The following is a 144,179-nucleotide window of genomic DNA, read 5'->3' on the forward strand; positions in this document are numbered from 1 at the left end:
AAATTGAAATTTCATGCTTCTCTTTTAAGAAGTTCCAGTGAGAAAGGATGGAGGAGGCTGTGATAGAAGCCTACAAAGGTGCGAGGGAGGAGAGGAAGGAAAAGTATAGAGGTACAGAAGTTGAAAGTGTGCAGGGAAAAGGGAGGGGAGAAATTGGTGGGATCAGATGTTTGCGAATTAAATGAGAGGCAAGGAAATACCAACAGCAAGAGCCTCCCTCACTTCTGCTACAGCCCAGACCTCTAATTTTTTTTTCTTCAAGAATTAACTGATGAGGTTTTTGGGGTTGACAGTGGGGTTCATGGGGTCTGGAGTGACAACCAAAAAAGAATTCTTTAAGACATCTTTGATGCAAAAAGGTGATTTTATTAAAGCACAGGGACAGGACCTGTGGGCTGGAAGAGCTGCCCTGGGATCAACAGGAGAGACTAATTATATACTACAGGGTTGGGGGAGATAAAGTCCAGGGGAAGTTTCCAGTGAGATTTTCTTATGCTAAAGAAGACTCATAGGGTACTGGAGGACTAGCTATTGTCAGGCTAGTTGTTTTTCCCTCTAGCAAAACATTAACATTAAGACAATAAGGAGTTCCTGTAGAAACATTTTACTCTGCCTCAAGTATTTGTCAATGGGCTGCAGGTTATAAGGAAATTTATTGCCAACTGCCATTTCCTCCAGCCTTTTTTTCCCCACACCACTAAGGAGAGGTGATCAACAGGACTATGATCTCTATCAGTTAACCATTTGTTTTTCCCCTTTCCTTTGTTCTTGGGCAGCCAGGAGTGCCTGAGTAATATCACACAAATCCCACCTGGTTGCGGGGGAGGGGGTGTTTGCAGCCTGTCAGCTTGCCTTATGCTCCCTCGTCATTAACCACTTGAGAGGGACTGTGTTTTTTTTCATATTGTGTAACTTACTAAAATCGCCAATGCTCTCCTAAATGCCAAATCAAATGAATACTTTTCAACCTCTAGGTTGCAATGGAGCATTTGACGTTTTCATCTTCCTGAAACCTCTTCACCATTCTTTTTTCATCTCCTTGAAAGTCTGCTTTCCTCAAAGCCCTCCCCGAATCAGTAGGACCAACGAGGTTTTCGTGTGGTAAGAAACAGCATATCCCAAAAAAAGTGTATTCCTCACTCTCACTGCAAGTCCAAGATGGGTCTTGAGGGGCTTCAATATTGATCATCGCTCAAGGAAACAGGGTGACAGAGCCTTCATCTCAACACATTTCATAATCATCAAGGCAAGAAGAAGGGAACCAGCTGACTCAGGCATTGCTTTCTAAGGCACCGGAGAAGTGCTCACTTCTGCTCACATTCCATTAACCCAAGCAAGTTGCACGGCCATAACTTCCCAGAGGCCAGAGAAATGTAATACGACTCTATGCCCAGAAGGAAAAGAACAGGAATATGTATAAAAAGCCCCTGTAACTATATTCTCTCCCTTCCACTGTAAATGTTTCACAAAATTAGACTCTTAACTTGCTTTTTCTACTGTGTACATTCTTCCTGAGTGACCTCATTCACTCATGACACCTGTTGTCACTAGATAACAATAATACCAAATCTACATGTCTTGCCTAAGACTTTTTTATAAACTCAAGACCCATTATCTCTACTTGGATATCCTGAAAGCACCTTTAATTTAACATGTATAATTTTAAACTAATTACCACTTTCACCCTATCCTATCTCCTATAATTAACTATTTGCTGACTCTCCTTCCTATTAAACTATAATTTCCTTTAACTATGATTCATTTATGCTTGCATCCCCAGGAGCAAGCAACACATGAATTCTGGGAGGATGTAAACATTAACTCCATAATTGCTATTAAAGACTTTAGATATTACCCTGAAGGAAATGGAGAGCCATTGGACTGCTGTGGCTTGCTATCTTAAGAACAGTTTCCACTTGTGCATGCTTGCTCTCTCTCTCTCAATATATAAATAAAAATTTAAATAATTTTAAATTAAAAAAAAAAGGGGCACCTTGGTGGCTCAGTCTGTTAAGCGTCCCTATTGATTTGGCTCCCATAATGATCTCACAGTCATGAGATCAAGCCCCACTGTGGGGCTGTGAGCTGACTGTGAAGACTGCTTAAGATTCTCTCTCTCCCTCTGCCCCACCCCCGCTCACATGCATGCACACTCTCTGTGTCTCAAAAAAACAAAAGAACAGATTAAAGGAGGGTCTATGAGTTAACTATTTCTACATGAATCTCCAAAAGACATAGCAACTTAAAACAATAAGTATTTATTGTTTCTATGGGACAATAATTTGGAAGCAGCTAAGCTAGGTCATTCTAGCCCAGGGTCTCTCATGAAGATACACTTGAGATGTCAACTGGGGCTATAGTCATCCCAAGGCTCAACTGGGACCCGATGATTCATTTCCAAGATGGCAGATTCATATAGCTGCTGGCAAGAGGTCTCAGCTCTCTGTTGGCTGTTGGCAAGAGATTTTTCAGTTCCCTGCCATGGGCTCTCTTCATAGCGTTGCTTGTGTGTCCTCAGAGCATGCCAGCTGATTTTACCCAGAGTAAGTGATCCAAGGGAAAGAGGCCAGCACTGCAATGTCTTCTATGACCCAGTCCTCAGAATACTGTCACTTGTGCCTTATTCTATTCATCAGCAGCAAATATTTAAGTCTAGCCCATACTCAAGGAGAAGGGAATTCAGCTCAACCTTTTGAAGACTCAGAGTTTGTGAATATACTTAAGCCTCCACAGAAGGCAAGGGTAGAAACAGGGGACTAGTTAGGAGGCTAGTGCAGTGAAAGGTGATAGTAGGGTGGAATGGGGTAGGAGCAATGGAGATATTAAGAACTGATTGGATGGTTGCCACAGGGGAGAGTGGAAGGTTGGAAAAAATGGGTGAAGGGGAGAGGGAGATACAGGCCTCCAGTTTTCAAATAAGTCACAGAACTAAAATGCAGACCATAAGGAATACAGTCAACGATATTGTGAGAGCAATGGAATGGGACAAATGGTAGCTATACTTGTGGTGAACCTAATGTATAAACTTGTCAAATCACTAAGTTGTAACCCTGAAACTAATGTAACATTGTGTGTCAACTATACTCAAGGAGGAGGAGAAGGAGGAAGGCAACAATAACAACAACCCACTGGATTTTTTATATATTTTGAAAATAGAGCCAGCAGGATTTACGGAGAGATGAAGATGAGGACATGAGGAGTATATGGAAATGAGAGAAGTGAAGGAGTGGCTACAAGGTGCTTGGCCTGAGCAACCAGGAGGACACAGTTATCACTAACTGAGATAAAAATACTATGGAGGTAGCAACTTTTGGGGATGGTACCAGTGGTTCAAATTTAGACATTTGAAGTGAGACAGAGGGAATAAACAATAAGATAGGAAGAAAACAAAGCATGCTGTCCTCAGAGAAAGCAAAAATGTGTATCAAGGGGAAGACAGTGACTGATGGCCAAGTAAGAAGAGGACTAGAACTGACCAGGAAATTAGGAAAGGAAAGGACATTAGCAACCTCATCCGATGCCACTTCAGTGGGGTGTGGAGAGAAGCCTGAAAGGAGTGAGCTTAGACAAAATGGAAAAGGAAGAAGGATCCATCACTAACATTTGAGGAACCAGGGCACAAGTGCAAATGGAGAATAACACACATTCTCATCTTTTAACCACTAATTATATCTTTATTTAGGAAAGAATATGAAGTTTCAGGGATTTCACACTACCCATTCAAGTTGTGGGTTTGATGAGAATAATTATCTTGCTCATTTTCCTTATTTTTGATCAATAGTTAAATCATCACCAATTTACTTAACTTATTAATTTATCATGTCCTATTCGTGATTTTTATGTGATTTATGCTCAAAAGATACTTTTCGCCTTGTTTCCAGCTTTTAAAAATTTAAGCACACTGCCTCTTTGTAATTTTTCTAAGAAAAGTTTTCCTTTTCTTTCTTTTTTTCCTCAATTTTCTTCTTTCTTGAGCCTCACTTTTGAGGGAAGTTCTTAAAAAAGACTCCATTTTCTCCTATTTTTATTCTATCTTTATCTCCATGCTGACGTACTCATCCCCAATGACTTAAAAAATTACAAAGTAAATGCAATTTTTTTCAGTGTTCAAATGTGTATATATTTGTATCAAAAGTGTGAGTTAACGTAATGTTAAAAGGTTGAAAAATTATTCCTCATATATTTTCAAATAGTTTATTTTTCTCTTAAAATACAAGTATTTCTTAAAATAAAAAGTCACAACTATTAATGGAATCAATGTTGAACTCAAAATTATTTAAAGTCAATGGGTTAGCTTAATTTTTTAAATTTAATTAATATTAGTTATTTAAATATTATTAACATCATTGATATTAATTAATATTATTTAATACTTTGTAAAAATAAAACCATTCCCAAGTCTAACCTTAAATAGCCATCTGGTTGTCAGTGTGGTACCATACTTAATGTATATTATATCTAAACATAAATACACAAGAATTGTGTTTAAGCATAAAACAAATGGTTTGTCATTGCGAAACATTCTTCAACCATATGCAACCACTGAGAACACTTCACTAACTCACAACTACCTCCAAACCACACACCGGAACAGGAAGGGAGACAAAAAGAATGGCACCATGGGATCCACTGCATTCATGCTACCTGACAGGAAGGATTTGTAAGGTCATTTGTCTTTCTTTCACTTAAGTGTTTCCTTGGCCCATATTCCTTCCACGCCTTGAAGCTGTGTCCTTTTCAGAGTGAACACCACCACAGCACATCACCTTCAAAGCTTTTAGTTTTAAGAATTTTGGGCAAGAGAAGTCAGGAAGCTTTTCTTGGGGCCTGAACCATAAGAATCCAGAGAGTGAAATGCTTTGTAACTGAATTTAACCACAGACATTCTATCTCACCCTCCCGACCACTGAGAGAAGAAAAAGGGTCAGCAATGCCCCATTTTGTTTCAATAGTAACCCCATGGATGTAAATCACACCATCACCAATGAGTAAATTAAGAGCTTGGGTCCCCAAGATCCTGGGTCCCCAGGACTTTTTGAATAGTTGAAGACTCTCACCTTCAAGTAGAGGGCTGAGAGCAGCGTGACTAAAATCTGAAAATTATTGGAAGACTTGCATTCAATCAAAAATCAGGGGCATGCAGAAGTCTTTGAATGATCTTTTTTAGCTTCCTAAAATGTCCATGTGAGTACTATGTCAATAATCAAAGTAAGGTCTAGCCAAGACGGAAAGTCATCTCTAGTTTTGGTAGACAACTGTTTTCTACTTTAAGATCTTTTTATTTTATTTTCAAACCCTCTGTCCTATTTCCTTTAGTCTTAATTTCTTTTAGTTCCAATAGATGGGTTAATTCATGTAAATGTAACATATCTTCCCTAAGTAATCATTCATAGGTGAAAAATCTATAGTTAAGTATATATTCTAATTTTTGAATTAAATCATGCAGAATTTTTTAAATAGTTGAGATCTAAAATTTAGCTTTTCTGGAAAAAGTATCTTCTAACAAGGCAGTATACTTTTTTTTTTAATAGTCACTGTGTTCCATACTTAATTTTATGAAAGGCTTAGTCCTCCATTGAGCACATGATAAAACTGATCCCAGATGCAGTTTTTATTTCACTAAACGCAATCTCAAAATGAACATGCTCTTTCATTTGGGAACAAAATTCAATTATAAAGAAACAGAAAAATGCAATCTGAGATCAATAGCCTATTACAGTGCCAGCATGAGGGATAATTTCAGCTCAGTTTAATCTACTGAAATATGTGGCTATATACTGTTTATTTGCTCGTGCATTCCTACATGAGAAGTGACATACATTTAGTTTAATTTTATGGGAATACAAAGGATACATGTAGAATTGACTAGTGCTCGAAAGCAAAATAGAAAATTCAAAACCAACAAGCTAACAACCTACAGCAATAAATAAATAAAAATTATATCTCAGCAACATATATAGATTCTCTTTTAAAAAATACAATGGAATTTTTATATCCAATAGTCTCATTTTAATGAAATTTATATTTAAAAAAATTAATTGGCAACAGAAATGCACTGTGTCTCTGAGCTGAAAATTAGTTTTAAAGATGCATATTTCAATTTCATAGATCTGCTTTTAAGGTATGAGTTTTATATAGATTGCATAATCCACTTCTGTGCTTTCATGGATGAACAAACAGAAGTCCAGAGAGGAGATTGAGTGATTTGTTGAGGTCAATCAGCTAGTTAGCTGGGATAAGAAGTATGTTTCATGGCTAGTTAGATGGGATAGGAAGCCATTTTGAAATGCCTCTGATAGGGCTCAGGACATGTTACCCCAAAATATGGCACCTTGGCATATTGAATATTTTAGGCTGAAGTAACTTGAGGGATGGCATGTTGAAATAAATTTCTAGGCCCAGGATGGAGCCACTCCCGCTTGGAGCACAAACCAAAACTTAGATAAATGTCAGGCCTCTGAAAATGATCCACTTGACTAGATCCACCCAATGCCCATTTTCTTAGTTGTCCATGTATTTGTTTAAATACGCTACTTATGAAAGTAATGCATATTTCTTATAAATAATTCAAACAAAAGAAAGGCCTGATGTCTTATTTCACAAATACTCTCCATTATACAGTTATTAAACTATATAATGTCCAGTTCGCACTCATCTCAGGGAATTTGTCTCTCCATCTCAAATACTGACTTTGATTAAGGGCTAGTTTTTAGTCAAATACATTCTTTTGGTGTCTGTGAAAACACTTAGTCCCTTGCTAGGATTCCATCATGCTGATTTTATAAACAGTGATACAAGAAACGAAATCCGGGTTCCTGACATCACCAATGTCTTCAGCTATTAAGTTTCCTCATCCCCTCACAAAACAAACAAACAAACAAACAAACAAACAATCATCAACAGAAAGAAGAGATAAGAATGCCATCTGGATCCCTAAGTCCTTCAATGTTCTCCAAAAACAAAATTCTCTAGACATTCCTTTCACATTTCTTCTGACAATGTAATGTAATTTTACAATAATAATCAATGGGATGATGTTGCACAAAGGAATGTAAATGAACAACCTGTGTCAGAATCAGCACAGCAGGGGCTCCTGGGGTCTCAGTCGGTTGAGCGTCCAACTCTTGGTTTCTGTTCAAGTCACGATCTCACGGTTCGTGGGTTAGAGCCCCATGTGGGGCTTCCGTGCTGACAGTGCAGAGCCTACTTAGAAATTCTCTCTCTCTCTCTCTCTCTCTCTCTCCCCCTCTCTCTCTGATCCTCTCCTGCTCACATGCTCTCTCTCAAAATAAATAAATAAACTTAAAAAAAAAGAAGCACCACAGCAGCTTGTTAAAATTATAAATTTACCACCTGGCCCCCAAACCTTCTGATTCAGAGTGCCTTATTGTAGAGCCAGGAAATGTGCATTTTTAACAAGCTTCTCCACCCCTCCAGCCAGTTCAAGGTGATTCTTACCCAGGATAATTTTTAAGAACCATTTGGTAAGTCTTAACTGCAGTCCTCATTGTCTCCTCAGACCTGGTCTAGAAAGCGTATAGTATCACTAATAAAATGGAGCATAGGCTTCTTTGGGACTCCTCTCTCTCCTAGAATAGCACAATAAACTTACATTTGCAGTAAATATAAATTTAATTAACCTAGAAAGAATGAGGACCGCACAAGTTCCTGCTTTAGGTCTCTCACTTTTTGTTTTACATCTATACAAACCAATGGTATTCCTTAGATCCCCTGGAGATTACCCTCTCTAAACTGCCCAAGGAACAAATTTTATGTTTCTTCACACTGTCCCAGATAACAGAGTTCCCTTTAAATGTACTCAATCCTGCCCTTGTCTAGCTGTGAACTGAATGTTCTGTCTTTAGCAAATTATAAAAGCCAACCACTACTTCTTAGACATATTCACATAATGTTAAAGTACACCTCTATTAAAAATAAAATAAATAACTTGCTTGGGATATTAAAAAGTCATAAAAGCTATGGAGAATAACAAAGCCAGAAAAAGGATAGAGAATGCCAGATCAGGGAGTAGAAACTGCAATTTTAAATAGGGCGGTCAGAGAAGGCCCCACTGAGAATGTGACATGTGGGAAATAAAAACAAATAGGATGAGAGTCTGAGTCATGCAGATATTAGAGTTAGAGCTTTCCATACAGAAGGAATAGAAAATGCAAAAGCTCTCAGATCAGAACATGCCCAGTGTTTTTTACAAACAGGAGACCAGTTGGGGTGCGTGGGTGGCTCAGTTGGTTGAGCATCCGACTCCGGCTCAGGTCATGATCTCGTGGTCTGTGAGTTGGAGCCCCGCATCGAGCTTTGTGCTGACAGCTCGGAGCCTGGAGCTTGCTTTGGATTCTGTGTCTCCTTCTATCTCTGCCCCTCCCCCACTTGTGCTCTGTCTCTGTCTCTCAAAAATAAATAAATGTAAAAAAAAATTTAAAAAAGCAAACAGACAAAAAAAAAAAAACAGGAGACCAGTGTGCCTAAGCAGAGTAAGCAAGGGGGAGAGTAATAGGTGAGGTAAAGAAGTGACAAAGAAGGGACAGGAAAACTATATAGGAGCCTGTAAACCAGGGTTAGAACTTTAGCTTTTACTTTTAGAGGGTTTTGAGCAGAGGGAGATCATGACCTCACTCTCAAAAACATCACTCTGATTAAGTTAAGAATAGACTCTAGGGATACAGAGGTGGAAATAGTGAAAAATGGCAGTGGTGGTAGTAGAGACAATGAGAAAGAAGAGGATTCTTGGATTTGCTAATGGATTTGATACAGATTGTGAGAAAAAAGGAGGAGTCAAGGAAGACTCCGTTGCTCTTTGGCCTGAACAACCATAGGATGGAGTTATCATCAACTGAGGGGGAGGGGGGGTGGGAGTTTCATTTGGACATGTTAGGTTTGAGATGTGTATTAGATACCCCAGTGGAGTTGATGAACAGGCAATTTATTACAGGAGTTAGGAGTTCAGAAGACAGTTTCATGCTAGATCAAAGAATTGGAAAATACCAGCATAGGGATGATATTAAAAATCATGAGACTGGAAGTGATCACAAAAGGAATAAGTGTAGACAGAAAAGAGAAGAAACGCAAGGACTGAGCCCTTACCACCCCCAACACTGAGAAGTTGGAAAGATGAGGGGGTGCCAACAAAAGAGACTGAGAAAGGGCAGTCAGTGAGGTAAGAGAAAGAGGAAAAGGAATGACCAACTGTGGCAAATGCTGTTGACGGGTCAAAGCAGATAAAGATGGAGAATTAGCCATTGCATTTAGCAACATGGAAGTCGTTGGTTACCTTCATAAGAGCAGTTTCAGCAGAATGTTGGGGGCAAAAACACATGGCAGTGGGTTTAAAAAGAACTGGAAGAGAGAAACTGGAGGCATTTGAGAAGTTTTGCTGTAAAGAAAGAGACTGTGAGAGCTTGCTCTGTCTCCCTCTAGTGTCTGCCATGTGAGGACATAGCAAGAACATGGCCATCTACAAGCCAGGAAGTGGGCTCCCACCAGCCACCAGAACTGCCAGCACCTTGATTTTAGGCTCCACAGCCTCCAAAACTGTGAGAAATACATGTTTGTTTTATTCGCCACCCAGTCTATGATAATTTGCTACCAACTAAGACAGGACAGAGAGAACACCATGTTATTTTATGATGGAATAATTCATAGCAAGGAAGGAACTGATAACTCAAAAGAAAAGTGAGAAGTGTTGTCATGGACAAGAAGAGATAGGATCCAGTGCCCTAGAAGAAGTTGTTTGCCCTTGGATGGAAACATCAGACAATTCCTCTATACATACAGAAGTGAAAATCGAGTATATGGTCACAGAAGTTTGTAGGTGAGAAAATGTAGTGATGGAAACCTGTGGAAGTTTTCTTCAGATTCCTTCCATTTTCTCAGTGAGAAAGAAAGCCAGGATATCAGCTGAAGAGTGGAAGGGGGCAGGCAATAGGGAAGAGTACAGCAGTTTCACCACAAATTCACAAATGTATACTCCTCAGGAAATGAGCAAAGAAAAGTCTAATTTCTTTATTTTCCATAACTCATTTCATATTTTTCTCAATACTCTATCCTGTTTGAAGAAAATGAGAGGACAGAGATTTATCTCAAAACTTCCAGTTAACAGCTGCAATTTAAACAGACTCTGTGATATAAAAATTCAATCAACTCAAAGTTTAACTCCCTATCAGACATGTTCTTTTCACCTTTCTCTTCCCAAAAGCTGGCATCTGGGTACTGGAAAGAATTCAAGGGGATCATCCCTTCCATGTAGCCTGCCATCCTTGTGCTGATCTCCACTATAGGATGGCTGGTGTGATCCTTGAGTATACCAAATTGTATGACTGAGGGATACACGATCTATTTTCTCTGCTCAGTCATAGCCGGATGAGACTCCACCCTCCACCCCATCCAACCTGCAGTTACTGAACCCCCAATCTGGCCTTGCTTGCTGTGCTGATGTCCTCATAGGGTCTGGAGGTGGCTCCCATGGAGTGTCTAGCCTCACCCCCCCATTACAGGAAACCACTTTAGGCAAGTTCCCAGCGAGCTCCCTTCCAGACAGCTTGTCTGTGGGAACCAGGTATGCTGCCTTAGGCTTAACCCTCTAGCCACCTTCATCAACCATCCCCACTTGACTGCCTCCCATGGTGACACACAAGCTACCCTAAATGGTGGCATTCCAATATTCCAAAGGAGAAGGGAACAAAAACTGGTCTATTTTTGGCTGTCTTGTGAAGTTATCGGCCTGAAGAAGGAATCTGTGTCTGACTACCTCTTTCCCTCAAATTCTGACACCATTAGAAACAGACTTTCCACTTTGCTTGTGGCAGAGTATTCTCTGCACAGACATCTTCTTTTCTTTTGGGCGCTAAACCTTACTTCTCAGTCTGAATGGTAGAGGGTTATTTTTACTGATATAGAAGATAATTTGTGATCTGAGTCCCCTTGGCACGATTCTAAATAACGGAAGCCCTGGGGGCGCCTGGGTGGCTCAGTCGGTTGAACATCTGACTTCGGCTCAGGTCATGATCTCCTGGTCTGTGAGTTTGAGCCCCACGTTGGGCTCTGTGCTGACAGCTCCGAGCCTGGAGCTTGCTTCAGACTGTGTGTCTCCCTCTCTCTCTCTCCCCCTCCCCCATTCACACTCTCTCTCTCATAAAATAAATAAACATTAAAAAAAAAAAAAACAGTGGAAGCCCTGGATCAACTTGGAAATGGGGATTACTAAGATAGAAAATGTATTGGTTGAGGGGAGCCTAGGTGGCTCAGTCAGTTAAGCATCTGACTCTTGATTTCAGCTCAGCGCAGAGCCTGCTTGGGATTCTCTCACCCTCTCACTGCTCCTCCCCACCCCTCAAAATAAACAAACATTTACAAAAAAAGAAAAGAAAAGAAAATGTACTGGTTGAGTAGCCCTGAAGTAGTATCCTTTTAATACCAACAACTACTTTCTACTTGCTCTGTGTAATTTGGAACTATTAAAAAATCCCTGACTTTCCACAATGGTAAGTCTTTAAAAGGGTGACTTTTTCAAACCATTCTTCATTCCACGATTGTTTTAGTTGTTCACGTTTGTTGTTATCACTGTCATTTTGCCTTAATTCTGCACTGAGGTGATTTCCCAAAGGGCACAATTTTTAAAAACCAGATCAATAAATAAATATGCTTTAGCGCTATCTAAACTGTAAACTCAAAATATTATACCAAATGATTATGTTGAGATTATTTATGCATTCCCTTTTTAAAGGTCACTCCTGTAAATTGAAGGCTTTCTATCAAACTGACATTGCCTATGTTTTGCTTATCATGGTTTAACCTGCAACAACTTGTTTTCCTCTTGGGAGAAAAGAACCTCATTAATTCACATTAATACACACAGGTTTGACAGCCAGTGTTGTTAGGAATTCAATGCTTATTAATACTTATGTACCACAACCTCACTGAAAACTTTTCTTCTTGCCAACACACTGAAAACATGAAAATAGAGCATCGCCAAAGAGGCTTGGTGGAAAGTTAGCACTGTACCTGACAGATAAAAAATATTTACTCCATTGATTGCTTCTCTTCAATGCAAACTTTAATAGAATAATTCATTAATCATACAGAGTTGTTTTGCGAAGGAGGAAGTCAATTCATTTGCGCTAAACGTGTTTTTGTGATGTGAGAACATGGACTTTTTTGGGCTAACTTACAAATATATCGGAGGTTAGGTAGCATGGTAAGGTAATAATATAAATGTTTTATAACAGACAAACAAGTGTTAAAAATTTTCTTCAGTTTTAAATTTTATAGAAGAAATTTAATGATATTAGGTCTATAAAATACCAAAATTTTATATCTCAATGTAGTTTTTATGTTATATCTTCTTAGTAGAATTTTTCTATTAATATTTTGGGCTTTATTTTACATTGAACACAGAAATATTCTGGAAAATGTTTTCTAATCTAGCCAGTTGATGGTAAACGTATAACAAAACTGTTCGTATTTATTAAGTTCACATCTTATACATGCCCTAATGAAAACTGATAGTTCTCGCCCTCAGATATTCCCAATTTCTAACTTTCTGGGACTAGTGTCTCCTACTCAATGGAAGGACATCTTTCAATGGCCTGGATTTTATTTAATTTAAGCAGATATTTAGTGACCTACTAAATGCAAGTATTACTATACTAGGTAATAAGTGGGATGTTTGGTTTTTTTTTAATTGCTTTCATTCTCCAAGGAGCTTATGATCTAGCTTCTGAAAAGCCAACACATGTTTAGCAGTTAAATAATAACCTAATGCATTCTATTTGAGTGCCCTAACTGCCCTTATGTACCTTGTACAATGGGCTTCAAAAATGGGTAAGCCGAATCCAAAACTCACCTTGTATGAAAGTCCTAGTGTGTAAACACATGAAAATAGATCTGCTGTGTTTATGCAGTCACATCAGAGGGTCCTGCAGAGGCAACTTAAAAACCACCACTGGAAGGAGCATGGGCTTTGAGTCAGTCCTGGGTTTGAATCAAACTAAACTTCTTACTACTTCTATAGCTGAGGTCAAGCTGCTTAACTGTACTCAGTCTCAATGCTCTCGCCTGTAAAATGGGAACAATTATAGTTAGGTTACTCTATGGATAGTGACAGTATTTTATGAAATACCTGACATACGGTAGGTGCTCAGTAAAACATAGAAAGATTCCATTAAAAACGAGGACTTGAAAGCTGGATGCAGAGGAAACATGAGGCATTTTGAATGAATGAGGCATTCTGAGACCGAAGTCTCAGAGGTAAATTGAGCATAGCATATCCAGAGTGATTGCTTCTAAGCAGAGAGCTTTATTAAGACTAGTGGGAAATAAAACTGGAATACACAGGGACATATTTGAAAGGGTTTTAAATGTTTGGCTGAATATTATCCTTTCCAATAGTTCTCAAGTGTTAGTGTACATCAGAATTATCTGTGTTGCTTTATAAAAATGCTGATTCCCAGAACCCATCCAGAGATTTGATTCAGTACACGTGGGATGTGCACAGCAATAGGTTCGTTTAGCAAATGCTGCCAGTGATTCTGAAGCAGCAGTTTGTGCATAATGCATCACCTTGAAAAGCTAAGAACTATGCAATGTTTTGTTTTTTTTAAATACCTTTTTTTTTTTTTTGAAAGAGAGATAGAGGGCATAAGCCAGGGAGAGAGGCAGAAGGAAAGAGAGAGAGAATCTTAAGCAGTCTCCATGCTTAGCGTGGAGCCCAATGCAGGACGCAATCCCATGACTCTGGGATCATGACCTGAGCCAAAATTGGACACTCAACCAACTGAGCCACCCAAGAGCCCCCAAAGTTTTCTTTATTGGGCAAGTAACATAGGGGGAAAAAAAAAAGTCACAATTTAAGATCTGTCTTCCAGCATTCAGTCTAGAATAAATTGAAAATATACACAAAAAATTAAAACATATTGTATTAATCTATTCACGAAATTATCAAGGACTAGATAGATAAGAAGCAGTTGAAGTAAGATAGAACATAATTGGTGGAATTGAAGCATATTTCTAGACAAGAGTCAAAGTTCTCATTAATTAAATTTTGAAAATAAAGGCAATGTAAAATCCCCCAAATAATACCACAGTGTCAGACCTAGAAGAATGGGGGGAATGGAATGAAAGAAATTGGTAAGAGACACTGATTTGCAAAGGAAAAATGCCAGAGCTCCATTTCCAAACGTGAAATTTAGGATAACAGTGTGATCCCCTGCTGGAAATAAATATTTGGCAGGAAGGTTGGAACTTGAGGGAGAGTGGGTACAAGACCAATAATAGAAGAGTTACAGTCAACCATGAGGAGAAAATGTTTGAATCCCTAAAAGTGGGTCATTTCTTCATGGAGAAAAGTGAAAAGCAGAGAAAAGCAGAGGGTTAAAGGAATAGAAAATCAGGTAAGGAGACCGACAAGCAATTTAAGGACTGTAAATAAAACATGATATTCAAATTGATTAGTTATATATTTATTCTCTCTAAAACCCAGAGAAGTGCATTAAATAATTTCAGAGAACAAATTTTGAGATTTGCTGACATGCTGAAAGGCAATTCTCTGATGAGCTATCTGAAATCAGAAATAATACCCATTCATTCAACACCTATTCTATGCTGTGTACTCTGTGAGGGACTGAAGATACAATTAAATAAAACAGTCCCTGACCTAAAGAAGCCAATATGAATACTGTTAATAAGGGCACCTGTAAAGAAAACTATGTCATTTTGTTCAAATTATGCTTGAGTGTTTCCTAATGGCTATTATAAGAAACAAGAGACAAGAATAGCCCAGATTTCTGGTTCCTACATGTACCTGCTCTGGAAGAGAAAAGCACAGCTACCATTATATATGGCTTGCTTGCTCAGTTTGGAACTGGGAGAGTCCAATTAAACAATAGTCAGCAACTGAAGGCATCTGTGGGTCTGAATGCAGCTGTTTGACTTTGAGGAAAATGGGCAATCGGTGGGTATATGACTTAAAGCAACATGAAATTATCTTAAATTCCTGAGGTTAAGTCTAAAACAGGTCTTACTGGGCTAAAATCAAGGTGTCAGCAGGACTGCATTTATTCTGGAATTTCCAGAGGATAATTCTTTTCTTTGCATATTCCAGCCATTAGAGACCACTTTGCATTTCTTGGCTCATGGGCCATTTGTCCAGCTTCAAAGCCAGCAGTGTAGCATTTTCAAATCTCTGACTCTGACCCTCACATTCCCACCTCCCTCTTTCACTTATTAGTACCTTTGTGATTACATTGGGGCCAACCAGAGAATACAGAATGATCGAGTTTCCTAATTTAATCAATTTGCAAAGTCTCTTTTGACAAGTAAGGTGACATATGGAGAGGAGAGGAGAGGAGGGGAGGGGAGGGGAGGGAAGGGAAGGAAAAAGCTTTCCAAAGCCTTGAAAAATCACCTATTTACCATAGTTTTCCTGAAAGGGGGCAGCACAGGGTAAGTTATACATGGCACATAACACAGAAAGTTGCCTAAAATTCCTGTCGACATTTCTCTCTCCTCCCAATACACGGCCATTGTTAAACTTTCTTCACGGTCCCTGTATGTTTTCAAACTATAAACCTTCTTACCAGTCCCTTTAATCGTTTTGTACTCCAGGATGACTGCTTTTCTTGACAGACCAGTCCACCGAGATTTCTTTCAAATAAAATTCTTCTCAAACTTCCAAATTAAGGTTTATTAATCAGACATCCCAACTGATTGTTAAAGGCTTCGGCTCCCTTGCTTTGGCTGTGTCTTCAGGACCATCTCATTCAGATGCTCTGGACCCCTCTGCACCTCATCAGTCTACAACACTTGCAACCTTGCAAATCATGAGCCAGACTAGAAGTTTCTAAATCTGAGATACTATAGGATATATGAACCATTATAGTTATCACTAGAGTCTACTTGTATATTTTTTTCTAGGCTTGTTTTCTTCAAGGGCTCTCTTTCTGTGAACCCTAGACCCCAATTCCAACATCTACAAAATCCTTCCTTCCAAGATGGACTTTCACTTCTTCAGAAACCAGACACATTAAACAGATTAGGAAGCAACCACTTCAGCATTCTCCTTTCCTATGAATTTGTCATTTGCTTTTGATTTCTTAACTGTGAGACCATTTAATATTCATTTAAAATTTTTCTAAGGTATTATTTATTGTGAACCCATTTATACTTTTTATTGAAAGAAAAAAATTAAAACCTTTTTGTGACTCAATGCTAATTAAATAAATGCCTTTTCTGTCTCTGTTGCTAAGCAGTATGAGATTAATTATAGTTTCTGTCCAGCATTGCCCAAAGGAGACCTCATATCTGGAAGACATGACTGAGCATTGTAACTAGAAATACGCACCCTACTGAGAAGAGTTCTATACAAGCTACATTAAGGGGGTCACAGAATTCCCCAACACCTTGCTCTGATTTAATTTGTTCCCAAAGAGTAATCAGTAGAGTGAACTGGAAATTACATAGGTAGATAGACGGATAGAGATGGATAATACAATATCTATATTGTTATCTATATATGACATTTTAGTCCTGAAATTTCTGCTTTGCTTAAATAGTTCAACCTTCAAAAAGATCAGCTGCCACTTATCAGAACTAGTATATAGTCTCCTTATTACTCATCTGATGATACCAGCTTTCACATAATGCCTGATTTTCTATACTATGCAAATAATTCTCAAACAGAAAAACAGAAACAAAAGGGGACAGATAAAGGAAGAAACTGCTTATTGTTATTCAACTGATGTTCCCTTTAAATGATTTTCACTCTATTATATGGTATGTATTTTTATTCTTTTAATGTTTATTTTATTTTTGACAGAGAGACCATGAACAAGGAAGGGGCAGAGAGAGAGGAAGAGAGAGAAACCCTAGCAGACTCTGCACTATAGCACAGAGCCTGACGTGGGGCTCGACCTCACAAACTGTGAGACCATGACCTGAGCCAAAATCAAGAGTCAGCCGCTTAACCTACTGAGCTACCCAGGCCCCGCTTTATGTTATATATTTTTAGAGACTACTTCAAATGCTTTTTGAAAAAGACCAGAGTAAAAACATAGGCATGAATACTTACATAATATACTTATATTTTCTTCTGACCCTTCCCATTCTAATCCCTGGAAGAATATTTTTACCCACTCTGGGAAAACATCTTCCTTAGACTTTTTTTTTTTTTTTTAAGGTTAAAGCAGTATCTATCAAGCTTAATATAAATATAAAAACTATTTTAGGTGATTCAAATATCACTATCTTTAGCAGCATGTAAAGGGCCTTGTAGCTGATTGGTAAGATAATTAGCATTATTCCCAGCAAAGAACTAAAGCTAACACTTTAAGGATGTTTTTATTTTTTTTTATCATTTTATTTCATTTTATTATATTTCATCGTGATAAGTGTACAAGGACATTTGTAAAGTTATATGGGTTCATATTTCTTTTGTACAGTCACAGAATTGTCAATCTCAAACTTTTATGGCTCTAAAATCACTCAGAGAAGTTGTTTTAGGCCATTTAACAAAATGTACATTTGCTCCTTGAACGGATCTATAAGTGCTATTACTTCTCTCCTGCCTGCTCACCACTCTCTACCAGCAAGTAAGTCTAAATAGCATTTTGAGTGCAGTGATTACAAAAGGAATAAAATATTTCAAGCACATTAAGATTTATCCAACTCACTAATGAAATTATTTCTTGAATACTGACCTCTTTATAATTTTCTTAAAGTATATAAGCTTTGTCATTTCCCAGCAATAAGAAGTCTGTACTTAATACTAAGAGCTTGCTTAACATTTATTTATATGATATTTACTACATACTATACACTTTTTTAAGCACTTTATATACATTAATCCATTTATTTATTATTTTTAAGTTTATTTATTTTGAGAGAGAGAGAGAAAGTGCAAGTCCGGGGGGTGGGGAGAAGAGAATCCCAAGCAGGCTCCACGCTCAGAGGGGAGCCCAACGTTGAACTCTATCCTACTACAGGCGAGATCATGACCTAAGTCCAGTAAGAGTTGGTCACTTAACCGACTGAGCCAGCCAGGCACCCTTACATTAATTTATCTAATTCTTTCAACAGTCCCATATGATAGATACACATCTCCCATGATCATACAGCTAGTGCGTAGAAGAATCTGACCCTAAAGGCCACACGCTTAATCATTAAACTGTCTTTCATTTGTCTCTGTTTGGAGAACATTTATTATTATTAGAAGCATTACTGAATAGGATGCATCTTTTATGAAGGTAGCTGACCAAAGGTAGGATGAGGGAGAGATGTGCCTTTAGGAGGAAAAATGACCCTTGGTCACCACAAAATCTGTGATACATTGAATTACTTGAAAGGCTTTGTAATTTTTTTAGTGTCTTTATATGTTTCCATGTAAACTTACTTTGAGTAACTAAATTGAGGCTTGGCATGTTATCAATTACCAATTGTCAAAAGAATGCTGTTATCCCAAAGTTATCCCAAAACTTAGAATCTTAAAATAACAACTATTTTAGTGTTTCTCGTAAGTCTGTCAGCTAGGCAGCCCTGGTCTGGGCTAGTCTCACTCAGACCTTTGCAGTCAGCTGTGAGTCAGGCAGGAAGTTCTGCTCATCCAAGCCAGGTGGGTTGATTCCAAATACCTAAGATGACTTGGTTTCTTCTACCTACTGTCTCATCCTCCATTAGGCTTGGGCTTGCTTTTAGGGTGATGGCGGGGTTGCAAGAGAGTAAGAAGAGACCAAGTGTTCTTAAGGCCTAACTTTGGGACTTGCAGCTATTATTTCCACTCATTCCATTGACCAAAGCAACTCACTAAGCCACCCAAGATTTAGGGGAAAGGGACCCTGCTTTGTGATGCAAGGAACTGCAAAGTCACATTGCAAGGGATATGGATGTAAAGTAAAGAACTGGGCTTTTTTGTGATCTACCTACTATTTCACATGCCATTTCTATTCTGAAGCATTCTAATATATGGCCAATTCCCAATTACTGTATACTTCTGTATACAGTGTATACAGAACATGCAACAAGATAAACCGTATTCAAAGTGATAAAACAAATCTTATCAAATTTAAAACAAAAGAAATCATAAAAGTACTTTCTCAGATCATAACAGAATAGAAATCATAATCGAAAGACATCTGAAAAAAAAATCCCAAATACATGAAAAGTAAACAACACACATCTAAATAACTCATAGGTCAAAGAAAAACGTTGCAATAGAAATTTACAAATTTAAACTAAATGAAACTTAAAATATAGTATTTCAAAATTTGTTTAATACAGCTAAAGCAGTGCTTAAGGAAAAATGTATAGCATCAAATGCCTGTATTAAAAAAGAACAAAGATTTAAAATCCATAATTTAAGCTCTACCTTAAGAAACCAGAAAAAAAGGGATGCCTGGCTGGCTTAGTTCATGGAGCATTTGTCTTTTGATCTCAGGGTTGTGAGTTCAAGCCCCACATTGGGTGTAGAGATTAGTTAAAAATTAAATAGTTTTATTAAAAAAGAATAAACCACAAAAAGAACAAATTAAACATAAAGCAAACAAAAATAATGAAATAATAAACATTGTGGCATAAATCAATGAAATTAAAAATACAAATATAATTGAGAAAACTCTATAACATCAAAGGTAGTTCACACTAAATGAAGTTGAAATGAGATCTTCCTTGAGATATTATAAGGCATTAGTTCTCATACTTTTTAGTCTCAGGACCCCTTTATACTTAGAAATTACTGATAATATCCCCCTAAAAAATTAAAACACAAGAATGCACACCCCCATATTCCATTAGCTATCATAGAGATATTATCATCAAATGTCATGTAGCCTCTGAAAAACTTCACTGTGCACTCACATAAGAATAGAAAAGGCAATGTCCTCGAATTATGAAAAAAAAGAGCTCATGGACACCCAGAAAGGCTCTCAGCCACTCCCGTTGGTCCCCACACAATACTTTTGGGAACTGGAAGAGGAAGATATCCAAGGCTTAGGTAGATTGGAATGCTAGAGCTGACATGGTTGCCATGATGGGTAGAAAAGGCAAAGCAGTAATCAGAATAGTTTGACCTAGATTATCTTTGGCACAGGTAATTGATCATGGCACTATATGTCAACTAACATGGCATCCCTAACGCTGAATAAGATGGGCAATTTACTTGCATGTTTTTTTTTAATTTTTATTTTAATTCCAGTTAGTTAACATACAGTGTTATATTAATTTCAGGTGTATAAAGTCTTAACTTGTAGACGTAGACTAGGTCTGACTTGAATCACCACAATAATGATTCTGAGTCACCCAACAAAGTCCCAGAGTGAAGCCTCTTAACTCATTATGAACAAGTTTACATTAAGTTTTACAAGCCCTCAGTCTCCTTGGTTTTCGACACTGCATAGTACCAGCTTTTCTTTCCTAAATTAATCATAATATTAATCATTAATATTTCAAAACCTATAGTACTAATTTTCTTTCCTAAATTAATCATAATATTAATCATTAATATTTTAAAAGGTTTAACTTAAATCTGACAATGTTACATTGAGATTGGGTTTCATGGGGAATAGGAACTTGCTGCTATGAGAATTTGCATTATGCTAAAGTGAACAAGCTTTCTTGACCCTTCGAGAGCCAATTGCCTTGATGTTTGGTGCAATTTACAATGCCTAAGTGAATTTAATCTTAGGTTAAGTGACTTTATCTTTTTTAGTTTAGAAAGAATTGTCAAAGCAGTGCATACATTGTGTCCAGCATTTTACCACACACAAAAAAAGAGAATTAAACTTTTTCTCTCTAGGGACATGGAAATTTCTCAATTTCTCCCTAAGAATACTTATATGTTATAGTTCTATCACTTAAGGGTTTTTTTTTCAAGTTTTTGTTTATTTATTTGTGAGAGAGAGATAGAGTGTGAGTGGGGGAGGGGCAGAGAGGGAGAGAGAATCCCAAGCAGGCTCTGTACTGTCAGCACAGAGCCCCACACAGGGCTCCAACTCAAGAATCGTGAGGCCACGACCTGGGCCGAAAACCAAGAGTCGGACGCTTAACCAACTGAGCCACCTAGGCACCCCTCACTTAAGTTATTTTTTAAAGCTAGTGGCCTTCTTGTGCACAGAGTTGGTCAATTTATTTTGAAACACAAAAGCACAACAGAGGATTAGCTTCCATCATTGCATATACTAGATACTGAATACAGATAATTTTGAGGAAACCTCTTTTTAGGAACATTCTATTAGTAACTGCTAAGTCCCATTTTTGGCCTTTCTGCAGGTTGGCCCAGAGGTTTTCTTTTGTCATATTCTCCTACAGCTACAACTTCCTATCTCTAGCTGATTGGAAAAGCTCTGTGGTCCCAAGCTGAAACGTGTTACCTTGAATGGAGCTAGGTTTTACTGAGCTACTATTCTATGCAAATTTAGAAGACAAATAGTTATTTACTGAGGATTCATTCACTAAACTTCTGTGCTGCTTCTGTTTGAGATAGCCAAAATGGAATGCTGTGGAAAATATACCCAAATGTTAAGAAACATTGAAACAGGAGCTTAAAGACAATCTTAGTATTTTTTTATTCTTCACTTAATCCTTAGCACTTTGGTTTTAACAAAGATTTAGTTTGTGGGAAGAAAATGAAAAAAAAAAACAGGAGAAGAGGAAATAGAGGATTAAAATTAACTTCAGAGATAATTCAGGTTGGCTTTGCTACAGATGATAGGTATCATTTTTCCCTAAATGAGTAAAATAGCTTTAAATTCACTTAACCGTTCCAGATCATATTAATCTGGATTTCTTGAAAAAGAAACATATATTAACACTGAAATTCAGAAAGTGTAAAAGCCTTTTCAAACTATCAAAATACTGTCAAGAATATAAATTACTTGGCTTTCAAGTACCAAAGGTGAAAGGTGATTACCCTTGCTGAGAGATTAATTGTGAAAAACCACCTGTGTCATCAAGAGATCACAGAAATTTATATAAATAATAAAAAGGAAACAAGTTATATCATGATACTCGTCTACTAAAAAGTATCCAATCGCTTCCTGTTTCACTCCGGGTATTTAGTTTTCTATTACTGTTAAATTATCACAAATTTGGTGGCTTAAAACAGGGCAAAATGTATTATCTTACAGTTCCCACAGGTCTGAAGTCAGATGAGCTGGGATGAGTCATTCTCTGCTTAGGTCTCACGAGGCCAAAGTCAAGAAGTCAGCAAGGATGTGCCTCTTTTTGGAGGCTCTAAGGAGAAAATCTGTTCCCTTGTTCACTGAGGTTGTTGCCAGAATTCAGTTTCTCAGTTTCTCCGCGCTGTAGGACTATGTCTCCATTTCCCTACTGGCTGTCAGCTGAGGGCTCTTCTCAGATTGTGGAGACTCTCTGATTTCCAGGGAGGAGGGCCTCCTCCAAGTTTAAGATCTAATATGATTAAAATGGGCCCACCTGAATTATCAGACACAGTCTTCCCACCTGGAGTTCCATACCCTTTTGTTTGTTTTTTTGGCTTTTTTAAGGTACAATTAACATATAAGTTTCAGGTGTACAATGATTCATTATTTGTATTATGAAATCGTCACCACAGTAAGTTAACATTTATCATCATACATGGTTACAAAATATTTTTTTCTTCTGACGAGGACTTTTAAGATTTACTCTCAGTAACTTCCAAATACATATTATAGCGTTATTAACTATAAGGACAATATTGTACATTACATGCCATGACTTATTTTATAACTGGAAGTGTGTACCTTTTTACTCCCTCCGCTCATTTTGCTCTCCCCACCCACACATCTCCCCTCTGGCAACCATCAACCTCTTCTCTGTTATCTATGAGAGCTTTTTTTGTTCTTCTGTTGGTCCTTGTTTGCTTAGAATCCAAATATAAATGAGATCATATGGTATTTATCTTTCTCTGACTTATTTCACTGAGCATGCCTTCAAGGTACATCCATGTTGTTGCAAATGAGAATATTTCATTCTTTAACAGCTGAGTGATATTCTGTTGTGTATGTATACTACATTTTCTCGATCCATTCATCCATTGGTGGACACTCAGGTTGTTTCCCTATTTTGGCTATTGTAAATTATGCTGCAATTAACACGGGAGTGCATACATCTTTTTGAATTAGTATATTTTTCTTCTTTGGACAAATATCCAAAAGTGGAATTACTGGATCATGTAGTAGTTCTATTTTTAATTTTTTGAGGAACTTCCATACTGTTTTCCATAGTGGCTGTGCTTATTTATATTTCCACCAACAGTGCACAAGGATTCCCTTTACTCCACATCCTCACCAACATTTATTATCTCGTGTGTGTGTGTATGTGTGTGTGCCTTAATGTTTATTTTGAGACACAACACACACATGCATGAGCAGGGGAAGGGCAGAGAGAGAGGGAGAATCCCAATCAGGCCCCAACCTGTCAGTAAAGAGGCCCATGAGAGGCTTGATCCCATGAACTGTGAGATCATAACCTGAGCCAAAACCAAGAGTCAGACACATAACTAAGCCACCCAGGTGCCCCTTATTTCTTGTTTTTATAATAGTTACTCTAACAGGCCTGAGGTGTTATCTCACTGTGGTTTTGATTTGCATCTCTCATGATTAGCGATGGTGAGCATCTTTACACGTACCTGTCATCAATGGCCACACCCTTAATCCTATCTGCATAGTTCCCCTTGCCATGTAATGTAACATATTCACATGTTCTGGGGATAGGGACACTGACATCTTTCGGGGCCATTATTCTGCTTACCACAAAGAATAAAAGTCACAATCTTTACTGAGGTCTAGAAGATCCTATGTGATCTGAGCCCTCAGTACCTCTGATCTATTTTCCTACTATTCCTCCCCTTGCTCACTCAACTCAACCTTCCCCTGTGCTGTTCCTTGAACACACCAGGCAAACTCCTGTCTTTGTTCTTGCTGTTCCCTCTGCCTGGAATGTTCTTCCCCAAATTCCACCCTAACAACCTCATCCCCTTCAAGTCTGCTCAAATCTCACCTTATGAATGAGGTCTACCATGAGTGCTGCTTAACATTCCAGCATTTCTGATCATTTTCCCCCACAGCACCTATTACCTTTTAACTTACTCTATGACTTATTTACTAGGATTATTTCCTGTTACCTCTTTCTGCTGGTATGTTTGTTCCACAAAAGTGGGTGCCTGTCTTTATTCATCCCATATATCCCAAGGCTCCTGCACATATTAAGAGCTCAATTATTACTTGAATTGGTTGTTGAAAAAATTTCCAAACACTAATGGGTGGGATTACAGGTATATGTTCTATGTACTTTTTGTAGGTCATATAAACTATAGTACAGCTGCTTGAAATACCAGATTACATCTTCTTGATACCAATTTCTCCTTTTTAAACCAATGACATAACTCAAGGTTTTCATGTTTCAACTTATCAATATTCCTTTTATTCTGGCTCAAAAGAAAACTTTGAAAAAGAAAAATGACCTGTTCATTCCCTCCAAAAAATACTTTTTATCTTTTATTATTAAAGTAAATATGTGCAGTAAGACTAACACGAGGGCTCAAAAAAAAAAAAAAAGGCAGAAAGTAACAAAATGTAAAAAAAGAAGTGGTCAGTACTTCCAAACATGTAAATAGCTAATGCTTTTAATCTCAGATATTCCAGCTTGTTTTTACTCTAAAACCTTTTCATTTTGGACACTTCTGATGGTCACCACAAGATGGGTACATCTATAGTTGTTTCTGAAGTTTATTCAACAATAGAAAACCTATTTTTTTTTAACGTTTATTTATTTTTGAGACAGAGAGAGAGAGCATGAACAGGGGAGGGTCAGAGAAAGAGGGAGACACAGAATCTGAAACAGGCTCCAGGCTCTGAGCTGTCAGCACAGATCCTGACACGGGGCTCGAACCCACAGACCGCGAGATCATGACCTGAGCCAAAGTCGGACGCTTAACCGACTGAGTCACCCAGGCGCCCCTTATTCAACAATAGAAAACCTATTTAAATTCCACTTCAAAAACTGTTTCTGCAAGAATTAGCAGCTGCTTATAAGAAACAACCAGGAGTGACAGATTAATTAAATTTATAAAATATCTTCCACTAATTAACCAAGAAATAACCTGGTAATCTGACCCAAAGTCTCCAAAAACCCCATTTGCTGACCCACCTCTTAAAAAAAAAAAAAAAAAAGTCTTGAGCCCCTTTCCAGAGTCCATGTCCCTATTCCAGAACAAGTTGCCCTGAGGTTTCTCCCAGTTAGCAGAACCTGGAACCTTTTTGTCCCAAGACGTTCCCTATGCTAATGCCTAAATGCTAGCACAAACAAAATATATGAAGAATTCAGCAACCGTTAATGTTTAAACATTCAGTTAACAATTGTGTGCAGTCATTTGTTAATACTTTGCATGTTATAAAGATTTTGACTTTATATGTCCAAAAATAATTTCTATGCCAAAAATAATTTGGTTTTATATTGTTTTTAATACTTTCTTTTCAAATAGTCTTTTACACAGAAGTTGATTCTAGAGCTACAACTGGAATGTGGGAAATTCATTTAAAACACTTCTCCAGTGTACCTTAAATTTACATGATTTAAAAATCAACCTAAATATTAAAGAAAACACACTATAATTCCACAACACTGCACTCTGGAGTAAAGAATCTAGATTTCTGTCCTATTTCTATCAGTATATATCTATGTGATCTTAGGGGAGACATTATGTGTTCTCACCTTCTGTTCCAGTTGCTGTGTATTTATAAATGGACTCTCAGTGATAGCGACCTGGCAGCTGGACTGTGGTGAAGGGTCCGTGACAGCCTCACTCACATACTTGGTGCCTTGGGCAACTGGAAGGCTGGGCTTAGCTGAGTTTCTCTCCACTCCATGTGGTCTCAGGCCCTTCCCAGCTCTGCCCCGCAGGAGTCTTTTTGCGTGGCAGATCAGGACTTCAAGAGACCAAGGTAGAAGCTGCTGGTCCTCTTATACATGTTTTGAAACTGGCATAACATCATTTTCCCTGTACTACATTGGTTTCATAAAAAGCAAAATGCAAATAAAAACACCTACACAGGAGAAATAGATTCTGCCTCTCAGGGGGCAGGAAAGTCAAAAATTTGAAGTCATCTTTAATCTACCACATATTCATTTTTTTTTTTTAATGAGGCTAATAAGCTAGCATGTGAACTAATCTTGCTAACTACTTAATGATGGTTAATGTTTAATGGGTGCTTAGTACAGCCAGGCACTGTTCTAAATGATTTACTGTATTCATTCATTTAATCCTAACAACTCTATGAAGAAGACACTATCATTATTACCATTTTATTGATGATGAAGCTGAGGCACAAAAAGGTTCAGTAACTTGTCCAAGGTTAAATAGCTAAGCTGGTAGACAGAGAGAGGATTTTAAGTTTCACTCCAAAATCCATGCTCTTAATCACTGTATAAAACAAATTCTAAAATTCCAGTAACTTTGGGGCACCTGGGTGGCTCAGTTAGCTTCTGACTTCAGCTCAGATCATGATCTCATGGTTTGTGGGTTTGAACCCATCAGGCTTTGCACTGACAGCCCCTCTCTGCTTGTACTCTCTCTCTCTCTCTCAAAAATAAATAAAGAATAAACAATAACAAAATAAAATTCCAGTAACTTTAACCACTACTTTTTAATTTACCAGCAAATACTACAATTTCTCTGAACTGCATTAATTTTTAGTTAACGTTCTGATAATTATGTAAGGACATTGAGTCAAAAAGTTAAGTTTTAGAGTTAGTCAGATAATCATTTTAGAAAGCTATTTAAAATTATGTCAGATAGATTACTTTCCCTTTAAATCATAACCTAGTTTAAAAAAATTGTAGGAGAGGAGCCAAGATGATGGAACAGCATGGAAGTTTTTTGTGTGTCCCGCATCCATGAAATACAGCCAGACCATCACTAAACCATCCACACACCTAGAAAACTGATTGGAGGATTAACACAACAATCTGCACAACCTGAAGCACAGAATTCAGCAGGCACGCGGCACGGAGAGGTCAACTTGGGGAGCGAGACGGAGCAGAAAGGGAGGTGCTTTTGCGAGCTGAGAGAGGGCAGAGACTGGTGGGGGGGCACAGAGGGAGAATACGGGAAAAGCACCCCTCCCCAAAAGCAGCTGGAGAGAAAGTGGAAGATTGGAAATCGCCACAGGGGCTAAACTAAAAAGGGAGAAAGGAAAAAGGAGAGGGTTTAAATTCCATTAAGACTGTAAACAAGGGAAGCGCAAAGGCTGCAACTCTGGAGCTCGTGATACCTGGTGGTGCTCTGGTGGGAAGGGCGAATCCCCAGGAACAGAGTGGGGTCCGGGAGGTTCTTGGGCCACACGGGGAGAAGCAGTTCCACTGCTGGAAGGACGTTTGGTAGAGACTGTTGAAGCCACCTGGTCCCAGCAGACCCCAGAAAACGGCCGCATTTGCTGGTGCTGGAACAAGGTGGTTAAGGGTGAAGCCTGGTGCCAGATGTGGGTTGTGATTTTCCATAATCCCTGAAACGCTGCTGCTACACTGTCTTGCGAACTTTTTCTGGGGAGGGCTGGTACCTGGCCACAGTCTCGAGGCACCGGCAGCAGCAGGGTCCAGCAAGCGTTCCTGGATGCAGCCGACATTCAGCCATTGCTCATTTGGCCATTGCTCAGTGAGACCCTCCTGCAGAGGGGCGGAACAGGTCAAAGCTGCAGTCCTTCAGAAGTAAGGGGCCAGGGAAAACAGCCGCATCTGAGACAAAACTTGGGAGAGAGGTACTGCCTGGGGGCTGGTCACGGAGAGTGAAAAAGCAGGGAGTGGAGGAAAGCTGAAGACAGAGGACGGGTGAGTGATTGCTGATCCGGGAGAACAGACTGGGTAGCTGGGTGGCGCCATTTTCACTGCTCCTGTGCATTCGCACAGGCCCCTATGAGCTCGACAAAAAAACACCCCAGTAGGCTATCAGCGCCATCTAGTGGAGAGTGGAGCTGTTACACTGAGTCCAGCCCAAGTGGGCCAACATCACTCTTCAAGAACACGAGTCTCACCGCCCACTTAGTTTATGGACTATTAATCACTACATAGACTGACTTCTAGGGGAAAACAAAGTAATTTCAGTCCTACTTCAATCTGTTAGTAGGTTTATCTATTCAATTTCTTTTTTTTCCTCTCTTTTAAACTTCTTTTTCTTGAATACAGAAAGAGAAAAAATTCATTTTTATGTTCAATTTTTATTAAATATATTTTTCTTTAATTTTTTTACTATATTTTTGACTTTTGTGTAATTTTTTTCAAACTCTATTTTACTTCCATCATGTTATTTTAGTGTTCTTCAGTGTATTCACCTTTGCAAATTTTCAAACGATTTCTTTTTTTTCGTTTCTTTTCTTCTTCTTCTTGAATGCAGAAAGAGAAAAACTCCATTTTTACTTTCAATTTCTATTAAAATATTTCTTTAATTTTTTTACTATATTTTTTGTTTTTATGTAAATTTTTTCAAATTCTATTTTACTTCCATCATTTTATTTTAATCTACTACAGTGTATTAACTTTCAAATTTTCAAATGATTTCCTTTTTTTCTTTTTTCTTTTTCTTTTCTTTTTCTTGAATACAGAAAGAAAAAAATTAATTTGTATTTTAGTTTTTATTAAAAATATTTTAATTTTTTCCACTATATTCTTTACTTTTGTGTAAATTTTTTTAAATTCTATTTTACTCCCATCATCTCATTTTAGTCTACTTCAGCGTATTCATTTTTTCAAATTCTCAAACGATTTCCTTCCCCCCCTTTTTTTCTCTAATCTGTCAAACCACTATCAACACTCAGACCAAACACACTTAGGATCTACCAATCATTTATTCAATTTGTGTGTGTGTGTGTGTGTGTTTAATTTTTTAATTTTAATATTTTTAAATTTTAATTCTTTTTAATTTCATTTTTTCTACATCATTAATTCCTTTTCTCCCTTCAAAATGACAAAACGAAGGAATTCACCCCAAAAGAAAGAGCAAGGAGAAACAACAGCCAGGGATTTAACCAACACAGATACAAGCGAGATGTCTGAACCAGAATTTAGAATCACGATAATAAGAATACTAGCTGGAATCGAAAATAGATTAGAGTCCCTTTCTGTAGAGATAAAAGAAGTAAAAAATGGAATGAAATTAAAAATGCTATAACTGAGCTGCAATCACAGATGGATGCAGTGGTGCCAAGGATGGATGAGGCAGAACAGACAATCAGCGATATAGAGGACAAACTTATAGAGAATAATGTAGAAGGAAAAAAGAGGGAGATTAAGGCAAAAGAGCACGATTTAAGAATTAGAGAAGTCAGTGACTCATTAAGAAGGAACAATATCAGAATAACAGGGGTCCCAGAAGATGAAGAGAGAGAAATAGGGGTAGAAGGGTTATATGAGTAAATCATAGCAGAAAACTTTCCTAACCTGAGGAAAGACACAGACATCAAAATCCAGGAAGCACGGAGGACTCCCATGAGATTCAAAAAAAAAAACGACCATAAACAAGGCATATCATAGCCAAATTCACAAAATACTTAAGCAAGGAGAGAATCATGAAAGCAGCAAGGGGGAAAAAAGTCCCTAACCTACAGGGGAAGACAGATCAGATTTGCAGCAGACCTATCCACAGAAACTTGGCAGGCCAGAAAGGAGTAGCAGGATATATTCAGTGTGCTGAATCAGATAAATATGCAGCCAAGAATTCTTTATCCAGCAAGGCTATCGTTCAAAATAGAAGGAGAGATAAAAAGTTTCCGAGAAAACAAAAATTAAGGGAATTTGTGACCACTAAACCAGCCCTGCAAGAAATCTGTGAGGGAAGAAAAGATGAAAATTAAATAAATAAATAAATAAATAAATAAAGTAAATACCAACAGCAACAAAGATTAGAAAGGACCAGAGAACACCAAAAGAAAATCCACCTCTACAAACATAATAGAAATAAATTCATAGCTTTCAGTACTCACTCTAAACGTCAATGGACTCAATGCTCCAATCAAAAGACACAGGGTAACAGAATGGATAAGAAAACAAGATCCACCTATATGCTGTTTACAAGAGATCCACTTTAGACCTAAAGACACCTTCAGATTGAAAATAAGGGGGTGGAGAACCATCTATTATGTTAGTGGCCAACAAAAGAAAGCCAGGGCAGCCATACTTATATCAATCTAGACTTTAAAATAAAGACTGTATCAAGAGATGCAGAAGGGCATTATATCATAATCAAGGGGTCTATCCACCAAGGAGACCTAACAATTGTAACATTTATGCGCCAAATGTGAAGGCACCCAAATATATAAATCAATTAATCACAAACATAAAGAAACTCATCGATAGTAATACCGTAAGAGTAGAAGACTTCAACACCCCACTCACAGCAACGGACAGATCATCTAATCAAAAACTCAACAAGGAAACAATGGCTTTGAATGACACACTGGAACAGATGGACTTAACAGATATATTCATAACATTTCATCCTAAAGCAGCAGAATATACATTCTTCTCCAGTTCACATGGAACGTTCTCCAGAATAGACCACACACTGGGACAAAAATCAGCCCTCAGCAAGTACAAAAAATTGAGATCATACCGTGCATATATTCAGACCACAACGCTATGAAACTCGAAATCAACCACAAGAAAATATTTGGAAAGGTAACAAATACTTGGAGACTGAAGAACATCCTACTAAAGAATGAATGTGCTAACCAAGAAGTTAAAGAGGAGATTGAAAAGTATATGGAAGCCAATGAAAATGATAACACCACAACCAAACCTCTCGGATGCAGCAAAGGTGCTCATAAGAGGAAAGTATATAGCAATCCAGGCCTTCCTAAAGAAGGAAGAAAGATTTCAGATATATGACCTAACCTTACACCTTAAAGAGCTAGAAAAAGAACAGCAAATAAAACCCAAAACCAGCAGAAGACAGGATAATAAAGATTAGAGCAGAAATTAATGCTATCGAAACCAAAAAAACAGTAGAACAGATCAATGAAACCAGAAGCTGATTCTTTGCAAGAACTAACAAAACTGATAAACCACTAGCCAGTTTGATCAAAAAGAAAAAGGACCCAAGTAAATAAAATCAAGAATGAAAGGGGAGAGATCACACCATCACAGCAGATATAAAAACAATAATAAGAGATTATAAGTAATTACATGCCAATAAAATGGGCAATCTGGAAGAAATGGACAAATTCCTAGAAACATATACACTACCCAAACTGAAACAGGAAGAAATAGAAAATTTGAACAGACCCATAACCAGTAAGGAAATCGAATTAGTAATCAAAAATCTGCCAAAAACAAGAGTCCAGGACCAGATGGCTTTCCAGCGGAATTCTACCAAACATTTAAGGAAGAGTTAACACCTACTCTCTTGAAGGTGTTCCAAAAAATAGAAATGGAAGGAAAACTTCCAAACTCTTTCTATGAAGCCAGCATTACCTTGATTCCAAAACCAGACAGAGACCCCACTAAAAAGGAGAACTATAGACCAATTTCCCTGATGAACATGGATGCAAAAATACTCAACAAGATATTAGCCAACCAGCTCCAAGAATACATTAAAAAAATCATTCACCACAACCAAGTGGAATTTATACCTGGGATGCAGGGCTGGTTCAATATCCGCAAAACAATTAACGTGATTCATCACATCAATAAAAGAAAGGACAAGAACCATATGATCCTCTCAATAGGTGCCAAGAAAGCATTTGACAAAATACAGCATCTTTTCTTAATAAAAATCCTTAAGAAAGTAGGGATAGAAGGAGCATACCTCAAGAACATAAAAGCCATATATGAACAACACAACGCTGATATCATCCTCAATGGGGAAAAACTGAGAGGTTTCCCCCTAAGGGCAGGAACAAGACAGGGATGTCCACTCTTGCCCGTGTTATTCAACAAAGTATTGGAAGTCTTAGCCTCTGCAATCAGACAACACAAAGAAATAAAAGGCATCCAAATTGGCCAAGAGGAGGTCAAACTTCCACTCTTCGCAGATGACATGATACTATATATGGAAAACCCAAAAGATTCCACCAAAAAACTGTTAGAATTGATTCATGAATCCAGGAAAGTTGCAGGACATAAAATCAACGCACAGAAATCAGTTGCATTCCTATACACCAACAATGAAGCAGCAGAAAGAGAAATCAAGAAATCAATCCCACTTACAGTTGCACAAAAAACCATAAAATACCTAGGAATAAATCTAACCGAAGAGGTGAAAAATCTATACACTGAAAACTATAGAAAGCTTATGAAAGAAATTGAAGAAGACACAAAAAACTGGAAAAAGATTCCATGCTCCTGGATAGGAAGAACAAATATTGTTAAAACGTCAATACTACCCAAAGCAATCTACATATTCAATGCAATCCCTATCAAAATAACACCAGTATTCTTCACAGAGCTAGAACAAACAATCCTAAAATTTGTATGGAACCAGAAAAGACCATGGATAGCCAAAGCAATCTTGAAAAAGAAAACCAAAGCAGGAGGCATCACAATCCCAGACTTCAAGCTGTATTACAAAGCTGTAATCATCAAGACAGTATCAACAGACACTCAGATCAATGGAACAGAATAGAGAACCCAGAAATGGACCCACAAACGTATGGCCAACTAATCTTTGACAAAGCAGGAAAGAATATCCAATGGAATAAAGACAGTCTCTTCAGCAAGTGGTGCTGGGATAACTGGACAGCGACATGCAGAAGAATGAACCTGGACCACTTTCTTACACCATACACAAAAATAAACTCAAAATGGATGAAAGACCTCAATGTAAGACAGGAAGCCATCAAAATCCTTGAGGAGAAAGTAGGCAAAAACCTCTTTGATCTTGGCTGCAGCAACTTCTTACTCAACACGTCTCTGGAGGCAAGGGAAGCCAAAGCAGAAATGAACTATATTGGGACCTCATCAAAATAAAAAGCTTCTGCACAGTGAAGGAAACAATCAGCAAAACTAAAAGGCAACTGACAGAATGGGAGAAGATATTTGCAAATGACATATCAGATAAAGGGTTAGTATACAAAATCTATAAAGAACTTATCAAACTCAACACCCAAAAAAACAAATCATCCAGTGAAGAATGGGCAAAAGACATGAATAGACACTTCTCCAAAGACGACATCCAGATGGCCAACCAACACATGAAAAAATGCTCAACATCACTCATCATCAGGGAAATACAAATCAAACCTACAATGAGATACCCCCTCACACCTGTCAGAATGGCTAACATTAACAACTCAGGCAACAACAGATGTTGGCGAGGATGCAGAGAAAGAGGATCTCTTTTGCATTGTTGTAGGGAATGCAAGCTGGTGCAGCCACTCTGGAAAACAGTACGGAGGTTCCTCAAAAAACTAAAAATAGAACTACCCTATGACCCAGCAATTGCACTACTGGGCATTTATCCACGGGATACAGGTGTGCTGTTTCAAAGGAACACATGCAACCCCATGTTTATAGCAGCACTATCAACAATAGCCAAAGTATGGAAAGAGCTCAAATGTCCATCGATGGATGAATGGATAAAGAAAATGTGATATATATATACATACATATATATATATACACACACATACACATACACACACAATGGAGTATTACTTGGCAATCAAAAAGAATGAAATCTTGCCATTTGCAAGTACGAGGATGGAACTGGAGGGTATTATGCTAAGTGAAATTAGTTGGAGAAAGACAAAAATCATATGACTTCACTCATATGACGACTTTAAGAGACAAAACAGATGAACATAAGGGAAGGGAAACAAAAATAATATAAAAACAGGGAGGGGAACAAAACAGAAGAGACTCATAAATATGGAGAACTGAGGGTTACTAGAGGAGCTGTGGGAGGGGGGATGGGCTAAATGGGTAAGGGGCACTAAAAAATCTACTCCTGAAATTATTGTTGCATTACATGCTAATTTGGATGTAAATTTTTAAAAAGTAAAAATAAAATGTAAAAAAATTGTAAGTTAAAATAATATTGATCCAACTTATTTACTAACCAGTTAATTTCCAAAACTGGATTTTGGAGTTACAACAGCTATACTTTTGCTTCATTAACATTCAAAAATCTTACCACCTCATTAAGAATTTTAACTTTCACCAGCTTTCTACATCAGGTAGAAATCCCAACTCTTTTAAGCCTACTACCTGGACCTACAAAAAATACAATTATAGTAGTGTTTAATTTTGTGGGGGAAGAAGAGGATAGAAGTTGGAATGGGGCATATGGACATTGCTGGTTAAGATTCTATTTCTTGATGAGTGGTAGTTACAAGATTATTCACCTTATAATTCATTAAAGTGTATTTTAATGTTCTGTATTTATGTCTTATTGGGCAACTAAATGTTTCTTAAAAAGGAGAAAGGGAAAGGAAGCCAAAAGAGGTTTTGTTTTACATACAATCTAAAAAGATCAAGACCAGATATGAAGAAGACTGAGGTCAGCCGCCCCACAGCCCAGTGTACAGATAGGATTCAACTGTTGGACCCAAATGAAATGGGAGGCAAGTTCCAACTGAGAAAGGAATTTTCAATGCCATAGCAAGTATATACAGTAGCAATTCTCCAGAGTCTTCATTTTTCAAAGTGCACCAAAGAGAAATATCCAGAGATTTTAGGGGCTGATACAAGGTCATAGGGTGACACTGATGAACCCATATGTTCTCATGGTTCCTGTTAGCATGAGGCCATAAGGTCTGGTGATAAATGGAGCCCTGGCCCACCCCTGTCTAACAGTGGGCAAATCTGTCTTCCAGTCAGAGAACTCTTGATTATTCACATAGTGTGCATTGATGGCATCATGTTCACTAAACCTGCAAGAAGATAAGTGGCAAATACTCAAGACATCCTCTAAAGACAAATGTATGCCAGTTGTAGGAGGTAAAGCACAAAAACTCAGTTCTACTACATTGGTGAAGTTATGAAGTTCTACCATTGGGGCATGCTGAGACATCTCTCTCCAAAGAATAAATTAGTGTATCTTGCTCCTACTACCACTAAAAAAGCTACAGCACTCGGCAGCCTTCTGGATTTTTGAGACAACACAAAATACATGGGGACAATGCTTTAACCTATTCCTAAGTTTTAGTGGGGCCACAGTGAGAGAGGGTACCACACCAAGTGACTTAGTAACTAATCAGTTACATAGTATATCAACCATGTCACCAAAGCTGCCCATCACAAAAGCTCAGTACTGTCAGACTCACCAAGCCACCAGCCTGGCCAGCATGGTAATAATCCATGGTACATTCAGGATGGCTCCCAAGCAGGTCCACAGGCTCCCAAGTTTCAAGAAAAAATGGCCCAGAACTCTAAATCACTTACCTCCAAGGTACTAACACCTCTCCCTTTCACAATCTATGACTTAATTGGAGTTCACTACCATCAGCCAAGAGGGGAAAGGAAATCCAGGCTTTATTCACAGAAGGATCAGCTTGCTGTAGGCCAACCACACTGACTGATGCCATATTAGACAGAGTGGACTTGAAAGTAATGAGGGAAAATCCACCCAGCGGATTAAGCTTCAAGCAATGAACCTGGTCAGCACTTTGGTCATGATGTGATGTCAAATTTAATGCTCACCAAAGACTTTGTGTCAACAGCTTTCCAGTTATTTAGCTCATCTGAGCACATTCTGTGCTCCATTTCCCAGGAAGCACTCAAGGAAAACATGTTTCCTGAATTCCTGCAAACTGATATGTAAGAAGTAATTTTTACACTTCAAAATCAGTTTTGTTGGAAATAAAATATTTTGTTCATATTTTTCCTCCCAAGTATCTTAAATGTAGTATTTGCTCCTGGCATAGTGCCATATAAGTTTTGCTCTTCTAAGTCACTGGCTGTTTGTCTAAAGCCAAATGAGAAGTTTTTACATAGGAGAACATTCTCAGGTAGGCAGGGTTTTCTTTCAATATGTAGCTCCAAGTATTTTTTTTTAGCAAAGTATTCTTCATGTAATTTGTTATATATATATATATATATATATATACACACACACACATATATATACACATATATATATACATATATACATACATATATGTATATATATTTATTATATATTATATATATTTCATTATAGAATTATGTTATAAAATAAATATCTTTTAATTTGTCATTTTCCCACAAATCCTTTTTATATCTTTTCTGATTTCTAAGGCCATCCTACTTTTTGACATTCTAGTTCCCATAAGGCATTACCTGCTTTTGTGTTTAGTCTAGTTTAGTCTTCATTTCCAAATTATTCTTCCTTTTATTTCTAGTACTTTCCCAAATTTAAAAAATTCTGATTATTGGTATTCTTTCATACTTCGGATCACTTTCAAATGATAGAAGTTATTTAAAAAATTTTTTTGACATTTATTCATTTTTGAGAGAGAGAGTAAGAGAGAGAGACAGCGTGAGCAGGGGAGGGCAGAGAGGGAGACACAGAATCTAAAGCAGGCTCCAGGCTCTGAGCTGTCAGCACAGAGCCCGACGTGGGGCTTGAATTCTCGGACGGCGAGATCATGAACTGAGCTGATGTCGGACACTTAACCAACTGAGCCACTCAGTTACCCCAAAACATCTTAGAAGTCATTTTTAAATAACCAGGTCATAGTTTTGATCTATTATGGGCATGCCTTTCTGGTGTGCTTCCAATGTCTATATGATACTTTGTTCCTTATCCTCTTATTTTGTATAACAACTTTGCATGACTATAGTTTTTTGTTACTTATTTTTGTGTGAAATCAGCTTTTCTGAACTTTTAGGAAGAGTCTTGGTTCAGGGTAACTTTTCTAGCTTTCTCAGTTCCCAATTCTGTTGTGTTTTGTAGCATTGAAAAATATGGGAGTTTGCTTTCTTAGATTTTCCTAGCTGTTTTCTGTTCAGTTTGTTTTTTGTTTTATTATTTTATATACTTTTTAAAATGAGATATAATTGGCATGTAACATTGTGTAAGTTTATGTCATAGATGTGTTGGTCTGATAGATTTATAGGTTTCCTGGCTCTTTTTAAGTAAATGATGTGATGGAGATAAAGACAAGTAAGATAAAACACTGGATAAAAACACAAACCCAAACATAGCAAACAAATACTTTTAGTCAGAAAGCAAACTTCATGCTCCACGAAGGTCTACAGAAATAAAATGACCTCTCAAAAGAAACAAAAAGTATAATCCTTTTACAAAAATGTATAAAACTCAAATACAAATGCTAGGGTTTAATGGGATCTAGTAGCCACAGTTCTACTTTGAATACCTGAGTTCTGTATGTTAGAAGATATAAAATAAAATCCTATTTTAAGTTGGAATAGAAAGACTTCAATATGTAAGTATCAGAATAAAAATGCTCTATAAAGATAAATGGATTTTCACCAGGCCAGTACAGTCCTTAGTATCACACTTCACCTCAGAGAACTAAACAAATCTTTAATGGTAGTTTGCTGTGATTTAAAAGGCATATCAATACTTTCCATACAACGTGTTATTTTAGTTATTCTTTATCAAGAAGTATTGAAGATAAAGAGATGCTGATTACCTAGATACCTATACTACGGTGAAATATTATTTCAATTAAAGGCCTTTTCACTCAAGAGCCAGCTTAATGAGGTTCTCACTGGCCAAGGGTGATAATTTGAACAAAAGACTAATGACACCAAGTGACTAACACAATGAATTTAAAACAAAAAAACAAAAAAACGCTCTAAGTGCATAGTGATACTGCTGAGAAAAACATTTTTTTTTAACTCACTGGACACCAATTAGAGTTTCCAGTGCACCAACAGTTATTCTGAAAAATAACAAAGGAAAAGGATCAAATATTTATCCTGCCATTTTGGTATGAATATATTCCATGTAACAAAATAGCCCTAGTGGGTGGAGCAAAGTTTTTATATATAAAAGAATTCCAGGTAATAAATGCAACAGAAATAATAGATTTGGAAAATCATTTTGCAAACCTTAATGAAATAACTTATTCAGGCAAATATCACTAATGTATGCTTTCAAAAACATAATGCAAGAACGTTATGAGGAATTTTCCAACAAGGTGCTGGGCTTCTACCCATGTGCCCAATGACCAATTTGAGCCTCAGTAAAAGTGGGACAACCAGATTAAATGTCTCTTGATTAAATATAAAGTGCACCATACAATCAAGTATTGTTGCTCAAAAAAGAAAAAAAAGAAATCAGAATCTAATTAATCTTCCCTAGATCCAACTTTTAGGATATGGGATAAATGACAGAACAAGTTAAACAAAAAAAGCAACTGACCACATTCAGTCTATGAGACACTGTAGGCAACTCTCACAATTCCTTCAAGAAGTCACGGTGTAAAGAGAGCAGGAGCTAATTTAGATTTCAAGATACTTAAAAGACAAAATAATCAAATATATCATGTACACCTACTCTAGATAGTGATTTGTACTACCCAACCATAAATATATTTTGGAGATAACTGGGAAATTTTTAATGGGCTATATATTAGATATTAAGAAACTTACTAATTCTGTTAGGTATGATACTGATACAAGTGGGAATGTTCTTTTTTTGATATATCCTCAAGTACTTAGATTAAAATGACATCACATCTGAGATACGCTTTAAACAAAAGGGAGAGAGAAGAAACCACTATGGCAAAATATTTATGGTTATATGGTTATTAAAGCTAGATTACAGTATGTGGAGATTCATGATGTATTTTCTCTATTTCAGCAGACACTTCAAATTTTTTTAAATAGTTAATAAATAACAAATCACTTTCAAAAACTGTTTAATATATAGAATTGACAAAGTTTATTATCACGAAACTTTAGTAGGTTTTTAAAAAGACTTTTGACTTTAGAATACTGAAAGATGACAATCCATGACAGGACATATATAAACAAGGATAATTAAAATATTAAATACTATCTAAATTAAAAAACCATAATTCAAATTGGTTGATTATAATCTTTGTGTATTGTTAGGAGTTGTATAGTTTACCCTTCATGAAATTCACCCCACCAACTCATGAAGACTACAAAACCTCACCACAAATTCAATTATACAATTTACAGTAATCAATGCTGAGTTTTTTGTGCTTAAAGCATGCACTAACACAGAAAGCACAAAATCCTATTTACAGGGATTTTTTGTTTTCTTTAAAACATATCTCAATCATCTTTTAAAGTGCAAGCTACAAATATGCTGTATCCTTAAAGAAAAAAGGCTTCTAAGAAAGTGAGAGCGATTCAGCACTGCCAAGAGTGGTTATATAACTAACCAAAGGCAAGCTGGCAGTACTGGGCTAACTCTGTTTTAGTGTAGCAGCCTCCTCCGTGGTAGGTGATTCTTAGCTCTTACTATACTACCAGCCGAACATGTACTCCATTGCTTTGGATACAAGACTTTCATCTTTTTTTGGCGTCTGTCTGTCAGAAATAACCTATTAAAAAAGCACACACAATTGTTAGGCTATAGTTTCTTAAGTATCATAGTCAATTCTAGAGTTAATGGCTAATTTAAAAGAGCCAAACAGTTAAATGCATTTGTGGTACCGAATTGTATATTTAAAGAAGAAGACAGGGATTTAGTTAGAACAACGTTATGCTTTAAAGCACAAAATCCTATTCCTTTGGCAAGACAAATTATATCTTCTCCTTATATCAGAAAACTGAACAAACAATACAAAAGCTACAAGAGATGAGGGTTTTAAAATCCTTAGGGGTGCCTGGCTAGCTCAGTCGGCAGAGCATCTGACTCTTGATCTCAGGGACATGAGTTCAAGCCCCACACCAGGCATGGAGCCTACTATAAAAGAGACAGGACTGGTTTAAAAGAAAACCTTAATGAAAAATCCAGTCCTAGTCTCCAAATTTCAGGGGAAATCAAAAGACTAAATTGTCACTCTCTATCTTACTAAATTAAAAATGTTTTATTTGCTGTTTCAGGACCTGTGTCTGTGACTAGGCAAGTTCAGAACCTGATTAATTAAGTAGGAGACAGTAACATACTGAATGAGAGTCATAATACTTCTATCATTCTTCAATGAATATAATGAACTTTCCCTTTAAACTTTTTTGAAACGAGAAACAGTGAAATGGGAGCTGGTCAAAGGTCTCTTTGATAACCACAGCTACTCCAACATGAGTGAGGTTCTTCATTTGTGAGACCATCAGATTTAGTCATCAGTTCAACAAGTTTTTTAATATTCCCTCACACCAGAGATGTTCATAAGAGAAACTTCAATGTATGCAAGTATAACTTAGAAAAAACTAAAACTCTCAAAATGTTTTAAATAATGGCAAAAATTTTTTTAAATTCAAGGTAAGTTTTCAATTGGCCAAAACTATAATTTTTAAAATAAGGAATTTAAGAATGCAAATTTATAGGGATTTCATCAAGGCAATCACATAAGAAATATTTAATGGCACACAATCCAATGGTTAAACATGCTATGCATTTCACTTTTTCAAGTTTATCTTTATCTAATTTTTAAAATACCTGATAGTCACTAGTAGAAGCTTTGTATGCTGTAGCAAGAGGTCTCATGGTAGAAATCCTAGGAGCACTTCCAGGCTGGGTTGGTGTGCCTACAGTTTTGATTGGTGGTGTAAAGGCTAGAGGTGGAGATGACAAAGCACACCTGTCATGGTTTTCCATAACACTCTGGAGAAAGAAAGGTAAAGAACTTCTCTGTTTATAAACATAATATGCTATTATCCACTATTACACCCTACTTAAAAAAAAAAATTTATTGAAAGAGGCACACTTTATTTGATCTAATTAAACTTTCAAACAATTTTAGGCTTGATAAAGCAATACATGCTTCTTAGCTAGTATTTGAGATCTAATGCTCAACCAGAAAGCTCACTTCAGTGATCTCAAACATCCTCAAGATGACTAGAGACTCACAAGAGTAAAAATCTCCTAAAAAATACTATGAAAAACCCTCAAGGGAGAAAAAAGAAGATTCTTGGGGAAATCCTGGGGGAAGTAGGGCATGAAATTCCAGTGCTACTTAGTAGCCAGGAACCCCAGATTCTCCTCTGGTCTCTACAAACATCTGTTACAGCATGATATAATAATTACAGAACTCTAAAGTAACCACAGATTGTAAGAACAGGAGCCAGACCTGCTTTGCACATTAATGTGTATATATGAGCACAGTGCCTGGTAGACAGAAGTTCATGTATAATTACTAAAGAACAATTATGATGATTTTACAAGCCATGAAGTACAAATTGTTCTCAGTATTATTTATAGGCATATAATAGTTTTTAAACATTTTAAAATAAAATGACTAAAAAGTTTCAGCCATTAAATAGTTAACCCTGTTACCATTCATGTGAAGTATTTCATTTTGAAAGAGCAGCATTCCTTTGAAGTATTTAAAGATTTTTATGTTGCTTTTGCACAGGAGAATGAGCTAGAAGTTAGGAGACCTAAAATCTAGATCTTACCTTTTTTTTTTTTTTTTTTTTTTTTTTTTTTTTTTTTTTTTAATTTTTTTTTTTTTCAACGTTTATTTATTTTTGGGACAGAGAGAGACAGAGCATGAACGGGGGAGGGGCAGAGAGAGAGGGAGACACAGAATCCGAAGCAGGCTCCAGGCTCCGAGCCATCAGCCCAGAGCCCGACGCGGGGCTCGAACTCACGGACCGCGAGATCGTGACCTGGCTGAGGTCGGACGCTTAACCGACTGCGCCACCCAGGCGCCCCTAGATCTTACCTTTAACAACTCTAGATAAGTTACCCAAGTCCCATTGGCCTCTTTATCTATAAAATGAAGGAGTCAGGATGGATTACCTCTAAATGCTAAAGTCCCATGACTAAAAATTTGGCTTCCCATGAAAACAATACTATAACATCATCATATTTTACGAAGTAAGAAAAAGGGGCACAGTGAAGCAAAGTGACATAACTGCCAATGTCTATACTTAGACTTGTACTCTTCATACAGATGAAGCCATTTTCCTTACATCAGCAATAACTTACTTTATCTATACATGGTTTTACACCAATCATGATGGACTCTCCAAAAATCCTCCCATCTTTGCTTAAGGCTTTCCGAGCCTGCAGTTTAGATTGATAACGAATATGCATCCAATTTCCTGTGTTAGACATCTGCAAAGAATGAAGTTGTCCCTTAAAACATAAAATATATAAAACCTAACCATGAATTTTATTAGAAAATACAAAGATAAGAAGATATATATGCTTCTACTTTTTATTTGATGCCCCATAACAAACTGAATGCTAGGATTCAACAAAAATCCTATTAAACAGTTTCAATAATTTCTACCTCTCAGTTCTCCAATATAAAGAATACGTGGCAAAAATTCTCTGAAAGTAATTCTCAAAAGATAATTGTTTCTTATAAAAAGATCTTACTAACCCTTGCTATGAAACTGTTAAAAACTGTATTCATCAATATTATTTCTGTAGGAATTAAGTCAATCCCTGATAACAAAAAAAAGATTTGTTATTTATAACTTGTTATAGGTAAGACAAGGTAAGATACTTGTTTTTAAAAAGCTCTCTACAAGCTAAAAAAGCCCTATGAACTCTGTAAATAAGGAACTTCTCTTTTCTTTCATCTCCAATAAAACAAGCGGATACTGGAAGACAGTTATATAATATTTGGTGTAATTTTTGTTGAGACTATAAAGCATTTAAGGAAAGAGGAGGGGAGCGTGAAATTCTCGCTCTCTTATCTTCTCTCTTTATCCCTTTTATTAACTACTATGCAACCTCTAGCCTTCTAGACTCTAACAGACATATTCAATGAAAACTTAAAAAAAGAAAGAAAAACTTTTAAGTTTGGAAAAAAGCAGACAATATTCAGGAGCAAAGTCTCCCTCAATTCACAGCTTCTCTTTCTTCACACTAAATCTTTTTTTTTTTTTAATTTTTTTTTTTCAACATTTATTTTTGGGACAGAGAGAGACAGAGCATGAACGGGGGAGGGGCAGAGAGAGAGGGAGACACAGAATCGGAAACAGGCTCCAGGCTCCGAGCCATCAGACCAGAGCCTGACGTGGGGCTCGAACTCACGGACCGCGAGATCGTGACCTGGCTGAAGTCGGACGCTTAACCGACTGCGCCACCCAGGCGCCCCATCTTCACACTAAATCTTGAACTGAAAAGAAGTAAGCCTTACCACATGTTTTAAGATATTCCCGTACTGTGCAAATTGTAATAATATATAGGAAGCAGATGCTTGAGGAAACCTGAAAAAAGAGTTGTCCAAACAGTCAACTTCCATAATAAATACAAATGCAAATTACCCTACATATAAGTACTTCAAGGTAAGTTCCCCCCAATGGACTAGAATATTAATAGGAGATCCCTGATCATTCTGTTTTCCTCTGTATCAGCTAAATATATCATTGCCCATTACTCAAAAGCAAATATGTTAAAATTAGTTTTGACTCAGTCATTCTTCCCCATCCCCAGATTCCACATATGAAATCTCTAAAATTCCACTCTCACTGCCATTATCACACTCTTAGAAAAGAATTATCATGTCACAGCTATGTATATAATTTATTCTACGAGGGCATATATGCGTGTGTCTATGTGTGTGTGTGAAATACTTAGGTATACTACAGCTATTAAAAGGAAAAGAATTTTAAATTATATGGCCATATTATTTACACACTGAGTACCAACTGAAAATTCAGAAGTTTAGTTCTAAATCAAAAATGAAAATCAATACCAGCATCATTAGCATAGAAACATTTAAAAGGGTGGTTACCAAGATTTTAATAGCCATATATCTCTGAAAATTTTTAAGTGATTTTTCTTTTCTTCTTTATAAAGTTCCTTATGGTTTAAAAATATTTTATGAGGTATTATTACTTTTATAGTCCAAACAATGAAGCTATTTTAAGTTGAAAATCTGGAGTTTCCTTAACCAGTAGCTTTAGTTATCGAGAGCTTGCATTCAGGACTGAAATTTTATTTTGTTATGTATGTTTGGATATAAAATTTCTAACCTCAAAGAAAAGCAACAAATGAGGCAAAGTGCCTACAAAGAAGAGCTGAAGAAAATAAAAATGAAAGAGAAATAATGGTTCCAAGAGAGGGGAGGTACTTGAAAAATAAAATGTAATTCTAAGACTCTACGACCACTTTGAGTGGAAACATTTCAATACCCTATAAAAGAACCACCCCAAAACAACAAATGATATATCATGATGACCTTGAGTCAGTAGGAAAAAGTTAAATTATCAAAGAACATATATATTTTAGATGTACTATCCTATAAACAGTCAAAATAAAATATTTTATCTCTTAGAAGAAAACATTTCAGTTCTCGCAATCAAACTCATACAGAGGGTTACTAAAACATAAAACCAACAGAAAGTTAATAGGTGGAAAAGTGTGTATCTTAAAAATGAAGAAAAAGACTAGCAGAAGATATTCAAGTAATTTATCCAATTACTATGGAATCTTAAAAGTGACACATTACTGAGCCTGACAGACTTGGGATGGGACACCCAAATTCAAAAACATAGCCATGTTGTGAGAGAGTATGAAAATTTAAACACACACAAAAAAAGAAAAAAGCCAAGAAGCCATCCAATTGCTATGAGCTATGCATGGGCTTTCTGGGAATAAAGGAAAGCAATGATCTTGCTTTTTTACCTAAACAGAATCAATAACACATAGACTCTCTCTGGAAGGTGACACAAAAAACAGGTGGCAATTACTGCCTTAAAGGGGAGAAAAACTGTAGTTGGGGACCCAAATGGGAAGGAAAACTTTTCATTGTATATTCTTATACATTTACTTTTGAATTTTTAAATTTTAAATAAACTGAATATACATAGTCTATTCAAATGCACTAACATTTACTGTGCATTGTTCTTTCTTCAAGAAGCTCAAGTGTTATTGTTATATTTTTTACCCCAAAACTAAATATAGTAAGGTCCAATATCAGTAGGACTTATCACACTTTCAGAAGCAAACCTTATGTAGCATGGCATGAACAGTAACAACTTAAAAATCAAAAGACCTAAGGTTTTTTGCTGACACTTTACTAATAACTATATGTAAACCCCTGAATAAATCACTTAGTCTAACACCTCAGTTTTCTCATATGGAAATGATGCAATATGATCTCCAAAATGCTTTAAAGTACTTTTTTGGATCTAAAAATCTATTCAAAATGTATCCAGGAATATCATGTACAATGTCTACTAATATCCAATATCCTGTGACTATAAAGTACCAACCTTGTGACATATATGCATACACACACACACACACACACACACACACACACATCTATACACAAATGAAATTCAATTTGTTAGTTCCAAACTGGTTAAGTCCAATTGAGGGAGAATAACCACTAGAAAGAAGGGAGCTTCGTAAGTCTAAAGAAGGATTTCTGTTCCGTTATCCAGCAAATACACTAAAGAAAATACATCTGAGAAGCAGATAATTTTTTTTAAAGTATCAACAAATACTGAACACTAATTAATAATAGCATGCTGAAGTGTCAGCATGATTTGTACTAATGTGTGCAACTTATTCTGAAATGTACCAACAAAGAAAGATGAATTAATGGAACGTAAAACAAATGAAGTAAAATATTAACAACTGTAGAAGGTAGGTGGTGAGTACATGCGTGTTTGCTGTGCAATATTTTTTTGGGGGGGGACATTTGATAATATTTATTATGAAATGTTAAGGAGTGTTTGGTGTTTAGTTTTTTTGGAACAGTAAATGATTCAGAAACCTTACCCGAACACAGTTACCCAAGTGTCATCGAGGTGATCTTCAGAAGTCAGAGAATCTCCTTGAGTATAAAAAGGATCCAACTGTGCAGGAGATAATGTTGTCTTTCGTGGCTGACCAATGTTTGCTGGACTAAACATACTTTGCCCTATATTAGTATATTTAGTAAGTTAGTTACCAATATAAACATCTTGGTTTATTTTAAATCAAAGCTCTTGGTTGTAAATGAAAAGATATATTAAAAGTTGGCAATTGCATAAATAGTTCAAGATACGCAACTTGTAACCAAATGATCATTTTATACTACTGTACAATTTCAGGTCATTAATAATTGAGCATAATTTATGATTTTGTAAAAGTTTTATTTTTTATAAATTTGCTAATGTTTTAATTTCCAGTTAAGCTTATACCAAAAGGGTCTCCAATCAACCTCAAGGACTACTATTGGATTCATCTTCCAAATCTACCACTTTCATCACAGCACGTCTGCCTTAGAATTATGCAATAACTCATTACCTACATAATAATCCAAGAAGCTCCACAATATAGTTCCAACCTATATTTTTCAATATGTCCCTAAACAGTATCTACCCTAGATCCTGAGATGCAAATGCAGTTTTCTTTTACTCAGGTAATTTCTAACTTAAATGTCTAATTCTGTTCTTTCTTTGCTTATCCTTCAATAACAGCTACCAACTAATGAGTACTTCTACATGTCCAAAATGCCAAACTAACTGCTTTACATGTTCATTTTATTTCAGAGGCACTGTCCTATTGAAACCACACGTTTCTGAGAAGTGGAAACCATTCTTTCCTCTTTGCAGTAATGATAATGATTCACTCAAAAAAAAATATTTTTTCAGTGCCTAAATACACACCTAGCATCATTATAGGTATTGAAGACACAGTAATGAAAAGTAAGACCAAAATAAAAAACAAAAAATAAAAAAATAAACAAAACCCCATCTATCTCTAATGGAGCTTAAATTCTAGTAGAAAAGAGACAAATAAGTAATACCTAGTACATTAGAAAACAGAAACTCCTCGAGGCAGCCAGGCAGTTCAGTTGGTTGAGCGTCTAACTCTTGATTTTAGCTCAGGGTAGGATCCCAGAGTTGTGGGATCGAGCCCTGGGTCAGGCTCTGCTTGGGATTCATTCTCTCCCTTTCCTGCACTCACACTCTCTCTCAAATAGGAAGGAAGGAAGGAAGGAAGGAAGGAAGGAAGGAAGGAAGGAAGGAAGGAAGGAAAATCCTACAGAAAAATAAAGCAGTGTGTACCTATATACATACACGGAAGCGTTAAATGAAACAAAGATTTTGCTGAGGTGACATTAAAATAAAAACCCAAAGAAGGGGGAGGCCAAAACATGCCAGTATCTGAAGAAATAAACGTTAAATGGAGAAAAAATCCCATACAAAGGACCTAAGAAAGGATATGATTGGTGTTTGATGAACAAGACAGTGAAGAGGGGATGTGAGGTCAAAACAAGTGTATGAGCACAGCGAGAGGTAACAAAAAAATCAGATCCCCCCCAAAAAAACAACTTTGTAAGCCACAGTAAAGGCTTTGGCTTTTACCTCAAACGAGTTGGCAAGCCAATGGAAAATTGTGAACAAAAGTGTCATAACAGGACTAAAATTTTGAAATAATAATGAACAGCAACATTTCATTTATTTATTTCATGGTACTTATTATACCATTTTACAGGCCTAAGTTTATTTAATTCTAACCATCTTACAAGGTAGGTTCTATTAGTAACTCCACTTAACAAATTAGGAAACGGGATGTTAACGTCAAGAAGTGCAGCCAAAATTCCAATCTATGCAATCCAAATTCAAAGGACAAGCTCTTAGGAAGTAATCTAGATAACATTTGTATTTACTACACCAGCAATTCTACAAGTATGGACTGGAGACTCTGAATAACTTACAACCTCTCTTGATGGGATCAGCCAAGTCAAAGTTATTTTCATAGTGATTTAAGGTTTCATTTGCCTTTATACTCTTAATTCTCTCATGAGTACAATGGACCTTTCCAAAGGATGCTTGATGCAATTCAATCAAACATTCAATCAAGCACCGAGATTGAATACAGAAGCAGATATAAGGGGGTGTCTAGGACGTTAAGCATCCAAGTCTTGGTTTCGGTTCAGGTCATGATCTTATGGTTTGTGGGTTCGAGCCCTGCATCTGGCTCCTATGCTGACAGCGCAAGCCTACTGGGATTCTTTTTCTGCCCCTCCCATCCTTGCGCGTGCTCTCTCTCTCAAAATAAATAAATGTTTAAAGAAAAAAAATGCAGATATGAGAATTCAACTCTATTTTAAACCAGACATTAAAATGTGAAAAACACAAAGCAATGTCATTCTCATCATAATCTTTTCTTGTAGAAAAGTTATTTTTTAAAGTTCCTTATGTTTACATGAAACAAATTACATTAAAATGAATTAATACATACTGTAAAATATTTTTTTAATTTCTAATGCAGTAACTATCAATAGGTATAACCCCAAACCTCTCTGGCCTTTAATTTCTAAGAATGTATTAAGGATCCTACAACCAAAAAGCCTGAGAACAACTGTTTTACAGGGCCTTGTACATCATTCACAACCCACGTTTACTGATTTTCTGGGGGTTCTCTGCTCAATACATTCTAACTGTGTATCTGCTGCTTAGTCATGTCATTTGTCCTGAATTCCCAGTTGAGTTGAAAATCAACCTAACATTCCAAAGTGTCTGTAGTCAAATGGAGTTCTCTCAAAGTATATTCTTAAAAAAATAAGGGGGGGGGGGGAGAGCTAGTGTGTTAAGTTTTATAAAAGGCCGTATAATATATTATCCTGATGGGAGATTTATAATGCACATAAAAAAAACTTGTGAAGATTAGTCAATAAAGAAATATTTAAAACTTTATTCAACCCAAAATTTCCTATACTATAATGACTACATTTTACCTTCATAAAAAACATACTTTGGTAAATGCTGATCTTGGGTTGAGTTTGTTGTATATACCTTAAAAATGCTTGATTAATGCACATAGGAACTGCTATTAGGAAATGAGCAATAAAGCTAGTATTCAAATCCAAAGCTGAGATGCAAAAAGGGTAACTGAGTTTTCCTACTCATGAATACAGAATGATTTTCTTAGAACCACACAAAAAGAAGTTCTCTTAACAAAGAAACACATTCAACGACCAGTCACAGTGACACGCTGTTAATCCGTAACAAAGAAGGATTGGAGAATCAAGTTACTTTCCAGATACAACACTTAAAAGGTCAGAGTAAATTTTAAAAAAGGAAAAACCTAAACAGCCCCCCTGCAATCTATTTTGGAACATTCTTATTTTATTTCAGATCCTCATGTTCCAACTGCTAGTGAATTACAAAAAATAATGAAAATATCTTTAATGTATAGGGGGAGAAGGAAGTACAACACCTTGCTTTGAGGAAGGTAACACGTAATTGTGTCAGAAGCCCAGAAAGGATTGGACTGGATGGCAGAAGGCTAGTGTTGCTACCCCTGAACCAATCATTCACCTTGCTAGAGAGCATCATGGGAAGATGAGTGGGAATAGAGTAAAAGTGTTTGTAGTTAGTTCACACTATAGTTCTATAACTTAATGTCACAATTAAAGAGAGTTACTGAGCCTTACTTCCCAAATATTACAACAAAAAATTTAAAAAAAGTAACAATATTAATGATAATTGCTAACAAGGATTGAGCATTTATACTATGGTCAAGGTGGGATTACAGGTTATTTGCATGTATTCATATTTAATCCTAAAGGCAATTCTATGAGATAGAACCTAGCTTCTGCTTTTTACATATGAAGAACACAAAACACAAATGCGTATCTAACATCTATCCAACATAGAGAAGATTAACTGAAAGAGTATGTTTAATAGGTTCAATAAATGTTAGTTTCCATTTTTACCAGGGCAGCATTATTCTGACACAAATGCCAGATTAAAATCAGATGATCATCAACAGATGCAGAAAAAGCTTTTGACAAAAACAAAACATTATCTCATGATAAAAATGCTCAACAAACTGGATATAGGAGGATCATACTTCAACATAATAAAGGCTATATACGATAAGCCCACATCTGACATCATATTCAGTGATGAAAAGGCTGAAAGTTTTTCCTTTACAATCAGGAACAAGGGTGCCCACTTACCACTCCTTTTGACATAGTACTGGAAGTCCTTATCAAAGCAATCAAGTAAGAAAAATATAAAAAATAACAGGCATCCAAATCGGAAAGAAAGATGCAAAATTGTTTTTGCACACAAAATAATCTTATACATAGAAAATCTTAAAGACTCCACTAAAAAACCTTTAGAACTAATTAATGAATTCAGTGAAGTTGCAGAATACAAAACCAACACACAGATCAGTTGCATTTCTACACGTTGACAACAATTTAATAACTAAAAAACAAATAAAATAATCCCCTTTAAAATACCATCAAGAAGGGGCGCCTGGGTGGCTCAGTCAGTTGAGCCTCCGACTTCAGTTCAGGTCATACCCTCGCAGTTCGTGAGTTCAAGCCCCGTGTCTGGCTCTGTGCTAACAAACAGCTCAGAGCCTGGAGCCTGCTTGGGATCCTGTGTCTCTCTCTCTCTCTCTCTCTCCCCCTCCCCTGCTCATGCTCTGTCCCTCAAAAATAAATAAATGTTGGGGCGCCTGGGTGGCGCAGTCGGTTAAGCGTCCGACTTCAGCCAGGTCACGATCTCGCGGTCCGTGAGTTCGAGCCCCGCGTCAGGCTCTGGGCTGATGGCTCAGAGCCTGGAGCCTGTATCCGATTCTGTGTCTCCCTCTCTCTCTGCCCCTCCCCCGTTCATGCTCTGTCTCTCTCTGTCCCAAAAGTAAATAAACGTTGAAAAAAAAAAAAAATTCTTAAAAAAAAAAAATAAATAAATAAATAAATAAATGTTAAAATACCATCAAGAATAATAAAATACATAGGAATAAATTTAACCAAGGAGATGAAAGATTTATATACTGAAAACCACAAGACTCTGATCAAAGAAACTGAAAAAACAAATGGAAAGATATACCACGTTCACAGATAGGAAGGATTAATATTGTTAAAGTCCATACTTACCCAAAGCATCTACAAAATCATTAGCAAGATGAAAAGGCAGCATATGGAATGGAAGAAAGTATATGCAAACCACGTATATGATAGGGGTTACTCTTTAAAATATATAAGAAACTCATACAACTCTACAGCAAAAAAAGTCAGCAGAGGAACTGAATAGACATTTTTCCAAAGACAACATACATATAGCCAACAGGTACCAAAATGATGCTCAAAACCACTAATCATCAGGAAAATGCAAATCAAAGCCCCAATGAGATATCCCCTCACACCTTTTAGAAAGGCTATCATCAGAAAGACATGAGCTAAGTGTTGGCAAGGATTCGAAGGAAAGGAAATCCTTGTACACTGCTGGTGGGAATATAAATTGGTACAGCCACTATGGAAAACTCTATGGAGATTCTTCAAAAATTACAAATAGCACTACCACATGATCCAACAATCCCATTCTTGGATATAGATCCAAAGAAAATGGAAACAGGATCTCAAAATGGTATCTGCACTTCCATGTTCCTTGCAGCATTATTCACATTAGCCAAGATATGAAAATAATCGAAGTGTCCCTCAGTGGATGAATGGATAAAGAAGAGATGGTACATATACACAATGGATGTTTTTCAGCCATGAGAAGGAAGGAAATCCTGCCATTTGGATGGCATCCTGCCATTAACATGACGTGCATGATAAGTGAAAGAAGTCAGCAAAGAAAAGACAAATACTAAATACTGTATGATCTCAGTTGTATGTGAAATGTAAAAAAGCCCAACTCAGAGAAACAGAGAGTAGAGTAGTGGTTACTACGGCCTAGGAGCTGAAGGATATGGAGAGATATTGGTCAAAGGGTACAAACTTCCAGTCATAAGGTGAATAAGTACTGGGGATCTAAACAACACCATGGTGATTATTGTTAATAGTATCGTTTTATATACTTGAAAGTTAACACAATGGTTATTCTACAACATACGCTTGTTGAATAAACATACTGTATACCTTAAACATATACATGTTTTATGTCAACTGTATCTTAAACCTGTAATAAATGTTAGTTTCCCTTAGTTATTATACCCACAAGACTTACCTGTTACTCCAATAATAAAATGGAATAGTGTTAGACAAAAACTCACAAAAGTTAACTATTTTAACAATACTAAACTTCAATATAAATGATGTACTTGGTACATACATTGGTACTTCTTTTACATTGAAGGCACAAATATATAAAGTCTGAAAGATTTCCAGGAATGGTGTCCATCTCTTGCCTCCAAAAAGTAGTAAACCAAAACTATACCCTCAACAGTACCAAAAGTTAAAGCTAATCAATCAAGTAAAAACTATAATGCAACAATGTGATTCTAATTAAAGAGAAAAAATATGATCACCTAAAGATTTGAAAATTCTTAACTCTTTTAACTATGTCATACAACTTGCATCCATGTCCTTTAATTGGACTCAAATGTAGAAACCCACAATCTAATTTAACCTAGTAATGCAGCCTTTCTTTCAGAAAAAAGTTTCAGATCACCTCAGCTCTATAAACGATTATTGAAGAATCTATTTAATTCAGAACAGAACATTCTTAGACATTACTAGGAAACAAGGAAAGATGCTCAAGATTGCTTACGTTCAGCCATCAAGTAACCAGGTTAACAAAAAATAGCTCAGTAGCCAGAAAGCTTGAAAAATGAATATTCAAATATTTTTATAAAAGCAATCAAGCAAATGATGATATGCAATCATTATTAACTCTAGAGAACACAAAAGGTATACAAGAAGGAAATGGAATCTCAGTGTATTACATGGCTGAGTCTTATAGATTTAAATTTTAAAACCAAGTTCATGCTTAATAAAAGAGATAATACAATTTATTGAAAAAAATCAAACTGCGGGGTGCCTGGGTGGCTCAGTTGTTTAAGCATCCATCCGACTTTGGCTCAGGTCATGATCTCACAGTTCATGAGTTCTAGCCCTGCGTCGGGCTCTGTGCTGACAGCTCAGACCTTGGAGCCTGCTTCAGATTCTGTGTCTCCCTCTGTCTCTGCCCCTTCCCTGTTCGTACTCAGTCTATCAACAATAAATAAACATTTAAAAAAAAGAATCAAACTACATACATGCTATAATACATTTATCTACCAATTATTCTTTTTCCTCATCATCACAGATGCATTTAATAAGTACAACACATTTTTTAAATGAGGATTTGGGGTGCCTGGGTGGCTCAATTGGTTAAGCATCCAACTCTTGATTTCAGTCCAGGTCATGACCTCCCAGTTTGTGGGGGTTCGAGCCCTGCATCTAACTGTCAGTGTGGAGCCTGCCTGAGATTAATTATCTCTCTCTCTGCCCCTCCCTGATGGCACAAACGTGCAAACACATGCTCTCTCACAATAAAGTAAACTTTAAAAAAAATGAGGATGATTTAAAATGTAACTCGCTACTTTGACAAGTGTCTGCTTATCAACTAACTTATCAACTATCCCTTTAGGAAATAAGCAAAAGCACACAAAAGATATTTTTAAATGAATTTAGTTCTTACCACAAAGACATGCCTTTAACATACAAAAGATGGTAAAGAGCATTTTAATATAAAATCTAAAGCCAATTCCAATTTTTTATGTTGTGTATTACCATTAAAAAGGTTCAATTTAGTTATGCTACATCATGTAATAACCTTCAAGCAAGAAATTAAATGAAGGCTCAAAATGAGACAACCATTATGACCTTTAAAAATAAAACAAATCAAAATTAAGTCTCAAACGAATAAGCAATCTAATTTTTGCCCTGTCAACTACTCTGAAAAACATAATTACTTATACATAATCTAAAACTATTTACATAACTTTAGCATAATTGCCCCCCACCTTGTTAATGTTTAATTGCTCCACTGATTTTACTTCCTTTCAATCAGACTTCTTGTACCCACATGCTAAGCTTTATAAGATGAAAATAAAGTACACCTATCAAACCACATCAAATTGGACTGTAATGTGTCTCCCTTGGTAAATTACTATTCAAACACTCTTCATAAGATCAAATTAAAGTAGAGGGCAAAAGACCTTATTACCCTTTATGAAATGTCTTCAATTAAAGAATAGATTTAATTATTTCAAAATAGGCCACTAACATAAATGGAGATAAAAAGAGTGATAAATTTTAAACAGATATACGGCACAAGAAACTTGGGAAAAAAGTGGTTCTTGACAGTGCTGTTCCTTCTTACCATGAAACCAAGTAGCTCTATGTGTAATAAAGAATCTGGCCTTGGGCACCTGGGTGACTCAGTCGGTTAGGCGTCGGACTTCGGCTCAGGTCACGATCTCACTGTCCGTGAGTTCGAACCCCGCGTCGGGCTCTGTGCTGACTGCTCAGAGCCTGGAGCCTGTTTCAGATTCTGTGTCTCCCTCTCTCTCTGACCCTACCCCGTTCATGCTCTGTCTCTCTCTGTCTCAAAAATAAATAAACGTTAAAAAAAAAGAATTTGGCCTCAGCCCAAAGAGAGGTCTGACCTTTGTCAGGTTCCTGGGAGGGAACCTCTAAACCCTAGGAACTTCCCCAGAGACAGGAGATTTTCCCCTGTTATTCATGGCAGGCCCCTCAAGTGCACCTGATAAGTTTATGCTAACAAGGTGATTCAGGATGGGGGGCAGGTCACACCATAAAAACCAACCATGTGATTCTGGTTGGAGCTTTGAGCCACATGCTATCATCCCACCTTGGGGCAGAGGGGCCTGAAATTTGATTTGAGCCACTTGATCAATGACTCAATCAGTCATGTTTACTTAATGAAACTCTAATAAAAACTCTGGACATGAAGGCTTCAGTGAACTTCCCTAGCTGCCAGTATAAGCACCATATACCAATTCTGGAGGGTGTTGGAAGTGAAATGATTCACTTTCAGAAATACCAAATAAAGGCTGTGCTGTCTGGTTAACAACAGGTTTACAACCTATTGGAAATATGTACAACCCCCCACCCCCATGGAGTCCCAAACCCTTAGACACTTACTTCCGGGTTCTTCTTCCCCGCCCCTCCCCACCCCCCCCCGCCCCCATCTCCATTTTTCGGGCTTTGCAATGAGCATGTGCCAAAGAACTGAAGTCTCTGCATCACCTCAAGGAATGTACTTTTTGCCTTACATGGGCATAAGTGATTTCTGGGTAAGGCTGTAACCTCTGTAACTCAGCTAATGAGGAATCAGGGGAGGGACTTGCACACGAGAAGATACATTGTCTGCTGTAACTGTAGGGAGCATGCCTATCAGACACCCACTCTTGCAAGAATCTTGATTAAAGCCTCACTTCACTGTGCTCCGAGTCTCCACGTCCCTCCTCTGGGTTAGCGGGCTTATTTCTCATAGAGGGTAACATGCCATGGGAGCTTCATATTTGGAACTCTCCCAAACTTTGCCCTATACATCTTTCTTTCGCTCTAATTTATACTGTTTTGCTTCAATAAAACTGTAACTTTAAACATAGCACTTTCAGTGGGTTCTGAGTCTTTCCTGTAAATTATCAAATCTTAGAGTAGGGCTGGAAATCCCTGCATTTGTAGCCAGTTGGTCTGAAGTGAGGGTAGGCTTGGGGACCTCCAAATTCGTAAATGGCATCAGAAGTGAGGGCAATCTGGTAGGGAATGTGTCCTCAGACTTTTCAATTTAACAAACTCATTGTACCCAAGAACATAATGAACAATGTGTATAACAACACCCAATCAAACATGGTGAACTGAACACTTGTATTCACCTCTAATCCCTGTCAGACACCCAATGACAATCATTCTAGAAAGCCTCAGGTTTTGAGAACACAGGAACAATGGAAGGTATGAAAGAGGCTGCTGGCTGAAATCAAAGAAAACTAGTTGAAAGTGTATACAATAAGAAATGAGAGGATAGGTCCTACCTCATCTTAAGCAGCCAGATGACTATCATTCAGCCACTCGACCCGATGACACCAAGGACTTAATATCTGAGGAAAAGGAATCTAAATGGCTCAGGACCCAGTGAGTCTAATCACAGCAGAGAACAACTGTATGGAAACTGATTAAGTGAAAGCCTGCATATTGAAAAGGAGACTTCTCCCCTTTCTAAATTCAGACCACCTACACAGACATTAAGGCTCAATATAAAGAATTCCTCTTTGAGAAAACTTAAAAGAAAAAAAGACCGACATATGCTGAAATCAGAGATTTCCCCAACAAAAATTTAACTGACGGTCCATTCCTCTTACAGGAAAGTCCAGTAAGAGACAAAAAAGCCACCAATTTCCACTTTCCAGACAATGTTGATCCACACACATGCACAGATTCCAAGGAGCTTTTTAGTGTCTCATTCAATTAAATATGCCTCTACCAAGAAAGCTTAAAAAACAAGACAATATGAGCAAGAATAAAAAAGACCAACATTATTCTCACTGGAATGACATTTTACCCATGAAAACAAGAAAAGGAAACTATGTTTTTAAAGACATTCAGAGATCTACAACAACAAAAATGTTTTTGGTAATTAAAAATGACAAAATAAATTATTATAAGAGTTGGAAGCTGAGACTGAAGACATGTCTCAGAAAGTAGAATACATATATAAAAGACAATGTAAGGGAGAAAAAGTATCTCTGCAGTGCTTACAAACCAAAGGAATTCCAGAAGTAGGAAACAGAAAGAAGAAGAGCAATTATTGAACAAATACAGGAAAATTTCCCCAAACTGTAGGTAAGTATCTTGACTTAAAGGATCAATTAATTCCCCAGAGAAACAAATGAAAAAGCCCCAAGCGACAGCACAGTTGTGCAATTGAGAATACTAACCACAGATCTTAAATTTTTTGAAACCAGGCCATACACAAAGACTAAGAAATCATTATCACACATGACTTCCACAAAACACTAGAGGCTTAAAGAGAATGGAATGACTCCAAAGTTCTGACCTAAAATACAATACCCAGCCAAACTAGCAATCCGGTGTGAAGACAGGGGAGGGAGGGGAAAAAAAAGCATTTCAGTCAACATGAGGTCTACAATTTCATTTCCCTCACAAGCTTAGAAAGCTACTCAAATATGTTCCCTACAAAAATGAGCAAATAGCTCAGAAACTTGCCAAGGCAAGTCCTAGGAAGATAGCTGTGTACCATGCTCAAACAGGAAACAGCCCAAACAGAGGCTAAAAGAGAGTTCTCAGTTTAAAGTGAAACAAAAAACTATTTGAAACTATCTTTGAGCATTTTTAAAATGCTCAGATATGTATCTTAGCAACGACATTTGCCTAAAATCAAAGGAGTAGATGGCACAGAGAAAATTAGACAAATGGGAAAAAATACAATTATTAACTTAGAAAAATTTTAGAGAAAAGATAAATTATACTACTTGGTTAAGCATAAAAAAAGTGTTTATATAGTCATAACAAACACTGACAAAGGAATAAAGTCTGATATAATTATATTCAGATAATGTGGAGGTAAGATAAACTCCAATTACCTTAAGATAATATACCAACATTGAAAACTGACAATCGATTAGCCACATAATCATATATGGTGGACTCCAACAATATATGGACCTCCAACATGACTATATCCTAATACCTGGAACCTGTGAATATTTTACTTATATGGCAAAAGGGACTCTGCAGATGTGCTTAACAATCTTGAAATGGGAAGATTATCCAAGATTATTCAGGTGGGCTCCCAATATATCCACTAGTGCCCTTAAAAAAGGGAGAGGGAGGAAGATTTTTTAACTCCATAGAGGTGATGTGATGATGAAAACAGAGATTGGAGAGATACACTTTGAAGATGAAAGGGGCCACAAACCAAAGAATACAGGTAACTGCTAGAAGCTGGGAGAAAAAAAGAAAATGAATTCTTCTTAGAACCTCCAGAAGAAACTAGTCCTACCAACACTTCGACTTTGGCCCAAGGAAACTGATTCTGGACTTCTGACTTCTACAAAACTGCAACAGAATAAATCTGAATTATTTTAGGCCACTAAATTTGTGGTAATTTGAAATTAACATAGCATCTCATTTAGATAAATGAAAGTAAATTCCAAAAGGAATAGCTCTAAGGTCTTACTGGTTCTGGAGGAATAAGGCTAAAGAATGCTGCATTTCATTGTACATAGTTAAGTACTGTTTGATTTTTTTTTTTTTAGTACTGTTTGATTTTTAAAAACTATCTGCTTTTATTATTTTGACTAAAATAGAAAATATTATCCCCACCAAAGCTAGACTCTATTCAGTGGTACTATGGTTAGTCTGGCATGAGATTAAATAAATTTTGGTGACTAATTTTAAAAAATCAGTATGTTAGGCAGAAAATGGTCTCCCAAAGATGTCCAAATCCTAATATCCAGAAGCTGTGAGCATGTTACATTACATGGTAAAAAGAAATACAGGATGTACATGGAATTAAGACTGTTAATCACCTGATCTTAAATGAGAATATTATCCTGGATTAACCTAGTAGGTCCAACATAATCACAAGATTCCTTAAATGGAGAAAGAAAGAGTGGTAGAAGAAAGGCCCAACTGATTAGTGCAGACTTCGAAGATGGTAGGGAACCATGAGCCAAGAAATATGGACAGCTTCTAAAAGCTAGAAAGGAGACGGAAAAAAAAAAAAAAGATTAACCCCTAGAACCTCCAGAAAAGTACACAGATCTATTGATGCCTTGATTTCAGCCCATTGACAATATTAGACTTCTGACCTCCAGAATTTTAATGTAATAAACGAGTTTTTTATTTTAAATTTTTTTAATGTTTATTTATTTTTGAGAGTGAGACAGAGAGTGAGCGGGGGAGGGGCAGAGAGAGAGAGAGAGAGAGAGAGAGAGAGAGAGAGAGAGAATCTGAAGCAGACTCCTGGCTCCAAGCTGTCAGCACAGAGCCTGATGCGGGGCTTGAACCCACGAACCGTGAGATCATGACCTGAGCCAAAGTCAGACACTTAACCAACTGAGCCACCCAGGCACCCCAAATTTGAGTTGTTTTAAGCCATAAATCTGCGATAATTTGTTTCAGCAGCATCCGAAACTAATGCAATCTGGAGTAAGGTTAGTGTTTACTACTCTAATTGTAATTTTTTTTAAAACTATGCCATGTCAAGTTGGACACAAATATTCCAATCCTCTTTTTGGTATTGGGATGTCATCACGTCAAAACGTTATATACATATATACTGGTTTCCTGTGTCTGTTCTAACAAATTACCACAAACTGGGTGGCTGAAAACAAGAGAAATTTATTGTCTCACAGCTCTTGTCACAGCCAGAAGTCCAAGATCAAATTTTCATCAGGGCCAAATGTGTGCCAAAGGCACTCAGAGAGAATCCATCGCTTGCCTCTTCTAGCTTCTGGTTACTGCTGGCATATTTTGGTGTTCATTGGCTTGTGGTGACAACACTCCAATCTGTGCCTGTCTTCACATCACCTAATCCACTGCATGTTTTGGAGGTCTGTGTCAAATCTCTCTTTCCTGTTAAGGACACTAATGATTGAATTTAGGGACCATCTAGGTAATTATCAAGATTACCTTCTCCCTACTCTGCTCTCTCCTGAATTTTCAAGATTTCCTTGGGAGCTCCTCCTCTCAAGACTTTAACTATTTATTTGAACCACACAGTAAGAGTCATAGATTCTGGGGATTAAGACAAGGACATACCATTTCAGGGCCACTATTCAATTCACTACAGTTTATATCCATCAACCCATTCAGTCAACAAATGTTTACTGAGGTCCCTTTATAACCAGCTCTGTGATGGGTAAATAATGAAAAATACAGAAAGAATCTCTGTCCTGAAGGAGTTCATAGTCCAGTAGTGGAGAAAGATACGAGCTAAGCAGAGACAGCTGTACAGAAGCACATGCAAGAGCAGCTAACCCAGATCGGAAAAAGAAGTGTCAGGAAAAGGTCCCTCACAGATAAATTAGTCCTCTTCCTCCTCTCCTGGGAACACTATCAGAACTCTGAGCTCCTAGCATCAACAAAAACACTTGGAAAGTACTATAGTCTGAATAACACACTTAGTCCGTTAACAATATGCTAACATAAATAAGGATTCTAATTCAGTAGACAAAAGTGGTATACCATTTGAGAAGAAAACGGATAGATACATGAAAGCAGTTCAAAAAAATTAAGAAAAAATTTAAAAGAGTGTGAAAAACAGAGGAATATTTAAATAGCAGCAGAAGAAAACTGAGAGGTGCGGACAGGGAAACAGGCCAAACATACTCAGGGCAATAATACGCCATGATTGAAAACAGTTTCTCAAATTCTCTAATCTAGATTTCTCACTTTATCATATGACCAAGGTTTCCCTGCACCAGAAATAAAAATTTTAAAAAGATTTTAACATCACTTACAAAATTAAAATAAACAAAAAACTCCTTACTGGACACAAAGACCTAAGCATAAACACACTAACATCACTAAACCCCATGATATCTCTTTATAAAAGTTGTCTATCTCAGGAAGTTAAAATTTACAAATTATACAAGAAATTTTCATTTGGTTAACACTATAGGAGCTAAAAAAAAATAGCTCTAAGTTTTAAGTCTACATTTTCCTTTCAATTTTCTCAAGTCAACTTCTTTTCCCCCTTTTTTTTGCTTATTATTGATCACACGATAGATCCTCATGCCCGTCATATCTTTTCAAAAATATTCTTTTTCACATATGCCACATGAAGACTTTCTAAACATAAATTCCTTAACCTCAAAGTAGAAGCAGCAGTGGCTCCCAGTGGCCAATTTACGATACATATTATTTTCCTACCATGGTTCTTGTATTTTCATAAAAAATTCTAAAAGTACAAGAACCTCACAGAAGTTAACACTATTTGAGAAAAATAACAAAATGATGTTTAAATAACTTTAATCATATGCTCTTCTACTTGACAATAAGAATATTATAATGTATGCTTTTCAAACAACTAAGAGAACCTTTAAAGTACGAAGTACATTACTTAACATTGTGTTTTTGCATTTTCAATGTCCCTGGGATGACTTAACTGACTCAACTGAATAATGAAGAGTCACTATTGTAGCAACTAGTCAAGTAACAAAACATTGTCATCTACCTATTTGCATGATCAGATTAAGACTGTTAATACCTGAACTCCCCCAGAACATTCCACCTCACATATGTAACTAAGACTGAGGTAACACACCTAAATTGTTCACTATGGTATAGGTGGCAGACAGAAATCTAAAGATATACCCCCAAAGTTTCTGTCCCTGGCTTAATTCATTGGTAATTCAAATGAATTACTAGTACACTAGTCCAGGTACTGCTGGATAAAATGAAGGTTATTAATTAGCTGGATCTTAAAATAAAGAATTAGCCTGGATTATTCCAGTAGGCCCAATATCATCAAATGAGCCCTTAATAGCAGCAGATGGCAGGAAAGTCAAGTCAGAAATACAAGAGAAGAGGGAGGTCAGAGAGATTCAAAGTATAAAAGAGACCTTGATCTGCCACTGCTGTCTTTGAATATGGAAAGGGAGTCACAAGCCAAAGAATAAGGGCAGACTCTACAAGCTGAGAAACACCTCCAGGCAACAGCTAGGAAAGAAACAGGGACCTCAATCCTACAACCACATGGAAGTAAATTCGAACAACATGAATGAGCTTGAAAGTGGATTAATACCCAGAACCTCACGAAGAGAACACAGCCCTGCTGACACCCAAGCTCTAAAGCAAAGAAAAAAAGTGAGAAAATAAATCTGTTTTAAAATCTTTAAAAAGAAAAAACAGGGGTGGGTGCCTGGTTGGCTCAGTCGGTGGACCATGAAATTCCTGATCTCACAGTTACAAGTTCAAGCTCCACAACAGTTGTAGAGATTAGTTACAATTGAAAAAAAAAAAAAAAAAGTTTTGTATTGTTTTAAGCCACTAAATTTGTGATAATCTGTTAAGGCAGCAAATTTAAACTAACACAGATTATGAGGTACTTGAGAGGCTCAGTCGCTTAAGCATTAGACTCTTGATTTCAGCTCAGGTCATGATCTCATAGTTTGTGAGATCAAGCCCCAGAGTCAAGCTCTGAGCTGTTCTCTCTCTTCCTCTCTCTCTGTCCCTCCCACGCTCGTGTGCTCTCTCTCAAAATAAATAAACTTACAAAAATTAATACAGATTCTGATTATAAGCCAGGTGCTGCTGTGACAAATACCTAAAAATGTGGAAGTGGCTTTGGAACCAGGCAGTGGCTGGATAGTAGAAGAAATCTGAGGAACGTACAGAAAAAGCCTAAATAGCCTTGATCAAACTGGTAGCAGAAATCTACCTGTAAGTGACTATTAAACCACTGCCACCAGTGAAGATTCAGACGCTTGAAAAACTCTGGACTCAGAAGATGAAAAAAAAAAAAAAAAACAACTTGTCTTTGGATACTGCTTTTGTTAACAATTCTGATAACCTATGCCTTTTATCTGCAGTGTTTAGTACATTTCATTTGATATAATGGTTGATCTGGTTCCTTTTAAATCTACTGTCTTGCTGGGCTTTTCTGTCCCATCTTTTTTGTTGTTGTTCCTCTTTCTCTTCCTTCCCACCCTGCTTTGTCCCTCAACTGGAGTAATGCAGTAGTAGCCTCTTATTTTGGTTTTGCTTCTACCCCGCCCCTTAACCAAAAGTCTGTAATCACCACAGCAGCAGTCTCATCCTATATGTTTTCCGCCTTTTCTGGGTAAAAACCAGTTGATTCCATGACATACAAGGCCCTGTACTATGGGTCCCCCGTTATCTTTCTGACCTCATTTCCTAGTATTCTACCCCTCACTCACTCCATTTCACACTAGCCCCCTTGAACACCCAAGACACACTGCCACCTCAGTGCCTCTACGTTTTTCTCTTTCTAGAACACTGTCCCCACCTCCCTTAATTTTTTTTAACATTTTTTTAAACATTTTTTTAAATTTTTTTTTTTAACGTTTATTCATTTTTGAGACAGAGAGAGACAGAGAATGAACAGGGGAGGGGCAGAAAGAGAGGGAGACAGAGAATCCGAAACAGGCTCCAGGCTCTGAGCAGTCAGCACAGAGCCCGACGCGGGGCTCGAACTCACGGACAGTGAGATCATGACCTGAGCCGAAGTCGGACGCTTAACCGACCAAGCCACCCAGGCGCCCCTTTAACGTTTTATTTATTTTTGAGACAGAGAGAGACAGAGCATGAACAAGGGAGGGGCAGAGAGAGGGAGACACAGAATCCGAAGCAGGCTCCAGGCTCTGAGCTGTCAGCACAGAGCCCGACGCGGGGCTCAAACTCACGAACCGTGAGATCATGACCTGAGCCGAAGTCGGACGCTTTAACCGACTGAGCCACCCAGGCGCCCCTCCCTTACTTAGTTTAGGTTTCTGAATAAATGTCACTTTTCTTCTACCTTTCTGTAGGAAGCAGAATAATGGCCCCCAGAGATGCCCATGTCCTTATCCCTGGAACCTGGGAATAAGCTATGTTACATGACAAAGGAGAATTAAGGTTGCAGATGGAATTAAGGCTGCTAACCAGCTCACCTTAAAATAGGGAGATGATCCTGGATTATCCAGACAGATCCACTGTACTCACAAGGGTATTTAAAAGACAGAAGGGGGAGATGTGACTACAGAAAAATGATCAGAGAGATGCAAAGTTGCTAGCTTTGAAGATGGAGAAAGGAGATCACGAGCAAAGAAATGTGGGTAGAAGATGAAAAAGGCAAGAAAACAGATTATCCCCTAGAGCTTCCATAAACTAAACACAGCTTTACAAATGCATTGATTTTAGTCCATTGAGACCCATTTGAGATTTCTCACCTCCAGAACTGTTGTTTAAGCCACTTTTAAGTTTGTAGTAGTTTGTCGCCACTTGTAAGTTTGTAGTAGTTTGTCACAGCAGCACTAGAAAACTAATATACTACCCCCCATTTAAACCTATAAGCCCTCACCTGCTAACTCCCCCTCTTTGCTGCTTAATTTTCCTCCATAAAATATATCACCTTCTAACAAACTTTATAGTTTAATTATTTCATTTATAAATGTAAATTCTGTAAATAAATGCAAACTCGATAAAGGTATGGATTACCTATTTTGTTCAGTTTCCCGGGGCCTGGCACATATGGTTATGTGTTCATATATTTACTGAGAGATCATTTGATAGATTATATGAATATGTAACAAGAGTTGTGCTAATGATGATGCTGATGGTGATAAATACCATTAATCTTAAAGAAAAACTACATATAATCAGTGGCTGTTTGTAGTCAATGACATTTAGATTTATAGCTATACATTAAAAGCTTTCAAAACATCTTTATTGCTCAGACTCTGTATTCCTTTTCTTCCCAACTGCAACACCTCTTTTTTAAATTACAGTTTTTAGTAACTGAGGAAACACTACTAAGTACATATTTTCTTTAAACTCTTAGTATTTTGAGAATATCACATCCTACCTAAGTTCAGGAAAAAAAAATCCAATATACAAAGTATTTCCCTTCTGAATGAAGTTATTAACATTTGACAAGGTCTCCAAGTTTGAAATATGAAAGAAAAAATTTTGGCAAATTATCAACAAAGTCTTATATTATCTCACTCAAAAAAGACAGAATAGTCTTTGACGTTAAAAGGCCTTTACCTGTTCCAGGAGTAGGAGTAGTCGTCATAACTCCAACAAGAGGACTCTGCATTACTGAAATGTTTGGCTACATGAAAATAGAATAAAGTGTTAGAGTAAAAACGCAAAGTTCTAACCAGAACATAAACACAATAAGTGTTGAAAGGTTTCATTCAATAGACAACTGCATGTCTACCAGGTGCTAAGGATGCCTCTAATTAGTTCACAATCTAAGAGTACTCCAACTTTTTTCTTTAAGTTGAGCAGTATTACTCTAAAATATGTTATACCCTTTAGCATATTCTTTGTTTAAAGTTAAGTTATATTAAATAAAAAGACACTGTTCTTAGTAGAAAATAACTTTGCTATTTGTTTTTAGTTCCTAAAGCACAATATTTGAAATAACACACAGAAAAACAGAAAGATGGCAGAATTCTATTTTTAAGCAGACATTTACAAACCATGAAATAATACAGATTCAAATCAGTCTATATAGGGGCACCTGGGTGGCTCAGTTGGTTAAGCCTCTGACTTCAGCTCAGGTCATGGTCTAACGGTTTGTGGGTTCGAGCCCTGCATCAGGCTCTGTGCTGACAGTTCAGAGCCTGGAGCCTGCTTCGGATTCTGTGTCTCCCTCTCTCTCTGCCCCCTTCCCTGCTCCTGCTCTGTCTCTCTCAGTCTCAAAAATAAATAAATGTTAAAAAAAAAAATTTTTTTTAAACAAATCAGTCTATATAATAAAAAAGACAGTATGCCTCTGTCTCTACTAGTAGAAAGTTACAAAGCAAGAAAATTATCAATACTAATTCCTTTAAATGTGAGAAAATTAAAGATTAAACAAAGGCAATATCTAATCAAGAATGAGAACAGACTTTCTCTAGAAGTAAATATACAGAAATAGATTTTTTGGTAACAGATTCTGATTAAACTAAGAAAATCTAAAATCTAGCTATTATCTAGCAACCAGAACCAAATGTTGAAATAACTTTGAGATACAAAATGTACTGTTCAATTCTTAATGCCATTTTCTTTCACGATTAGAGAGAGGCTAAGCAAAGTCTTGGGGCGAAACTAATGAGGGCTTTTAACTAATAATAACATTCTTACCAACTTTTAAATCAAAAACATTCTCTACAAATTATAACACAAGACTTTTAAACATTTTGAACATAGTAATAACTGTAAACTACCTTTGTTTTCATTGGTTATCAGAGAAGTAATGAAAACTAGCATAAATTTATAAGCCAGTCATTCTCAAACCAAACATGAAATTTACTTATCAACCTTTTAGAAAAGTATCCCAGGCCAGAATATTCTGATTTGGCTAGAATACCATTGTCCAAATAGAACATAAGCAATATAAGTAATTTTAAATTCTATAGGAGACACATTAAAAGTAAAAATAAATAGTTTATTTAATCTAGCAGGTCCAAATTATCATTTTCAAAATGTAATCACCATAAAAAACTAAATGAGACAGCTCACATTCTTTCTAAGTCTTCAAAATCCAGTGTGTATTTTACACTTCAGCGTATCTCAATTATGTATAGGACTAGCCCATTTCAAGTGTCAACAGCCACATTTGGCCAATGGCTACTGTATTGGACAGTAGGGCAGTTCTAAAAGTGACGGAAAGAGAAGGTAATGTGTTTTACACAGTGAATTAATTCTGCTTTGCTTGACAAGTAGGCCTACTATGCTAGGCATACCAAGTCTAAAAATAGTCAAAATTTACTAGAAGATGCTTTCTACCATTCTTAAACTTTCTAGCAACTATGCTGTATTTGATTCAGGGAAAGGCAAACCAAACCAAACTACAGAAATATCCTTATACAAACAACTTACCAGTTTAACTGACACACTGTATGTAACTGTATGTCCTGCTGAAGCACAACAGGGATAGAATATTTGTGACTATATAAGATACTAACCTTCCTACTTAAAAGAAAAATCCATACTACCTTTAAACTGACCATCCAGAGTTACTATAGTAGTGTCAGGACAGCATGGCTGTTACAAACGTTGGCTCTAGATTGAAGACTGCCTGGGTTTAAAGTTTGGCTCCACTAGACTAGTTGCCTTACTCTTGACAAATTATTTAAGCTTTCTGTGCCCTAGTGTCCTCAATGATAAAATGAAGCTCATAACAACGAATTCACAAATTTGCCATGAGGAAGAAGTGAAAAAAATACATAAAACAGGAAGTTTTAAGATCAGGACCTGTATACCAGAGGTACTTCAAAAGTATCATTTTCTTTTATAGCTATCAGTCCCATCAAAACACAGGATCTCTACCTTGCATAATCTATGACCGAAAATAACTCCATCAGAATGCCTATACCCACACCAACCAAAATTAAACATCACCATCAGAACACCTGCACCTGGAAAAAACTAAACCATCAGCTCATAAATATGGGAGGCTGCGTTTTCAGTAAAATAAGTAAACAGTGAACATAGCTCTAAAAGGATATTTGTCTTATATTAATAAAACCATTCCTAAAACAAAGATCTCAAATCATTACAAAGTACCCTACATCTGGATGAAACCCTAACTCTTCATTTGTTCCTTCACATAATTATGCATACTGAATTTTTTAAACAATTGGAATCACTGAAACCATAATCATTTCTATGTGTGTATTGCTAGGTTTAGGGCAGGGACAAGTAAATAAGACCCACCTATAATACACCACAGAATCACCAATATGCGCAAACAATCGGCTGTTCTATTATATTTTTTAAGAACATTTCATGATAAACATAATGTAAGTAGATTTTACGATAAATGTCCTTAATAGTTATTCTGTGCAACACAGTTACACTAAAGTAGACCTCAGGAAAACATTTCAAATTACTGATCCTTGCTGTGTATCCACATAAAAATAAGAAATTACTCTGGATCATAAATGGGAGTGTGTACATTACCTGTCTTCTTGAAGTTAAAGGTGTTGATCCAAGTCCTGGACTGGAAATATCATCATACATACTTCTAACTGGTGGGGCTCCACTTTTATCTTTATGAGCTGGCACAACTGGTTGTGGTGGTGATCCACCTACAATGCCCAAAAAACAGGTGAGAAAACAAGTCTTCCACCTTTCTGATAAGATTTTTTTGTCATTTACACATTTAAAAAAAAATGTTCATTTATACATTTTGAGAGAGCAAGAGAGAGTGCACAAGCAGGGGAGGGGCAGAGAGAGGCAGAATCCCAAGCAGGCTCTGTGCTGTCAGCACAGGGCCCAATGCAGGGATCGATCCCATGAACCACAAGATCAGAGCCTGAGCCACCCAGGTGCCCCTTTTTCATTTGTATCTTTAAAATATCAACTTAAACTCTTGTTTCCTAGGGCTTCTCAAACTTTAATACACTTAAGAGTCCATCTTGTTAAAATTCAGATTCTGATTCAGAACATGTGAGGTGGAGCCTGACACTACATTTCTAACAAGCTTCCAGCTACGCCAAAGCTGGTGATTCATAGACTGTGTGTGAATAAAAAATTTCAGAATAAGAAAACAGAAATTTTAGTTTTTTGTCAACACATGTAGCTTTTGCTTTCTCTACAAATCCTTAACATTTCAATACAAAATCTGATCGTATTTCTCACTTGAACGTAGGTAAACAGCTCCAGTTTATATACACTTGAATATAATTGCCTAATGTGGAATTTGTCAAAATTAAAGAGATCCCATTCATGTTCCTAATAATAGAAATATATTGAAATACATAATATATATATATAGGAAAAGAATCAACTTTGGGGACATAAGAAGGTCTTTAAAGGGGCACCTGGATGGCTCAGTCAGCTAACCATCTGACTGCTGATTTCAGCTCAGGTCATGGTTCGTGAGTTCAAGCCCCAGGATGGGCTCTGCAATGATAGCAAGATGCATGCTTGGGATTCTTTCTCTCTCTCCCTCTCAAAAATTAATATTAAAAAAAAAGATGCCTTTATAAATCAGAGAATCGTCAATGCCAAATAGTGAAACAGACCTGACCCTCTGTTATGACTTAATGTCTAAGCTTAGATAGTACATCATAAGCTGTTTAGAGCATAGACTATAAAACAGAACTAATCTGAGCTTTAACCTCCTGCTCTGTCACTTACTAACAAGTAGGCTTGGGGCACCTGGGTGGCTCAGTCGGTTACATGTCCGACTTCGGCTCAGGTCATGATCTTGCGGTTCCTGAGTTCAACCCCGCATCAGGCTCTGTGCTGACAGCTCGGAGCCTGGAGCCTGCTTCAGATTGTGTCTCCCTCTCCCTCTCTACCCTTTGCCCGCTCACACTCTGTCTCTCTCTTTCTCTCTCAAAAACAAACATTTAAAAAAGTTAAGAAAAAAAAAAAGTAGGTTTAAGGAAGTTCTTTATTGCATTTAGCTTCAGTTTCTCCTTTTGAAAAACAGGGATACTACTACCTAACCTTTAAGACTGATGAAAAAATGAAAGTAACATATAATATGCTTAGGGTATTGTCTGGCTTATAAGTACTCAATATATAGTAACTACAATAAAAACACATTTGAAATACATATTTGACCCTTGACAAACACAAGTATGAACTGCACATGTAGGTCCACCTATACACAGATTTTTTACAGTGTAGTACTGTATATGTATTTTCTTTTCCTTATGACTTTCTTAGTAACATTTTCTTTTTCTAGCTTACTTTGCTGTAAGAACAGTTTATAATACATATACAAAATGTTTATGTTATCAGTATATCAACTATATCATATATAGTTATATGTCAGTGTATCAACTATATCATATATAGTTATCAACTATTTATGTTATTGGGAAGGCTACCTTCCAGTCAAAAACAGGCTATTAGTTAAGTTTTGGGGGAGTCAAAATCATACTAGAATTTCCAAGAGTCCAGGGGGTCAGTACACCAAACCCCTGTGTTGTTCAAGCGTCAAATGTATAAAAACAAAAACCTATCCAGAATAACAATAAGTCAATTATGAATATAATTTATGTTGTCCCTGATCAATCTTAAAATAATAAACCACTTTAAACCAAATAATACCTTAAGAACAAAGTGAGAAGTTTTCCATTTAAACATCTATTAAAAGGATATCAGCTCACATTTGGAATCCAACCATTTCTGTAGCTAATTCTCACTACTCATAGTGAAAACCTCAAAGTTATCTCTCTTTTTTTTAATGTTTATTTATTTTTGAGCAAGAGAGAGACAGAGTGAGAGTGGGGGTGGGACAGAGAGGGAGACAGAGAATCTGAAGCAGGCTCCAGGCCCTGAGCTGTGAGCAGAGTCCAACGTGGGTCGAACTCACGGACTGCAAGACCATGACCTGAGCTAAAGCTGGACGCTTAACTGATTGAGCCATCCAGGCGCCCCCAAAGTTATCTTTTAAAATATTTCTTTGCTAAAGGAGTCTTGTAAGATATGTGTTGCATTTAGATAATATTTTGTGCTGATAACTGCAAATTCTGTGTAAAAAACTTCCCCATAGTTTGTAGAATAAATCTTTCCACTAAACATGCTGAGAATCTTAATTCACTATGACTAGAAGTAGAATTTATATCTACACATTTCAAATTACATTTCTTATACCACAAATGGCAAGATCTCATTCTTTTTTATGGCTAACATTCCATCATTCCATTTTATTTATATACATATATGTGTATATATATATATATATATATATACACATACATATGTGTGTGTGTGTGTGTGTATATATATATATATATATATATATATATATACACATATATATATCACATTTTCTTTATCCATTCATCTATCAAGGTCCTAGAGGGTGGTAAGTGAAGTCAGACAAAAAACAAAACAAACCAGACTCTTGAATACAGAGGGCTGGTGGCTGCCAGAGGGAGGTGAGTGGGAAGATGGGCAAAATAGACAAGGGGCATTAAGAGGTACAAACTTACAGTTATTTATTTATAAATAAGCCACAGAGATGAAAGTACAGCATAGGAAATACAGTCAACAATATTGTCATAACGTTGTATGGAGACAGATGGTGACTGACTATACTTGTCATGGTGAGCACTGGGTAATATACAGAACTGTCAAGTCAATATGCTGTACGCTGAAACTAATATAGCACTGTATGTTGATTACACTTCACTTAGTTTCTTTTGACTGAATATTTGCTATTATCACATTTAAGATGAACTATTTAAATGCATTAAGTTATTCAGTTGTAGTTAAATGATATTTCTTCCCCCACACTTTAACATCTCTGATATGGATAATTTACAAAAAACAGTATCTTGGCATTGTATCATATTTAGTGCTTTTCTTTCTTAGTACTACTTAAAAATAATGGTGAGTTTTACAATCAAGGGCATCTTAGATCGGATGAAATACAGTATACATAGTTTTAATGAGTGGTTCTTAGAATTACAGTAGCTTATACTACTTATACCTTTATTCCAAGAGTCTAAAAATCAAAAATAGAGGCATTGCTTGTTTTAATTAATAAATGTGTTGATAAGGGTGAATGTTGCATCATTACTCTTTTTAAAATTCTAATACATGGTTTAATAGTACTAAGAAACCATTTCAAGCATTTACCCACCTGCAAGTAAAGGTGATCTCATTTCCATTACTCCCACTGAAGGGCCACTGACAGATCGAGGTTGTGGAGTCACTGGAGCTGGCAAATCTCCCATTAAAAATCCAGGTAAGAACTGGGCATTAACCCCTGGTTTTGGAGATGTGGGTGAACCTAGCATCATTGGTTCAGATCCTAAATTAATCAAAAAATAAAGTAAAACAAAGGACTTTAATGTTACAATATCTAACAAAAAGATGTAAGAAGCTAGCATAAAAAATTGTGAGACTTTAATCAAAACTTACATATTACAGAAGCAAAGTTGAGATTTTAAAAACCAATAAAAATTATTTTTATAAAAATGTAAAAGTATTTTTATTAACAATACTAACCTTACAATTGTCCTAGTTCATTTTTTTTAAGTGTATTTATTTATTTTGAGAGAGAGAGCAGCGGGCGGGGGTGGGGGGGGCAGAAAGAGAGGAGAGAATCCTAGGCAAGCTCCGCACAGAGCCCAACACAGGCTCGAATTCACAACTGTGAGATTATGACGCGAACTGCTCAATCAACTTAGCCATCCAGGCACCCCTGTTCCTGTTTATATTATTTCACAGATTTAAGAATCCACTTTTATTGGGATGCCTGGATGGCTCAGCTGGTTAAGCGGCCCACTCAATTTTGGCTCAAGTTCATGAGTTTGAGCCTCCCATCAGGCTCTGCGCTGACAGCAGGGAGTCAGCTTGGGTTTCTTTTCGTCTATCTGCCCCTCCCCTGCTCGTATTCGCACCCTCTCCCACTCTCTCTCAAAAATAAATAAATAAACATTTTTCAAAAAGAGAATTAACATTTAGTTTTAAATGGAAAATTTTTGTATTATCTTTTAAAAATTCTTAATGCATACAGAATAACTTCTTTCCACTTCTGGGTCAGCTTCTACCTATGCAACAACCAAAAACAAGGAAAGAGTGGGTGCACTAGTTATACGAAGTTTTAGCAAATCAAACACAACGGATGTAGCTTGCTATATGTTCCATTTTTTTCTTTTCCACAAACAAGAACTATAAACCATTATTGCTATAAAAGTGTAATCATGCATACATTAGAGCACATAGAGCACACATGAAATAATAGTGATGATTAGAAACTAAGAAACATTGAAAGATTTGGAAACTTTATTTTTGGATCATTTTTAAAAATCATTTTAAAGTTAGGAATAATCAATAAAAATCTCCCTAACATAAAACCAATTTAAAGACAGTTGATACTTCACAATCATCAATTTAAAATTAATTTTCACAATTTACAGGATAGGTATTATTATTCCCATTATGAAGAAAAGGAAGCTATAACCTACTCTAATTTCAGAGCAAATTAGCACAGTATGAAAAAAAAATGGGCCCTAGACTCAGAGACCTGGGTTCGTATCTCTTGGCAAAATGGGCATAATCACAGCATCCACTCACAGAGCTTTGATTAGAATTACAGTTAATTAAGCACTTGACCCAGTACCTAATATCAGTAAGTGCTCAACCCTTATTATTCTAAGGGTATCCTAGGATAGCAAAAACTGAGTGACTAAAGTGTAAATGTAGAATTTGCAATTTCTACTTATTAAAATTTAAGTTTTCAACTATGTAACAAAACTGAATGTGATTCACTGCACTCAGAAAGGCCAAACGTTTGATGTATTATTTACATGGTTAACTATTCCTTAAGTTCTAAGCAGTCTCAAGAATTTGTTTCTTGCTATCCAAATGGTGTCAATTATTTATCCTTCCTCATTATAGTAGACTTAGGTATTAACAATGCTAATGCAAGTGTATAAAAGAGGAAAAAGGCAAAGTCAGGGGAAAAAAATGAAGCAAATACTGAAATAAGGTATGAAGAACCATAACTATATTGTAATTGTTTTAAAGTGCTGTTACTACGTTGCTAGTACATATTTCCAAAGAATATACACACCAAAAGCAATTTCTGAACAGATATTTAGAAACTTATAGTAGTAAATACAAAGTTTTAGGTACCACCAACTACCTCATTCTCCCATCCCCCCAAAGAAAAAAAACATATATGACATTGTAAGAAAAATTAAGAAAAGTTCTGATATATCTGTATATATATTGTGGTAACACTAAGCACCAGAGTGAGGAGAGCACAGAGAGGTCTTAATCCGCCTGTCACTTATCACCCCTTAGGCTAAATTTCACTTAGAGAGCTAGAACAATCATCATGCAAGTCTTAAATTCGACTTCAGTCTGCACACCTAAAATCTGTTAAATACTAGGTCTTAACTCAGCTAGCACTGTTTGCTGAAATAATCCTTGATTTTCATATAGCATTAGGTGCTGGGAATATTATTTATTCTTCACCTGCAATATATGAACTTGAACAATTAATATCAGCAAATGTCAGATTTCTGATGAGGCAATAAACAGAGACGGGTTTATTCACATTTACAACCCCAAGAAATATGCACTCCAAAATGTTTTTGTTGAATAGAAAACTTTGGGACTGGAAATGATTTCCTGATCTCTAAAATAATACAAAACATAAATACCTAGACAAACATCTGTACTTAAGTTTAAAGGTAGCAGAATATCTGCACTGACGTTATGCATTTAGTTTTTTATGACTAATTCTAAAGTCCAAGTTAACTCCATTCCCAAAAGAAACATTTTGCACAAAGCATAGCAAGCACTATTACACCCTTCAAATGTAAAAAAACAAAAAACAAAAAACCTCGTTCTACAAATATCGCGCTTGCTTTCTTTTTCCAAACTCAAAGTTGTAACCTAATTTTCAAATGCGTCTCTATGATAGCAATTTTCTGCTAAAAATTTTGACGGTTCTCACAAATGCCGAAACTCAGCAAACAAAAAGGAAATCTACATCCTGTTAACTTGATAGATTTTTTTTTTTGAACACTTTCAGCAAGGCTCTCCGTTAAACAATGGGAATGAATTTTTAAAAAACTCATTACGTAACTGATTAGAGAAAAAGACCTCCTACAAAGTCACTTCCCCAAGATAAAGGCGGGAAAATCGTACCAACTCCCGGCTTCCTATTAACGCCAGTATCTCCATGGCTACCATCAAGGGGTTAAACGTCGCACAACCGTAGTTTCTACTAATAAGACTCCTTTTGCTAAGCCCAGGGCAGGTAGGAATCCAACAGAAACTAAAAGCCCAAGTGACCAAAGAACGGTGAGCTGTAACCACACTCCAGGTCACCGCCCACCCACGTGTACGCGGATCCGTTCCTTTACACCGACGCCTCCCCGGATCCAGGAACTCAGCACCGCGTCCTCGGCGCTCGGAGAGTCTCAGGTATGGGCAGAACGAATGCGGCCCGCGTGTTGGGGGGCAAAACGGCTTAGTCACCACTGGACAGCCATTCCCACGCCCTACCCAGGCCCGCAGCTTCCCGGAGCCGCCTTGCTGGCGGCAGGGTGATGACGCCCTGAGCAGGGGGACAACTGAAAACTTGTGGGTGAACCACGGGCTCGTACCCGCGACTGAAACTAGCACAGAGCCTGATGACTACTGGCTTTCCGTCTTGCTTGCTCCTAGTCCTACGGCGTGGATCGCAGCGCCAGCGAGGAAAAGCAGTTTTTCACTCACCCAACGAGGGCGCCTGGGGTTCCACGGCAAAGGTTGCCATCGCAGCTGCAACCACACTTGGCCCCGGACCTTCCCGATTTTCAAAAATGGCGGAAACTCTCTCACGGGTAAGGGCGCGCTGCCTTATGAGGTTGCGTAACTTCCGGTCTTGCGCTATACTTTTATTGTGGGCGCCGCAGCAGTCATTTTGGAATCGGGCAAAAGTCTTTTCGCAGAGTCTGCGTTTTCGAGAAGAATTTCGCAGGAAATGGGATGAACTATGGTGAAAACGATGGTTCCGGCAATGGTTTTTGCTAACGCTGTTCGCCTCCTGAACTGTTGGTGCTTAAGTTTCATGGAAGCACATGTTCTTTTACTCACGGTTTCATAATTAGAGTGAGTTTACCCAGCACTCTGTCGTCTGTCAGCTTTTCCAAGTAACACCTGAAAAAATTACCTTAACGAAGTAACGGTGCCGCTTTCCAGTGTTGATTTCAGGCTTGGTATATGAGTATATGAGTTGCGTTCTCAAAGTATATTTCCTACCATCTCTATGCCATTTTTTAAAAATGTTGTTATAAAGGCACAATTTTACATTAAGCGTAACGCATACATTGTTTTATATACATACAAAAGATATTGAACAGTGTAGGCTAATAACACTAGAGAATCCTGTGTGCTCCTCACTGTCCCATCTCTTCCGTCCTCCTCCTACTTTGCTACTTTTTTTTTAGAGTCTTCAAATATAGGTTACGCATATTCACATTCTATACGTTGTTTTGTTCACTAACTTTATAAAAATGATATGCAGCATGTATATATTCTGAGATGCTCTCTGGTCCATAACAAACTCGTTATCCTCTAAATCCCCACCCATCTTCTCTCCCTCTTTCCTCTGGGATTTCCTGAAATCCCAAATCCAGCAAGAATGTTGTAATTTGAATGAGGCAATAACAATTCCAGCATTACTTAGTTTCTGGCAAGTTCCCAGAAATCAAACTTAAAACCAATTGACTTTTTTTTTTTTTTTAACAGGTGTGTGGGTTGAATTGCATCCCTCAAAGAGGTATGTTCAAGGTCTAACCTCCAATACATATGTTACCTTATTTGGAAATAAGGTCCGTAGATGCACCCAAGTTCAGATGAGGTCATACTACATTACAACAAATTTGGCAGCTTAAACCAACACAGATTTATCTTGTATAGTCCTGAGGGCAGAAACTTGAAATGACTCTTAAAGGGGCCAAAATCAAGATGTCAGTAAGACTGGTTTCTTCTGGAGGCTTCAGGGGAAAATCCATTTCCTCAGGCTTGTAGCTCCTTCCCCCTTCAAAGCTAGTGGTACAGCATCTTTTCTTTGTCTGGCACTGTTTCTCTCTGTTTCTGTCATCACATGAACTTCTGTAGTAAACTTTCCCTGTCCCTTCCTCTTATAAGGACATTTGTGATTATATTTAGGGCCCACTGAGATAATCCAGGATAATCTTCTCATTTCAATAGCCAACTGTGCTGAGTAAATCAATAGTCCTATCTGCAAAGCACCTTTTACTATGTAAGGTAACATTGATAGATTCCAGAGATTAGAGTGAAGATATCTTCAGGGGCTGTCATTCAGCCCAACATGCTCACAAAACCCCTTTTTAGAATGAAGATTCCAAGCAGGGTTTATAAATGAAGGATTTCTGAGTAATATAAATATTATAATATGTATTATATTTATAAATATAAATTATGATCTGTCCAAACAAAAGAACATTATGCATCTGTTAAAAAGCATGAGCTATATTTGGTGTGTGTGTGTGTGTTGATCTAGAAAAGTCTTCATGAACGACATACTGAAAGCAATTTGAAAAAATATATATGGCATCATTTTATTTTTTTAAAGTATATTTGTTTTTTTACTGTTTATTCATTTATTTTGAGAGAGAGAGTGCACATGTACCCCCTAGGTGCCACTAAAAAGCATATTTGAATACATATGCAAAGGGGTGGGTAGGAATGCTTATTAAATAAAAGAAGTGGGACACCTGTGTGGTTCTGTCAATTGAGCATCTGACTCTTGGTTCCGGCTCAGGTCATGATGTCATGGTATGTGGGATCGAGCCCAGAGTTGGGCTCTGCACTGAGTGTGGGGCCTACTTGGGATTCTCTCTCTCCCACTCTCTCTGCCCCTCCCCCGCTCACACTCTTTCTCAAAATAAGTAATAAACTTTAAAAAAAAAAAAAAGAGAGAGAGAGAAGCCAGGAAGGAAGGAAGGAAGGAAAGGAGGAAGGAAGGAAGCTGGAAAACATTTGTGCCAAACTATTAACAGGGAAGATGGAGGAGGAAAGGCGTTTGTAGTTGGAGGGCTTAAGAAGAGCCTTTAGCTTATTCTATTTAACTAATGGTTGACTATAGATATTATTTACTGTTGTTATTGTTCTTCAAATTAAAAACTTGGTTTCTTTAAGAAAGAAAAATCATTTTCCTTTCTTCATTTGCATTTCAATATTCTACCTTTAAACTGGCTCTTTCCTTATCAATTTATAAAAATGCCCAGTTTGCCCTATCAAAAAACCTTCTCTAGACCTTGCTCCTTCTTCTGGATACCATGCACTAATTGCATTCACATTCTTCTCTTTTTTTTAAGATCTCAAAATAAGGGTCTGCAGACTTCAGTAGACGATCTCTTTCCCTAAGTTCACCATCTTGTCTTTTAATTCATTACACACTTGCTCCTGGGTAAATCCTCTTCTGAAACCACTGACTGCAACTCCTTTTCTCCTAATTGCCAAGTGAAGGTCTGTCTCTATGACATCTGCAATATTCAACAGCTTTGACAATCTTTTCCTCAATTCAAGTGTTTTTCTTGTTTTGGTGATGCTACACTTCCTATTTCTCCTTATAACTTTCTACTCTTTCCCTAACTTTTCCATACCTGGTCCCATTTCATTCTAACCTGGACATGTTATTGTTAGTTAAAACTTGATCCTCTCTCTCTTCTCATCTATGCAAACAATTAATGCCCCACCACTCTCTAAAGCCAAATGCTACTTTTCTAGATGCTTGCTGAACAACCTACCAGTACATCAAACCTCAAAAACTCATCGTATCCCTAAAACCATTCCGTTTGTCCCTTTTTCTTTTAGAGTCTTAGAAACCCCAAATTAAAACCATTGCACATTAACGCAGAATTTAAGGTCAAACATACTTAAATTCAGAGCCCAAATTTTCCACTTAAATCCTATATTGCTTGGATTTCTATTAAATATCTCCAGATTTTATTGTCTGTAAAATAATAAAAAAAAAAAATACGTTTAAAAGGGAGATTATGCTTAATATAGGTCCCTGGTCCACTTTTCTTTTTCTGGCTTCCATCTTCCCTGCTATCAAACATTCAGACACCAAGTGTTATTTATTTATTTATTTTGCCTCCTCAATTCTTAAATTGTAGTCAGCACTTAACATTTCCTTGCCTTCCATCTCTCCCACCAAATCTAACATACCAATAGTCAATACTCTCTTCTTTGTACATATTACCCAGATGTTCAAAAGCTCTCACTGATTTCCTATTCCCAACAGCAAACCTCCTTATCCTCAACTCCATAAGATTCATGTGTGCAGCACATACCAAACAATGATGTCCCTCATTACATAACATACATTCTCACCTGGGCAGAAAGGGAAAGGGGAAAACCAGAATCACAGGGTGGAAGCCACTACAGACTGAATGTTTGTGTCCCCCAAAATTCATATGTTGAAGTTTTAACACCCAATATGATGCTTTTTGGAAGTGAGTCTTTGGAGTCTTATAAGAAACCTAACAAAGCTCTCTACCCCATCCTATCTCAGCCTTGTGAGGATACAGTGACAAGACTGCCATCTGTGAACCATGACGCAGCCTCTCACCGGAAACCAAATCTGCTAATGCCTTGATCTCAGACTTCCCAGCCTCCAGAAATGTCTGTTGTCTATAAGTCTTCCCATCTATGGTATTCTGTTATAACAGACCAAACAGACTGAGAGAGGAGAATAGGAGTATCTCTTTTAGAGACTGCAATAGGCACCCTAAAGGGAATACACATTGTCACCCTAACTTCACCTTAAAGTGTTGAAAACTCTGGCTTCAAAAATCAGGTCCCTTTATCCTCTTACCCTAAACTTCTCTAATCACTTCTCCCATTATTTCCCTTGGCAAACCTTCAACCTCTTGGGAAATATAGTCACACTGTATTCCTTGATCACAGCAATCCCTCTGCCTACCAACTCTTTCCCTTCACCCCAATTTATAAAGTCCTGTCCTTCCTACAAGTAGCAGCTCAAGCCTCTCTTCCATCATGAAGCCTGCCCCAGCTGTGCCAGCCCTCAGCCATCATTCAATTTCAGAATGTCTGATGCATTGTTTCTGGAACTCATTTGCTATAAACTACTTATTTTTTAAGTTTGTTTTTTTTTAATTTATGTTGAGAGAGAGTCTGCGCATGCTAGGAAGGGTAAGAGCAGAGAGAGAGAAGAGAGAGAATCCCAAGCAGGCGATGTGGTGCTCGGTCTCATAAACCATGAGATCATGAACTGAGCCAAAATCTAGACTCGGACGCTTAACCGACTGAGCCACCCAGGTGCCCCTTAAGTTTTTGTTCTCAGCCCTAGTAGATGGATTTTCTTGGGGGTAGGGACCATAACTACTTTCTTTATTGTATTTCCATCAATTTTCAGTAAATATATATTGGAAAAGTAAATGAGTGATATAATGAAAAAGTAAATGAATGAATGAGCTCTAAATAAATAAACTTAGAATAAAGATTATCTGACATTTTGATATAATTTTATATGTTTTCAGATTTTTTAAATTATAATTTTGGACATTAAGTCTATTATAAGTACTTCTATTTATATTATACAATGAAGTTTATAGTTCTAACTATTTATCCTTTTTGATAAAATGAAATGATCATAACTTGCATTAACTTGAATGGAAAACTTGTGTGGCATGATTTTAATTTAATTTAATTTTATTTTATTTATTTATTGTTTATATATTATTTTATTATTTATATATTATTTTATTTTTATTTTATCTTTATTTTTATTATCTTTAACAATATTCCATGTTCACCATATTCTGTACATGAATATTATTATCTTAATTGCAATACTTGTTTTCCTACTTTCCTTTCTGAACATATTAAATAAGATTTCACATAACATGGAACACCTACGGGGCACCTGGATGTCTCAGTCAGTTAAATGTCCAATTTTGGCTCAGGTCACGATCTCACGGTTCATGAGTTCAATCCCCATGTCAGGCTCTGTGCTGACAGCTCAGAACCTGGAGCCTGCTTCAGATTCTGTGTCTCCCTCTCTCTCTGCCTCTCCCCTGCTCATACTCTATCTCTCATTCTCTCTCTCTCTCTTTCTCTCTCTCTCTCTCTCAAAAATAAATAAACATTAAAAAATTCTTTTTAAGGGGCGCCTGGGTGGCTCAGTCGCTTAAGCTTCTGACTTCTACTTAGGTCATGATCTCATGGTTCGTGAGATCGAGCTCTGCATCAGTCTGTGTGCTGACAGCTTAGAGCCTGGAGCCTGCTTTGGATTCTGTGTCTCCCTCTCTCTCTCTGCCCTTCCCCCCACTCATGCTGTGTGTCTCTCTCTCAAAAATAAACATTAAAAAATAAATAAAAATAAAATTATTTTTAAAAATAAAGTAGAACATCTATTCCCTGTTTCTATTCTGGACTCATGGTTCCCTGAAGTCTGCCCTCTGATGACATAAGATTTCATCAAAGTGCTATTTTTGTAGAAAGTGGATATTCAAACTTAGATGAGAAACCCTTTCTTTGAACAATGTATTGTGCAGATACTTATTACATACAACAGAACTGCTCTGGTTGGAAAAAAGGGAAGAATACAAGCCCCACTAACTCAGGGTTCTTGTGCCCTAAAGTGTCTATTGACTATCACACCTCCAAATGCCCTGAAACACTTGGATGGAGTACCTTGGGCTACAGAGAGCCCACTTGAAAATTAGCTCTGGGCTTTATATATATTTCAATTTTTTTCTTTTTTTTTTTTTTCAATGTTTATTTTTTTGGGGACAGAGAGAGACAGAGCATGAACGGGGGAGGGGCAGAGAGAGAGGGAGACACAGAATCGGAAACAGGCTCCAGGCTCTGAGCCATCAGCCCAGAGCCCGACGCGGGGCTCGAACTCACAGACCGCGAGATCGTGACCTGGCTGAAGTCGGACGCTTAACCAACTGCGCCACCCAGGCGCCCCATATTTCAATTTTTTTCTAAAGCCAAAACAAATTTTTTAAAAGTCAGAAATATGTGAAATCTCAAAATTTATTTATGTTCAATATATTTGATATATTCATAGCCAAACTGCTTGTGTATATCATATATATAACTCAATACTCAGTAGCTATTTATAAATATTTATTAATTTGCAACATTTGTATATAAGTGTAAATTCGTTCTCCTAAAAGCCCACTCTCCATCTATTCTAAAAATAAACACAAATAATTTTTTTTAAATTAAAGTGAAGAAAAAGATATCCACCTCTAGTCAAACTTTAAGAAAAGGACAGAGTTTGTCACCTTCAGAAAGAAAGCAAGGAGAGGAAGCATCTTATCACTCACGTTCTCATTATCTCAGACTTTGGCATTTGGTATAGCATGAGCTGCAAGTCACTTAGACTGTGATGTCATGTAAAGCACACAGAGGAACCATGACTTCATAGGGCCAAAGATAAATTATCTCCCAGAGACTTTTATAATGTTTAGGACATAGGGAACATGTTCAGAAAAATATAAATCCATTAATAACTATTTGCATTATCTGATTTCTACAAATATAATTACCAAAGCCATGTCTTTATAAATTAAAAATAAACTCTTACATTTGGAAGTGTATGAATTTTTGTAAACAACTGGCAGAAAGGGGGCAGCCAAATATCAAAGGAAACATCGGTTTAGCTGGTTCACCTGTTGCCTTTAAATCAATTAAAAAAATTTTTTTAATGTTTATTTATTTTTGACAGAGAGACAGCGCATGAGCGGGGGAGGGACAGAGAGAGAGGGAGACACAGAATCCGAGGCAGGCTCCAGGCTCTGAGCTGTCAGCACAGATCCTGACGTGGGGCTTGAACTCACGGAGTGTGAGATCATGACCTGAACTGAAGTCGGATACTCAACCGACTGAGCCACCCAGGTACCCCAGCCTTTAAATCAATTAAATAGTTCCTTTCATCTGTTGGAAGTGAAAAGGTAACCTCAAAATTTACATAACTTTGAGAGGAGGGATGAGTAGGTGCAATAGGACTTTTAGGGCAGTGAAACTACCCTGTATATAATACATAAATACACTACATAATAGTGGATACATGCTATTACAAATGTATTCAAACCCAGAGAATGTACAACACAAAGAGGAACCCTAGAACCCTAATATAAATGATGGATTTTGGATGATAATGATGTGTCAATGTAGTATCACCCGTCATCACAAGTGTACCATTCTGGTGGGAGATGTTGATAATGGGGGAGGCTATATGTGGGGAGGGGGCAGGGGGCATATGGGAAACTTGTTGTAAAATTAAAACTGCTCTAAAAAATAAGGTGTATATTTTTTTTAATGTGTATAACTTTCAGGTGTAATTTTATTTCCTGCTTTTATATTTGAACTGTCATATAGGTTTAATCAGATATTTGAAAGCCCTGTGGAAGTTTATAACAGGCAAAGTAGACAACTTTGAAAAAAAATAGGATTGATTTTAGAAAGGGCTTTGTCTAGGATTTGCCTTGAAATAATCTGTTGGGATGGGTGAGGGCAGGAGCAGGGAAGGAAAATAATGGCTAAGGGAATGCTTTAGACAAGAAAAGCCACGGGGTGATAATTACTGATGGGTAATTGATTATGCTATTCTTTATAATTTTGTGTATGTTTGACATTTTCCCTAATTAAATTCTTTTTTTTTAATTCAATAAGCCTAAATTCTAGGGTGTTCAAAGGTCATACATTTTACCCAGTTTATGTAAAAAAAAGAGCAAAATAATGGAAAAGTAAGTCTTTTCTTACTTGACAATGTCTTCATTTAGAGAAGCGGCAGCATTTTGTTTAAGACAGGAGCAAGCCTGATTTTAAATACTCCATAGTTATGTGACATTGAAATCTCCGAAAGTTAGCTTTTTAATCTGAATAGTTTAAATAATAGTAACTCATTCATATGTCATACATTGACTTATTCACCTAGTGAATAGATACATAAAATATATACTCAATAACTGAAATTTACACTAATGTTATCTGTCATTCAGTATATTACATAGCTTTTAATAAACTAATTTGGCTTCTTTCCCCATTAATTCACCAAAGAGCTCTTGCCAGGGTCACCAAAGATCTCTATGAAGCTAAATCCAGACGTTTTCAGTGCTCATCTTAAATAAATCTCAACAGCATCAGTTCACATTAAATACTCTTTGAAATTGTCCTTAGTTTCACTGACATTATACTCTCTTGGTTTTCCTTCTACCTCTGTGGCTAAGTTTCCTTATAAGTTACCTCTTATGGCTAAGTTTCGTTTCTTGATTCATCCTTCCCTAGCCAGCCTTTAAATGTTGTTCCCCAAGGCTCAATCTTACTCAAAACTCTTTCCTATGTGATGTCATCTGTGTCCATTACCCTCAGTGACTCTCAATTCATACCACCAAACCAGATCATTCTCTGAGGTCCAAATTTATATATTCAATTGCTTCTACAACATCTGCTCTTAGATATTTCAAAGGCACCCCAAAATCAAATATAAAAGCCCAAACTTAAAGTCTTTTCTGTAAAACATGAATATATTTATCTCAGAGAAAGATACCACCAGCTATCTAGCTGGTAAAGCCGAAAACCTTGGAATGGTCTTGAAAACCTCTTTCCAACACCAATCCAGTGCCAGGTCCTGTGAATTTTGCTTTTAAATACCTTGCAGATATATCCACTCCCTAATGTTTTTATTGCTATAGCCAAATCCCAGCTTTATCATCTGATACCTGGACTTAGCTTCCTGATTGCTCTTCCTTCTCCTTCTTAATCCATTCTCCACAATGCAGTGAGAGTGGCCTTTTGTTTGTTTTTTTAACGTTTATTTATTTTTGAGACAGAGAGAGACAGAGCATGAACGGGGGAGGGCCAGAGAGAGGGAAACACAGAATCTGAAACAGGTTCCAGGCTCTGAGCTGTCAACACAGAGCCCGACGCGGGGCTCGAACTCACGGACCACGAGATCATGACCTGAGCCGAAGTCGGCCGCTTAACCGACTGAGCCACCCAGGCGCCCCAAGAGAGTGACCTTTTGAAAAATAACTTTCTGAGCAAGTTGCTCTCCTGCTTAAAACCTTTCCATTGTTTCCACTGCTCTAAAAGAACAGAATCCTAAAGCTGCCTGCAAGCCTTTACTTGACTGGCCTAACACCTCAGCCGCTTCTGACACCATCTCATCTCCTCTTGTTCACTGCTCCAGCCACTCAGCCTTCTTTCCATTACTCTAATGTCCCATGCTTCTTCCCACTCCTGGGTCTTTACACATGTTCTTCCCTCAGTTCTGTAAGATCTCTGACACCCCACTCCCCTTAGTTGGTTAACATTTATTTCTCTTTTAGAACTGATCTCAAATGTCACTCAAAAGTTTGGAAAGCTTTCCTGTGTAACTAGACAAGATCACACTTTGAATTATACACTTCTATAAATTTTAGAATAATATGTATCCCCAACTAGATTGTAGACTGTATGAGGCCAGGTACTTGGGTTTTGTTGTTGTTGTTAACACTTTTTTAAATGTTTATTTTTTTTATTAAAAAACTTTTTTAATGTTTATTTATTTTTGAGACAATGCGAGAGACAGAGTACAAGTAGGGGAGGGGCAGAGAGAGAAGGAGACACAGAATCTGAAGCAGGCTCCAGGCTCTGAGCTGTCAGCCCAGAGCCGGACGCGGGGTTCGAACTCATGAACTGTGAGATCATGACCTGAGCTGAAGTCGGACGCTTAACCAACTGAGCCACTCAAGCGCCCCAATGTTTATTTTTGAGAGAGAGAGAGAGAGAGAGAGAGATTGAGAGACACAGTAGGAGGAGGGGAGGGGCAGAGAGAGAGGGAGACCCAGAATCCAAAGCAGGCTCCAGGCTCTGAGCTGTCAGCACAGAGCCCGACGTGGAGCTCGAACTCATTAACTGTGAAATCATGACCTGAGCTGAAGGCGGACGCTTAACTGACTGAGCCACCCAGACACCCCTTGTTAACTTTTTTTTTTTTAATGAAACTGTTTTTATTTTGAAATATTTGTAGATTCACAGAAAGTTGTAAAAAATAATGCAGAGAGATCCTATATCTGCTTTACCCAGTTTACCCCAATGGTCACATGTTGCCAAACTATAGTACAATGTCACAAGCAGGATATTGAACATTGATACATCAAGACAGAAGACGTATCCAGTCCTACAAGGATCTGTCGTGTGGCCCTTTTAGAACCACAACCACTTCCCTCTGCTGCCACTAATTTCTTAATATCTGGCAACCACTAATCTGTTCCCTGTTTCTATAATTTTATCATTTCAAGAATGTTATATTAAAGAAATAACACAGTGTATAACATTGAGGGTTGGCTTTTCACCCAGCATACTTCTCTGGAGGTTCATCCAGGTCGTTGCAGGTATCAGTAGTTCATTCGGTTTTATCGCTTAGTAGTGTTCCGTGGTATGGATGCACCATGATATCATTAACCATTTACTCATTAAAGAACATCTAGGTTGTTTCCAGTTTGGGCTATTATAAGTAAAGCCACTCTAAACATTCATGTACAGGTTTTTGTATTAATATACATCTTCATTTCTCTGAGGAAAATGACCAGGATTACCATTGCTAGGTCTTGTGGTAGTCGTATATGTAGCTTTTTAAGAAACTGCCAAACTTTTTTCCGGAGTGGCTGTGCCATTTTACAGTCCCACCGGCAATATGTAAAGTGATCCAGTTTCTTCACATCCTGCCAAAATTTATGGTGTCACTATTTTTTGTTTTAACCATTTTGATAGGTATGTAATGATACCTCATTGTGGTTCTAATTTGCACTTCCCTGATGGCTAATGATGTTGAACATCTTATCATGTGCTTATCTGTCGTATGTATATCCTTTCAGTAAAATGTCTCCTCATGTCTTTTGTCCATTTTCTAATTTGACGGAGTTTTTACTATTGAGTTTTGAGAGTTCTTTAATATATTCTATATAACAAGTCTTTTGTTGGATATACGGTTTGCAAGTATTTTCTTCTACTCTGTAGCTTATCTTTTCATCCTTTTAATAAGGTCTTTCACAGAGTAAAAATTTAAATCTTGATTAAGTCCAGTTTATAAATTTTTCCATTTATGGATCATGAGTTTGGTGTCAAGTCTAAGAATTTTTTGCCTAGTGCTAGATCCCAAAGAGTCTCTCCTATTCTATTCTAGAATTTTTATAATTTAACATTTAAAGTTAAAATTTGTGCTCCATTTAAAAAAAATTTTTGATGTTTATTTATTTTTGAGAGAGAGAAAGAGCATTAACGGGGGAGAGGCAGATAGAGAGATAGAGAGAGAGAGAGAGAGGGACAGAATCCGAAGCAGACTCCAGGCTCTGAGCTGTAGGCACAGAGCCCAATGCAGGGCTCTAACTCACGAACTGTGAGATCATGACCTGAGCCGAAGTTGGACGCTTAACCGACTGAACCACCCAGGCACCTGTGTCCATATTTTAATTATTTTTTGTTGAAGGTATTAGACTACAACAAAGTTCATTTTTTAAACTGTGGAAATCTAGATATCCAGTTACTCCAACACCATTTGTTGAAAAGGCTATCTTTCTTTCTTTGCTTTTATACTTTTGTCAAAAGTCAATTGAATTTGTTTATGTGGGTCTATTTCCAGGCTTCTCTCTTCTTTTTCCATTGATTAATGTGCCTGTCTCTCTGCCAACCACACAATCTTGATTACTGTAGCTATATAGTAAATCTTACAGCTATGTGATAAGTACTGCTATATAATAAGCACACGTTTTTCTTCCTTTTAAAAATTCCTATAGCTATTCTTGTTCCTTGCCTTTCTGTATACATTGTAGAATAATCTTATCTATATCTATAAACATTCTTGCTGAGATTTTGATAATAATTGCATTAAACCTGTATATCAACCTGGGAAAAATTGACATCTTCACTATGGTGAATCTTCCAATCCATGAACACAGTATATTTCTCCATTTATTTAGATCTTTGATTTCTTTTATCAGCATTCTGAGATTTGGGGCATATAAGTCCTATACATATTTTGTTAGATTTATATCTCAGTATCTGTCCATCTGTCTTTCTCTCTCTCTCTCTCTCTTTTTGAATGATTATAAATGGTATTGCCTTTTATTTTTTTAAAGTTTGTTTATTATTATTTTTTTTTTTTGAGAGAGAGAGTGAGAGTGAAAGATAGCAGGGGAGGGAAAGGGGCTGAGAAAGAGGGAGACAGAAGATCCGAAACTGGTTCTGTGCTGACAGCAGACAGCCCAATGTGGGGCTTGAACTCAAAACCATGAGATCCCCAACTGAGCCACCAGGCGTCCCTGGTATTGCCTTTTAAATTTTGGTGACCAAGTGTTCATTGCAAGTATGTAGAAATTAAATTAATTTTAGATATTTATCTGGTACACTACAACCTTGCTGAACTCACTTATTCCAGTTTTTTTTTTTAATAGATTCTTTGGGATTTTTATGTAGACAACAGTGCTGTCTACAAAACAGACACTTTTATTTCTTCCTCTCTGATCCGTATACCTTTTAATTCCTTTTCTTGACTTATTGCACTGGCTAGAAATTGAACCAATATGATGAAGAAAAGCAGTGAGCATGCATATCCTTGCCTTGTTCCCAATTTAAAAAAAAAAAAACAAAACAAAAAAACATGCAGTCTTTCACCATGAATTATAATGTTAGCTATAGGTTTTTTGTAGTTCCTCTTTATCAAGCTGAGAAAGTTCTTCCTTTTTCTTATTTTTCTGGGAGGATGCTGAATGGGTGTTGAAGTCTGTCAAATGCCTTTTTTACACTGATTGCTGTGATCATGGGACCTTTCTTCTTTGCCTGATAACGTGGTGGATTATACTGGTTGACTTTCAAATGTTGAACCAGCTTTGCATATCTGAAATAAACCCCTCTCTGTCATGGTATACACTTCATTTTTTGTATAGCTAAATTCTATTTGCTAATATTTTGTCAAGGAATTTCACATTTATATTTTAAGTGTGATATTGGCTATAGTTTTCTTTTTATTTGATTCACTCCTCTTCTGTTTTCTGGACAAAATTGCGTAGAAGTAGTGTTAATCCCTTTTAAACACTTGGTAGAATTCTCCAATGAAGTTTTATAAGAAAATCTGATCTTGGAGATTTATCTTTTTAGCAGCTCTTAAATTGCTAATTTAATTTACCTAATAGTTTATAGAGCTATTCAAATTATTTAATCCTGTTGGGTGAGTTGTAGTAGTGTGTACTTTTCAAGGAAATTGTCGTTGTCTAAGTTGCCAAGTTTATATGTATAGAGCTGTTCATAGTACCTCTTTACTGTCCTTTTGATGTCCACAGTCTGATATATTGTTTAATTGCTGATATTGGTAATTTGTGTCTTCTCTCTTTTTTCTTTGTCAATCTTATAAGAGGTTTGTTAATTGTATTGGTCTTTTCAAAGAATTAACTCTTTGTCTCATTGATTGTCTCTATTATTTTTCTGTTTTCAATTTCATTGATTTCTTTCATCCTTCTGTTTTCTTTGTATTTCTTTTGCTTTTCCTTTTCTAGGTTCTTTTTTATTTTTTTTATTTTTCTAGGTTCTTGAAGTAAAGGCTTAGATTAATTTGAGACCTGTCCTTTTTTCTAATGTATATATTTCACGTCTCCTATAAATTTCCCTTTCAGCACTGTTTTAGCTATGCCCCACACATTTTTCTATGATTATTTTTATTTTCATTCAGTTCAATGTTTGTTTTGTTTCTCTGAAATATTTGCCTTATTTACCCTATGGATTATTTTGAAGTATGCTGCTTAATTTCCAAGTGTTGGGAGATTTTCCTGGTGTCGCTCTATTAATGATTTGTAATATCATTCCAGTGTGGTCAAGAAATACATTCCAGACTCAGTCAGTTAAGCATCTGACTCTTGATTTGGGCTCAGGTCATGATCTCTGTTAGTGGGATCACTGTTAGTGGGATCAAGCCCCATTTTGGGCTCTGCACTGGCAGCATGGGGCCTGCTTGGGATTCTCTTTCCCTCTCTCTCTGCCCCTCTCCAACTCACATGCATGCTCAGTCTCTTTCAAAATAAATATATTAACTTAAGAAAATACATTCTATATGATTTTACATTTGTTGAGGTTTGATTTATAGCCCAGGATATGGTCTATCTTGGCATATGTTGCATGGGCACCTGAAAAAAAATGAATATTCTGCTGCAGTTGGGTGGAAAATTCTATAAATGTCAACTGGATCATGTTGGTTGATGATATTGAGTTCTTCTATATCCTTATTTATTTTTTGTACATTTGTCCTATCACTTGGTAAGAAAGGAATGAAGTTTCCAAGTATGATTGTAGAATTGTCTGTTTATTCTTTCAGTTCTATAAGTTTTTGCTTTGCATATTTTGCATCTGTATTGTACATACACAATTATGAATGCTAGGTCTTGTCAAACTGATTAATCAATAAAACTAAAAGGCAGCCTTTGGAACAGGAGAAGATATTTTCAAACAATATATCCAGAGAATGGTTAGTATCCAAATCTATAAATAACTTCTGAAACTCAACACCCAAAAAAACAAATAATCCAGTTAAGAAATGGGCAGAAGACATGAATAGACATCTTTCCAAAAAAGACATCCAGATGGCCAACAGACACATGAACAGATGCTCAACATCACTCATCATCAGGGAAATACAACTCAAAACTGCAATATCACACCTTTCAGAATGGCTAAAATTAACAGCACAGAAAACAACAGATGTTGGTGAGGATGCGGAGAAAGAGGAACCCTCTTACACTATTGGTGGGAATGCAAAGCAGACACTTTGGAAAACTGTATGGAAGTTCCTCAAAAAGTTAAAAATAAAACTACCTAGGACCCAGCAATTGCACTACTAGGTATTTACCCAAAGGATATCAAAATACTGATCCAAAGGGACACATGCACCCCTATGTTTAGGGTAGCATTATCAACAATAGCCAACTATGGAGAGAGCCCAAATGTCCTTCAACTAATGAATGGATAAAGAAGTTGTGGTACATATACAATGGAATATTACTCAGCCATAAAAAAGAGTGAAATCTTGCCATTTGCAACCATGTGGATAGAGCTAGAGTGTATTATGCTAAGCAAAATAAGTCAGAGAAAGACAAATATTGTTTGATTTCACTCATATGTGGAATTTCATAAACCAAACAGATGGACATGGGAAAAAAAAGAAGGAAAGGCAGACATAAAATAGACTCTTAACTATAGAGAACAAACTGAGGGTTATTGGAGGGGAGATAGGCAAGGAGATGGCCTAAATGGGTGGTGGGCACTTGTTGGGAGAGCACTGGGTGTTATACGTAAATGATTAATCACTAAAGTCTATGCCTGAAACCAAGATTCCACTGTCTGTTAACTACAATTTAAATTAAAACCTGAAAAAAACCTGTAATTTTTACGGATCTTTTCTTACAATGAAAAGAATACACAATTGGTATCTGTAGACAAATGTTTTTCCTGGTGATGCTAAAACCAGGAATTTGCTTTCTTTAAACTTTTTGGTTTTAATTGACATTACCTTTGTAGGAAGTTACTGGTGAGGAGGAGTTTTTGTATTTCTTCTTAAGGCTTCTGTTCCCTTCAATAGGACAGGAGTAATTGTGTTTGGAGATCCGTAGAAAATACTGCCCCTGCAGGCCAAGACTCTTTGCAATTTGTCTACTTCTCCTAAGAAAAAGGGCTCCATGGTTCAGACATTTTAAAATTGGAGAAAACCAATGTAGATGATGTCTGATTATTACTAAACAGTATTACTTTAAACACAAGCTCCACAGAGTGGGAATTTTTGTGTTTTGCTCACCCTTGTATCCCCAGTGCCTAAAACACAGTGTCTGACATGTGGTCAGACCAATTATTGGTCATCACCAATAAATATTTGTTCCATGAAAAAGTAGAGCCTACACGGGAGCCCCTAATATGAAACTAGTTCTATGTGTTGAAGAAGTACTGAGAAAAACTGCTAATAATGTCCTCAAAGCCAGATCATATTGGAGACATGTTGTGAGAGTTCCATACAGCTGAAGATAGGCAATGATTATATGAGTTCTTTTCAAAAAAGGGAAAGGAGAACACTATAAATTAAATATAAAAAGTATCATTATGGGAAAGTATACATTTCCCAATCCTGGGAAAAATTTATAAATCTTTTTGTTTCTGAAAAAAAGGATACACCAGAGATAGCTTTGGTTTATGAAGTCATGTCAGATAAAGAACCACTTCTTTCAGTGATGGAATTACTAGGTTGCTGGACGGAGAAAGGTTAGGTGTATGAAAACACACACACACACACACACACACACTAGCCTTGTTAACCATACGAAAGAGTTTACTTAGGGGATGAATTATACTTGTTTAAATGGTTGATTAACTTACGATATGAAAAGGAAAATTCAGCTAAGAGAGCTGTTATCTAATTATATGTACTAATATGTAGAATTGCTCTGTCCAAGGTAATCCAACCCTTTTGTCAGTAATTTGTAGACATGGCATTCTTACAGAGTTCACAGATTTTATGAAACCGAAAATAATAATAAATATGGTGGGTGACAATCAGGATCCCAAATGATTTTCAGTGTTAAGTATCCTAGATGTTCTCTCTTGGATCCTACAGATTTTCTCTTTTTTCTGTCCTGCCATGCCCCTGAGGAGATCTATGTATAAAGGTTGTGTCATCTGGCTTCCACTGACTTCCTGCTTCTGGCAGAGTCTGGCCAACTAAAGTCACAGGGAAGAGATTGGAGGAAGAGAAGAAAGAGAAGTCCAGGTATTTATCTCCAGGGCTCCCTCCCTGTCAGGCCACACTTTGGCAATGGCTCTGTGCCTCTACCTACGGCCACTGCCCCCTCCTATGTAGCAGTACCTCTCCATGGCTACAACTTTTCCAACATTCAGGTAACTTTTCTTACCCTTTGCACTTTCTGTCCAAGAGGTTGCAATGGCTGTCCACTATTGTTAGATTCAAGGTGCTTCTCCATCTGCTGAGTGTTCCCTCTACACCTTTGTAAATAAACCCTTTATAACATTCTCTTTAAGTCCTTTTTGAGTATGGCATCTTCCCCCCTGTTTTTATTTTTTTATGTTTTATTATTCTAGAGAGAAAAAGAGAGCGGGGGGGGGGGGGGCAGTGCAGAGAGATAAGGAGACACAGAATCCATAGCAGGCTCCAGGCTCTGAGCTGTCAGCACAGAGCTCAATGCGGGCTTAAACTCACGAACCACGAGATCATGACCTGAGCCAAAGTCAGACGCTTAACCAACTGAGCCACCCAGGTACCCCTTCCCCGCTATTTTTAAATTCTATTTAAACTGGAGGTGGGGGCAAAAAAAAAAAAAAAAAAACAATATGGAGATGTGAAAAAAAAGCAGGATCAAAAAAATTGTAATTACAATATGAGACTATAATGTGATGAGGCTCCCGAGAAAGCGTATAACTTTGAGTTGCCCTAGTGCATCTATCAGTGACTACAATAAGAGAAGTCATCCTCACATATACCTAGGTATGTTGTTCTGTACTCTAATCTGTGTCACTGATCTATTTGTCTCTTTTTGTGTGAAAATCACACTATTTGAGTGATGCTAATTGCCATTAGGGACATTAGTGGTCTTTTTAATGGTGGGGATAGGGGAAACGCTCCTGTATTCTCAGTAGCTATCTGCCTCACTAGGCAAAGCACCTACATCCCTGTTTTAACAACTAGTGGCTAAAGGCCTCCACTGCTAATTCTTCAGCAAAAGTGTGGAGGAGCTGGCCAAATGTCCATGTAACTCCTCAACCCTCATACACAGCCCACATCAACATACTCTTTCCCCAGACAATATCCATCCATAGTCTCTACACTTAGAGCAATTCTGGAATGACTCCATCTTCAAAGGAGTCCTAAGTACATATGATTTGAGATGTGGTTCCTTTTATCCTTAATACTACATATTTTCAGAAGTTGTTCACAATTTCTACTCCACTGATGACATTGTTTCTTGCTTTCTTGTGCTCTTAAAGATTTACGTATTTATCTTTCTAAGGGAATAGGTTTATCAGATGAGGCTGCCAACTGGATCCAACCCCGATAACTATTATATTTTTACTACTATAATAATAGTAACTAACACTTATTAATAATAATGTGTCAGGTGCTGTGCTAAAAGATTAGTTTATATTATCTCAATCTTTAAAACAACTCAGTGAAGAGGCCTCGAGATGTTAACTTACCCCTGTAAGCACTGGAGTAGAAATTTAAATTAAGACAATCTGACTTCAGAGCTCAGACTCTTATTTCAGGAAAACACACACACACACACACACACACACACACACACACACACACATTTGCTTTTATAAAAGGTACATACAGACATATCTCTAGTGGCAAGACATTATCTGTTTTCATGTACCCCTAAGAGTTCATGAAGCTGCACAGTAGGAATTACAGTAATTATTAAGTAAATTCACAAATTTAGTAGAAGAACTGAGCAATAGACAGAGGGAAATGGCAGCTCAGAATACAAGCAATGGAACACATTTCCTCTCTTGCTGATATGCAAGTGGAAGAGTGGGTAAAAAACAAGAGCAAAAGCAAATTGTACTATTTGTTTGTTTTTTTAACTGAAGAATCACCACCCTGTAGATAATAAGCATTAACAAAATCAGGTCATTGTGGATATATACTTACATTGGGCATCATTTATATTGATAGAATTAAACTCCAAAACATAATCCTACAACATTAGTATCATTATCAATTACTATCATAATCTGCATGATTGTAGCATAGCTTGGCATGCTGTTAGAAATACTCCATAAGAAAGGCTCCTGGGTGGCTGCTCAGTCAGTTAAGCATCAGACTTTTGATTTTGGCTCAGGTCATGGTCTTGCAGTTCGTGAGTTTGAGCCCCACATCAGGCTCTGTGCTGACAGCCTGGAGTCTGCTTGGGATTCTGTCTCCTCTCTCTGCCCTTCCCCTCCTTGTGCTCTCTCTCTCTCTCCCTCTCTCAAAAATAAACTTTGTTGTTGGTAGTGGTGTTGAAGAAATACTCCACAAGAATCATTACTAAAATAATTGTAAACTGTAGACTGGATCAGTCTGGATCCAATTGGTGTGTGAGATAAACCACACACTAATTTGAACAAGTTTAATATAAAGGTTTATTAACTATAATAGGATTGGAGTAATGAGGATTGTTTGGAAAGAAGAGAACCCTAAACAATACAGGGATACAGCAGACATACAGATACAAAGAACAGCCACCACCCATGAGGATGAGAGTTCAAGGGAGAACATTCTCAGGGTTGAAATCTGAATCTCGTTGAAGAGTGAAGCCATAGCTCACTGGAGGGCAGAGAAAGTGCTGTGATGTTGACTGGTAGAACTTATGGAAGTCCACCCTCTAGGGTGCCAGGAAAAACTGTTGATGGGGAGTTGTCTCACCATAGGCATTACTACAACACCGCCCCAGGGCATTTTCTGAAAGCTGCTGGGTGCTGGGTGCTACAGGCGCCAGGTAGTGGAGAAGCCACCTGCACTAGAAGACCAGGTGGTGGGAGAAGCTGCGACACTGTGGGAGCCTGGCTGTACTGCCAGAAAGCTGTACTGTACTGTGGGAGCCCACCAGGACCAGATAGAGATGCCCCTTCCTCCGGAAAGCTCTCTCCAACACAGTTGCCTTCCACTGACAAAACAGCATCAGACCAGCTGTCAATGGAAAAATATTCCAATGGCCCATCTTCCTTTTTGCAGGAGCAATGAAGGGTGGGTTTAGAGCTGAGAGACAATAGATTATTGGCACATAAACATTGTTCTTTCATATCATGAGTGAATGCAAAATACCATATACTGAATACTGTTGGTGATTATTTGATTTCTAAATAATTTTGGTGGAAGACTTTACCTTAGGAAAAAGGCACTGTTTGCTGCTGCTTCGAGTGCTATGTGGATCCTGTTTCAGACCTATCATTCCAAACTATCACTTCCATGCACTAACAGATATGGCCATCGATGTACATTGTGGACCATCTGCCATAGCTTTAATTGTAATCTGCAGTGGCTAGTATTAAACTGCCACAACATGTATCATTTTTTCCCCTTCCTTCCTCCCTCCTTCTAACAAGCAATTTTTGAAAATCTGTAATGGGATACACACTGGTATACATACACAACATAGTAAAAGTCTCTGCCCTCTTTGGGAGCCCAAGTTTTGATGGAAAAAACAACAAAGCAAATAAGTAAAATATATATAGAATGTTGGTGATAATTAGGGCATGCAGTAAACAAACCGGAAAGGAAGATACAAGTAGTAGGGATGGGGCAATTTTGAATAAGGTGGCCAGATAAGGCTTTACTAAGAGTTAACACTTGAGCTCAGATCTGATGTTTCTGGGGGAAAAGTGTTACAGGTAGAGAGGGAAAAGCTGGTAATGCAGTGAGGTCTTGATTATGCATTTTTAAGGAAAAGCAGAGGCCAGTGTGGCTGAAGCAGAGAGAGGAAGAAAGCAGTCAGCAATGAAGCCAGAGAGGTGATAGTGAACATGGGAGGTAGGAGTCAGACTGTGTCCAAATAATCTCAACGCTGTCATGGTTAGAATATTCAGTAGTTTAATCTAAGAGTGACTCAACACATTCTCTTGATTTAAAATACTAGGATGTTCTATTGAATTTTCACTGCCAGTTTATCCACTGTAATGCCAATTATATGATCTTTAGTTTTTCATTTCCTCAAGTGACTGGCACCACAAATCTCCATAGACCTTAAACTAACTTGTATTCCAAAACGTATAATTTTGTGTCTTGCCAACAGAACCTTTAACCCAGAATTTGACAATAAGTAGTAGATCTTTTAAAACAAATAGCCTCGGGGCACCTGGGTGGCTCAGTCAGTTAAGCCTCTGACTTCAGCTCAGGTCATGATCTTGCACTCTGTGAGTTCGAGCCCCATGTCGGGCTCTGTGCTGACAGCTCAGAGCCTGGAGCCTGCTTCAGATTCTGTGTCTCCTTCTCTCTCTGCCCCTCTGCCTCTCGTTCTCTCTCTCTCTCAAAAATAAATAAACCTTAAAAAAATAGCCTCAAATAAAGGTATTAATACGTGGAAATAGTAAATGTATTATTTTTATTAAATTCTATCAATACCTAGAAATAATAAAGGCTACATTATAAACATGGATACAAAATAAGTAGGTCAAAGCATCACTTGAAATGGAAAAGTTTAGCTAGAAGTTATTTTTAAAAGTGTGTCAATGGAAACAAACCATAAGTTTGTTACCTTGAAATGTCAGTATGTGGATTTTAAGAACATAAAACTTTAAAATGTTCTTTAAATTTGTAACTACAGAGTGACTAAAGATGTTCAGGATCCTTTGGGTACAAAAATTGATTACTTAGAGTCACCTAGCAAACCAAATACAGTTGACTTTTGAACATGGATTTAAACCACATGGGCCCTCTTACATGCAGATTCTTTTGGCAGTACAATACTATAAATGTATTTTGTCTTTATGATTTTAATAACATTCTTTTCTCCGTTGCTAGAATACAGTATATAATTCATATAGCATACAAAATGTGTTAATTGCCTGTTTGTTATCAGTAGGCTTCCAGTCCACAGTAGGCTATTAGTAGTTAAATTGGGGCAGGGGGCAGGAGTCAAAGCCCTTAATCCTTGTGGTGTTCAAGGAGGATCGATCCATTGTGCTATATTTCTATTATTTTTAAATGTATTGTGGTTTTGCTTATAAAGGTGTTAATATTTAAGACGGGATTCTTAAACTTGCTACATTTGGAATATTTGGAGAAATTACTTTTGAGGGAACTTTATACATTTGAACCATTTGAGTTACTGATAATCACATTGACAAATTCAGAAATTTTCCCCACCATCACTAAAATTATTCGTTAGAATTAAAGTAGGTTCCCTATGTCACAGGCAAAGAAATTTCCAAGTTCTATACCCATACATTTCAATCAGGTTCAAAAGGGAAGAAGGGATGTAAAAGTAAAACTGCAATAACAATTTTATTTTTATTTTTTTTAATGTTTATTTTTGAGAGAAGGAGCATGAGCAGGGGAGGGGCAGAAAGAGAGGGGGACAGAGCATCTGAAGCAGGCTCTGCATTGACAACAGCGAGTTCAATGTGGAGCTCAAACCCACCAACAGTGAGATCATGACCTGACTTGAGCCAAAGTCTGAAGCTCAACCAAGTGAGCCACCCAGATACCCTGCAATAAGAATTTTAAATACTATACTACATTTTCCCTGAAATCTTTGAGTTAGTATAATGGTCTACATTTTGCCCAAAAGAAACTAAGAAAAATATTTCTTCAATTTTCCAAAAATCTAAATACTTACTGGGTTTTCAATTCAAATTATATGTAATCACAAACTTATATTATTATTTTTTCAAGTTTATTTATTTCGAGAGAGAGAGAAAAAGAGAAGCAAAGAGAGAGGGAGAGACAGAATCCCAAGCAGGTTCCATGCAGGGTTCAGTCTCCTGAATTGGGAGATCATGACCAGAACTAAAACCAAGAGTCAGATGTTTGACCGACTGAGCCACCCAGGTGCCCCTCATACACCTATATTAAAGCACAAAGTTTAAAAAAAAAAAAAAAAGTACAAAGTTAGGGGCACCTAGGTGGCTCAGTTAAATGGCTCTTGATTTCTGCTCAGGTCGTGATCTCACGATTTGTGAGATGGAGCCCCATGTTGAGCTCTGCGCTGACTGCAAGGAGCCTGCTTGGGATTCAATCTCTCCCTCTCTCTCTGCACTTCCCCAACCCCCGGCCCACGTGTATGTGTGTGTACTCGCACACTCTCTCTCTCAAAATAAATGAACATTAAAACAAGATAAAGCACAAAGTTACCAAAACATTTAAAAAATATTAAACTCAAATAGAGTTTTATCATATGTTCTAGTATCTTTGTTTTACTCATCTTTTTCAGCTTGCTAGGAAGGCTCTAGATTTCTTTTCAATATTTAAAAGCAGATGATATTTCCTCTTTAAAAGTGGTAGAAAAGTCTATTTTAAAATAGAAGCAAAAACTGCTTGAAACATTTTTCCTCTCCTCAAAACAGACCTATATTTGGTATACATTTTATTTATGATATGTGAGATAGAGGATCATAATGAAACAATTTCCTTTTTATAAACAGGTCTGACAGAGACTTATATCCATGGGAAGCATAAGAAATACATTTGTGTGTATGACATACAGATGACACACAATTGCCTTATACAGTACTCCTAATTTAAAAGACTGAATTACATTCACTGACCTATTCTAAATACAACAAACTTCTATCATTTAAAACAAGACAATACTGAGGAGCACCTGGGTGGCTCAATCAGCGAAGCCTCCAACTCTTGATTTTGGCTCAAGTCGTAATCTCACACTTCGTGGGATCAAGACCAGTGTCAGGCTCTGTGCTGTCAGTGTGGAGTCTGCTTGGGGTTCTCTCTCTCCCATTCTCTCCCTCCCCAGCTCTCACGCACATGTGTGCACTCTCTCTCTCTCAAAATAAATTAACATTTAAAAAAGTATTGATGTTCAAAGCACTTCTGTAAATGATACACAAAATATGCATTTGCACCATAACCAGATAACTACAGGCAACAACTAAGCACACAAACCAGAGGCATAAATAATATACTATCTGTTATGAACAAGTTCTAGTCAAGGCTTCACAACATTTAATGGCTGAAAACTAAGGAACACCTAGCAAAAGAAAATGTATTTAAATAAATGCTTTCATGTGAAAAGAAAAGGTTCATTTAGCAAACCCTCAGCAATACTGACCATAAAGACAACATTACAGATCAGTCTCATACTTCAGGAGGATTCTGTCTCCTTGGCCTGCCTCAAAGAGCTCACTGTAAGTTGATTACATTTATGCTGCTTCTCAACAGAAGCAAAGTTCATAGCTTTGCATGTAATGGCATCTTGCCAGGCTACAAGCAATCTCAAAACATAATTTGTATTTATCATTTCTACTCTTTGATCATGACAGCATAAGAAAGACTGCCTTCTCAAATGCACAAATGTACTCAATGTGCACTTTCCAACTTACACCTAGGAATGTCCTTGCTCTCTGTAATGTGTTACTGAAGAAGAGCTCAAGACTTTCTTAATAAAATCTAGATGTCAATGAAATTTTCCAAGTCATGAAAGGCTATTTGAAAGCTATTAGATAAATTCTATCTTACTTATTATAATTAATTTTAAGTACACTTTATTCTGAATAATTCAAAGAATATCTTTAAGCAAATTTATAATGTACAGAGTTCAGCCTTGCCAATATGGAGACTTAATTAAAAAAAAAGAAAAAAGAAAAAGAAAACTATTACGCCTCTGACCAGAGATAAAATTGTACATGATTTTAGGCTTTCTAACAAAATACTTAAAATTTCTTACAAAACCATAACTCTTCTTTCCTTAAAAATACGTTCTCTAGAATACCAAACTGGAAAACAAATTTGAACAATTACACCTAAAAAATGATCTTTCAGTGTAAAACATTTTCTCACAGACCCAAGGATACCAAAAATTATGATATGTAACCCAAAACAGAAGGCTAAGATATAAAAAACATACCGTAAAAGACTTGATCACCTGAAGAACCATTAGGTCACAATCATGTAAGAGAGAACATCTATACAAAAGTTTTAAAAAGAAAAAAAATAAATACAGGCAATAGAATTAAGTTAAAAATAAAAATGAAAAGTAGATACATTTTCATAAAAGGACATAAAAACTTTGTGAACACTGTAACCTCTATAGAAATACAGGCATACCCCAGAGATATTGTGGGTTCAGTTCCAGACCACTATAATAAAGCAAATGTTGCAATAGTGAGTCAAATGAATTTTGTGGTTTGCCAGTGCATATAAAGATTATGTTTACACCATACAGCAGTCTATTTAAAGTGTGCAATAGCATTGTCTAAAAAAACAATGTACAGGGGCGCCTGGGTGGCGCAGTCGGTTAAGCATCCGACTTCAGCCAGGTCACGATCTCGCGGTCCGTGAGTTCGAGCCCCGCGTCAGGCTCTGGGCTGATGGCTCAGAGGCTGGAGCCTGTTTCCGATTCTGTGTCTCCCTCTCTCTCTGCCCCTCCCCCGTTCATGCTCTGTCTCTCTCTGTCCCAAAAATAAATAAACGTTGAAAAAAAAAAAAAAATAAAATAAAATAAAATAAAAAAACAATGTACATACCTTAATTTAAAAATACAGTATTTATTGCTAAAAAATGCTAACCATCATCTGAGCTTTTAGCAAACCGTAATTTTTTTGCTGGTGGAGGGTCTTGCCTTGATGTTGATGGTTGCTGACTGATCAGGGTGGTGGTTGCTGAAGGTTGGGGTGGCTGTGGCAATTTCTTAAAGTAAGACAATAATGAAATTTGCCGCATTGATGGACTCTTCCTTTCACGAACAATTTCTCTGTAGCATGCGATACTGTTTGATAGCATTTTACCCACAGTAGAACTTCTTTCAAAATTAGAGTCAATTCTCTCAAACCCTGCTGCTGCTTTATCAACCAAGTTTATGTAATATTCTAAATCCTTCGTTGTCATTTCAACAATCTTTACATCATCTTCACCAGGAGTAGATTCCATCTCAAGAAACCACTTTCTTTGCTCATCCATAGGAAGTAATTCCTCATCCATTACAGTTTTATCATGAGATTGCAACAATTCAGTCACATCTTCAGGCTCCACTTCTAATTCTAATTCTTTGGCTATTTTTACCACATCTGCAGTTACTTCATCCACTGAAGTCTTAAACCCTTCAAAGTCATCCATGAGGGATGGAATCAACTTCTTCCAAACTCCTGTTAGTGTTGATATTTTGACCTCTTCCCATGAATCACGAATGTTCTTAATGGCATCTAGAATGGTGAATCCTTTCCAGAAGGTTTTCAATTTACTTTGCCCAGATCCATCAGAGGAATCACTATCTATGGCAGCTATAGCCTTACGAAATGTATTTCTTAAATAATAAGACTTGAAAGTTGAAATGACTCCTTGACCCATGGGCTGGAGAATAGATGTTGAGTTAGCAGGCATGAAAACAACATTAATCTCGTTGTACATCTCCATCAGAGCTCTTGGGTGACCAGGCGCATTGTCAATGAGCAATAATATTTTGAAAGGAATCTTTTTTTCTGAACAGTAGTTCTCAACTGTGGGCTTAAAATATTCAGTAAACCATGTGGTAAACAGATGTGCTGTCATGCAGGCTCTGTTGTTCCATTTATAGAGGACAGGCAGGGTAGATTTAGCATAATTCTTAAGGGCCCTAGGATTTTCAGAATGATAAATGAGCATTGGCTTCAACTTAAAGTCACCAGCTGCATTAGCCCCTAACAGGAGAGTCAGCCTGTCCTTTGAAGCTTTGAAGCCAGGCATTGACTTCTCTTCTCTAGCTATGAAAGTCCTAGATGGCATCTTCTTCCAATATAAGGCTGTTTCATCTACATTGAAAATCTGTTGTTTAGTGTAGCCACCTTCGTTAATGATCTTAGATAGATCTCCTGGATAACTTGCTGCAGTTTCTACATCAGTATTTGCCACTTCACCTTGTACTTTTATGTTACAGAGACGGCTTCTTTCCTTAAACCTCATGAACCAACCTCTGCTAGCTTCAAACTTTTCTTCTGCAGCTTCCTCACCTCTCTCAGCCTTCATAGAATTGAAGAGAGTTAAGGCCTTGCTCTGGATTAGGCTCTGGCTCAAGGGAATGTTGTGGGTGGTTTGATCTTCTATCCAGACCACTAAAACTTTCTCCATATCCGCAATAAGGCTGTTTCGCTTTCTTATCATTCGCGTGTTCACTGGAGTACCACTTTTAATTTCTTTCAAGAACTTATCCTTTGCATTTACAACCTGGCTAACAGTTTGGCGCAAGAGGCCTAGTTTCCGACCTATCTCCGCTTTCGACATGCCTTCCTCACTAAGCTTAATCATTTCTAGCTTTTGATTTAAAGTGAGAGACATGCGACTCTTCCTTTCACTTGAGCACTTAGAGGCCATTGTAGGATTATTAAGTGGCCTAATTTCAATATTGTTGTGTCGCAGGAAATAGGGAGGCCCAAGAAGGAGAGATGGGGGAAGGGCCAACTGGTAGAACAGTTACGTCACATGCAGTATTTATCAATTAAGTTCACCATATTACAGAGGCATGGTTCATGGCACCCCCCAAACAATTACAACAGTAACATCAAAGATCACTGATCACAGATCACCATAAATACAATTATAATGAACAAATTTAAAACATTGTGAGATTTACCAAAATGCAATACGGAGATACAAAGTGAGCAAATGCTGCTGGGAAAATGGTACCCAAAGACTTCTTTGATGCAGGATTACCACTCTCGATTTCTAAAATACAAATCATCTGCAAAGCACAATAAAGTGAAGCGCAATAAAACGAAGTATGCCAATATTGTGTCAACCTTCGGATTTTGGTTATCTCTTTGGGGAGGTTTAAGGTATTAGTTTTTAATCCCAAATTCTTTACATAGAAATTTACCTCCCTCTGAAATAGTAAGTCAAGTAGCACTTCAAGTTTTTCCCTTCATGGAAGTGGTTGCTGGCATAGAAAAATACTAAAAGTCTTCATCAACTGATTTAATCTTTTCATGCTCTAATAAAGATTTCAAATGTAAACCTTTTTCTTCTACAGAAACCAATTATTGGTAATACATTATTTCCTCTTAGCAAATCAAAGAGGCATCCAATCCCACATTATAATACCAAGGAAAACATGACATGATTTAAAAACATATTTGTACACTAGCTCAAGACAATCAATTAACCTCCACTTCCACTTGAAAAATGCAAGACAAAAGGAAGTTTTTACTAGTCTACTCTTCAAAAATGGGGACAGGTGGCTGTGGGGGCCAGTTCAGAAATTACAGTTGTCCATTATCTGCTGGAATGTAACTCATGAACTGTCACCCTTTTCTAATTCCTGTATGTTGTCACACTCATTGCTTTCCTTGCCCTCTTGGTATGTACGAAGCTGCTCCATGAAGCCCGCATTTGGACATATGGAAGGCCTTGCATTTTTCACCAAAGAAAAAGCACTGATGAACGAGATTTCTTCAGAATTCATCAGGAAACCTATTACAATTGCAGCAGCCCTGGAAACTCCTGCATTACAATGAACAAGAACCACGCCATCCTGCAATAAAAATCAATCAAAAACCTTCATTATTCACCTAGAAAGTTGTTAAATCAGTTGCACATTCTTATACTACTTGAAATTATAAAATAAAAATATTCATTTTATCAATTTGTTTGATTCAACATTCAATTACCAAAATACAATTCATTGTGAGCAATGAATGGAATAATCAATTAATCAATTTTAGGCACATAGCGGATATTCCATAAATGTTTGCTAAGAAAATAAATTAATTTTCTGCTAAGAAGGAAGTGTTCTCTTAAAAATTCGAATCACCATTTTGCCACGGGCAGACAGGAATTGTGTGACAGTGTACCTGTTTTATCAAGTGTTCTGTGTTCTCATGCTGTTAGGAGTAGCTTTTCAACTAGATTGCAAGCTCCTTGAGGGAAGCACTATGTATCCTTCATATCTTCTCAGAATAAGTAATTAATATTTGTTGGCAGATTAACTGAGCCAAGTGTAGGTCTTTTTTAAGTGAGTCTTCTGATATATAAAAAAATTTCTCAAACTGCTAACAGTAGTTATGTCTAAATGATTTAAGTAGGGCGAATTTCTACTTATCTGTATTTTCCAATTTTTCTACAGTGACATACCTTATTTACATCATGTCTTTGAAATCCCATCTTATAAAATGAGTAATAAAGTAAACATGGAATATCAAATAACACATTTTCATATTAACAAACAAAACCTTTTACACCTTAAAAAAAGGGGGGAAGACAAGTAAATTTTCATAAAAGAACTCCTGAGGCTATAGAAGTTACCCTGCTACTTTCCTCTCATGTGTATTTCTGTTACTTAAGGCATATACCTAACAAATGATGTTGGGGTCAGAGATAGAGGAAGACAGAGAAACCAAACAACAGGGTTTTACAACTACAGAATGAGGAAGGGCATGGGGAAATAGAAGAGATTCCATTTGGCAGCTGTGTATAAAAAGATAAAACAAGAAACTATGGCCTAGAAAGGTAGTTTTGAAATACGCAATTCATTGAGTAATCACATTTAATAAAACCTGCATATACAACAGACAAGGTTATGTAAAGATCTCTTCCAGAAAAAAAAAATGAAGAAAATTCAAGAATGCTAATGCTGAAACTAAAAAGTATTACTCTAAACAGTAAAGAATTTTCAGGGTAAGCAAATATTGGCTGCGGTTATAACTGCAGTGTAAGATATAACACTTGAGAGATTGGAACAAATTGTGGAATTCTAATACATCTTGTAGCAGAAACATTTTAGGTACCTCCTCAGATTCTCTTAGTGTTATCTCATGGGTCCCAAGCTTGCTCCATCTCAGCCTCCACTTCTGTGGAACCACCCCCTTAGGCCTAATGAGTTTTGCTTGCCTAAGAAGGCCTGGCTCTTCCCTATTATGGTCTCTGCATAGACAAGTACACCCCAAGTTCTGGATTCTCTCGCTGCTTCTGAACTTGGATGAAAAGTTACACCACAGGCCACTGAATTTGGCTTCAAGGCAGCTGCTGGAGGAGTGCCGTAACCTGGAACTGTGGGATTAGTTACCATCCCATGGGTAAACTTTTCCCCAGGGGAAAACAGGAGCTGACAGAGAGCCAGGCAGATAAATTCTCTCTTCTTTCCCTCCCAAAGTCTATACTGAGGTACAGTTCTTTTGTGCTCCCTGCCTGGAGATGCCTTAAGTGGTAAAGCAGGTACACGTGCTGAGCACGCAGCTATTTCACCGTCAGCTCAACTGTGCGGCTGTGCTCAGTAGGGTGAACACACCATCTCGTGCTGCTTCCCATCAGTCCCTGAAACGATTCCCGTTCTTCCCACTTTCACCACCCATGGATTCTCTCAAATGAAGCATCAGCTACTAATCTTTGTCTCAGGTTCTATTTTTTTAGGAAACCCAAGCAAAGGACCCTTTTAATTAACTATTACCCTTTTCACATTTTACTTGCAACATGTACGTATCTTTTAATGATGAATATCAATATGGATTATGCCTAAATTTTTCTTTTACCATTTAAGGCCTATCTCACATCGCCTTAGAGAAGCAGCTAATACAGAAACATTATCATTTTTATTTCTGACACTATCAACTGACACACTGGAATGTTATCATCTAGACCCTATAAAATCTTTCATAAGAGAAAACACTGGCCAATATTAGAGCTTGAATTAGAAAACCTCTTTGTTTTCTTTAATCTAAATATCCGCTATTAAACAAAGCTGAAAGGTAGAGGTGAATAGTTCTACATTTTTCAGACAATCTAAAGGAAAGTACCTAGAACAGTACTGGGCACGTAAGGCATTCATTAAATATTACTAAATAAAAGGAAGGGAGAGAGACGGAGAAATGAGAGGAGAAAGGTAGAAGGGAAATCATTAGCCAGAATTCAATTAAGCTGGATTCTAATGTTCATGTCATTAATTGTTAGGTCTTCTAGGAGAATAAACTTTTCTAAGTGCTTCTACATTCCCATCTATTTACCTCACATAAATTTTGTAAGAATTGTATACTAACTAAAAATGGTGTCATTTCAAGGTATAATTACTGGTAACAGCTAACTTAGAAGCCCAGTTTGACCTGGATCTATTACCAATGTTGAAGTATTATATTATCTGTTGGTCTTTTAAAGTCAGAGAACCAACGGACAGCTTCTGATCAGCATTTTCACACAATCTCAGTAAAGCAATACATTTAGTCCTGGAGTACCCTATAATTTTCTATTGTTAAAAATGCATAGATTCACTATCCCTATCACAGCCATAAAAATGAATGCATATTAATCTTCATAAATACACTAAAAGGACAATACTCGTATCTATCCCATACGGCAGGTGGTTATAAACCATCAAAGGAAATCTAAGTAAACATAAACACAGGAAAATTCAGTAAATGGAGAATTTTATCTCCTAACATTTCTCAGGAAGCCCTAGGAAGATGATATATTAAGGTTAAAAGTGAGTAACTCATTGAGTGACTCCTGGCTGGCTCAGTCAGTAGAGCATGTGACTTTTGATCTCAGGATCATGAGTTCAAGCCCCATGTTGGGCATTGAGATTACTTAAAAAATAAAAAATAAGTTATCTCATTGAGAAAAAAATATCAGAGAACTAAATAGCTGTAAGAGTTAAAAGATTGTTGGAGGGGAAATTTCATAATGGTTCTCTATGTATTAATCAGAAAAAGAATAAAGCTTAGATAATGGACCTGTATTTTAAAATTGCTGTCTTTGAAGAACCGTGGATCAAAATAAAACTTACCTTCATTTTTGCTTGTTGAATAAATTCAAAACATTCTGGAAAATAAGACAGGATATTGGTTTCAGGCAGATCCAATATAGAAATACTCTTATATATAAAGTCACTGAGGAAAGTATTTTCAACTCCATATGCAACATTGAGAATATGTGTCACCTTAAAGGGGAAAAAAAAGATGATTTTTAAAAATTCTCTAATGAATTAAAATTAGGTTAATTAAAAAGAGAATGAGATGTTGAGATCTGTAATAAGAATAAACAAACAATTTAAGCATGACTCACTTGAATAATACTTCCTACCGGAAGCTTCCTCTGACTGCCTCATCCCTCACCAGAAGTGCTAATTCTCTACACTCTCACAGCACCCTCTACTTGCCCTAATTATAGCTCTTACCACTTTGACATTATTTGTCTCCCTCATGGTACTAGAAACTCCATGAGGGGAGGAAACATGTTTGGCTTCTTCAGTATTATGAGTAAGCACTGTGTGTGAGCAATGACCTTAGCACAAAAAGTCCTTAAAATATTTGTTGGATAAATCAATGAATATGCATATAAAAAACTTGATTAAGGGAAGTACATCAATAACACAGACTTCTTTTTCAATAATTATTTTCCGATTTTCCTTCATATTCTTTAGTAGTATGACGGTTCTCAAGTGTGGCTGCACATTAGAATCACCCAGTTAACTTTTAAAATGTCAGTGCCACAGGGCCTCAAACCTAGAGACTCCAATGAATTAGTCTGGTTGAAAGGATGGTCATTTCTTTCAAATGGTCCACAAAAGCAACCTTCTACCCATCTATGCATTTGAGCTCCTTTCCTACAGTCTACCAAGCATATGGAAGGGGCCATGTGGAAGGTTAATTAAAAGAATCCAAAAGTTAAATGGATCAAGAAAATAGGGCACTGTTTCTTGTCATGACATGCCTCACCATATTCTCTTTCTTAGCATGGGCGTTCGGTTTTACCTGATCTCAGTATTTTCATGTATTTCACACGTATTTTATTTTTAATTTTTAAACTTTTTAAAGGTTTATTTATTTAGGGGTGCCTGGGTGGCTCAGTCGGTTGGGCGGCCAACTTCGGCTCAGGGCATGATCTTGCGGTCCATGAGTTCGAGCCCCGCATTGGGCTCTGTGCTGACAGCTCGGAGCCTGGAGCCTGTTTCGGATTCTGTGTCTCCCTCTCTCTGACCCTCCCCTGTTCATGCTCTGTCTCTCCCTGTCTCAAAAATAAATAAAACGTTAAAAAAAATTTTTTAAGTTTATTTATTTAAATAAGCTCTACACCCAAAGTGGGGCTCAAACTCACAATACTGAGATCAAGAGCCGCACATTCCACCAACTGAGCCAGCCAGGTGCCCCTTACACACTTTACAGTATCTTCCAGCTCTGCCTCTCTTGCCTCCACTACCCTCATAGACATGGCTCTGGCAGTGCCCCACCTCTCCACCTAGTACAGCTAACTAGATTGAGGCAGACACCAGACTTAAACAACACTGATCAAATTGTTTTCAGAAATTTAAAATAGGTACACAAGACAGCTGAATGGTCTGCAAACTTGAGAGGTCTAAGATAGCCGCTTTCTATTATGTGCCCAAAGAAGCTGAAGAATTTCTGCTCCTAAATAAGAACAGAGTAGATACCTGTGCAGAAAGGGGCCATGATGCCAGCAGCAGAGAGGGACCATCTTGGAGAGCCTTCTATTCTCTAGCACAGCCAGTCTCTGCCCTCAGATTCCAGAGATTCCCCCTAAATTACTATACACACATTCTCTTTTCTTGCTAGGGTTTCTGTGCCTCCCAACCCAAAGAGCATTGATTAAAACATTCCAGGAGCTAGGCCCCATGAAGATGGAGCCACAGGCCATTCATTTACTGACCTAACTGCCTTGTAGAAGACAGACAACAGAAAAAACCTCAAATATCTACTCAAGAGACATTCTTATATAGAGATGAGATGGGAGAAACTAGAAAGGTAAGAACATTTTTAGAAGATAAAGTCTGAAATGTCCTTCTGCTTTCCCCAGTGAAGTCTTGTCTATGTCAACTCACTCATTGCCAGTGTACTTCTGACCAGGATTATATGATTCTGCCCTGGATAATATATACAATATATATAAATACAATATATATATTGTATCTATATATACAATGTGCATATATATACAATTTATATATATAAATTTATATATAAAATTTATATGTATATAAATTGTGTGTATATATATATATATATACACACAGATACACACACACAATATAAGATATATATAACTTATTACCTATTACCTATGTATCTTCACAGGATTGTGGAGAAAACCAAATGAGAATCTTAGGAAAACCTCTTGAAAGGTAAAAGTGCTTTACAAATAATATGGATTACCAATGCCTGGGTAGTTTAGCTGTTGGGAAGTGCAATTTATATGTGTATTGACTGGGCCTGATAGAAAAGAATTGTACTGAATCACAGGTGGTGGTGGTGATGGGGACCCAGCCTAAAACCCTTTCTAGTAATTAAGCATACTTCCAAAATGTAGGTATGGAGGTCCTAACAATGGTTGCCCTTGGGATGCCCTTTGTAATAGGGATAATAAGAAAAACCACTTTATTGCAAACCTAATGTATGCTAGGCCTATAAGTTATCTCACCTAATCCTCACATATAGGCATTATTATTTCTAATTTTAGTAAACTTACATATTGTGAACTGGTTCAAAAATCAGAACATTATAAAAAAGAAACGAGGTTTTGCTCTCACCCTGTCCCTATCTACTCCGTTTTCTCCTACCTTAATGGTAACCACCTTTGTTGGCGTCTTGTATATTCTTTTAGAGCATCTTCAGGCAAATTTGTTTATTCCCTTTCCTACACAAAGACAACACCTTGGGTTCTCCTCTCATTTAAATATGTGCTCAACTGCTGGTGGGAATGCAAACTGGTGCAGCCACTCTGGAAAACAGTATGGAGGTTCCTCAAAAAATTAAATATATAACTATCCTACGACCCAGGAATTGCACTACTAGTTATTTACCCAAGGGATACAGGTGTGCTATTTTGAAGGGGTACACGCACCCCAATGTTTATAGCAGCGCTACCTACAATAGCCAAAGTATGGAAAGAGGTCAAATGTCCATCTACTGATGAATGGATAAAGAAGATGTGGTATGTGTATGTACACACACACACAATGGAGTATTACTCAGCAATCAAAAAGAATGAAATCTTGCCATTTGCAACTACATGGATCGAACTAAAGGGTATTATGCTAAGCAAAATTAGTCAGAGAAAGAAAAATATCATGACTTCACTCATATGTGGAATTTAAGATACAAAACAGATGAACATAAGGGAAGGGAAGCAAAAATAATATGAAAACAGAAAGGGGGGCAAAACATAAACTCTTAAATATAGAGAATAAACTGGGGGTTGTTGGAGGCGTTGTAGGTGAGGAAATGGGCTTAATGGGTAAGGGGCATTAAGGAAGACACTTGTTGGGATGAGCACTGGATGTTATACATAGGGAATGAATCACTGGAATCCACTCCTGCAATCATTATTGCACTATATGCTATCTATGCTATCTATAGATATAGATAGATATAGATAGATAGATAGATAGACAGATAGATATAGATATTGATATGTAAGTAAGGGTTGCCTGGGTGGCTCAGTCGGTTAAGCATCTGACTTCAGCTCAGGTCATGATCTCACGGTTAGTGAGTTCAAGCCCTGCGTCAGGCTCTGTGCTGACAGCTCAGAGTCTGGAGCCTGCTTCAGATTCTGTGTCTCCCTCTCTGTCTGTTCCTCCCCCACTCACACTCAGTCTCACTGTCTCTCAAAAATAAAGAATAAGTGGGGCGCCTGGGTGGCGCAGTCGGTTAAGCATCCGACTTCAGCCAGGTCACGATCTCGCGGTCCGTGAGTTCGAGCCCCGCGTCAGGTTCTGGGCTGATGGCTCAGAGCCTGGAGCCTGTTTCCGATTCTGTGTCTCCCTCTCTCTCTGCCCCTCCCCCATTCATGCTCTGTCTCTCTCTGTCCCAAAAATAAATAAACGTTGAAAAAAAAATTTTTTTTTAAAAATAAAGAATAAGAAAAATTAAAAATAAATAAATAAAATAAGAAATGTCCTGGAATTTTTTTTTAGATTAGTATAAACTCTTTTTTTTGGTGTTCTTTTTTATAGCTATATAGTTCTGTAGTGTGAGTGTACTATTATTTAACCAATTCCCTATCTATGAACATGTGAGTTTTTGTCAATGATTTGCTGTTAATAAACAATGCAACAATAAGTAACTTGGAACATTTTATGTTTCAGTTTTCTATCTTCCATAGTACTTTGTTGGACACACACCAAGCACTTGGGTACCTTATTAACAAAGCAACTATTATTACTATATCTAAACATTAAAATGAAATTCCTAATGAAATTTCTGAAATGATCTTCAAAAGAATTTCTATTAATTATAGCACTTAAGTCTTAGAATAATATGCCTTTGAAATGTGCCACGCATTTAAATCAATAATCATGTTTTGTAGAGTCACTAAATTTTTCAATAAACCCTCTATTCAGCTGGTCAGTTTACCTTAGGAGGATCTTTTAAACACCTGCTTGCTTCACATCGCCAGATGAAAGTGAATTTGAACTAGTGTATCATAAAAGGGGATAGATAATGAAACATTTGCCAATGAATAAATTTTATCATTTTTTCTAGTTTCCATTTTTTCTCTGAGAAGTATTAATTTGCTAGTGTAAACAAGACTCTGAAACTTGTCCTACTTATGTTAAAATATTGATCTAAGATGGATGCTATTAGGAAACACAGTACTTCTCATATCCTTATGCAATTCCAGGCTATTATCTCTTCTTGTCAGCCAGTTATTATTTTTTTTTTTTTTTTTTTAAATTATTTGTAATGATGACCTGATACTTTTTTTTTTTTTTTTTTCAACGTTTATTTATTTTTGGGACAGAGAGAGACAGAGCATGAACGGGGGAGGGGCAGAGAGAGAGGGAGACACAGAATCGGAAACAGGCTCCAGGCTCTGAGCCATCAGCCCAGAGCCTGACGCGGGGCTCGAACTCCCGGACCGCGAGATCGTGACCTGGCTGAAGTCGGACGCTTAACCGACTGCGCCACCCAGGCGCCCCAGCCAGTTATTATTATAACTGTTACAGCAACTGCCTTGTAACTACTCTCCCCATCTTTAGTTTATGCAACACTCCGATCTATTTTCCACATGGCCTCTACCAAGCAACCTTTCTAAACTGCAAATTTGATCCTGTTACTTCCCTGGGTAAAGACTTTCACATACTTTTGGATAAAGTCCAACAGTTTACCCAGGCTTACATGGATTTTTGTGATCTGATTCATGCTTACATCCCTGGCCTTGTTTCTTGGTATCCTTCTTTGTCACTCTCTATTCCAGGGTTACTGAACTTTTTTTCCATCTCTGAAAGCATCAGCCTTTCTCTTCTGGGGCTGCACACAAACCACTTCTCCTATCTGAACACTTTTCTGTCTGCTCCCTCCCCACCCCATTCAGAGCAAACTTCAATATCACTTCCTTCATCACTTCCCTGACCTTACAATCCCCTACCCAACCCAACTCAATCCAAACATGGAGGGCATCATCTCACATGCTCTCCAGTAGCACCTGCATTTCCCCATCAAAGCACATTATACCCTGGACTGAAGGTGCTTATTTGTTGTTCTCTCCTCTACCCTCTGCTCCAGAAGCTTCATGTTAATAAACCACAGCAATTCCATGATACCAAAACACTGCTGGACAAAATAGAGGGCTAAAATAAGTAATAAATCACATCAGTTGTGTGGGAAGGGTGGGGGAAGATGGCATTGGGGAAGAAGTGGTATTTGAGTTGGGACTCAGGCATGGGTGTGTCTTGGATGAGAAGAGAAGAGAGGAAAGTCCATCCCACACAAAGGAAGTACATAAGCAGAGGCAAGAAAACATGCCTCAAAGTCAGGTTCGTGAGGGTCCATGAAGGGAGACTGAGAGAATATAAAATTGGAAAGATGAATTATAAATCCATATATTTAATTAGGTATAATAATTTTTGCAACTTTATTAAAATGACAGCCAGAATGTTACCAATTAAATTCTGAAATGGACTAATAGTTTCCTAAATAAATGTAACAATTTTGCAATCCCTATCAAAATAACACCAGCATTCTTCACAGAGCTAGAACAAACAATCCTAAAATTTGTATGGAACCAGAAAAGACCCTGAATAGCCAAAGCAATCTTGAAAAATAAAACCACAGCAGGAGGCATCACAATCCTGGACTTCAAGCTGTATTACAAAGCTGTAATCAAGACAGTATGGTACTGGGGCGCCTGGGTGGCTCAGTCGGTTGGGCGGCCGACTTCAGCTCAGGTCACGATCTCGCGGTCCGTGGGTTCGAGCCCCGCGTCGGGCTCTGTGCTGACAGCTCAGAGCCTGGAGCCTGTTCCAGATTCTGTGTCTCCCTCTCTCTGACCCTCCCCCGTTCATGCTCTGTCTCTCTCTGTCTCAAAAAAAATAAATAAACGTTAAAAAAAAAAAAAAAGACAGTATGGTACTGGCACAAAAACAGGCACTCAGGTCAATGGAACAGAATAGAGAACCCAGAAATGGACCCACAAACGTATGGCCAACTAATCTTTGACAAAGCAGGAAAGGATATCCAATGGAATAAAGACAGTCTCTTCAGCAAGTGGTGCTGGGAAACCTGGACAGCAACATGCAGAAGAACGAACCTGGACCACTTTCTTACACCATACACAAAAATAAACTCAAAATGGATGAAAGACCTAAACATAAGACAAGAAGTCATCAAAATCCTAGAGAAGAGGTGTGCCTGGGTGGCTCAGCCAGTTAAGTGTCTGACTTTGGCTCAGGTTGTGATCTCACATGAGATCATGTGGGCTTGACTTCGAGCCCCGTTGTTGGGCTCTGTGCTGACAGTTCCAAGCCTAAAGCCTGCTTCAGATCCTGTGTCTCCCTCTCTCTCTGCCCCTCCCCTGCTTGCACTGTCTCTGTCTCTCTCTCTCAAAAGTAAATAAAAAATGCTAATTTTCATAAAAATTTTTAAAAATCCTAGAGGAGAAAGCAGGCAAAAACCTCTTTGATCTCAGCTGCAGCAACTTCTTACTCAACACGTCTCTGGAGGCAAGGGAAACAAAAGCAAAAATGAACTATACTGGGACCTCATCAAAATAAAAAGCTTCTGCACAGTGAAAGAAACAATCAGCAAAACTAAAAGGCAACCGATGGAATGCAAGAAGATATTTGCAAATGACATTATCAGATAAAGGGTTAGTATCCAAAATCTATAAAAAACTTATCCAACTCAACACCCAGAAAACAAATAATCCATTGAAGAAATTGGAAAAAGACATGAATAGACACTTCTCCAAAGAAGACATCCAGATGGCCAACTGACACATGAAAAAATGCTCAACATCACTCATCATCAGGGAAATGCACATCAAAACCACAATGAGCTACCACCTCACACCTGTCAGAACGGCTAACCATAACAACTCAGGCAACAACAGATGTTGGTGAGGATGTGGAGAAAGAGGATCTCCTTTGCACTGCTGGTGGGAATGCAAACTGGTGCAGCCACCCTGGAAAACAGTATGGAGGTTCCTTGAAAAATTAAAAATAGAACAACCCTACGACCCAGCAATTGCACTAGTAGGTGTGTATCTAAGGGATACAGGTATGCTGTTTCAAAGGGGCACATGAACTCCAAAGTTTACAGCAGCACTACTGACCACAACCAAAGTATGGAAGGAGCCCAAATGTCCATCTACGGATGAAAGGATAAAGAAGATGTGGTATATATATATAATGGAGTATTACTCAGCTATCAAAAAGAATGAAATCTTGCCATTTGCAACTATGTGGATGGAACTGGAGGGTATTATGCTAAGCTAAATTAGTCAAAGAAAGATAAATATCATATGACTTCATGTGAGAAATTTAAGATACAAAACAGATGAACATAAGGGAAGGGAAGCAAAAATAATACAAAAACAGGGAGGGGACAAAACAGAAGAGACTCATAAATATGGAGAACAACAGAGGGTTACTGGAGGAGTAGTGGGAGGGGGTATGGGCTAAATGGGTAAAGGCATTAAGGAATCTACTCCTGAAATCATTGTTGCACTATATGCTAACTTGGGATGTAAATTTAGAAAATAATAATAATTATTTTTAAAAAATTTAATATATTCAAAAAAAATTAAATTCAAATAAAAAAAACAAATGTAACAATTAAAATATTTTCTATACATGGCTGCAGACCTGAAGCATTTTTACCTTGTGCTTTTTCAGAGTATCCAGATCGTGAGCAGCATCTTGTGACCCTATAAGAAATAAATCATATCACCTTCAACATGAAAATAATCATCCGGACTTTTAATATAATTTTTGCAGGAATTCTATTAGTTATTCATTTATTTTAAAAAATACAACTCGGAGAGTACCTGGATGGCTCAGTCAGTTGAATGTCTGACTCTTGATTTCGGCTCAGATCATGATCCCAGGGTCATGGGATTGAGCCATGTGTCAGGTTCCGTGCTCAGCGTGGAGCCTGCTTAAGATTCTCATTCTATCTCTCAATAAATAAGCAAATAAATAATTTTTAAAAATAAAAATAAAAATGGGGCACCGGGGTGGCTCAGTCAGTTGAGCCCGACTTCAGCTCAGATCATGGTGCTGCGGTTTTTTAGTTCAAGTACCATATCAGCCTTGCTGCTGTCAGCACAGAGCCTGCTTTGGATCCTCTGTCTCCCTCTCTCTGCCCCTTCCCCACTTGCGTGCTCTCTCTCTCTCAAAAATAAACAAACATTATTTAAAAAAAAAAAAGATTCTCTCTCTTCCTCTGTCCCTCTCCTCGGCTCATGCTCATTCATTCTTTCTAAGATTAAAAATATATAAATAAAATAAAAAATAAAAAATAAAAAATGCAACTTGGGAGGACCTAATTCCAACTTTCTAAAAGACAATTTGGAACTACTCATTAAAAAATATTCATCTTGGGGCGCCTGGGTGGCGCAGTCGGTTAAGCGTCCGACTTCAGCCAGGTCACGATCTCGCGGTCCGTGAGTTCGAGCCCCGCGTCAGGCTCTGGGCTGATGGCTCAGAGCCTGGAGCCTGTTTCCGATTCTGTGTCTCCTTCTCTCTCTGCCCCTCCCCTGTTCATGCTCTGTCTCTCTCTGTCCCAAAAATAAAAATAAACGTTGAAAAAATAAATAAATAAATAAAAAATATTCATCTTGTATATATCTCATACTCTGAAATCTCACTTCGAACAATTTCTTGCAAGCCCTGGATGTTGCAAAGGTTAGCCATCAGGATGTTCATTGTAGTATTGTTTATAATACAAAAAAAAAAAACCCTCCAAACCCTCAAAACGAGTAAAAAACAACAAAAAGCCTAATAATAGGGGTTGGGTTAAATAAAATATGATACTATTATGTAGTTAAATACATACACCCATTAAAATGAAAATGCTCAGGCACCTGGCTGGCTCATTGGTAAAGCATGTGACTCTTGTAGTCATGAGTTTGAGCCCCACGCTGAGAGCAGAGTTTACTTAAAACAAACAAACAAACAAACAAACAAGAATGCAGAAGAATATTTATGGCATGGAAATATATTCTCAACATATTAGGTGATAATACTATTATATTACAAAACACCATCATCCATTTCTGTGAAAACAAAAAATACATATATGCCTAAAAATGAACAGGAAGGATATAGAACAAAATGTTGATGGTGGGATTACAGGTGATTTTCTTCTTTACACTCATTTGTATTTTTACACTACATATCTATTTCTTTAAAAAAGATTTTTTAATATTTATTTATTTTGAGAGTCAGAGAGAGAGCAGGGGAGGGGCAGAGAGATCTGTGCTGTCAGAGCAGAGCCCAACATGGGGCTCAAACCCAAGAACCATGAGATCATGACCTGAGCCAAAATCAAGAGTCAGATGCCAACTAAGCCACTGAGGCACCCCAATATCTACTACTTTTGTAACTTAAAAAAGATGTTAAAAAAACACCCACAAAACGACTCTGGTTTAGGAATATCTAATAGCTTAGAGCAAACACTGCTGGGTTTATAGATTCCACCCACATTCCCTGCACCAATAGGGCTATCCCCTTTTACAGCTTCTTCCTGTTAAAGTTGGCTCCCCATATCTACCAAACTTGGAAAATGACTCTAGCTAATAACCAAGTTTAAACATGAGATTATTAGTTAAAATAAAGTGAGTTACACAATTGAAAAATATAGGGCATTTTTTTAAAGATTTCAAGTATTTTACTTTTCTAGATTAGGATCCATTTCCATAAACAATGTTTTTCTTACCTTACCTATCTGGGGAATCTGCCAGCTTCTGTTATGTGATTTTAGGTAGCTGAAAAGCCAGCAAATCCACTGGTTGGCCAATATTCCCCTGGTAATTGGTAATCAGAAACTCGCGGGCTCCTTACTGAGCCTACATTTAACTTTATACTTAAAAGTTAGCCTATGAAAATATTAATATCTGTTAAAGCTGGATGGTGGATATGCAGCTGTTATATTATTGTCTGTAATTTTCTACACATTTGAAATACTTAAATTAAAAAAATAATTTCTCAATTTTCTGCAGGAAGTCCTAACCACCTCCAGGGGAAAAATGGCTTCAAATAAATTAAATACATATCATCTTTTAAATAATAATTAATTCTACTCTGCCTATTTCTTACAATAGCAAAAAAAAAAAAAAAACATGAATAAATGAAATTCTTTCTTCGAACCCTAAACCATCATTATTACACTTATCAAAGCTGGATACTTAGATCATTTCCATTGAACACCATACACCAAACAGAACAGGTTGATTATATATTTCAGAATTAGCTACCCCATTTTGAAAGTCCCTTCCAGAATATGAACCATATTGAAACAAATTTAGTATTCTTGAAGCCAAAAAAAAAAAAAATACAACTTCTGTGCTCTGCCTTTTCAAATAATAAAATTATATTAGTGTTAATAGTGTGGGGAAACAATTTTAGTTAGCATAAATGGATTTCAGGTAATTGGCTTGTGTGTTTCATCTAATACTTAGTATTACAGTTCAAGTTAATTCTCTCTAAATTCTAGATATAAACATCAGCTTTCCTCCAATTTAAAGTTGTTGATTTGTGTTACAGTCCTGTGGTAAACTCTTATTGGAAAAACACATGGTTAAAAGAAATAAACACTGTAAATCATATATTATGATAATGTGTTACTTAAACCTTTGTTTTAAAAAAGTAGAATGTTATCCTTTTATGCATATCTTAATTTTTAAAAACAAATACAAATTTTAAGAATTTTATTATTATAAAAGTGGCTACATGAATCATAATTATGTTAAAACTCACAGAAGTCAAAAAAAAAAAAAAACCTCACAGCACTGAATACCAAGTCAACTTTACTATAGGATAGTTTTGAAAATAATTAAAAAGTTGAATAAGAAACAACAAAGAGAGCCAATAACAACAATTTACAGTTATTTTACCTTGATATTTACAAGCCACTAATATTCATTATTTGGCCAAGGATTATTATGGGAATATAAAGATGAGGTAACTAATTTAGAAAGGATATATATTACATGCTATTGGAGTTGGGACTTCTAACAAGTTCAGTGTTTTGCAATCATAACATATGTATCATAAAAAATAGCTACTTAAGATCTCCAAAATCCTGTTTCTGTTTAAAAGATTCTTTTAGTGAAAATACTAAATATTGTATAAATTCTGATGTAGTATGTCTTAATTTATAAATCACTATTTTCATCATCACAAAAACCAACCAAAAGAGAAAGCATTATTATTGAAAAAGGAAATAAATGATATTCAAAAGAGAAATGTTTTATTTGAGAAAATTTGTAGGAGTGAACATTCATAAATGAATAGAAACAAGAGCATAAATTACTATGAGGATGAGATAACAATATTTATGGAAGAACTGTACAAAATAAAGAGCTATGCAAGTTTAATGTATTATCCACCTCCGAAGAATATTGGGCTTCCTAAATATCAGAAATTTCCATAACCTTATAAAGGACCCTAAGATTTTCACCTAGAATTAAAGAGAAGGGTAGGGACTTCTTAACAGAATATATACAACAAATAATATGTGTACCTTTTAACTATCCAAGAGAAATGGAATTTTCTACTTTTAAAAATTAAGTTGGTTTTAAGAAAAGTCCTAGTGATTTTGTTGTAAAAATATAATTTGCAAATCCTAGGACATAAATGCTCAATAAGATCTTTTTTGTCAAACTGTTAGATCAAGGGCCTACATAAGATTTTTGGAATGCGGAAGCTGGTTTGAATTTATGAGCTAACTGAAAAAGATTATAGTTCCCCAACAACAAAAAAAGTTAATTTCATATAGTGCTGTGTGGGAGCTGTGATGCTTGAAGAAATAAAGAAAGCTCTTTGAAGCAACATAGAACCAAACCCCATGTCCAGAGAGAAACCTAGTCTGGTCAGACACAACCACTGCATCATTCATGTGGAAGAACTTAAGATGTAATCGTCCATGGGTCCCTCAGGAATAAGGCTTGTTACTAGGCCGAAAAAGGTCCATCTACCTCTCACAGGAAAGGTGGTTGTACCTGACAAAAATATCCCATTTCCTGGCCCAAAGAGGAGACCATATTAAGGACTAGTTTCAGAAGTCTCTCCCAGAACTCTCCCAGGATTGTAGGAAGGGTTCCAACGCCAATCTGAGAACACTACCTTGATCAGCTCACTCTGGATAAGTCTAGATTAAAAAATCACAAAGTTTGTGAGAGTGAAATATTTTAAAATTCTACCATAGGTATTTTAAACCATTGGTACTACGATGGAAGGCAAATAACTGAAAAATGTACCTGAGCATATTTTCTTTCCTAGACATGGTGTGCAAGTCCTGAGTGAACCTTTCAGACTTGCTAAAAATGATCCCTTAATTTTTCACTGGGCTTCAGAAACTAGTTGGAGATACTTATTTGAAGTTAAAGATAGCTCATGCAGCAATTCATGTAATCATAACACAATAACAAATCCTATGTATACTGCCATTAGTTTGTTTCAAAAACTTCACAACCTCAGGACAGCCCTATGAGAGAAACAGATACCTTTACTTCAGTTTTACAGATGGTTTCTTGGAAGACCAGAGAGAATAAATGACTTGGGCTAGTTCATCTATTAAGAGGTAGAGCAGGACTGAAAACCTGGACTCTCCGGGGCAATCTATATGATAATGTAGAGCAGGAGTGGATCAGACTTGAGCCTGATGCCCAGCTCTGTTATTTACTAGGTATGTCACCTTGTGGAAGTTACTTAACCATTGTTAAATCCAGTTCCCACCTGTAAAATGGAGCTGATAATCCCTAATTCAGAGAGTTTTTAAAAGGAGATGCCGTGTGCACTAGCAGTAGTACCTAGCTATTTCTGACTCCCAGTACAGTGCTCCTTCTACTCAAGAATGGCTTGGCTGTATCAATACTGGGAAATGGTTAATCTTTTCAAGTCTTAATTTCTGCATTCCTAAATGAACACCTACTTGAACACACTGCTGATTTTTTTTTTTTAAAGAATACCGTAACATATCCTTCCAAGCTAGCAAATTTGTGTTTTCATAACTGTGCTTCATTTGCTATTTGTGGACCATGCTTTGTATAGGGAAACAATATTCTCCATCATACAAGAAAGCATAAAACTATCAGGCTCATAGCTATAAATAAAAACACAATTTCCCCATAACACTCCAAAAACAGGCACATAGATTAATATGGCTACAGGAGCCATGCACTCCATATGACAATCACTTGGCTATTTCAAGTATTAACTTGTCTATAACCTTAACAACCTTGCCACTTGTAGTTTTACCTAATTAAAACATTCTGTTTAATTTGATGATTTTAAGGCTATGTTCATTTATAATCGAAGAAAATACAACATTAACATGCTGCCCTCCAGAGAAGTAAAAAAACAGGATGAAAGCTTTTCTAAAATCCAGATACCAGGTGCCATGTGCTACCAGAATCTATGCTTCTTGTGGATGATTTTGTGGTGCAGAAACATCACTGGCCAGCTAATGGATGTTCCAGATCTAAAAAAGGAAACATTTCAACTTTTCAGCAGGATAGCGGATAGAACAGAATATTACACATGGCGGGGTGGGGGGAATGAGAAAGTAATACGGCTAAAAAGAATCAACGAGATAGTGGCAAATCGATATACTCACCAAGGAGCAACCAAGGCTTAATAACACCAACATGCAGGTCCAAGCTAAGGTCCTGCACATAACCACAACTACCCCCACTGCTCGGCTCTACTTCTTCCACAACATGAATTCTGGCATCTTTCCATGTTTCTATAATTTTCTTTCCAGTTAGCGTTGTCACCCTGGTACATTGCTTCCTGAGATTATTCCGGGAGAACGCTTTAATTTCCTGGTTAAGGGAGTGCATTACATGAGCAGTGGCTAGAAACAATACAAGCAAATCTAGCCAACGGTGGAAAAGGCCAAACTGCTCGTCCCTTAGCGCTCAGAGAAAAAATAGAGCCGCAGGTGTGCAACCCTGTCCAGGTAACAGCAGCCACACTCTGCAGACAAAGACCTCCAGGTCCGTTTTCCCCAGCACCGGCAAGTAAGGTGAAGTTTGATTGGCCTTTGAGAAACGGGCCCCGATTGGATGCTGTTTCTTCTTCCGGTCAGCCGAAAATTAGCGTTACTTCTACCGTCTCAAGGAATTCGCTAAGAGATTTCTTACTGTTGCTTTTTAAATCTAGCTTTATTTTTCACGTAAAATGGTAAAATAGAAGATTTAGTTGGAGAGACGTCTGATATTTCCTCGCTATTTGAAAGCAGGGATTTTCCTGCTGTGTTTGGTGTCACTTGTGATAGTGACCATGAACAAAAAGGGCTGATATAGGTATTGCTCCTGCTTTAGCGAAGGGGCGAAATCATAGTGCAAACAGTTCTACTTCGCATAGCTTCTCTTGTCTGTCTGGATGTCTCTCAGAAGTAACTTTTCACTTATGTCTTGCACATTTTATGCTATCACTGCTAAGAAAAACGTTTGCTGCATAAGAACTGTTGTATTGAGAGGAGCTTAAGATATGTTTTCCAATTTTTCCCCTGTTTTCACCATCAGTAGAACCTTTATGCAGTGGATATGCATTCTTTGTAAATAAAGCATTTCCTCAAGTCTTCCATTCATAGTTTCCAAAAAAAACCGGGCATGCAAACATAAATTTACAAAACAGATCAATTACGAAATGGTGATTCTGTTTTCAAAAGGATGGTTTGTTTTGCAAAAGAAATCCCAAGAATACTTTAAATAGGAATTTTCCTTATCCCACTTAAAATGCATTATCCCACTTAAAATGCAATTTTAAGTGGCCTTACACACAATGTATTTACACATGTGTAAAGAAGTTGCACTTAATGAAAACTTCTCTAACACTGCATATCAAACTTTTTGTTGTTTTGAATTTTTCTGATGTAGAATTAAAATAAACCAAATCTCCCTGTTGAAGAGTGAGCTATAAGCCCAGGCTATCTACAAGACACCCTAAAATGAAGAACTGAAAGCAATGATTTGCACCATTTAAACAATCACAGGTTCATTAAAATCAACTCTAACCACACATTATTCTGTATGTTTATTATACAATGATAAAAGAACTATCAACGCTTGAGCACTTCCTACTTGTTAGGAACTGTGCTTGCAAGCAGTTTTCAGATTCTCACTGTTATCTATCAGTGCTTAATGATGCTTTACACACATTATCCCTTTGATCTCACCACAAGCCTATTATGAATATTAAAATCATCTACATTTTACAACTAAGCAAACTCAGGTGCAGAGAGAGCAAATAACATATCCTACACTTCACAGCTCCTAAGTTTATAATTACAAATAAAACCTACGTTTGTTTTAGTCCAATGTGTTAGCTCTTATTTTCTTTGGAACAGTGCCCTGCTCCCCCAAAATTATAGTTAACAAATATTTATTGAGTATCTGCTATGTGCCAGGCACTGTCACAGTCACTGGGGATATAGCAATGAATAAAAACAAAGTCCCCTCTTTCTTGGAACTTATATCCAGGTGGAGAGAGCAGATGGACAGGCAATATATAAATATATAACCATGTTAGGTCATGATTTAAGTGCTAAAAAGAAAAATTGAGTAAAATAAGGGAACACAGGAAAAGGGCAATGTGCTACGTGCTATGAGTTGGTAAGAGAAGGCCTCTCTGATAAAGTGAAATTTGAGCAGAGACTTGAATAAAGTTCAAGAGCCAGCCCCTCCCAGCCGTCTGGGAGATGAACTTTGCGAATGGAAGAAACAGCAAGTGCTGAGACAGAAGTGTAGTGGTGGGAAGAAGGAGATGGAGACGTTCAAGAAACTTACAGGTGGCTAACGTGGTTTTGGGGGTGAGTGAAGGGAAGAGCGGTAAGAGATGAGTTCAAAGGAAAAATGATAATGACTTTGGGTTTTATTCTGAGTGAGATGGGAAGCCACTGGAGGGAAATGGGTAGAGACGTGGTAGATCCTGTGCTGTGCTACCTGGATCCCCCTTCCGTGAATGCCTGTTGTCTGGGTGTGCTTTTGGCTGAAAGTCAACAATGCCTTCAGGACTGCCTCAGCTTCAGAGACCTCCTTGCCTTCGGTTGTGCCTTTCACAGAACAGACCACATCCCTGTCCATGATGAGGGAGCATAAAGGTCTGGCATCTTAGCCCAATTTGAAACAACTCTGAAGGGCACTGTAGCTCTACAGGCCAACATGTATTTGGCCAAGACTGTCAGTGGGCACGCATAACCTTTGTACTTCTCTGTCCAGTCCTGATCCTTCCCTTCCCTTCCACAAATGTTGATACCAAGGGCAATCCTTAAAAAAGTCTTGCATGCTGGAACTCCACCCCAGTCTGCTTCCAGGCAAGTAACATGATACTATGCTTATGCTGCAGAAGGATCTTTCTAGCTTCTTTGAGGAGAGGGGGTAAAATGGCAGCAAGGAGATGTGTTAGGAGACTACTGCAAACATCCACATGAGAGAAGATGGCTGTTTGGGCTAGAATAACAGCGGAGGGAGAGGGAACAGTCAGGTTCTAGATATATATGAGAATCAAGCCAAGAGAATTTATGACCAGATTAATGTGGAAGAGACTAGGATAATTACAAGGATTTTTGGCCTGAGCAACTAAAGAGGCGATTTTCCATTTACCAAGAAAGGGGTGATGTGGAGATGAAAGGTTCAGTTGGGGATGTGTTAAACTTAATATGCCTATGAATCAACAAAGTAGATATGTCAAGTGGGCAGCTGAACTATATGAATCTGGACTTCATAGGAAAGATCTCTGCAAGGCGTGTACATTTTGGAGTAATCAGCTTAAAGATGTCTTTTAAAGCCACAAGACTAGATAAGATCTAGTAAGGAAGAGTGACAGAGAAGCCTCACCCCTCATTCACAGGTGAGGAAGAGGAGGAAGATCCAGCAAAGAAGACTAAGAAGGAGAGGCCCAGAAGATAGGAGGGAAAAGAGAGAGAGAAGTCAGAGAGTACAAATAAAGTGTCTCAAGGAGGACAGTGTGATCAACTGTTACATGCTGCTGATCGTGTTGATTAAGATGGAGAGTGAGCACTGCTACTGGATGTAAAGACCTCCTTAGCAGGAACAGATGCTATGTCCCAGCACTATATGAACGGTATCTGATTCAATCCTCATGACAACCCAATGAGGTAGGTAATATCTACTGCAGTTTTAAAGAGAAGGACATTAAATTGAGAACTGAAGGACCTTGCCTTTGGTCACAGAGTTTGGGTTTGTTTGTTAGATTCTAATAACAAGGATGAACACAGTTCCATCTTACTCAAAAGCCCGTGCTCTTTACACCACATCATTCTATAGAAGATGGGTAGAATCATTGGCTACACATTGATAGCTCCAGTCTCTGATGATAGTTCTGTAAGATTAATATGCCTGCAGTAGCGTTGGACACTAAGACACTGATTCTATTCACTGACTCTATCCAACTCAACCCTTCATTTTACAGAACAACAACCAAGGCCCAGAGAAGGAAACTGATTTGTCTAATAGCACATCACTTGTGATTCCAGGTCCCTTGACTCAAATTTTACTGCTTGTTCTATTTCAGTTTATGGTTTTCCAAAAAGTCCTTTAAGGTCAAAACTCCTTTCCACATAGCTAGTCTGGATGCAGAGGGACTGGGAGAAGCACCACTCTCTCAGGCCTGGAGAATTGGCAGAAGAGAAAGAAGAGGCAAAAGATTATGAGACCCAGTCAGAGGGAGAGGGCAGCATTCCATCCATGCAGGAAGCATTGCCTATCCTGGGACATGACTGGTAAGGGGTTATCCTGAAAGATGGGCACATCCTTACAGGGGCTAAGAGGCCCTGGGCTGGGCCAAAGGGGAAAGTGTGAAGTGAATACACCCTGGAATATATTCCCATGACCCCCATATAGTTTCTCTCTTCTAACAGATTTAGAGTATTTATGCCAAGTACTAGGTATTTTCTTTTTTTTTTTAATTTTTTTATTTTACTTTTGAGAGAGAGAGACAGAGCATGAGCAGGGGAGGAGCAGAGAGAGTGGGAGACACAGGATCCGAAGCAGTCTCCAGGCTCTGAGCTGTCAGCCCAGAGCCCGATGCGGGGCTCGAACCCACAAACCATGAGATCGTTACCTGAGCTTAAGTTGGAGGCTTAACTGACTGAGCCACCCAGGCGCCCCTTCTTTGTTTTTTAATATGCAAAAATATTATTTTTTAAAAAGCTAGAGAATAAAGGTTATATACAAAAGGGACCTGAAATCTTTAAGCTGATTCTAAAAATGAAATGAGTAGAAAATCTGTGGTGAAACCAGAACATTCCACCCCTGTTTTGGAAAAGGGCTATTATACAACATTCAGTCAGGTGAGGATGGATTAGTAGAGAGGTATCTATATATACATTTTCAAATCATTTTTGCTTCTGCAGAATCATCCAGATCTTCCCAAGACTGAATGGGCAATCCTGTGGCTTAATTCCTTTTCCATAGTCCCAACAAGGCCACATGACATTCAACTCTTGATGAGCCACTTACAACAGCAGTTCCTTAAGCGCCAACACAACAGGTGGGGCAGATTTCCCTATGAGAAACTGGCCAACTACAGCAAAGTATCAAAACGGACAAAGTCCTTCTTTCCTCTTCCTTCTGATTATTATACCAGTTATTTTCCAAGCATTATCTCTAATCATCACAAAAATCCCACCTTTAGATAAAGTAAGTAAAATGCAAAGACTTGGTAAGCAGTGGATCCAGTATTTGATCTCAGGTCTGTTAGATCCCAGTGCCCACTTTCATTCGCTACATTACACATTCAGACATACGACATGATAAAATCATCATGGGAATATATAATCTTAATTCAGATATGGCTGGCATGGCTGAAAACATTGATGAATGATAAAAAAAAATCTACTTTGCATTACAATTTTGGGCTCAATTCTGCACTTCATTGAGAATATGCAGACATAGGCTGAAATAAATACAGAGAAAAACCAAACTTCTGTCATGATTATGGCACTGTTCCTTGTGCGTACTTTTTAAAGATATTTTTTAAAAATTAGTTTAATTAAGGGCACCTGAGTGGCTCACTTGGTTGAGCGTGGGCTCTTGGTTTCCGCTCAGGTCATGATCTCACATTTCATGGATTTGAGCCCTGCATAGGGCTCTGCACTGATGATGCCAATCCTGCTTGGGATTCTTTCTCTCCCCTTCTCTCTGCCCCTGCCCCGCCCCAACTCTCTTTGTCTTTCAAAATAAGTAAATAAACTTTAAATATAGTAGTTTAATTAAAATAAATGTGAATGCAAATTCCTTTATGAATACAATGCCTCTTATATGTTACTAGAATATTTTGATTACAAAACATTTTTTGTTTATATGTGCATGGCTATAGTGATAATACAAAAAGAAGCAATAAAAACAGAAGCAGAAACTTTCTACATTTCCTACCATATACAATCTTCATGTCTGTAATGATAGTTAAGGATCTCACATGGTCCAAAGTAAGTGAGATCTTCTCAAAGCCTGGAGAAAGAGAGTTTAAGATATAATTTAGAACTTTAGAGTTCAATTCTTTGTAATAAACATTTTTTTTAAAAGTGGGATTCACATACTTGTCTAATTCTTTATCTTTTCTACCTCCCCTCAAAAAACAAATGATTTTTATTTTAATTTTTGAAATTAGTAACATACTAGGTATATGGGTTATCTTTATTGCAGCCACTTTTGTGGTTCAAAACCATATAACTAGGAAAGAAATCAACCAACAAGCATTTATGGCATATCTGCAATGAGCCTATTACTTCTTCAAGTGCTGTAAAAGTAAAAAAAAAAAAATGGTATTTGATTGCAGTTAATATACTATTGCTTATAATACACACCATTATTTTGTTTACCACCAGGAGAGAATAATAATGCCAGTTAAACTATTACAATGTGTGGGGTGCCTGCATGGCTCACTCAGTTAAGTGTCTGATTCTTGATTTGGGCTCAGGTCATGATCTCAGGGTTTGTGAGATCGAGATCGATCCCTGCATTGGGCAGCACAGGGCTTGCTTGGGATTCTCTCTCTTCCTCTCTCTGCCCTTCCCCTGTTCACTCATTCTCTCTCTCTCTCTCAAAATAAATAAATAAACATTAAAAACAAGTAAACTATTATAATGTTTAAGATGTCAACTTTGATTATTAGATGCATGTTGACTTTAGGGAAGTTAATAATATGAAAAAATGTGCATTTTAGAATTGATAAAATTCGGGGCATCTGGGTGGCTCAGTCCATTAAATGTCTGACTTCGGCTCAGGTCATGATCTTGCAGTTCATGAGTTCTAGCCCTGCACTGGGCTCTCTGCTGACAGCTCAGAGCCTGAAGCCTGCTTCGGATTCTGCGTCTCCCTCTCTCTGCCCCTCCCTCACTCATGCTCTCTCTCTCTCTCTCTCTCTCTCTTTTTCAAAAATAAATAAACACTAAAATTTTTTTAAGAAAATAGAATTGATACAATTCAATAACTAAAAATAGATCCTGATTTCCAAGAGCTTACGATTCCATTTGGTGGGGAAATCAACCGAAACAAAATAAATCACAGAATGGGGAAATCAGTATTTGCAAAAATATGGAGGTAAAAAAACGATTAATTTTGTAGGGAAACTTCCTGTCTATAAAGACAGGTGCACGTTAGGAATAAAATTTATGCAGTATGGTAACTCTAGTTATATAAGCTTCAAAAATCAGGTGGAAATGTTTGGACTTGTAGTGTTTATGAACAGTAAGAGTGACATGATAAGAAATATATTATTATACAGGCTGAATAAAATAATCAGAGGGCCAATTAGAAAGCTAAAGTAATAACCCAGGTATAAGGGACATGACAACTTGGATTATGTTGAAGCCCATAAGAAGAACTGATGACTCAAAAGACACTTTTTAAAAATAAGTGAAAGATATTGAAAAAATGAATATAGAGATTGAACAAAGGTTCATCAAACATGATATGAAAGTTTAAAGCTAGGGAAACTTGGACATTAGTCTTATGAGGGTTATGAATTACAGTTTTATAGAGTATTGAGGAACCCAATTTATTTATTTAGTGCCTGTCATATTGTAAGCATTCAATAACTTTTTCACAGATGGACAAATGAGTGAGTAAAGCCAAGACATCTGAGTTGAATTGAGGCCATTCACATAGAGGTGACGGTCACTAAGAAAATATGAATTTCTCAAAAGATCCAGTTTAGAGAAGGCCCAGCCAAGGACAATGCCCTGAGGGACAAATTTTGGAAGGCTGAAAAGCAAGTGAAATGTGAAAAGAAACCAGATAAGGAGAAGTCATGAAGGCGGGTAGAAAAGATGGGTTGTGTAATCAAAGGTTAAGTAAGAGTTTAAAACAAAAATGTTGTCCAGTGGTATAAAAAGTTACAGAGAGGCCAGGGTATAGAGAAACAGCAAAAAATAACTTGATATAATAAAATGAGATCAACTGGAGATTTTATATAGAATGACTCCATCAGAGTGATAGAGATAGCTGTCAAATTAGAGGGTTGAAGGGATTTGATGGATTGGAAACAGAGGCAGATGTAGGTCGTGCTCAGAAAGTACCAGATTGTCAATGATAGAAAATTCCCTTCCATGGCATCATCCTCAAGTAATGTTGACCTCTCCACTTTCTGCCAGGAATTTATCTTTTTCTTTTTTTTTAAATTTTTTTTTTCAACGTTTATTTATTTTTGGGACAGAGAGAGACAGAGCATGAACGGGGGAGGGGCAGAGAGAGAGGGAGACACAGAATCGGAAACAGGCTCCAGGCTCTGAGCCATCAGCCCAGAGCCTGACGCGGGGCTCGAACTCACGGACCGCGAGATCGTGACCTGGCTGAAGTCGGACGCTTAACCGACTGCGCCACCCAGGCGCCCCGGAATTTATCTTTTTCTAAACACACACATATATATATGATTATGCCTACCATATATATGTTTATAAATATATACATATAAATATATACATATATATGTATAACACCTGATATTTTTATTTAAAATGATAGAAATGAATGGGGATGCAAGCTGGTGCAGACACTCTGGAAAACAGTATGGAGGTTTCTGAAAAAACTAAAAATAGAACTACCCTACGGCCTAGCAATTGCACTACTAGGCATTTATCCACGGGATACAGGTGTGCTGTTGCGAAAGGACACATACATCCCCATGTTTATAGCAGCACTATCAACAATAGCCAAAGTATGGAAAGAGCCCAAATGTCCATCAACGGATGAATGGATAAAGAAGATGTGGTCTATATATACAATGGAATATTACTCAGCAATCAAAAAGAATGAAATCTTGCCATTTGCAACTACGTGGATGGAACTGGAGGGTATTATGCTAAGTGAAATTAGTCAGTCAGATAAAGACAAAAATCATATGACTTCACTCATCTGAAGACTTTAAGAGAAAAAACAGATGAACATAAGGGAAGGGAAACAAAAATAATATAAAGACAGCGGGGGGACAAAACAGAAGAGACTCATAAATATGGGGAACAAACTGAGGGTTACTGGAGGGGTTGTGGGAGGAGGGATGGGCTAAATGGGTAAGGGACACTGAGGAATCCACTCCTGAAATCATTGTTGCACTATATGTTAACTAATTTGGATGTAAATTTTAAAAAATAAAAAATAAAATTAAAAAAATAAGAAAAAAATTAGAAAAAAATAAATAAAATGATAGAAATGGAGAACTGTGATCAAATTATTCAAAAAAATCAGGAATAATATGGATAATGTTAACTAAGTTAATAAATCCTAGGATATTAAAAAATACTAGTGAGTGTATCTTGAAGTTTAAAAGAAGTAATTTCATGTCAACCAAAAGAACACGGCGGGTAGTAATGTTAACTGAAAATGTTGCCTAAAGCACTGGAATAAGCAAACAAGAGAATAATTGTCAAGAAGTTTAGAAAATGTCTAGGTCATATATCAACTGATCCACTACAGTAAGGAAACCATCTATATTTCTGGATTTTAGATGGATGAATTAGAAAGCCATAGTGCTTTCCTTCAAAATGTCTTGATGTCATGGGTGGAATAGGTGAAGGAAATTAAGGAGCACACTTACTATGATGAGCACTGAGAAATGTATAGAATTGTTGAATCACTGCATTGTACGCCTGAAATTAATATAACATACGTTAACTATACTGGAATTAAATTTAAAACTTAAAAAATGTGTCTTGGTGTCAGCATTCAGCTGGATGACCAACTGGTATGATGCAATATGACATTTCTTCTACTTTTATCTTCAATTCTCTCAATTGAGTCAGGAGTTGCTTCTCTGGAAATGCTCCTAAGGAACTGTATACTTATCTGGAAGTACCTCTATAGAAATTCTATGAGAATGACTAGTAAAAGCTAGAATCACTAGAGCTAAGCATGTAGAAGAAAGCACTCATTCTTTTTAAAAATTGTTTCTTTTTCTAAAATTTGTTTTAATGTTTTATATTTTTTTGAGACAGGGAGAGACAGAGCATGAACAGGGGAGGGTCAGAGAGAGGGAGACACAGAATCTGAAACAGGCTCCAGGCTCTGAGCTGTCAGCACAGAGCCCAACGCGGGGCTCGAACTCACGGACCGAGAGATCATGACCTGAGCCGAAGTCTGCCGCTTAACTGACTGAGCCACCCAGGCGCCCCAAAAATTGTTTCTGTAAGTGCTCACACCAGAAGCACATATACTAAAATGGAATGTTACAGAGAAGCTTAGCATGGTCCCTGCGCATGGATGATATACACATTTGTGAAGTGTTTCATATTTTTTAAAAAGTGGTTATTTAAAACTATTTGGGATGACACTATGTAGAGTGAAACAATTTTTTGTGATCTCTGAGAGGTCACTCATTTGATGATAGTTATGTCTTTCATTTCCTGATGCTTGGATTTTTAAAAAAAGCAAGATTGAAAGACTTCAGATTTTAAAGACTTGGATTTAAATACATTGGTAAATAAGTATTTAACATGAAGAGAGTAAGGAATATTGGATCGATGAACTTGGAGGAAAAATGCAAATTTCACAACTCTTTCAGTGCTCAAATTCTAGAAAGCAGAGTGCAAGAGTAGTGAAGTAAAAGGGAATAAAGGTTATATGACTTGACTTTTTGCTGATCTCAGTTTCAGATTTAAATTTTTCAAATGGAGAATATACCCCAGTTCGAAAACTACATGCTGCCTCAATTTGGAAATAGCAAATATTGAGAAACTTTGCATGACTATTTTTTTTTATGGAAAGACTGTGAAAGATGATGTGTTGTTCTGTAATTGTCCTTTTTGTACACTCTTCTAGCAAGTATAGAGTTTTGTCTGCTAATCAAACATGTTAAAATAGCTGTCTTGCGGAAAAAAGCAAAAACACATTTGGTTTTATTTATTTAATATACATTTCTTGTGATGTTTTGTTTTTGTTTTTGCTTTTGCTTTACATTTCTTGTGTTTCTATAAAACAAATCAAGGTGCATGGCTTTCTTTAAATATACTTTTAAACACATGCATTAGTCTAAAAAAATTATACTGCATAAGAAAAGATTTCTTTTTACATAAGTAAGTCATCAGTGTATTAAGTGGTGAATGTTCAGGGAAGTATTATTATTCTAGTTCTGGACATTCTTATACTACTGAATTTAGTACCTGCTATTGTACCCTATACACAATGAAACTGTTGAAGTACTTTTCTACGAAAAGTATAAAAAATTCAAACTGTGGAGGAAAAGTTTTCTAATTGGATAGTGTAATTATTTTAAAAAGTCTTTACCATGATGTTTTACATTTGATTTAAAATGATGGAGGAAGGAGGCTATAAATCAAACAGAATTAGTTATATGTTGATAAGTAACAAAGCTGGGTGATGGGTACATGGGAGGGGGTGTTAATTTTGCTATTCTTTCTCCTGTTGCTTGAAAATTTGAAAATGTCCATTACAGAAAAGTAAACAAATAAGTAAAATAAATAAAAGCAAATTAACTTTAATCAGAATATATACCTTTGTGATACTCTGAAATTGGCCAGTGTCTTTGGAATTTAAGCAGCTTAAAAATTGTATTTATTGAAGGAAAAGAAAAAGCAAAAAAAAAAAAAAAAGAAAAGGAAACAAATAAAAAAGAAATTATCTAGCTAGAGAGAGGCAGGGAGAGAAAGGCTAGCCTGATAACTAGGCCCTAATATTATTAAAACTATTATTAATAGCTAATTGCTATCAATATTAATAATATATTAGTATTAATATTATTGAATTCCTTGGGAAAATAACTCAATAACTTTTTTGTAATCTACTCTGGGCTTTTTTTTACTTTCTTATTTTTTTAAATGTATTTTATTTACTTTTTTAAGTAAGCTCTATGTCCAGCATGGGACTTGAACTCATGACCCCATGGTCAAGTGTTACATGCTCTACAGACTGAGCCAACCAGGCATCTCATTTAACTTTCTTATTTTTATATTTCTACTTTAAGAGGAGTGATGTCTAAGAAGTATGTTCTCATAGTTTATTTTACATGTTAAGTATGTTTTAAGCTTGATTCAGATTACTTTTACAATGTTTTTAAAAAGTGATTTTTATGTCATTGTATAATATTACATTTTAAAAGGTGTAGAGTTTTGCCAGTCCTTCCACCATCAAAGACCAGCACTGAATGGAGTTTTATTATTATTTTACGAAAGGAGAGGAACAATATAACTTCACTGTGTGTGTGTGGATGGGCTTATGTGCGTGTATGTGTATATATGGCTATTTATGTCTTAGTAGCATAGATGACTTCTAACTCACAAGCTGTAGAGTCATACGACGTGTGCTCATCTCCATGGTAACCATTTCTAAGATAAATGTGCTTCTGAACAATGATCCCAAAATAGTCTATTACCCGTTTTTGTAGATTTCCATTGTAGCAGCAAACAATAATTTTGAAAAATTTTGATCCATTCCTTAACCAACAAAAATAGAGACAACAAATATATATCCAAATCTGTGGAGAAACTATGGTTAAGTGCAATAATAATTTTTATAATAAACCCAAGATTTTGTTTGGTCTCATTTTCATTTTATGGATTATCTGTATTTATTGCTTCTCCTGAAACTTTTTGGCTTCCTACATTTTAGCCATTTTCCTTTTTGAGATTTCTTGGCTATAAAATAAAGAGGAAGAAATGATCTTCCAGATCTCTTTTAGCTCTAAGATTTTATGATTTTATGATTTCTCTACTCAGCTTGAAGCATTATAAGAACATGAGCTTGGAAAATAAAAACAATTGAAACCTAAGTCAGACAATTTTTTTCTCCTTACTACGTTAAATAAAGGAGAGTTAAGTTTTTTTCTTAAGAGTTTTCTTTATCTGCAATGCACCTTTTTATACTTTTTTTTTTTTTTAAGTAGTTTCCATGCCCAACATGGGGCTTGAACTCACAACAAAATGAGGACTAGTTGAATGGAATTCTTTCATTGGAGAAAATCCTGCCTGTGGTTTAAGGATGCTCATTTTGCACATATTTCTTCTCCACACTTCCTCTGTTGGAATTTCAATATCTGAGTCCTCCAAGGGATTGGGAAAGTCTCTGTGACGCTCAGATGGGCTGGGTCAGAACATACATCAACGGAGGAATGGTAAAAAGCAGGGCAGATTCTACCCAACCCTTTTTAGTTCCAGGGAAATGGAAGGCTGATTCCTTGGACTTTAGTTTTTCTACTACTCCTCCAACGACCTCCAGGGCCTTACATTCTCTATGCTCCTAGATTTGTAAGGATCGGAAAGATGCAGGTTCCCTAAACTTTCATTCAGAGCAGACTGTGGCAGAATTGTAACACCACATTTTCCTTTGAGAGTAATCCTTACTTTGGGCCCAACTCCTTTTAAATTATTTCCTTCCTTTGGAGTATCACATCTCTCAGAGTTCACCTGCATGCTAACAAGTCCTCCTTTTCTGCTTTCTTCAGTAATGGGGAAAACTCTTTTTTCTCTTATCTTGGCTTAGCACATCCTGACCAGACCACCAAGATAATCACTGTTTCTTGCCAATCCCAGACTCACTCCCAAACATACTAACTCTTCTTAGGTCTCCACTCTTGGTAGGCTGCCTAGTGACCTAATCCATGCTAATGAAGGACTGGAAAAGAGGGACTGGAGAATTTGTGTACACCTTTTGGATACAAGTATTTTTTTTCAATTTATTTATTGTTTATATCCAAGTTAGTCAACATATGGTGCAACAATGATTTCAGGAGTAGAGTCCTTAATGCCCCTTACCCATTTAGACCATCCCTCCTCCCTCAACCCCTCCAGCAACCCTCCGTTTGTTCTCTATATTTACTAGTCTTTTATGTTTTGTTCCCCTCTCTGTTTTTATATTATTTTTGCTTCCCTTCCCTTGTGTTCATCTGTTTGTATTTTAAATTCCTCGTATTAATGAAGTCATATAATATTTGTCTTTCTCTGACTGACTAATTTCACTTAGCATAATACCCTCCAGTTCCATCCATGTAGTTGCAAATGGCAAGATTTCATTCCTTGTGATTGCCAAGTAATACTCCCTTGTATATATATATTCCATGTCTTCTTTATCCACTCATCCATTGATGGATATTTGGGCTCTTTTCATACTTTGGATATTGTTGATAGGGCTGCTATAAACATTGCCATAGAAAGCTTATGAAATAAATTGAAGAAGACACACAAAAAAATGGAAAAACATTCCATGCTCCTGGATTAGAAGAACAAACACTGTTAAAATGTTGATACTACCCAAAGCAATCTATATATTCAATGCAGTCCCTATCAAAATAACACCAGCATTCTTCACAGAGCTAGAACAAACAATCCTAAAATTTGTATGGAACCAGAAAAGATCCTGAATAGCCAAAGCAATCTTGAAAAAGAAAACCAAAGCTGGAAGCATCATACTCCCGAACTTCAACCCTGTAATCATCAGGGTGCCTGGGTGGCTTAGTCGGTTAAGTGTCCGACTTTGTCTCAGGTCATGATCTCACAGTTCGTGGTTTCAAGCCCCGCGTTGGGCTCTGTGCTGACAGCTTAGAGCCTGGACCCTGCTTCGGATTCTGTGTCTCCATCTCACCCTGCTCCTCCCCCACTCACACTCTCTTTTTCTCAGAAATAAATAAACATTAAAGAAAAAATTTTTTTTAAAAAGCTGTAATCATCAAGACAGTATGGTACTTGTACAAAAAACAGACACTCAGATCAATGGAACAGAATAGAGAACCCAGAAATGAACCCAGAAGCATATGGCCACTAATCTTTCACAAAGCAGGAAAGAATATCCAATAGAGTATAGACCATCTCTTCAGCAAATGGTGCTGGGAAAACTGGACAGCGGCATGCAGAAAAATGAACCTGGACCACTTTCTTACACCATACACAAAAATAAACTCGAAATTGTAGAAAGACCTAAATGTAAGACAGGAAGCCATCAAAATCCTCAAGGAGAAAGCAGGCAAAAACCTCTTGGACCTCAGCTGCAGCAACTTCTTACTCATCACATCTCCAGAGGGAGGGGAAACAAAAGCAAAAATGAACTCATCAAGATAAAAAGCTTCTGCCCAGTGAAAGAAACAATCAGCAAAACTAAAAGTCAAGCGACAGAATGGGAGAAGATATTTGCAAATGGCATATCAGATAAAGGTTAGTATCCAAAATCTATAAATAACTTACCAAACTCAACACCCAAAAAAACAAATAATCCAGTGAAGAAATGGGCAAAAAGACATGAATAGACACTTCTCCAAAGAAAACATCCAGATGGCCAACTGACCCATGAAAAAATGCTCAACATCACTCATGATCAGGGAAATACAAGTCAAAACCACAATGAGATACCACCTCACACCTGTCAGAATGACTAACATTAACAACTCAGGCAACAACAGATGTTGGCGAGGATGAGGAGAAAGAGGATCTCTTTTGGATACAAGTATATTTTAAAAGCAGCCTTTGCAGTCAGTGTCCTTACATTTTTTGTCTCACCTCAAGAATATTGGGGGCTTTTAAAGAGGTAGGGCAGTACCACAGAACGCCTACAAAACACATAGTTTGCCCAATGACCTCTTCAGTCCATGAAAGGATTGATTTTGGCATTTGGCTTTGTTAGTGGACAGAGAATACAAAGAACCCCAAGTGGAAACTTTGTTTTGGTTCCCAGAGGTTAGTGGATTTTGTACCTCATATTAGTCATTGTCCACAGGCCAAGTGACTTGAAAAGGCAGTGCTTGCCTTGTCTTGACCCTTTTTCAGATGACTAAAGTTCCAGGTATCCCTCTCTGAAGGCCTATTTATGTGAATTACTAAATCTTGCATTATGACCCTAGTACTTTTAAACGGGCCTGAGAGATAGTTTAGTATTTCACCCGACTCTCTCCCTTCTACTAAGAATCTGAACTGAAGGTAAGTGATATTATAACAGTTTATCAAGAGCTTAAAGTGTTACTCATATCACATCAAGTTGGTGATCTACTTGCTTTTATTATGTGGACTACTTTACCAAGAAATACTACCTTTTAGTTCTCAAAAGCTAACAGAGGACCAAGAACTTCTATCAAAAGCCTCAACTAGCAGCAGATATATAACAGGTTTTAGTAATACCTGGATATCCTTGTTTTCTTTCATTGACGTGGAATTGCTTAAAAATTTTTTGGTATGGATATGCTAGAATTCCTGTAACTGTAAGTATTTAGGTTGTATCTAATATATGTTATTATAAATAGCATCCTTATACACAAAATTATTTTTGAGTTTTTTTCTTAAGGATTATTTCCAGGGTTCAAATATTCAGTTTATGGGTATATAGATCTGTATTTAGGAGTCATGGATTTTTTAAATGTATTTTACACATATGTCCAAATTGATCTCCAGAAAGATTACAGCACTGTATAAAAGTGCTCTTTTCACTACAAAAGCAGCTTTTTTGAGGCGGGGGGTGGGGGGGCAGGGCACAAGTGAGCAAGAGGCAGAGAGAGAGAATCCCAGGAGGGGCAGAGGGAGAGAGAGAAAGAGAGAGAGAAGCAGGGCTCACCTGAAGCAGGGCTCCAGCTCACCCGATATGGTGCTCGAACTCATGAACAGTGAGATCATGACCTGAGTTGAAGTCAGATGCTTAACAACTGGGCCACCCAGGCACCTCAAAAGCATCTTATTTTTAAACTTAATTTTTCTTGTTTTCCAAAGTATGAAGTCTTGCTGCTCTAAATTTCAGAGACCTCATTTTTTCCCGTGTTGTAAATTCATGAAGAAAATGCAGTTTGGATTTTTTGTGTCATAGAGAGGAAAAGGCATTCGATATCATGAAAAACACAAAATTATAAAGATTAATATTTCTCCATTTTATTGTAGCTCTTTTTCTTATAATGAATCTTAGGCTTAACTTAAAATTTACTAAACAAAAAATAAATGATGTATTTATCAAGCTTGTCAATATAATAAGTTAAATTTCCCGAAGCTACAGCCAATATGGCCAGGAAAAGTGGTATTCCATGATTATTTTGGAAATGAAACATGGAGAAACTATTAAATTGAGTCGGTCACGGGTCAGTTTGTTGCATGTCTGACTTGGGCCCAGGTCATGATCTCATAGCTGGTGGGTTTGAGCCCTGCATCGGGCTCTGTGCTGACAGCTGAGAGCCTGGAGCCTGCTTAGGATTCTGTGTCTCTGTCTCTCTCTGCCCCTCCCCCACTCATGCTCTGTCTCTCTCTGTCTCTCTCTCTCAAAAATAAATAAACATTAAAATTTTTTTTAAATAAACAAATGAACTGAGTCAATCAGAATGATTTTGTAATTTTCTTGTCAATTAGTGTAAATATCTAGCAAATGTTTAATACTAATCTAAAAAGGTTTTGGTTAATAAAATACTTCACTAGGATTCTGAATATTATCTGATTAAGAAAAAAAATTTTTTTTTACTTGCACCTATGTACCAGCCAGAGAGCTTTTTACATAAGCAAATTCTCATAATCAAAGTTGCCTGAGATCAAAATATACAGAACAAATACTGGTGAGTATTATTGTAGACTGGACAGGTAACACAAAGCCTAGTGACTTTATGCCTGCCGGTCCTCAAGGACTTGTGAATCACCTAAAAGAAAAATATGTCATTGTTCAGTAAGTGGTTTATCTTTCTCTCTTTCAACCCAGTGACTCAGCATAATGAATGTACTTTGGTGCATTCTTTATTTGCTTCTCCGATCAAGCCAAGATTAGGAGGCCCCATTCAGACAGCTGTGGTATCACTTGCTGTGAGCTTAGCTTCAGTTTGATAGACAGATACGTATTTAACTGATCTTAGTAAGTTTTACTACTTGGTTTGGCTGCTGCTAGGCACGCCACTTTGATGTTTGTCCTTACAGGCTCATTTTTTAAATATCTGGTTAAACATTATCATTAAAAAATGTGAAAATAAAACTAGCCCCATTTTAAGAATGCTGTTTATAACTCCAGGCCCATCCTGAGTCAACAATAATTAGTTGTCTTTTTTTTTGTAAGATTTTATTTTTAAGTAATCTTTATACCCGACATGGGGCTTGACACATAATCCTGAGATCAAGAGTTGCATACTCCACCAACTGAGCCAGCCAGGTGCCCCTAAAAAGTTGTCTTTTAAAAAGTAATTCAAACTGATCTCTTTCAAGAGTTTCTAGTTTTTTTATTATTTGTATTATAATCATGTATTATTTATAGCATAAATTAAAAAATTCTGGTTTTGATTATAGACAAATCAAAATCCTTTGCATTCGAGTTTGGGAAAATATTAAGCGTCAAACTTGGGTAATGAGTATATAGGAGGTTATTATACTCTACTCTTTTTTATTTTTTTATTTTTTTATTTTTATTTTTTTATTTTTGGGACAGAGAGAGACAGAGCATGAACGGGGGAGGGGCAGAGAGAGAGGGAGACACAGAATTGGAAACAGGCTCCAGGCTCTGAGCCATCAGCCCAGAGCCCGACGCGGGGCTCGAACTCACGGACCGCGAGATCGTGACCTGGCTGAAGTCGGACGCTTAACCGACTGCGCCACCCAGGCGCCCCTACTCTACTCTTTTTTAAAAAAGTTGGATGCTCAACCGACTCAGGTGCCCCTCTATTCTTTTTATGTTTAAAACAATTTGTTATAAAAAATTAAAATTTAGAAAAACCTTCCCTTTGAATAGACACCTTTTGAAATACCTCTAGAAATAAAAGATACATAAAAGAAAAATAAATCTTTCACATGAATTAAACTAATCTGTTTCCCATGGAGGGGAGGAAAAAAATCCCTTAATCCTAGTATTTGGTTATATTCTTTGCCTCAAAGAATTTGAAGCAGCTTACCTAACTCTGGTCATTGTAGTCAAGTCCATTTCTTTGTGTCAAACTGCTGTTTAACGTTAAATGATGGTGGTAGTGGTGGGGGTTGTATTTATTTTGTGTTTACATTGCTTCCCCAGAAAAGCAATAGCAGTGTGAAACATAGTGCCAATTTAAGCTGGTAGACTGGGAATTTGCCACCTGGCATAGAAGTCAAGAGAGGGGTTATTTCGCTAATAAGAGTATATTATCAACATTCAAAGATATTTTAATGTCCCAGTATTTGAAAACCTAAGCAATACTGGATTTTCTTAGAATTCATTGCTCCTTCCATTTTTGTGATTCTTTCATGTATGCCATGTCCCTTTCAAGTTAAGTTTTACTTCCTTTTTTAAAATTTTTTTAAAAATATTTTTATTTATTTTTGAAGGAGAGAGAGAGGGACAGAGCATAAGTGGGGGAGGAGCAGAGAGAGAGAGAGGGAGACACATAATCTGAAGCAGGCTCCAGGCCCTGAGCTGTCAGCACAGAGCCCAATGCAGGGCTCGAACTCACGAACAGTGAGATCATGACCTGAGGCTAGGTCGGACGCTTAACCGACTGAGCCACCCAGGTGCCCCAAGTTTTACTTCTTATGAATAGAGTATGAATAGGGTATATCAGCAACAGATTTCCAAATGTGCTGCTTTATACAGAGCAGCTTTGAAAACTAAAAAGCTGGCTGAGTCTGCTTTAAGCAGCAGGTTTCTGAGACTAAATTTACAATTTTTCTGCAATCATTCTGAGGCAAACTAACTATGGCTTATGTAATGTGCAGAAGCCACAGGATCTCTTTAAAGCACTGCATGTTTCATTAAGGAGGCAGCGAACCCTGTGTTACTTATAACAATAGGAGAAAGGGATATGTAGGCAAATGATAACTTGCATACAATTCAAAAGACTTAGAGCTAAAACAGCAGTTTCCACCTTTTCCTTTCAGTAACCTGTTTAGTCGAGGTATTCAACTGAAAGGAAAACAAAACAACTTCAGTTTCCTGCTTTCAGTTCTCCTTCCCACCTTCTGTTGGAGGTGCCAAAGTTCTCGCAACCAGAGGAGGCAGATGAAGAGAGAACTTGAGTCATCCATCTACAGTTGATATTTAGTCCTGGTAAAATGTTGATTACAAAGGCTACCCTAACACATCTGTGGAAAGATTACCAAGGAGTTGGTTGTAACACACTGAACTGATCAGAAAAAATACTTTTTTACGTCTCTGGCCAATGGGGTACAAAATTTTTGCTTTTGTTTTTTAAGGTTTTTGGTGTTTTTTTTTTTTTTTTTTTTTAACACTTATGTCAGGTTGAACCTGGACACTTAGCACATGATTGCTTGGGTATACAATTGCTGCTATTGTGCCTTTTCTGGTGGACTCACTACAATCCAGAATGCTTCTGAATCTTGGGTCTATGAAACTTGGGTCTATGAAAGCCTCCCACAGAGGCTTTAATGAGACCATGAACTCTTTAAAATTGCACTAAAATTTTGTATATTCTTATGGATAGGATACATAGCTTCATTAAATTTATATTGAGGTCCAGGATCCAAGGTTAATTAGGAACCTAAATTAGAGCCAAAATTAATTTGGCCTATAAACAACAACATATTAAAAGAAAAAAAATATTGCAGCTCTGTTTTGTTTCTGCTTCGACTCCTTGGAGAACATGAGTAAAAATGAGTTGTTTACTTCATTCCTTTCTTTTGATTCAATCCTTGGGCTTTAAGTTTACCTCATCCTCTCTTAAAACACGAGAGTGAGAGGGGTGCCTGGGTGGCTCAGTCAGTTGAGCATCTGATTTTGGCTCAGGTCATGATCTTGCAGTTTGTGAGTTCGAGCCCCCCACCCCTACCCCCCCCAACCCCCCACCACCGTCAGTCAGGCTCTGTGCTGACAACTCAGAGCCTAGAGCCCGCTTTGGATTCTGTCTCCCTATCTGCCTCTACCCCACTCATATCTGTCTCTCTCTCTCTCTCTGATTTAAAGCTAATCTATTGGATAATGTAACTATTTTCTACTTAAATCAATTTACAAATGTTTACTGTTCAAGTCAAACTATTCTATAATTAAAATCTAACACAAGAAAGTATTTATGCATATATACGCATACGCTGAAGTTTGCTTTAACATGCTCCTAATATTTTAAATGCAGACTCTACTATATAAGTGATAATTTGGAACTAGTTAGGACAAGTGGTTTTCCTTTCTTTATAAACTGAAAGTGAATTGTTTATCCTATCATTTTAAATATGGCACAAAACCATTAGAAATGGGAAAAATACAAAAAGTGTGAAAATTTTGAGTTAATTCTGATTCTAATGTTTTATAATAGAAACAGCAATTAGTTGAAGTAATTAGAAACAACAGAAGAAATGATAGCGTGCCTGGGTGGCTCAGTTGGTTAAGCTCAGGACATGATTCACCATTCATGTGTTTGAGCCCCGCATGGAGCCCTGCATGGAGTGCCCCCATCAAGCTCTGTGCTGACAATGTGGAGCCTGCTTGGGATTCATTCTCTCTCCCTCTCTCTCTGCCCCTCTCCCACTTAAGCCTTCTCTCTATCTCTCAAAATTAAATAAATAAATAAAAAGAAACAATAGAAGAAATGAAGAAATGGTAAAACTTTAACATGCAAACAATCCAGGTGGAGCAATTGTATATTCATGGTTTAAAAGCAGGAAAAAAAAATAGATTTGACAGTGGCAGCTTAGTTTGTATGGTTAAGTAACAGTGGATGTGAATTTAAGTAGGAATACAAAGTTGAATTTAAGCATCAGTGAACACCTGACTTATTGTAAACACTTAGACGTCAGTGATGTTTTAATGGAGAAAAATCATCTTATAATGAGTTTATAATATTTTAGCATAATGTATATTTTATAATAAGAACAAATTTAACATTTGCACATAATCAACACTTAGAAGCTTAATGATTATGGTGTGTGTCTAACATGAAATAATGAAAATATGATTTTCAGAAATTATTACTTTGAAATAGAAATTTGTCAAGCAAAGCAGTGTTAATACAATTAGGTAGGCTTTTAATATATATATATTTTTTGGTTGAATGCTAAAACAGTGAGTTAGCTATATTATTCCCCAACTACTTCTCTCAACTCCTTTACTACTCTCTCTTTCCTTTGCATTCACCTAAAAAAAGAAAAATCCACAACCTTCCGTCTCTTTTATGTCATTACCAATATAGAAGATTACATAACTGGGCAGACTGGGGCAGTAATAATAATAATAATAATAATAATAATGGTAATGACAAACAGCATTTATTCTCATTGAATTGTATAAGGTACAGTCCTAAAACTTATCTCATGCATACCTCACAATAATCTAGTAAGGGATGTAAAATTATACCCATTTAAGGTGAAAATTTGGGATTTTGAGAGCTTTAGTCATATGTTCAATGTCACACTGCTGTAAGTGGCAAAGGAAGGATTCCAACTCTCAGTCTGACCCCAGAGCTAAGGCTTTTTTCTGCTAACCATTTAAATGCATAACTCTAAACTGAAATGAAGGTTTAACATTTTCTGACACATGACATTCCATTTAAGCTAGAGACGTATTTCTACTTCACTGAGAAAATAGAAGACATGAGAAAACTTTATCTTCGCCAAAGTAATTTTACTGATCTGCATCAGTGTACACATCAAGTAGTTAATAGCCTAAGCTCTGCCCCTTACCAGTTGTAACCATAGACATAACTTCCTTTCTTCTTTAATAGGAAAAACAGAATGTACCTGCTTCAAGAGTTTGTTATGAATATGAAACACATTAATACATGAAAAGCACTTGGAACAGAACATGACACATTGCAGGTAGCCAGCTAATATCATTATCTTATCTCTCCCTACAACCCCGAATCAAAAATCAATCTGGCTCTATATTATCTGCTTCCCGTTCATCACTTTCCTTCCTGTACTGTCAAAGCTTCTGCTCTTTTGATTATCCTAGCTCTCTGTACTGAGTTATAAATCTATCTCTTTCTACAGGATAGTTTGGTATTACCACTGAAAATAAACAACCTCCTCCCTCCCCCGCCCCGCCCCCCCTTAACCCCTCCAGGTACTGCCCCAGTCTCTGGCCCCTTTGACAATTCTTTTCAGTCTCAGTTTGCTGGCTTTTTATTTTATTTTATTTTATTTTATTTTATTTTATTTTATTTTTTTAAGTAATCTCTACACCCAATGTGGGGCTCTGACTCACAACTCCGAGATCAAGAGTCACACACTCCACCAACTGAGTCAGCCAGGCACCCCGGGTTCTTGATTCTTAAAAGTTGGAGTTCCTAAGGGCTTTGGACTCGGCTTTATTTTCCTTTTTAAAATACTCCAAAAATGATCTCATCTACTCCTGTGGCTTCAAATAACATCCATATTCTGATGATCCCAAATTTGTATCTACAGTCTAGGCAATTCCTTGGATGTCCAGTTCAGTATTCTCAATATCATTCCAAATTTTTGAAAGACTGTTTACTTTTGGGGTAGACTAAATGTAAAAATGTAAATGGGTCATATGTGTTCAGCTGGAACTTCAGTATCATTATAGGCTTATTCTGTATTCTAACTCAAGTTTTGTTCTATCATTGACTTCGCCAATTTTCCATGCATTCTAATATTTAAAGAAGACGTAAGATCAAAATAAAAAGATTCACCAATATTTGTTTACACTGATTTGTATTTCATCATCCACTATTTAAGTGTAAATCTAAGCATAAATTTCATTTTTGTTTTTTTATTCTCAAGTCAGTTAACATACAGTGTAGTCTTGCCTTCAGGAGTAGAACCTAGTGATTCATCTCTTACATATGAACCCAATGCTTGTCCTGAAAAGTGTCCTCCCTAATGCCTGTCACCTATTTAACCCACACCCCA

At 37.1% G+C, this 144,179-nt stretch overlaps 3 protein-coding genes and 1 non-coding gene across 5 annotated transcripts; 1 reads left to right on the forward strand and 3 right to left on the reverse strand.

Annotated features, from left to right (window-relative positions):
* Positions 1-38,797: 38,797 nt before the first annotated feature.
* NUP35 (nucleoporin 35) lies at positions 38,798-74,701 on the reverse strand. 2 transcript variants are annotated; one of them, XM_047083527.1, is made up of 9 exons: positions 74,613-74,701; positions 71,017-71,187; positions 67,371-67,498; positions 64,464-64,530; positions 45,764-45,905; positions 43,170-43,239; positions 42,005-42,133; positions 40,511-40,675; positions 38,798-39,452 (listed from the first exon to the last, which is right to left on the reverse strand). In XM_047083527.1, exons 1-9 carry the CDS (start codon positions 74,650-74,652, stop codon positions 39,375-39,377), a joined length of 990 nt encoding a protein of 329 aa, XP_046939483.1. In that variant the 5' UTR covers positions 74,653-74,701; the 3' UTR covers positions 38,798-39,374. The 2 variants fall into 2 exon arrangements, with proteins under 2 accessions (XP_046939483.1, XP_046939484.1); XM_047083528.1 differs by lacking the exon at positions 42,005-42,133.
* Positions 74,702-100,137: 25,436 nt separating this feature from the next.
* Positions 100,138-101,927, reverse strand: LOC124514181 (tigger transposable element-derived protein 1). The gene has a single exon (XM_047082241.1). The coding sequence runs from the start codon at positions 101,917-101,919 to the stop codon at positions 100,138-100,140; it is 1,782 nt and encodes a 593-aa protein (XP_046938197.1). The 5' UTR covers positions 101,920-101,927.
* An 895-nt stretch (positions 101,928-102,822) lies between these two features.
* On the reverse strand, positions 102,823-120,912 carry DUSP19 (dual specificity phosphatase 19). The gene is made up of 4 exons (XM_047083529.1): positions 120,603-120,912; positions 114,644-114,690; positions 106,316-106,468; positions 102,823-103,075 (listed from the first exon to the last, which is right to left on the reverse strand). Exons 1-4 carry the CDS (start codon positions 120,826-120,828, stop codon positions 102,836-102,838), a joined length of 666 nt encoding a protein of 221 aa, XP_046939485.1. The 5' UTR covers positions 120,829-120,912; the 3' UTR covers positions 102,823-102,835.
* A 9,724-nt stretch (positions 120,913-130,636) lies between these two features.
* On the forward strand, positions 130,637-130,742 carry LOC124516724 (U6 spliceosomal RNA). Its single transcript, XR_006963132.1, has one exon. It is a non-coding gene; the product is annotated as a U6 spliceosomal RNA (small nuclear RNA).
* Positions 130,743-144,179: the final 13,437 nt, after the last annotated feature.

The sequence above is a fragment of the Lynx rufus genome, unplaced genomic scaffold (assembly GCF_022079265.1).
Source record: "Lynx rufus isolate CCGP_SWC_20201006 ecotype Redwood Valley unplaced genomic scaffold, mLynRuf1.p SCAF_2, whole genome shotgun sequence".
In the NCBI taxonomy this organism is placed as follows: domain Eukaryota; kingdom Metazoa; phylum Chordata; class Mammalia; order Carnivora; family Felidae; genus Lynx; species Lynx rufus.

Excerpts from the sequence above, each read along its gene's own strand:
- NUP35 (XM_047083527.1), bottom strand. The coding sequence starts at position 74,652 with ATGGCAACCTTTGCCGTGGAACCCCAGGCGCCCTCGTTGG. Across the intron at positions 64,531-67,370 it reads CTTTAACTTCAAGAAGACAG|CCAAACATTTCAGTAATGCA; the intron begins GTAATGTACACA and ends ATTTTCATGTAG. Across the intron at positions 45,906-64,463 it reads TACTCCTACTCCTGGAACAG|GGCAAAGTATGTTTAGTCCA; the intron begins GTAAAGGCCTTT and ends ATACTAATATAG.
- LOC124514181 (XM_047082241.1), bottom strand. The coding sequence starts at position 101,919 with ATGGCCTCTAAGTGCTCAAGTGAAAGGAAGAGTCGCATGTCTCTCACT.
- DUSP19 (XM_047083529.1), bottom strand. The coding sequence starts at position 120,828 with ATGCACTCCCTTAACCAGGAAATTAAAGCGTTCTCCCGGAATAATCTC. Across the intron at positions 114,691-120,602 it reads TAAGCCTTGGTTGCTCCTTG|GGTCACAAGATGCTGCTCAC; the intron begins GTGAGTATATCG and ends TATTTCTTATAG. Across the intron at positions 106,469-114,643 it reads ATACTCTGAAAAAGCACAAG|GTGACACATATTCTCAATGT; the intron begins GTAAAAATGCTT and ends TTCCCCTTTAAG.